Genomic DNA, 144,179 nt, shown 5'->3' with positions numbered 1-144,179 from the left:
CCACGGTTTTGCCAAATTCATTTATTAGATTGAGCAGTTTTTTGGTAGAGTCTACAGGATTTTCCATGTACACTATCATGTCATCTGCAACCAGTAACAGTTTTGTTTCCTCCTTTCTGATTTGGATGCCTTTTATTTCCTTTTCTTGTCTGATCGCTGTGGCTAAAACTTCCAATACTATATTGAATAGAAGTGGTGAAAGTGGACAACCTTGTCTTATTCCTGATCTCAGGGGAAAAGATATTAGTTTTTGCCCACTTAGTATGATGTTGGCTGTAGGTCTCTCATATATGACCTTTATTATATTTAGGAATGCTCCCTCTATTCCCACTTTTCTGAGTGTCTTTATCATAAATGGGTGTTGTACCTTACCAAATGCTTTTTCCTTATCTATTGATATGATCATGTGGTTTTTGTCTTTGCTTTTGTTTATGTGATGTATTACATTTACTGATTTGTGAATATTGAACCATCCTTGGATCCCTGGGATGAATCCCACTTGGTCATGGTGTATGATCTTTTTGATGTATTGTTGGATGCAATTTGCCAATATTTTATTGAGGATTTTAGTGTCTATGATCACCAGTGATATTGGCCTGAAATTTTCTTTCTTTGTTGTGTCTCTATCTGGTTTTGGAATTAAGATGATGCTGGTTTCATAAAAAGAGTTGGGGAGTTTTCCATCATTTTGGGTATTTTGGAGTAGTCTGCAAAGAATAGGGGTTAGCTCCTCCTTAAATGCTTTGTAGAATTCTCCTGTGAAACCATCTGGTCCAGGGCTTTTTTTGTGATGGGAGTTTTTTTATTACTGCTTCAATTTCATCTGCTGCTATTGGCCTCTTCAGGTTTTTTTCTCTTTCTTTTTCTTTGAGTTTTGGAAGATTATATTTTTCTAGAAATTTGTCCATTTCACCCAGGTTTTCAAATTTCTTGGCATACAGTTCTTCACAGTACTTTCTCACAATCCCTTCTATTTCTGTAATATCAGTTGTAATCTCTCCTTTTTCATTTCTGATTGTGTTTATTTGGGTCCTCTCTCTTCTTTTCTTGATAAGCCCACTTAAAGGCTTGCCTATTTTGATTATCTTTTCAAAAAACCAACTCCTGGATTCATTGATCCTTAGAATTGTGCTCTTAGTCTTTATGTCATTTAATTCTGCTCTTATTTTGGTTATTTCCTTCCTTCTACTTGCTCTGGGCTGTCTTTGTTATTGTTCCTCAAGTTCTTGTAGGTGTAGGGTTAGGTTGTTTGTTTGAAATGTTTCTATTTTCTTTAGGTAAGCCTGTATTGCTATGAACTTCCCTCTCAGGACTGCCTTCACTGTGTCCCATAAGTTTTGGGTTGTTGTGAGTTAATTATCATTTTTTCCAGAAATTTTTTGATTTCTTCCCTAATTTCAATCTTGACTCATTCATTGTTTAATAGCATACCATTCAGTCTCCATGGTTTTGGGTGTTTTGGGTTTTTTCCTTTAGGGTTGGTTTCCTATTTCAGTTCCTTGTGGTCAGAGAAAATGCTTGGTATGATTTCAATTTTTTTGAATTTGTTGAGGCTTGCTTTGTGACCTATAATGTGGTCTATCTTTGAAAATGTTCCATGTGCATTTGAAAAGAATGTGTATTTAGCTTCTTTGGGATGAAGGGCTCTATATATATCAGTTAAGTCCATTTCATCTATGGTGTTGTTAAATGCCGCAATATATTTGTTGATATTTTGTTTGGAATATTTGTCCATTTTTGACAGTGGGTGTTAAAATCCTCTACTATAATTGTGTTGCTGTCAATATCTTTCTTGAGGTCCTCTAAGATTTTCTTTATATATTTGGGTGCTCCTATGTTGGGTGCATATATATTTACAATGTGAATGTCTTCTTGGTGGATACTTCCCTTGAGTATTATGAAGTGACCTTCTGGGTCTCTTTTTATGGCCTTTTTTTTGAAGTCTATTTTGTCTCATATTAGAATTGCTACTCTGGCTTTTTTTTTCTTGTCTGTTTGCTTGGAAAATTTGTTTCTAGCATTTCACTTTTAGTCTGTGATGGTCTTTTGACCTGAGGTGGGTCTCTTGTAGGCAGCATATGTGTGGGTCATGCTTTCTTATCCATTCAGCTATTCTATGTCTTTTGATTGGAGCATCTAATCAATTTACATTTAAGGTCATTATTGATAGGTACTTATTCATTGCCATTTTTGTACCTGCGTTCCTTTCTGTCTCTCTCTTTTCCTTCCTTTCCTCAAAACAGTCCTTTTAGTATTTCTTGTAGAGCTGGTTTGGTGGAGGCATATTTTTTAGACTTCTTTTTCTTGGAAGCTCTTTATTCGGCCTTCTATGTTGATTGAGAGCCTTGCTGGGTAAAATAGCCTTGGTTGTAGGCCTCTGGTTCTCATTACTTGAAATATTTCTTGCCATTTTCTTCTTGCTTGGAGTGTTTCTATTGAGAAGTCAGTAGCCAACCCTATTGGGGCTCCCTTGTATGTTACTTCCTTTTTCTCCCTTGCTGCCTTTAAGATTCTCTCTTTGTCTTGGAATTTTTCCATTTTAATGATAATGTGTCTTGAAGTGGGCCTCTTTGGGTTCCTCTTGAATGGGACTCTCTGTGTTTCCTGGATTTGTGTGACTTTTTCTCTCATCAAATTAGGAAATTTTTCCATTATTACTCTTTTAAATAGGTTTTCTATCCCTTGTTCTTCTTCTTCTCCTTCTGGTATTCCTATTATTCAGATATTATTACATTTCATATTGTCTTGCATTTGTCTTAATCCCTCTTCATTCTTTCTGAGCCTCTTTTCCTTTTCTTGTTCTGTCTGGGAGATTCTTTCTACTCTGTCTGTTAACTCACTGATGCAGTCTCCTGCCTCATCGATCCTGCTTTTCATACCCTCTACTGTGTTCTTCAGTTCAGAAATTGTATTCTTCATTTCCTCTTGGCCTTTGCTGATGGCTTCTATTTCCTTTTTCATGTTGATATAGTTTGCAGTGAGTTCATTTTAGCTCCCCTGTAGTTTCTGGTAGCTTCCCTGTAGTTTCTGGTAGCTCCATGTGAGCTCTTTGAATTTCCTAATAACCGGTACTTTGAATTCAATATCTGATAGTTGACTTGCCTCTATTTCATCTAGCATTCTTTCTGAGACTTCCACCTTCTCTTTCATTTGGGGATTGTTTCTTTGCCTTCCCATTGTTTGTGAGACTTCTTCTTAGCCTCAGCTTCTTAAATTGATCTGTTCTGGTTCCTTAAGTTTATGGTATAAACTTCTGTGGTAGAATACCTGTGAAATTCAGTGGTGCAGTCTCCTGCAGTCATCTTGATATTCTCTACTTCCACCTACTCCTTTTCTTGTGTGTGAGTGATCAGTGGAGGGGGAGGCAAAATGATTTATGACAGCAGAAGAGTACTTTATGTTATTTACCATCATAGGCGGTAGAGAAGAAATAGAAACTCTTTAGGCTATATATATAGTGTTATGCGTTATATTCAACCCAACTTGCCACTTTTAAGAAAGGATGGACAAAAGATAAGTCTCTTGTTGCGATGGAAGGCCTGTGAGTTGGATCTAGAAAGCAGTGAGGTTGTGGCCAGTCAGATTTTGAGGTAAGGTGAGAGTAGAGGGTAGTAAAACTGTAATGTATGAGCAAATAGAGTTAACTACTCCAGTAATAGAATTCAGGAATCTGTAAAGTGGGCTAAGATCCGAGAGATGTGTTGTGAAGTGTTTACAGTTGTATAGAACAGCTATTATTTATAATAATATTAGAACAACAATCATATGACAAATTCTGTGATCTGTCTGAATAGAACATATAGAGCTTTGGGTGGTGTGCCAAAGGAAAACAAGTGGTGTGAAGAACAGATTAGCTATACACTGTGGAGGAAAGGACAGGGCAAACCTGTCAAATGATACAATATAACCCACCAAGACTGAGAAGCCTATACAGAAAGAGGAGGAATACAAAGATACTATTAAAATATAAAAGAAGTGAGAATAATGAAAAAAATAATAATACAACTATGCAGCAACTTGAGGCTTCTGTGCTATATTGAAATTTGTCTCTCTGTCTCTATTGTTGAGATGCCCCTCTTTGGGTCCCATTCTGGTCCTTTCTCAGTTCCCAGTTGTTTGTGTCTCTTGTGGGTAAAGAAAACAAAGCAACAACAACAAAAAAAACAAACCAATACCAAAAAAAAAAGGCAGGAGAAAGGAGGAATAAGTTATAAGTTTGGGAAGAAAGGGAGACTAAAACAGGAACAAGAAAGTAGAGGAACAATGTATTGAAAGATAAAGCAATACTAAAATTTAAAAATATATAAGATTACTTTAAAAAGTTGCTAAAAAACAAAACAAAAAAACCCCAAACAGACAAAACAAAACAAAAACCCTTCTCTTGTTGGATTCAAACTGTCCAAACTGGTTTTTCTGGTTGCAGCAGGACCTCTCTGTGGGCTGGGGTGCAGGCATGGGTGTGCCAGCCAGGCTACCAGACTGGGATGCGGGTGCCCGCACACCCAGCAGGCTGCCTGGGTCCTGGGGGATCTGGCATGGTCTTTCCCAGTCCTGTGGCAGGACTCAGGTGCTTCCACCCCTCCTCTGGCTGGCTGCTGGGCTGAGTGAGAAGCAAGACAAGCTGCTGTAGCAGGAGAACACCTCAGTTCACTTCCCAATAAAACTTCTCCACAAAGCCTGCCTCTCAGCCCAGCCCAATTCCCAGAAGACCGGCAACGACAAAGCTCTTCTCGATTCCCCCTGGCTCACGGGCTGGTGGGCTAGCAGGCTGGCGACCACAGAGTCTGCAGTGGAACACAGCCCTCTGTCCCTGTTACCCTTCATGTAAACTTAAGCAGACAGGTCTCTGCCCGGTATTGCCCAGCCTTGCTTAGATGGGGAGGGAGGGAGTCAGTTCTCTCCTGTACCCTGTAGCAGGCCCGAGGCTCCCCACAGAGTCTACTGTAGACCTGACGGGTGCCAGGCTCCCGAAGCACCCTCTGTAGTAGGCGCCCCCGGCGCTAGACCTGGACCAAAGTCTCTGTACCCGGCGGGCCGCAGCGGCACCGAAGCCGTTAGACGCTGGCCAAGGGCGCCACTTTTGTCTTTACTCAAATCCCAGAGTCTCCACTGACCTGTAGCTGTCTGGTCCGTCTGTCACACTCTCTGGTCTCTTATTTTCATAAATGCTGGGGAACTGTTGGTTGATTGTGCTGTTCGTCAGTAGATCCACCAGGACTTTCTCCCAGGGGTACGGCAACTGGAATCACTCCATCCTACTCCGTCACCATCTTCGAGATATCTAAGAATATTTTTAAATAGGCATTTTGGCCAGCCTGAGAAGTTTCCTTTGCGAGGGCTGGGTGTCAGGCCTTCCTGATCCCCAAGCCCTGCAACTCCTGAGCTTCAACGCCAGCAGGGACATGGGATCTGCTCTACAGGGCGACTGTCACTGGGACAGCTCTTTATTTTTCCAACCTGTGGCTCTGGCTCGCTCCCTGGTCCCCCTAATTTGTTTCTAATCTTTGCCCGTTTTAACCTCATGTTCTTTTTTCCTGTTGATTTATTGTTTTGCCAGAATTGTGATTTAATACCATCTTCCCATCTTCCTGCTATTAAATCACAAATCTGGCAAAACAATAAATCAACTGGAAAAAAGAACATGAGGTTAAAACGGGCAAAGATTAGAAGGGCTTAGATTTTAATACCATCTTCCTGGTATTAAATCAGCGACTTTTCCTCAATTCTGATTTCCATTCTTTTCCTGGTATTAGTAGTAGTATAGAGAGTTGGGGAATAAAGGATGAATATCAAACCCAAAAACCAGATCTGCTACAACTTTTACAAGCTTCGGAAAACTTAAATACAGTAAAAAAACAGGTCTGGAGATAAGCGAACTGATGCCAGAAGGAAAGAGGGGGAAAGAAGAAAAGAAGAAGGAGAAGGAAGAGAAGAATGGGGGAAAGAAGGAAAACAAAATGGAGAAAGAGAAGGAAAAGGTTGGAGCAATAATAGAAGATCCATATACTTTGCCAAAAACAGGGATGAAACAACAAAAGTTTTACCTCGTTGGATATAAATATGGAAGTGAGTCAGCCTCAGATAAAGAACCCGAGGTTTTAGAAACCCACCAACCCTTTGGCACCAACAATGCTGCTGTGAACTTGGAATTTAGTTTCTGGCTTTATATGGATTGTAGAAATGATGAGCCCAGGCAACCTTTACCACAAGAACGCTCTGTCGTGTAGATCTGAGCTTTCCTCACACTTCCTTCTTATGCTGAGTTCAGCTCTCTGAGAAGTCCACCCAACACATATATGACCCACCACAATAAAGATAAAGAGGTAGTGTGTGTGCAAAATATAAGGACTAATATTCCTGTTGTCATAAATGCCTGTTTTATAACCAAGACCTAAAGAGAATGACCGTCTTTCACCTGACCTAGCCTGGGCAACTTTCATTTATAGCAGTTGCTTTGACAGAAGAGTTGGTAGGTTTTGACAATGAGTACAAAATTATTATGTTTCAAGATATTACCATGTTAAATCTAAAACACAGCATTAAAATGAAAAAAAAAAGGTTAATTAAATGGTAGTGCTAACAGTCCACAGTCTCATTGATGCTTGTACTGCTTTTTACCTTCTTCACTGTTAAAAGTCTTAATTTATGGGGTGGCTGAAAGGTTTCAAGATGGTCATTTCTTTCTCATGCTTTAAAAGAAGCAGAAGAGTCTGTTCAAAATGAGATATCTTGGTTTGGCACCCAATTATCCCTTCCTTTCATTTAGTTCAGTACTATCATTTTACTACCAGATCACATTTAATTCAATTAATTTTACTTCCACTCAACACCTTTCCATAAAAGTAAACAATAGCTTATTGTTTGTTTTCATCAATAATTTGTTATAGTGACTGCTCTTATAGGCAGGTGTAGCATTCCTTACCTTGAAAGATAAAAAAGAAATCTGTACATATACACAGACATGTAAACACCAGTGTGTTGATAAATTCTACCAAAAATTGCTTTCTCTAAGTAACAAATTATTTTTTGAAGATTTTATTTATTTATTTTTAGAGAGAGGGGAAGGGAAGGAGAAAGAGAGGGAGAGAAACATCATGTGGTTGCCTCTCATACACCCCCTACTGGGGACCTGGCCTGAAACCCAGGCATGTGCCCTGACTGGGAATTGAACTGGTGACCCTTTGGTTCACAGGCCTGCACTCAATCCACTGAGCCACTCCAGCCAGGGCACTACCAAATTATCTTATAAACAAGTTTTCATACATAGCTTTTCGCGTGTCTTCAAGGATATTTCATTTTGACTTTCTAAGTGAAGGAATACAGTATCAGTGCATGAAATTTTTTCAATACAAAACTAAAATAGTTTTTAATACATTTTCACTGAGCATTTAGCAATATAAATATTTACCATGGTTATTTCTTTATATGATATATAATATTTTAAAATAACATGTGAACTATATAATCTGTGACATGACAGTTTAGTACCTGATTGGATTTTGAAAATTGGTGTTCTTTTAAAAGTGAAAGAAACGAGCATGAGAGGAGCATTTGTACTGAGCAATATGTGGGGGATGTTTGTAAGGACACACAGAGTTATGTTTGTGGATGCAATTTTACTTCCAAGTCCTGGCAGAAATATTACTGTGTCTGTGTAAAAAGAAATTCATATTTAAAAATATTATAAAAATTTTCCCTATTTGGTATAGATTTGTTCCCAAATGTGTCCTAATTCTTGCAATGCATCTGGGTAAAGGCATTTGCCAAGAAGATAAACAGACATAAATTTTAAGACAACTAATATTGTTGGTCCACAGAGGAATGAAGTTTATTAATCCCCCAACCACTCATTCTCTGTGTTTGGAGAACTCTTGGCTCTCCTTGGTTAATGTAAATATGCACTCAGGATTGGCCGAATGTAATGGCTTAATGTAGAAGTCTCCTTAGTCTGCATGGCTTTAAGATGTTAATTCTGGTCTAGGCATAAATCTCATAGACTGAGAGAACAGTTTCTTGTTTTGTCTCAATGGGAATGAATAAAGGCAAAGACCATAATAATGAAATAAAGGGATGGGAACAAGGAGGTAGTTTGACCATACATGGTGAACTTCAAATTTAAAATTTTCCATTTGGATTTTATTTTTAGAATTAATGTTTAATTTTGACAATTTGGACATTGGAAATTTATTAAGGTAAAAGTGCATCCATAAGGAATACTCTAGATCTTAATGACAGAAAAAGTACATCTTCTCCTAAAATACAACTTTTGAAGGATAAATTGCACTTTTAACTTTGAATGACTTAGCATGTCCTATTCCAATATGATCTGATTGTTATGGGGGAATGGTAAAAAAGTGTGATTAGTATTTGGGGCAGGTAGGAAAAGCAAGTTTATAGTGAATATTATTAAATATTTTCAATATTCAGAGTTTTTGGCTTAATTGATCACTATGGAAAAAAATGGAAATAACCAAATGCTTAACTATTGCAATACGAGTTATCTGATATAAATGTGTATTAGCCAGGCATTAATAAGTATGCAATCCTTTGGAAAATGTTCATAATATATTAAGTGAAAAAATCAAGTTATAAAAGAGTAATGTGTTGATATGTCCTAAATACATTATGTATGTGAAATCGGGATGATTTCACCTACATGAGGTATTTCACGGATTCTACCTTCCAGAACAGATTTGTTGCTGAGATACAGGGAGTGTGGGTAGCAGAGAACCCCCAGCAGTTACTTCCTTCTTGAGAGAGCTGCTTTGCTTTACTTCACTCTCTTCCTGGTGCGGCCCACACACAGTATCTGATGCAGGTCAGGGTATAAGGGACCTGACCAAAAAAAAAACAACAAAAAACACTATAAAAGGTAATACTTTTAGACATTCTTTTTGGGTTGGTTGAGGCTTTGTCACCTCTGACAAAGTTTGACTTCTGTTACCCAACCTGTTTTTCCCTTCCCTTCATAGGTTATGCCCTGAAAACATCTTGGATCCCAAACTCAATCTCAACTTCTGCTTCTGGAGAACCCAACTTCAGTAGAATGCCCCACAGAGATGTCCATGTTGCAATCCCAGAGTCCTGTGAATATGCTACCTTATGTGGCAAAGGAGGCTTTGCAGATGTGATTAAGTCAAGGGTCTTAAGAAGATGATTTGGTAAGCCCAGTTTCATCACCACAGTCCTTATTAGAGGGAAGGAAAAATATCAGAGTCAGAGGAGAAGATGAGACAAAACAAAACAAATCAAAACAAAATAAAACAAAACAAAAAACAAGGGTAAAAGCCAGAGAGAGATTTGAAGATCTAATCTGCTGGCTTTAAAGATACAGGATGGGGCAATGAGCCAAGGAAACCAGACAGCCTCTGGAAGCTGGAAAAAAGGAGGCAAAGGATTCTTCCCTAGAGTATCTAGAGGGAGCACAGCCCTGGAAACAACTCGATTTCAGCCCACTGAACTCTTTTTTGAGTCTTCCAGAAATGTGAAGGTATAAATTTGTCACATTTGAAGCACTGTGTGAAAATCTGTTACAGCAGGAACAGGAAACAAAGTCATCATCTGACATCTTATTTTTTTCAATATAATATCATTTTGGTAAAAAATTATTTTTCTCAGGAAAAAATAATGGGAAAATATAGGCTATACAGTATTTACTAGTGAGTGATATTTTCCTTATAAAATTTTTAGATTTTCTACAATACATATTTATTTTATAACATAAATTTTAAAGAAAGAAAGGAATGGTTTTCATGATTTCAGTCAAAATACTCAAAGTAGTGATAATATATGGGCATTACACATATTTAATAAAGGACATGTGAGAAAGGACACTAGTGTTTGTTGTACTAGAGTAATCCTTTGCAAACAGAATATTGGATTAAATAACTGCTCAATACAAATTAAATTATCGGTACATTGTGTTTCATTCAAGTACCCTCTATTGATGATGTTTATTCACCTAGTGTTTTTTTTTTTTACCATCATTAACAATGTTATCATACATATCCTTATACCTAGATTTTTAACTACTAGCTCTTTATAGCTCTTAGGGTAGATTTTCCAGAGGGGAGTTTCTGAGTAGGTAATTTCTATGCTTTTCATTTTTAGTAGATGTTGTAAGATTGCTCTGTAAAGTGATGTTACAACTCAAATTTCCAGGAGGAATGTATTGGACAACCTATTCCCCTTGGTGCTGTTTTAGATTTCTGTAGATTCAGACGCAAATGACATGAGAGGAGCTTAGGGACCAGGCAGAACTTGCAGGAAAGGTCGCTTAAAACTTAACTCAAGATCGAGGCTGTTGGCTACTCGCTTGGCCTTCCTTCCCTTGTGCTGCCTTTCCAATCCCACCTCCAGTTAATTGCCTTTGTCTTAATCCAACCGCATAGGGACCTACTCTCCTTGTTCTTCTCTAATTATCCACAATTGGATTTTTTTTCTGCTTGGAATGTTATTACTTATTTTCATATTCATGAGAGGGTGAAATCACAGAACTTAAAAATTTGGGGGACGGGATATACAACCTTCCACCTAATCCAGTATTCATTGCTCTGCTTACTCCTCCTTTAAGATCTAAACTTAAAACTCTATTTTCTGGAAAGCCTTCCCTCATACTTCCAGCTGATGTCATTTTTGCCTCTATTGGAAACTTTAATGTTGCATTTGTATCTTTTTTTTCCCTAAGCAGTTTAGGACAGTAAGCACCTTACAATTTAGTCTTTGTCTAAATTAAATATCCTGCAGGAGTAAGTTGCCCTTATACATTTTTATAAATCCCTGTTGCTTCTATAATGGTATTTTATAGTGAAAAAGTAATCATTGGATAAAATGCAAGACTGTTGAGACTATAAATATGTAACTATTTGCAATATAGAAAGCAAATAAAACAACCAAAATCCATGAATATATATAAGGCATTAAGATTTCGAGGGTTTTTTGTTGTTGTTGTTGTTGAAAAACAGAGGCAGAGAAAGCCAGGACATCTGAAGTAAGAAATTCTAATAATTTAATAGTCCTAAGTTTCTACTAACAAACCTGACTGGTCAGCCTGTAACTTTGTTATGGACTTAACTGTGTTCTCCAAAAAATATGCTGAAATTCTAATCTACAGTACCTTATAATGTGACTGTTTGTTTATGGGGTTGTTACAGATATAATTAGTTAACATGCTGTCATTCTGGAGTAGTGAGGGCCCTTACTCCAACAGAAAAAACTGCTCTTACTGTAAGAAGCGAGGAGGCAGAGGCTGAGACACACCAGAACACCACGCGATGGTGGGAACAGCGATTGGAGTGACTTATCTCTAGGGCACCAGCGTCCTGGCCCGGGCTACGTTGCCCTGACAATCAGGGCAACACATGCACTACTACTTCTGTCTGTAGGGGATTCCAGGGCCGGTCTTTGAAAAGCAGAGCTCATACGCATTTTGCAGTCCATTCCACTAACTGGTGTGGTCGGCCACTGGTGGGGTTCAAGTTCCTAGGCCAGCAGGGGGCTGCATGGTCAGGGAGGGTGCTAGTGCCCCTCCCCCAGCACTCCACCACCTGCCTGGATCACAGCGGGTGCTAGGAAGAAAGAGGAGAAGCTGGGCTGGCGGGCCTTGGGTACCATGCAGCAAGCGCTGCGCTCTTCCCATGCACAGGAAGAATCGGCTGCCGTCACCTGCCCACCATCCGCGGCCGCTTCTCCAGTTGCTGCTGCCACTCCACCAGCTCCAGCCCAGGCAGGGCCTTGGACCCACCACATAGATGCATGGGGACAGTTAGTGCTTTGCACCCCGGCTGGCCCTGGAAGTCACGTGGCTGGATGGCTGGTGCCGGGCCCTGCATGACCGAGTCACCCCACATCTGCCACAACAATCAGCAGCCGCCCTGGCTGGTCCTGGAAGCCACCTGGCTGAACTCAGTTTGCATTGGGGAGACGACGCAGAAGGGATGGGAGCAAGGGATGGATCAATGAGCAGAAGCTAAAGAAGGTGCAGCACACGTGGACTCCAAGGGATGCCTGGAGCAGACAAGGACCAGAAAGCTCCTGCGAGGTGCTGGCGATTTGGCACCTGAGAGAGGGAGCCTGGAGCTGGAGCTGGAGATGCATTTGAGTAACAACCTCAGGCTACAGACAAGTAATAATGGGGAACTCTGGGCATGGATTTGGACTTCAATCTTCATTGGAGTGGCTGGTTTTCTGTGCTCTGCAGATGAAACCAGCTCAGAGCAGAAATGCTCCCAGCCCCCTCAAAATGAGTACCTGTTAATAAAATCTTCCTTCCTTCTCCACAAATCTGTGTGTTATGTGTGTACCTGGTGACAAGCGGCCAGACCCCAGACTGCCTGGTTACACATACAGACTGGGAAACACCAAGGATGGCCAGCAACCACCAGAAGCATAGAGAGATGCACAGAACCGAGTATTTCCTTCGGGGTCACCGGTAGGAACAAGTGCTATTTATTTACTCCTTGGTTTTGGACGGCTAGCCTTCAGAACTGTGAAAGAATAAATTTGTTTTTTAAAGCCCCTCTGTTTGTGGTACTTTTTTTTGTTATGCAACCCTGGAAAAAATATACCATTCTTCTCCCTTGTCTGATTTTCATAAAAAAATTTAAATTCAGTGATTTTAATAAGCTGAGTGATAACTGGTGATTGGGGAAAGTTGACAAGGGTGGAAGCCATTATTCGTGATTGCCTCTTTAGGCAGTGGGTAGAGAAGCCTGTGGAAGAACTATAATGAGGGAAGCAGAACACAGGTGAACATGGTATGTCCAGACAAGAGAAGTATCTAATGTTGGGTAAGCAGATAAAAGAGACAGAACAGAGCAGGAACCTAGGCTCATGTAAGTAATCAACAGCAGGGCGATCTGAAAAAAATGAAGTGACAGGAGGAGGTGGATTGGTTAAAATATGGTGAATCAGAAATCATCAGCTGAAGGAGTGAAGACAATCTAACCAGTGATGCAGAGTAATGGAGAAAGGAAACAAAATCCCAAAGCAGAGGCCGCTACTCCATACCCACGGCATATTCCTTCACTTTTTGTCTCACACAGATGAGTTTTACTTCTGAGTAACTCTCGCTTGGATGTCTGCAGGTAGCAGAGTCTGAAAACAAATAGCTGGCTACTGTGGGATTTTTCTGGCGGAGACAGTTCTTATATTGATCATTTAAGCCAGCCTGTTCATAAAATATTAACATTACAAGGCTTGGTTAGAAGATGTTAACTGCTGAGAGCCTCTGGTGAGATCTGAGTTCATGCTGAACTGTAACTCCAACATTACACTTTTCTTTTAAATCAGTAAACACAAAGATACTCTTATTTTTCACTCCATAGGAAAATGGAGTGAATGTTATTGCGAAACACCCTGCAGTTATTGCACAGTAAAAAAAAATCATTTTAGACTAGCATCTGAAACTGCATGGAAATGTAAAAGTGTGTAACGGTTGTTTTCAGTATCTCACATCTCCAGCTTCACTTTTCCGCATTTCGGTGCTCAGTCCATGTGATGTTTTGCCCAGACTATTGTGGTCCCAAATGGGAAGAAAATGAGTAGTGCCATTGGGCATGAACAAAGGAGTCCCTCCATCTTTCCTTATCTGTAGTTTTTATTTCTGCAGATTCAGTTACCCACATTCCATGAATATTAAATGGAAAATTACAGAAATAAACAATTCATAAGTTTTAAATTGCATGTGCTCTGAGTGGCGTGATAAAGTTTTGCACCACTCAGCTCCGTGTTGCTTGGGATGTGAATCGTCCCTCTGTCCAGTGTACCCACGCTATATGTGCTTCCTGCCAGTTAGTTGCTTAGTAGCCATCAGGGTTATCAGATCCACTGTCATGGTATCGCAGTGCTTGTGTTGAAGTAAACCTCATATTGCTTATAATGTCCCAAAGGGCAAGATAGTGATGCCAACTTGAAGTTATAAAGTGCTTCTTTTAATTGAAAAAGTGAAAGGTCTTGACTTAATCAGGCATTTCATCACTTCACATTGTTACAAGAAGAATGGCGAGTACAATACAATAAGGTATTTTGAAAGAGACCATATTCACATAACTTTTATCACAGTATATTGTTATACTTATTCTACTTTAGTATTAGTTATTGTTGATAATCTCTGTGTCTAATTTATAAATTAGTCTTTATCATAGATGTGTACATATAGGCAAAACATAGTACATATAGGGTTAGATACTATCCACAATTTCAGGCATTCACTGGGGGTCTTAGAATGTATCCCCTGAGGATAAGGGGGACTACTTTATGTGATGTCATAGTCAAGCACCAGGAAGTAAACACACAGGGTGAGTCTAAGATGAGTTTTTCAGAGATATGTTACTGCCCTCGAATAATATTTAGGTGCTCAAATAGCAAAATAGACATGCAGCAAAAGACCCAAGAGTGTATTTCCTCCGTTTATATAAAAGGGGAAATCTGCAAAGACCTCCCGAGTGTTTTTTTGATAAAGGATATTTAATGTAACATTCTCTATGATTTTGTACTCTGAGATTCATTTAGTTAAATTCCATAAACCTTTCAAATACAAATAAGATTCCAAGTGGTTAGTGTACTTTCTGTCATCTAGGAGTACATATCTATATAGGGAAGAGACAGATACATCAAATTATAATTTATGGCAGAATGTGATGAGTCAATTCAGAGTCAAACTAGAAAGCATAATTCTCCCTAGAAACTCAGAGGTGTCTTCTTGGAAGATATGGGACATGAGTAACTAAACTGAGCCTTAAAAGTTAGGTAAGGTTTAAGCAGGCAGAGGCAGAGAGCAGGGAATTCAGGCAAAGAAAGTAGTGGCAAAAGCTTGCAGGAAGTCAATGGTAAACCTCAGGTACGTTGTCCAGTGTGGCTGGAATATAGGAAACAGGGAAATAAGGCTGGAGAGGCACATGAGCTTGAGATCAGAGGCTCTGGATTGCCAACGTTAAAGTAGTTGGATGACATTCCTTGAAAAAATGCCATAACAAAGTTATGTGGGTGATAGAGGTTTTTACTTTTGTTTTTTAAAGATTTTATTTATTTATTTATTTATTTATATAGAGAGGGGAAGGCAGGGAGAAAGAGGGAGAGAAGCATCAGTGTATGGTTGCCTCTCATGCAACCCTTACTGGGGACCTGGCCTGCTACTGAGGCAGGTGCCCTGACTGGGAATCGAACCGCTGACCCCTTGGTTCACAGGCCAGCACTCAATCCACTGAGCCACACAAACCAGGGATGATACGGGGCTTTGTTGTTGTTGTTATTATGCTCTACTCAACATATCTACTATACAATTGTTTCTTAATTTTTTGATCTAATTACCAGGATGAGAGTTTAGTTTGCTTCCAGAGAATTGCTATTATGTTTCTATTTATTGATAGTTTTTCTCTTCTGGTATTAACTTTTATATTTGATTCATGAGCCTCTGAACTACAGTGTTTGTATTGAATTAATTGATCAAGCCGTGACTTTGTATTTGTGTATCACTAATATTTATTTGAATATTGGGAAAACAAGCCCACTTTGTGGTAAATTTTGGCACAACTATCATTTCTGTCCTGTTAACATTAATTAAATACTTCAAAATCAATCTGAGTCCTTTACTTTAACCTGCTTTTAGCATGAGATCTACAAAGGTTATGGATCTGGTACCTAAATGTGATGCAGGAATATGGTAATTGCATTGACATGTATTCCTTAGAGAAACTCTATCCACTATTTCTTTTTCCAAAAGAATTTTGACAGCTTGTCAAACATTTTCTTGTAAAGAGTCATCGAACTACCAATTGGTTCATACCCATTCAGGCTTGAATTATTGTTTCCCGGTCTATTTCTAGTATCGAATGTAAAAATTGCTCAATACAATATACCCTGAAAGGTGACATGACCTAATGGACTGAGCAACAAAGAGATAAAACATGGGCATCTATTTCTTCTTTGTTGCCTGTTGATTGGTAATATAACTTTCGAGGATTTTACTTTACTTCTGTTTATATTCTCTTCTCCAGCTCCTAAACTTCCTCTGGGGTATTTGTTATCTGTTATTAAGAAGATGATACTGTCTTACAAATTATAACCTATAGACAAAAGCATAATTTCTAAAAGCTTTTGGGAGATATTTATAAAAAAATACTCACCCTATATTTTTCTTCCTGCAGTTTTAAATCCTTGTGTCTGGATTCATTGTGTAGCTCTCAATTAAATAGTTCTCATTCACTCTTGGTAACATGTTTGTCACATTTTGCCTTTGTTTTTAAGATATTAGGTCTATCAAAGTGAAATATTCCTTATTATACTTTCAGTTAAATTTACTGGGGTGACAATTCTTTGGGACAAAAATGAAATATAAGGTATTTCTTAAAAATTGCTTCTGCCCTGGCTGGTGTAGCTCAGTGGATGGGGGGCAGGCCTGCAAACCACACGATCGCAGTTCGATTTCCAGTCAGGGCACATGCCTGGATTTCAGGTCAGTTCCCTGCAGGAGACTCATAGAGGCAACTATACATTGATATTTCCTCTCCCTTTCTTCTTCCCTTCCCTTCTAAGGATAAATAAATATAATCTTTTAAAAAATTGCTTCTACTAGTTCTCTCATTCTCTCTCTCTTAGTCTTTCTAATTTTCTGTCTCATTCTCAAGAATGATTACAATAATGTTTACATTCCTGAAGTTCCCTTACCCAATTTTGGGGCATATATAAAATATGAATTTTATTGATTAAAGACTTATTTAGCAGTTGACTCCAATCTTTGAATATGCATAAAATGGCAAATTTGAAAGAAACTTGAACACAGTTCAATTCTTACTATCATAGATATAATTTCACATAAGTTTTACATGAATATCAACCTATTTTAAGATATAAAATAGCTTATGATATATCAGTAAGAACTACAAAAGGATAACTGAAAATAAAATGAACAATGTAAGATTATTTTTCAAATACATGATGCATACACATTTTTGTTATTAACTATTACCATTTAAAATAATGTTGTTGCAGGTCTTTGGATTTCATGACTTGGAATACTTCTTTTCAGCCCCTTCTTGCCTGTAAGGTCTCTTTTGAGAAATCTGCTGACAGTGTGATGGGAACTCCTTTGTAGGTGACTGTCCCCTTATCTCTTGCTGCTTCTGAATTTTCTCCTTCATTTTAATTTTGGCTAATGTAATTATGATGTGCCTTGGTGTGTTCCTTCTTGGATCCACCTTCTTTGGGATTCTCTGAGCTTCCTGGACTTCCTGCAAGTCTATTTCCTTTGCCAGATGGGGGAAGTCCTCCTTCATTATTTGGTCAAATAAGTTTTCCACTTGTTGCTGTTCCTCTCCCCCTTCTGGTACCCCTGTAATTTGGATGCTGGAACGTTTATAGATGTCCTGGAGGTTCCTGAGCTTTTCTCATGTTTTGAATTCTTGTTTCTTCCTTCTTTTCTGTTTGGTTGTTTCTTTTTTCCTTCTGGTCCACTACATTGATTTCAGTCCCAGTTTTGTTTCCATCACTATTGGTTCCCTGTGCATTTCGCTTCATTTCACTTAGATCATTCTATCCAGCAAAACTCTCATTTAGAATGGAAGAACATATAAAGTGCTTCTCAGACAAGATCAAGTTCGAAGAGTTCATCATCACCAAGCCCTTATTATGTGAAATGTTAAAGGGACTTATCTAAGAAGAAGAAGATAAAAAATATGAACAGTGAAAGGACAGCAAGCTCACAGTTATTAACAACCACACCTAAAAGAAAAGCAAACTAAGCAGACAGCTAGATTAGGAGCAGAGCCACAGAAATGGAGATCACATGGAGGGTTAGCAACAGGGGAGTGGGAGGAGGAGAAGGAGGGAAAAGGTACAGAGAATAAGTAGCATAGACAGTAGGTAGAAAATAGACAGGGGGAGGGCAAGAATAATATGGGAAATGTAGAATCTAAAGAATTTATGACACATGGACATAAACTAAAGAGGGGGAATAGTGGGGGAGGAATGTACAGAGGGAGGGGAATGAAGGGGGGAATGGGACAACTGTAATGGCATAATCAATACAATCTATTAAAAAATAAATAAAATAAAATAATGTTGTTGCAATTTTTTTATTACAGGAAGAAGTACATTTTAAAACTGGCTACCTTTCAGTACTAATTTTAAAACTAGGAAGATAAAAATGAAGAAAACACAAAAGGTCACAAGAGTAAAAAGGTCAAAAGTGGCAATTTAGTCCTCTTAACTTAATGATGGGTGACCACTAGAAATTGATTTGCAAGCTTTGATTAAATTATTTTTGCATTAATTTCATCCTTGCTATTTAAGAGAGCTAATGGCAAATATTAATTTTTCTGTAATAATCAAATTATTTCTTTCTCATTACACGTATGCATAATTACACTGAATTTATGTACCTGAAGTAATATGACTGACTTTTACATCTCCACTGAAAAATGATACCACTTCTAGGAGATTTGGCCTATTTTTCTCACTGTCAGCGTTAGAAAACTTGAAAACCAATTCAACTGCTATCTGGACAGTAGGGTTCAGAAAGTTTAGACACTAATATATTCAGGAAATATTTAATGCTCAGGAACAGGAAAGTTCTTGATTTACTTTGGAATTGAAACTATCACAAAAGAATCGATAATTCACAGCATTTTGAACATTTTTCTCTGTATTTTTATTGTATTGTATTATCTTTGCTTGAGAACTTGATAACTTGTTCAGATTTCAGAATTTCATCACTATTTTCATTCAAAAATGGAAATGAATGTCTATCAGCAAATAAAAAAATATGAAAAAATGTTTGTCACCTCTGAGGTTCTATTCATTGTGACCTTCTCTCTTAAAATCTATAAAAATTCAGCACAAAATACATTATTCTTTTAGGAGATAACATAATTCATTTTCAAAATAATTCACCTGCCCTGTATTTGAAACCTGCTCATTTTTCTGCATCTTTGAATAAAAAAATTAGGTTGATGGTATTTTTTGTGATCTCTAATACTATTTATATAAGCTGGTCTTTGTATGTAAAATTTCCCTATGTTCATATTTTTCTAAAGTTCCAAATAACTGAAAGTTTTCACAGGATAAAAGAATGATATTGTAAGTAGAAAGATCAGCATACCATGAAGACAAAAGCACAGTACAAAGAAACGTAGATTACAATGAATTTCTTCTCAAATACGCACCTAATGTTATTTATGACCTTGATGCTTATGGCAGTGCTGCATAAATAACAGGCACTAGATCAAAGCTTGTTCAAAACATGGAGGAACTTTTAATAAAATTTTGCATTTAATTTTTGAAACTTCTGTGTATTTTATGTGATATTAAAACATTTTACTACCTCATCAACTGTCTCGATGATTTTATTACTTTGTTGAGAATTTCTCTATAATTACTTTTATATTATGATACTGATTATGAATTGATGATATGTGGAATGTATTAAATAACAGCAATGCATATTAAAAAACAATAGTCACTTTCTACAAAACATCTTTTAAACTAGTCCAAATAGTTTCTCTTTAATTTTAATATTATTTAATCTACTACTTCAAAAGTTTCATAGGTGCTCTAAAGTCTAAGTAAGCAGTATTTCTGTTATCTTAAAGGATTACAATGACAAAAGTTGAAGATACTAATAATGATAAAGGAAAATATTATGTGCAAGAAAGAACCATTACAATTAGGTAGTATGAAAAGAAATAACATATCTAAATGATATATCTGTTATTTTCCATTCATCAATAAAATGTGTTGGCAAGGTATTTTTCAGCATTATATTCCATTATATGTATATATTTTGTTTCAGTGATGTTCTTTTTTACATACCTTTTATTTCAGTGATGTTCTATTAACATGATAATCAATAAAAATTTCAGAATAAACTTACTTTTCTCCAAAAAAAAGCCATCAGATTACTCACTTCACAGAACACAATTGAGCACTTTATACTTTAATAAGATCTTCAACACTATATAGTTTAACTCCTATTTCCTCTCCCTCTTCTTCAGCCCAGTTTGCATATGAGCAAATTTAGGATGAATTGTGAAGGTCACACTATGACTACCCCATTCTGTATCTTTCCAGGATTTGGGCCCTTAAAATATCAGTGCTTGTGCTTGTGCTTGTGGTGAGATAAACGTCCCCTCAAGGAGTCTCCTATTAGTCTTCTTTCATTTCTCTATGACCAGGAAGTCTAGTTGAGTAACGGCATCCATACAATGTAAGGGACATGTATAGGGTTGTGCATGTACTGTGCACGGGCATAAGAGCCAGGATCAAAAATCAAACTAAGACTCCATATTCAGTGTATCTTCCACAGTCTCACATAGCTCTGGGTTTAAATGTGCATTAAAGCCATATTAGCATGCTGGGCAAAAGGCAAGGGAGTTTATGGCCAAAATATGTAAATGAGCACTAGCTGAAGACCACCAGGGCCAACTGCTTCTTGAATTCTAACATCCTTCCTCTACCCAGTTTTTCTCTTTTTATTGAATTTATTGGGATGACACTGGTTAACAGAAGTATACTGGTTTCAGGTGCACGAGTCTAGAACACATTGTCTGTACACTATACTGTATGTTCACCACCTCAAGGTAAGCCTTTCTGCCTATTATTATTTATCTCCCCTATACCTGCCTTCATCTTCCTCCATTCCCCTTCCTGCCTGGCAGTCACCACACTCTCTGTGTATGTGAGGTTTTGTTCTTTAAATTTCTATTTTGCTCAATCCCTCCACCAGTCCCAATCCAGCCCCACCTACCTTCCCACAGCTGTCTGCCTGCTCTGCATCTACGAGTCTGTCTCCATTTTGCTTGTTAGTTCGTTTTGTTAATTAGAGTCCACATATCAGTGAAATGATTTGGAACTTGTCTTTCTCTGACTGGCTTATTTCACTTAGTATTATGCTATCCAGGTCCATCCATGCTGTTGCAAAAGGGTAAGATTTTCTTCTTTTTTTAATAGTTGAGTAGTATTCCATTATGTTAGTATACCACAGCTTTTTTTAATCCAATCCTACTGATGGACACTTAGGCGGCTTCTAAATCTTGACTACTTTAAATAGTACTGCTAATAAACAGAGGGCTGCATATATTCTTCCTTTCTTTTTTAACGGATCTGAGTTTGCCTGCTTTGGCTTCTTTTCAAAAACATTTTTTATTGTATTTTTTCCATCATCAGTTATCTCCCTTGTAACCACTACCCTCCCTGCTATTCTTTCAAATTAGTGTTTCAAGTTTCTTCAGATATATTCCCAGAAGTGGAATTGCTGGGTCATAATGCAGTCCCATTTTTGAGGTATCTCCATACTGTTTTCCACAGTGGCTGCACCAGTCTGCGTTTCCACCAACAGTGCACTAGGGTTCCCTTTTCTCCACATCCTCGCCAGCACTTGTTTGTTGATTTATTGACGATGGCCATTCTGACAGATGTGAAGTGATATCTCATTGTACTTTTCATTTGCATTTCTCTGGTAATTAGTGACATTGGTCATCCTTTCATATGTCTGTTGGGTATTTATGTGCCCTCTTTGGAGAAGAGTCTATTCAGGTCCTTTGCCCATTTTTTTATTGTATTTTTTTTGTTTCTTTCTTTCCTTCTTCTGTTTGTTTGGGTTTTTTTTTTTTTGGTATTGAGTTTTATAAGATCTTCATATATTTTGGATATTTACCCCTTATCAGATGTATCATTGGCAATTATATTCCCCTACTCAAGGTATTTTCATTTTGTTGATGGTTACCTTTGCTGTGTAAAAAAAGTTTTTAGTTTAATGTAGTCCCATTTGTTCATTTTCTTCTGTTTCATTAGCCCAAGATATATATCAGAAAAAAGATTGCCATGAGAAATCTCCGATTTTGCTGCTCATGTTTTGTTTAGGATTTTCATAGTTTCAAGTTTTACATTTAAGTCTTTAATCCATTTTGAGTTTATTCTTGTTTATGGTGTAAGAAGGTGGTCTAGTTTCATTTTCTTACNATCTGTATGCCCTCTTTGGAGAAGAGTTTATTCAGGTCCTTTGCCCATTTTTTTTTTGTATTTTTTTTGTTTCTTTCTTTCCTTCTTCTGTTTGTTTGTTTGTTTTTTTTTTTTTTTTTGGTATTGAGTTTTATAAGATCTTCATATATTTTGGGTATTTACCCCTTATCAGATGTATCATTGGCAATTATATTCCCCTACTCAAGGTGTTTTCATTTTGTTGATGGTTACCTTTGTTGTGTAAAAAAAGTTTTTAGTTTAATGTAGTCCCATTTGTTCATTTTCTTCTGTTTCACTAGCCCAAGATATATATCAGAAAAAAGATTGCCATGAGAAATCTCCGATTTTGCTGCTCATGTTTTGTTTAGGATTTTCATAGTTTCAAGTTTTACATTTAAGTCTTTAATCCATTTTGAGTTTATTCTTGTTTATGGTGTAAGAAGGTGGTCTAGTTTCATTTTCTTACGTGTATTTGTCCAATTTTTCCAACACCATTTATTGAGTAGACTCTCTTTACCCCACTGTATGTGTTTGCCTAATTTGTCAAATATTGACAGTAACGATGTGAGTTTATTTCTGGGCCCTCTACTTTGTTCCATTTGTCTATAGGTTGGTTTTTATGCCAGTACCATGCTGTTTGATTACGATGGCCTTATAGTGTAGTACAATAACAGGTAGCATAATTTCTCTAACTTTACTCTTTTTTCTCAAGATTGTTGTGCTATTTGGGGTCTTTTCTTGTTCCACATAAGTTTTTAAAATATTTGTTTTAGTTCTGTTACATACACCATTGGCATATTGATAGGAATTGTATTGGATCTACAGATTGCTTTGGGTAGTATGGACATTTTAATGATGTCAATTCTCCCTCTCCATAAACAAGGGATGTGCTTCCACTTATTTATATTGTCTTCCAATTTCTGTCTTCAGTGTCTTTAACTCCTTGGTTAAATTTATTCCTAGGTAATTTTTTTCTTTTTGAAGCAATTGTGAATGACATTGTTTCCTTTCCTGATAGTTCATTATTGGTGTATAAAAAAGAGCACCGGGGGGGGGGGGCAGGGCTGNAGAGCACCGGGGGGGGGGGGGCAGGGCTGGGAATATAAGACAGAAAACTGTACTTGAACAAGAATAAAATAAAAAAAATGCAACTGATTTTTAGATATTTTCTGTATACTGCTACTTTACTAAATTTATTTATCAGTTTTAGTAGGGTTTTTTGTGTAGTATCTTTAAGGTGCTCTATACACAGTATCATGTCATCTGCAAATAATGACAGTTTTACTTCTTCCTTTTTAATTTGGATTCCTTTTTTTAAAAAAAAAGAAATACCCTCAACTGAGGACAAGATCCCTGATTTTAGAGAGAAGGAAAGGGAGGGAGAGAGATCAGGAGAGAGACATTGTTGCAAGAGAGAAGCATTGACTGGCTGCCTCCTGAATGTGCTCTGACCAAAACCATACTGCAGCCCAGGCATCTGCCTGACCAAGAATTGAACCTGTGACTTTTGGTTTAGGCAATGACTCTCCGATCAACTGAGTTACACTCACCAGCACTGGATAGATTTTATTTCTTCTAGACTGATTGATGTAACTAGGAGTTTCAGAACTAGGTTGAATAAGAATGATGAAAGCTGACATCTCTTTCTCTNAATTTATTTATCAGTTTTAGTAGGGTTTTTTGTGTGGTATCTTTAAGGTGCTCTATACACAGTATCATGTCATCTGCAAATAATGACAGTTTTACTTCTTCCTTTTTAATTTGGATTCCTTTTTTTAAAAAAAGAAATACCCTCAACTGAGGACAAGATCCCTGATTTTAGAGAGAAGGAAAGGGAGGGAGAGAGAGCAGGAGAGAGACATTGTTGCAAGAGAGAAGCATTGACCGGCTACCTCCTGAATGTGCTCTGACCAAAACCATACTGCAGCCCAGGCATCTGTCTGACCAAGAATTGAACCTGTGACTTTTGGTTTAGGCGATGACTCTCCAATCAACTGAGTCACACTGACCAGCACTGGATAGATTTTATTTCTTCTAGACTGATTGATGTAACTAGGAGTTTCAGAACTAGGTTGAATAAGAATGATGAAAGCTGACATCTCTTTCTCTTGTTTTCAATCTCAAGGGAAATATTTATAGCTTTTACCCATTGAATATGGTGTTGGCTGTGGGTTTGTCACACATGGCCTTGTTATGTTAAGGTATGTTCCCTCTATTCACACTTTGCTGAGAGTTTTTATTTTAAATGGGTGCTGGATTTTATCAAATACTTTCTTTACCTCTATTGATGTGATCATGTGGTTTTTATTCTTTTTTAAAAAACATGGGGTATCATGATCATTGATTTGCAGATATCATAACAAACTTGTATCACCAGAATAAATCTCACTTGATTATGGTGTATGATATATAGTTCACGATGCAGTAATGCATGGCTGGATCCAGTTAGCTAATAATTTGTTGAAGATTTTAGCATGTATGTTCATTAGGGATATTGGCCTATCATTTTATTTCTTTGTAGTGTCTTTACCTGGTTTTGAAGTTAGGATAATGCTGGTCTCATAAAATGAGCTCGGGAGTCTTCCATCCTCTTGAATTTTTTAGAATAGAGTGAGGATATGTGTTAATTCTTTAAATGTTCGGTATAATTCATCTGTAAGCAAGTCCAGGACTTCAGTCTGTTGGGAGTTTTTTTTTGTTACTGCTTCAGTTTTACTAGTTGTAATCTGTGTATTCAGATTCTATTATTTCTTTTTATTTTTTGAAGATTATCTGTTTTTAAAAATTCACCCATTTCTTCCAGATTGTCCAATTTGTTGGCATGTTGTTATCTGAAATATTTTCTTACCATCCTTGGTATTTCTTTGGATTCTGTTGTTAATTTTCCTCTTTCATTTCTGATTTTATTTATTTGGATTCACTCTGTTTTTTTTTCTTGATGAGTCTAGTGAAAGATTTGTCAATCATGTTTATCTTTTTAAAGAACCTGCTCTTGGTTTCATTGATCTTTGGTAGAGAATTTTTTTTTTTAGACTCTATTTCATTTGTTTCTACTCTTATGCTTATTACTTCCTTCTGCTCGCTTTTTGTTATTGTTTTTCTTTTTTCAGAGTCCTTTAAGTGTAAAATTAGATTGTTTATTTGAGTTTTTTTTTGATTCCTGATAAGGCCTTTAATGCTATAAATTTCACTCTTAGAACTGCTTTTACTGTATCCCACAGATTTTGGAAACTTGTGTTTCCATTTTGAATTGTTTAAAGGTATCTTTTGATTTCTTCCTTGATCTCTTTTTTTTTCTTTCTTTCTTTTTTTTATTATTATTTTTTTAAATATAATTTTTATTTAATTCTTGTTCAAGTACAGGTTTCTGTCTTATATTCCCAACCCTGCCCACCCCCCACCCCATGCTCCCCGCCTCCCTCCCCTTTCCACCCCCCACCCTTAGTTATTGTCCATGTGTCCTTTATACTTGTTCATGTGAGTCCATTCCCTTTTCCCCTATAATTCTCTCCCCTATCCCCTCTGATTTCTTCCTTGATCTCAATGTTAATCAATCCATTGTTTAGTAACATGTTATTTAGCCTTTATGTCTTCATGTGTTTTACAGGTTTTTTTTAAAAATGTGATTTAGTTCCAGTTTCACACTGTTATGGTCAGAGAAGATGCTTAATATGATTTCAGGCTTCTTAAGGTTATTGATACTTGTTTTGTGTTCTAACATGTAACCTCTTCTAGAAAATACTCCTTGTGCACTCAAAAATGATGTATGTTCTCTTACTGTGGAGTGAAATGCTGAAAATATCAATTGAATCCATCTAATCTAGTGTATCATTAATTGCCATTGTTTCTTGGTTGATTTTCTGTCTGGAAGATCTATCCATTGAAGTCAATGGGGTGTCAACAACGCCTACTGTTACCATTTGTCTTTCAATCTCTTTCTTTATGTCCATTAAGACTTGCTTTATATACTTAGGTACTCCTATGTTGGGTGTGGGAATGTTTAGTATGGATATATCCTCTTGTTAGATTGTTCCTTTTATCATTATGTAAGTCCTTTGTCTTTTACTACAGCCTCTATTTTATAAGTACCACGTGCTAACCGATTGTGCCACTGGAGCTTCGTACAGCCTCTATTTTAAAGTCATTTTTTTATTTTATTTTTATTTATTTTATTTATTTTTTAAATATATTTTATTGATTATACCATTACAGTTGTTCTATTCCCCCCTCATTCCCCTCCACCCCCACACTCCCTCCCTCACCATTCTCCCCCCTTAGTTTATACTCACGTGTCTCAAGTTCTTTAGATTCTATATTTCCCCCACTATTCCCCCCTCCCCCTATTTTCTACCTACCGTCTCTGCTATTTTCTGTACCTTCTCCTTCCTTCTCCTCCTCCCACTCCCCTGTTGCTAACCCTCCATGTGTTCTTCATTTCTATGGTTCCACTCCTGATCTAGCTGTCCTCTTGGTTTGCTTTTGTTTTAGGTGTGGTTGTTAATAACTGTGTGTTTGCTGTCCTTTCACTGTTCATATTTTTCATCTTCTTTTTCTTATATAAGTCCCTTTAGCATTTCATATAATAAGGGCTTGGTGATGATGAACTCCTTGAACTTGACCTTATCTGAGAAGCACTTTATCTGTCCTTCCATTCTAAATGAAAGTTTTGCTGGATAGAGCAATCTTGGCTGTAGGTCTTTGGATTTCATGACTTGGAATACTTCTTTCCAGCCCCTTCTTGCCTGTAAGGTCTCTTTTGAGAAATCCGCTGACAGTCTGATGGGTACTCCTTTGTAGGTGACTGTCCCCTTATCTCTTGCTGCTTCTAGGATTCTCTCCTTCATTTTAGTCTTGGCTAATGTAATTATGATGTGCCTTGGTGTGTTCCTTCTTGGGTCCAACTTCTTTGGCACTCTCTGAGCTTCCTGGATTTCCTGGAAATCTATTTCCTTTGCCAGACTGGGGAAGTTCTCCTTTATTATTTGTTCAAATAAGTTTTCCATTTGTGGCTGTTTCTTTCCCCCTTCTGGTACCCCTATAATCTGGATGTTGGAACGTTTAAAGATGTCCTGGAGGTTCCTAAGCCTCTCCTCATTTTTTTGAATTCTCATTTCTTCATTCCTTTCTGGTTAGATGTGTTGTTCTTCCTTCTGGTCCATTCCATTGATTTGAGTCCCAGTTTCCTTTCCATCGCTATTGGTTTCCTGGACATCTCCCTTCATTTCAATTAGTTTAGCCTTCACGTGTTCCTCTAATTTGTGGCTATAATCAACCAGTTCTGTGAGAATCCTGATAAACAGTGTCTTGAATTGTGCTTCTGAGAGGCTGGCAATTTCTCGGTCGCTGAGAGTTATCGGCTCTGGGACTTTGAGTTCTTCTTGCGCCATCTTTTGGGCTGTTCATGCCTGTTCTGTAGCAGGATCGGAGCCCTAAGGTGTTCACTAGAACAGGGCAACTAAGTCGCTGGGCTGTGACGTTGTATGTGGGGGTGGGGTCAAAGAGGAACAATGGCGTCCTGTCTGCCGTCTGCCACCACGGCCCTCACCGGTGCCGCAGCTGCTTCAGTCACCGGGCCCACGCATTTCGTCCCACTGCACTCGAGTGTGCCACCGCCATCAGCCCTTGCCCCCTGGGGCCTGCGTGGTCCGTCTCACTGTGGGAGAATGTGTGACCGTGGTCAGTCTGCCCCGAACCCCAACTGGTTCCGGGCTGCCTGCGCGCCTAGGTCGGGGGATCTGTTCTGCCCCACCCTGCTCGATGCTGGCTCCGCCCCTCTTACCGTCCCTGTTGCAGGGTTAGAGGTAGTCGGACTTCTGTATAATTCAATTTTCTGTTCTTTTCTGTCCTTTCTGTCCTTCTGTCTTTGTTCTCCAAACCTTAGTTGTATTCAAACTTGGTTGTGGGAGAAGGCACAGTGTTTCCACCTATGCCTCCATCTTGGTGGAAGTCTGGAAAATGTAAAGTCAATTTTTTTTTCTTCAGAATAAGTATAGCTAACCTAGCTTTTACACCTTTCTATTTGCATGAAATATTTTTTTCCAATTTTACTTTTAGTCTGTGTGTATCTTTCATTCTGAGGTGGGTCTCTTGTAGGCAGAGTATACATGTCTTATTTTCTTATCTGTTCAGTTACCCTATGTTTTTAAATTGGAATATTATGCCATTTACTTTTAAAGTGATTATTGATAGATACATATTTATTGCTCTTTCTTCTTCTTCTTCTTCTTCTTCTTCTTCTTCTTCTTCTTCTTCTTCTCCTTCTCCTTCTCCTTCTTCTTCTTCTTCTCCTTCTTCTTCTCCTTCTTCTCCTTCTTCTCCTTGAACAGGCCATTTAACATTTCTGGTAATAATTGTATGTAGTAACAAAGTCCTTCAGCTTTTTTTGTCTCAGAAACTCTTTACTTCTCATTCAATTTTAAATGATAGTGTTGCTGAATAAATAGTCATGGTAGTAGATCCTCCTTTCTCTTTCTTTTTAAATTTACTTTATATTTTATTTATTTTTATTTTGTGTTGTATGTTTTCCATTACCCTACTTTTCATCACTTTGAATATTTCATGCCAATTCCTTCTGGCCTACAATGTTTCTGTTGAGAAATAGCAGACAGTGTAATTGGTGCTGCCTTGTAGGCATCCAGCTGGCTTTCTCTTTTGGCTGTAAGGCTCTCTTGGTCTCTAAGCTTTGTCATTTTAATTATGATGTGTCTTGGTGTGGGCTTCTTTGGGTTCATCTTGTTTGGCTCTCTCTGCACTTCTTGGATTTGTGTGTCTTTTTACTTTACAAGGTTAAGGAAGTTTTCAATCATTATTTCTTCAAATAGATTTTCAATGTCTTGCGCTCTCTCTTCTTCTTCTTCTGGTTCCCTTATGACATGGATATTGTCATTTCATGTTTTCCCAAATGCTTCTTAAACCAACCTCATTATTTATTTATTTTTTTCCCTGCTCCGATTTGGTGTTTCTGCTACCTCGTCTTCCAAATTGTTGATTTAATCCTTCGCTTAATCCAACCTACTGTTTATTCCTTTCAGGTTATTCTTCATTTTAAATATTATATTCTTCACTTCTGACTGGTCCTTTATTGTGGTCTCTATGCCAATTTTTATGTTCTTGTAGGTCTCACTTAGTTCCTTAAGCATCTTTATAATCATTTTTGAACTCAATATCTAATAAATTGCTTGCCTCCATTTCATTTAGCTCTGTTTCTGGAGATTTCTCCTGTCCTTTGATTTGGAGCCTTTTTTTTTTGTCTCTCCATTGTGGCTACATTTTTTTGGTTGTCCCTATGTGTTAGATAGATCTTTTATGATGCCCAATCTTTGTGGGGATGGTCATATGTAGTACATTTCCTGTGGAGTCCAGTGTTGCAGACTCCCTGACCATCTGAGGTGAGTGGTCCAGGAATGTCCTTCATGTGGGTTATGTGGGCCCTCCTATTGTAATTGAGCCTTGGTTTCTCCCAGCCCTTTTGTGCATGATAGAGAGCAACCCTCAGCCTGACTGACTCTGAGGCTCAACCCTGACCACAGCATGCAAGCCACTGTGTAGGTGCTCACTGCACAAAGTGAAATTTGCCTCAGCAGGGTTTGGTATCTACTGAAATGTCTTTTTTTGGATATGCTGCATGTGAAGCTTATTGGATCCTCTGATGTCTGAAGCTGGCCACTGGGTGTGTGGTTCTGAGCCTCTTGGTAGGGACTCTAGTGCAGGCCAATGTAAGGCGCCACCTGTGAGTGACCCTGGCAACCTGTTTGGAGTTATAATCAATCCATAGTTTGTGGCAGATTTTGCTGGGTCTGGATGCACACAGGAAGGACCAAGCTGGGAACCCATGTCAGTTTTTACCAGCACTGGGCCTTGGTACAGGTTCTCATACATCCCAAGGCATCATAAGATCCTCCTGCACCTTCCTCTGTTTCATCCCACCTGCTAGCTGCCTGTTCGTCTCAGTCACTGAGAGAGCCTTTGGCTGCAGCCTTCAGCTGGGCATAAGCTTTGCAGTGTGGGAAAAGGGAGTCCAGAGTGTCCAGAGGGTCAGGGTACTGCTTTTCCCCAGATCAATGTTGGAAGGTAGTGCTCCACTCAAAAAGACTGTGACTATGGCCAGGGTGTCAAACTCATTTTCGCCGGGGCCATATCAGCCTTGCAGTTGCCTTCAAAGTCCAAATGTAATTTTAGGATTGTATAAATGTATCTACTCCTTAACAGTTAAGCAAGAACTTGGTGCTGCAGCATGGTAGAAAAAGGTGCCAGGCCAAATAAAACAAGGTGGAGGGCCAGATTAGGCCTGCGGGACTTGTGTTTACCACCTGTGGTCTACAGCATGGGTGAATGGCTCTGCACAGGGTTCCTGCAGTTGTTCTTCATTTGTCTCTTCAGAGGCACTAACTCCAGACTCTCCTCATGTGACCTCAGTCCTCCCCTTCTGCTGTCTACTTGAGTCCAGGGTGAGTGTCTGCAAACACCCTTTTGTGTATTGGCCCTCTAAGAGGGTGCCCATGTCTAGTGGACTCCACTTCTTTCCAGTGGACAGAAATGTCATAGCCTATCACAGCTAGATATGATGTGGGTCTCCGCCCAGCTTGGTCTTCTGGGCTGGGGGTCACAGCTTAGGGATTAAACTCCAGTTTTCTCGGTGGGGGCTCCTGTAGCCGAGCTATTTCTACTGAATCTCAGCTGCTATCCATGGAATTAGGGCCAGCCCTTTTTGTGTCTCCAAACTTCTTACTAGTTCACTGTGGCTTTTCCTGTAGATCTTTGGTCATAAGACTTCTCTTCAGCTAGTCTTCAGTTGGTAACTCAGAATAATTGTTTTATAATTTAGGTGTAATTCCAGTTTGGCCCAGGGAGGAGGCGCCATCTTGGATGCTTCCAGCCCACTTCTTTACCTTAACTTTTTCCCCTCAGTTCTTCAAGGTATGAAGGGTGGGCCATGTTTTTCAATTATAGATTTTTAAGGCACTAGCATTCACCAGGATCATCTCAAAATGAACTTGTCAAAGAAGTGCTTGCTTGATTTAGTGAACTAGTTAGTGTCCTAAACTGCTTAAAGGTTATGTGGCTTAAATTATTGGCTCATGAAAATCCGTAAAGATAACTTTACAGATTTCCATAGTCATTCATTCCAGCATTGGTTCTCACTCTGATTTATGATTCTAGGATCATTTAAAACCTCAAAATTTAGATAAAATCAGTGTATTAACAAATACCTTTCCTAGACCTGTTATTGTCTAGAAAAGTTCCTTTAGTAAATCATTCAACTGAAATAAAGTATAGTCATGTAGAAAATTTGATATATGCAGAAAAGAAAAAATAGAAATAAAGGCACAAAAGACACAAGTAATCACCATTTAAATACAGTTGTTTATTTTAGGTATTAATATGTCCATTGTGTGTATATGTGTGTTTATAAGAATTTTAAAATGTAAATAATATCAGGGATATATTATTTGTATGCATTCAAAACATAGCCAAATCATCCCAGATATACAGATTTTACCATTTAACAATTAGTATGAAAAGTGCACACCATCATCCAATATTATTCTGCAACATCATTTATAATGGCTGCATGTGTTTCATTTTATCAAAGAATCATGACTAATTTAACAATTCCCCCTTAGTTTAATATGTAAGTTGCTAAAACTACCTTCATTCTAATCAACTTTCATGAAAATCATTACATACAAATCTTGGCATGCATATCTAATTATTTCTTTAGAGGCTTCTCAAAGTGAAAATTGCTGTGTCAAAGGGGATTAGAGTTACTCCAAGGGATACTTTGAAAGACTTATGTCTGATAACACATTTGGGGTGGCTTCATCATCTTCCTCATCACAGTCGCCATTCCTGAGCCATTGCTGTGTGCTCTACACAGTTCACATTACAAGAATTTAAAAATTCATTTGGCACAAGAAAAACCTTGATGTTTACTATTATTATGCACAACTTACTGATTTGGAAGAACATACAATTTAAAAAATTTACTATATTTTTAAATATATTTGATCCAGTAAGCAGTAGGCATCCTTATCTTTTATGTGAGGTGATTTTGTAAGCCTTTACTGAATACTGTTAATATTCCCTGTGCTTCGAAGATCTTTTATTTTTTAAAGTAGGGAGGTACAAACTAGAAAATTACCCTGTGAACTCACTCATGAACTTATGACAAAAATCTTTTTTTATATTAAAAAGTGAGTACAACTACTTGCTACGATTCTTCTTATCTACCTCTCTGGCTATTCTTGCTAAGCAAGATGGATAATTCATAGCCATATCCTCATTAATGAACCTGTGCATTAAGTCATTCTCTCTTTGAATCAGACACTTAAAAACAAAACTGACTTTTAAAGAAAATTGATGAGAATTAATTCTACTACCAAATAAAAACATACTATAGAGGAGAATTTGGGGGATGGTTAAAAAATCTCTGTAATTAAAACTAGTCATACTACATATTACATTATATGGGTGTGTCATGCATCACATATTAAAGACTATATAACATCACATTAACTGATAATTCTTTTTTGACTAATGAAACAAGGTTAGGCAGAAAAGGAGTTTTGGAAATATGATGTTTCATTATAAAATTGTTTTATGCAGATCAATTCATTCTATTTTTAGTTTTTATGCTTCTGGTTAGGTCTTTTATTCCTCTGTATTAGTATGTTACATTCTATGTTTGTCAATGAATAATAATACAAAATACTGCTTTTTAAAAAATACTACTAATAATATTTTAACAAGAATAACTTAAGTATGCTGCCCTTTCTAAACATGGATCAATAATGTGAAACAGATGCAATAGATAAGATTCTTAAGTATATAGCTAAATTATGAAAAATGTATAATTTAACTCTACATTTTCAAGAGTATTATTTATTTACAATGGCAACAAAATTGTCACTTTTTACTGATACTTTTGAAATATAGCTAAATAAATTTTCAGTCAATTATCTTGAGAGTTCACCTTTAATCATCACATTTTTTTTATTAAAAAAAATGTTTAGATCCTGGACCCACAGTTACATTTTGTAGTTTATAATATTATTTATTACAAAGTATATTTTTAAGTTATTTTCAGGACTTTCAATAAAGCTCTAAACATTCAATAAGAGTAGTTTTTAGTTTGATGGTCTTGTTAACAAACTCTCCCTGACAGTGTAATCAAAAGCTTCTTTTGGCTTGGAAAACACATTGGCCGAGCAATTTATCACTTAGGCTCACAATCCAATGGACAGTTTGGCTCCCATCAAACCACTTTATAGAGTTACACTGAAAACAACTGGCTTGCTAGTGTTACAGGTGTAAAAATCACATTTTTTAGTTCCACCATTTAATTTTAGTTTTCCGAAGCATTTGATAAAGCCAGATGGTGAAAGACAAATACCATGTGATTTCACCTTTAACAGGAACCTAATTGACAAAACAAACAAGCAAGCAAAATATAACCAAAGACACTGAAATGGTGACCAGAAGGGAGATGGGAGGGGATTATAGGGGAAATGGGGAAGGGTTTGCAGGAACAATTATAAAGGACACATGGCCTATAATAACAAGGGGGGTAGAAACAGGGGGAGGAGGTGGAGACAGCTGGGTTGGTGGGGAGGGTTTGGGAGAAGAGAGAAAACTACTTGAACAACAATAAAAATGTTTTTAAAAGTTTCAGGTTTGTTCAGGCTACTTTTTCACTGTGGAATGACTTCATCTCTCCCACTCTCTATTAAAATTTTCTTGTCAGGAGTGTTATATACAAGCAAATATTATGATAACCTAATTTCTTTCTTAAACTACTTTTTCATTAGCTTTATAGCATGAAAAACAAATCTTATTTTCACTGTTTATTATNCGGGTCGTCTCCTCTCCTCAACCTCTGGTCATTCAGTGTCTGCTACAGTCTCTGGAGTCCTGCCTTCTTATATGCTGAGTCCCAGTTTAGCATCTGCTGTGTTCTTCCGCAGATCAGCCAGGTCCTTCTCCGGCGCGTGGAGAGAAGCGAAATCCTTTGTCCTACTCCGACGCCATCTTCCCTGATCTCCCCATCTTATTTTTAACGATACTAATTTTTAATTATATTAGATTTATCAGAAGATTTTAGACCCTGAAAAACAGCTCACCAGAACTGAGATCAGCATGCTTTTCTACTGAAATCTACTGGGCTCAAAGCATCAGATATGCAAGACCTATTTTATGGAATGTCAGCTGTGAGCCCTATATTTTCACATTCCCAACAGTTGGTGTAGTTACAAAGAATCACAGAATAACTAAGCTGGAAGGGATTTTAAAAAGCCATTCAGTTACAAACAATTGTGGCATATTGTAACTCTTCCCAGTGTAACTTTTCCCAAATCCCATCAAACCATAGTTTTACGTGCTCCTGTTTGGTTGAGGTACTAGGCAACGGACAAAATTGTATTGAATGAAGTAGTTGTGTTTCTGCGGGTCTAATTGCTCTTACTACTCCAGTTTTAAGTCTGTAAAACACATTATGGCTTCCCTTTGCACTATGTGTGTTATCAAGCATTCTTAACATGGCCCACGAGGCACGGTACCACGGGGCCTGCTCAGTGGTGTGACGGTTGGTTTGAACCAGCTCGTCCGAGCTATACTTTCAGGGATTTTCTGAGCTGGTTGTTAAACTCAGAAATTATTTTAAAACATACAGACAGTGTTACCTAAACTTAAAATGAAATACATTAGCTTTGAAACAAAGGTAATCAATACTCAAAATGCTTTGCTCCCTAATTATTTAGCTACAATTTACTAGTATCTTGAGGTTTACCCTTATCTTATATCTATTGTGTCCACTTCATGGAAATACCATATGCTGAAGTGCTACTGTGCTAGTCAGGGTTAATCAGAACATAATTTATTGCTTTGTTGACCGTGCAAACTTAGGAAAGTGATAGAGAAAATGTTAATAATTCAGATTAAACTTGAAAAGTAGCTGTTGCATTGTTAAGTATCATAACAAATTAAATAAGTATTCTTTCAGGTTTAAAATGTTATGCGATTGAACAAACAAGTTCTGCATGTCATTGACCAACAAAAATGGTTTCAGAGATACCTTCATTGATTCATCTTTATCTTACTTGTTAACAGAAATAAAAATACCAACCAATATCAATGTTGAAGTTATGCTTGTTTGTTAATTACAACCATTTATTAGCTATGGACATAAGAATCCAGCAAAAATCAACAAAATTCTGCATTTTATGTTATTATTCATTATAAGTTGTCTGTAAATTTGTACATTTCTCTCTGGGAGCCAATTCAGAAATTGAGCACAAGAACACAATACTGCTCCTACCTATATTTAACTCCTGTCTCCTTCTGCCCTTACCAATCTTTAGGCAAAATGGCTACCTATCACTTCTGTAAAACTACTACAATTTGTTAAAATAATCTCAGGCTTTTTAAAAACACATTCTTCCTCAAGAAGAGAATCTCTTTATTCCTTCACATCTGGCCAACTTCCAATCATCCTTAAAGTATCAGTTTATATTAGTATAAAACTGCCTTATCACTTGCAACTTTGAGACAAAAGAAAAAGCAAAACTGTCCCTTTTCTTGACCTTACATTTTATCTTAACTACACCACACACACACACGTATCATTTGAGAGCCAGTCTTACAAAAGAAACCTATTTTTGCTGTCTGTATGTCTCACTTTAATCAACTTCAACAAACTGCACATGTGCTGTCTTCCCAGTGGAATAGATTTTGCATGTTGCTCATTTTTGGTGATTCTTGTGTCTTTATTATACTCCATTTTTCAGCATTACACACAATTAAACATTTTTGTTTCTTGAGCCACCTTATTCTCTTGACTTCCCTGCTACTACTTCTGTTTTAGGTGCTCACTCTCTCTTTTTGAGGTATAATTTGCGTAACAACAAAATTCACTAAGTTTAAGTATATAATCTATGAGTTTTAATAAATGTGTATAATCATGTAATCACCATCATACTCTTAATTTAGAACATTTCTATCAACATATCCAAATTATGCTTTTGATGCTATCATGTTATTTAAAAAATTTTAATTGTTTATTGCTGATATGTGGAAATACTGGGTTGGCTGAAACAACTTTGTTCAATTGTTCATATAAAACAATTTTGTTAATTGTGTTGTGACAGCTTTCATATCAGTGTGTATTTTTAAAAACTTGTCAAAATGAGTGGATTTTTGTGTAGCCATTTTAATATTGAAGATGGAAGGAAATATGCAGCATTTTCAGCATATTATGCTTAGTGGCTGCTCCTTCTCATTTTACTTTTATAGTTTCTCCTTTTTGGAAGGTACCTGAACATTTGTGTGCCTCAGGCATCAAAGTTTCTCTTTTTTTCTCATTTTCCTTACCCTGTCTCCATAGACACTTTCATCTAGTCTTGTGCCTCTACATGTCATCTACTTTCAGTTGATTCTTTCAGATTTGTATCTTTAACTCTGAATATTCCAGAACTCCAGATAATATGGTATGTCCACTTGCATCTATCAATGTAGACATCTAATAGGCTTTTTGGGGTCTCTATCACATATTTTTCTTTCTTTTATTTTTAAACTACTCTAAAAATCAAAAAACCTTTCTTAGCTCCAGGGCCTTATTAAAATAGGCTGTAATTAGCCTGCCAGTAGTAGTCACCAACCCAGCTTTTAAAGAAGCTATTGGCTGAAAAGAGGCAAGAGAGAAGACACAGACATGAGTCAAGATGTTGAGCTGAGCTGCCCTCCAGGCCTGGAAGATGAATTTGCAATAAACCCAATATTTCTGTCACATCATTACTAGTGTCCCACCCAATATCCACTCTCCTCTTTTTTCTTATTAAGATATTGTAAATTTCCTCAACTAAAAGAGTATGTCCAGTGAAAAATAATGGTCTTCTCAGATTCCTTTGGAGGTAACAATCACATGCACAGAATCACAAAAAGATAAATAGAACGTGTCCATTTATCTATTATTTTATCCTTTATTAAGCATCCTTTTATCTATGACAGTATCTGTTATAAGAGCAGCAGATCTAAAATGTTATGGAGTAGTTAACTTAATCTGGGGAGGTCAGAGAAGTGGAATGGAAGAATGTGACAAGTGCTATGGAGGAAGTTACAGGCAAAAGAAAGACATATTCAAATGCACCAGTATATGATGTCCCAGTATTTGGGGAAGGGAGTACTGTAAGAATTGCTTGAAGTAGGGGTGATAGGAGATAAGAATAAAGAGAATGCTGAGTCCAAAAGGACCTTGTGTATCGTATCAAGGAACTTTGACTTTATTTAGTGTGATTTACTTTGAAAGAAAATCCACTAGAAACACATACAAATCCCTCTTGAACCAATTTGAAATCATTGTAGCTTGTGCATTCTTCCTCCTGTGGAAATCATTTGTATAGACAAAGGGGATATGTTAAATGTCTTGCACAGTACAGAAAAGTATTTTGGAAACAATAGGGAGGTGCATCGAATGACAGACATGAGAGCTATACTTAGGGCAGTGGCTGGGTGAATAGAGAAGTGGACAGATTTGAATGACCTGAGTGCCAGTCAAATCAATAGGAATTATACATATCAGGGCTCTGATCTAACTTACATTGAAGAGAGAAGAAAAAATAAAAAATAACCATCCCTTACAGTTCCATGGACATAATAGGTGGAATTTATATTTAGTAGTACATACTATTTAAGTTTATATGTATAGGTGCTGTTTATAGCTGCTTTAGTGAATGATATTTATAAACATATTAAATAAAGGGGAACAGGGTCATAATATTCTTCAAAGATTTAGAAGTCAAATTATAATTAAGGATCTTTGTAAGGTAATATGATGTTAACCACAAAAAATATTTTCAACTGCTTACAAAACTAATAACATATTAGTTCCATGCAGTGAAGGATTTGCAATCACAATGTCTTTATTCAAAATTCCTTTTCCATAATGGTTGTACCAGTCTACAACCTAGGTGCCTGTCAGTAAATGAATGGATCAAAAAACTATGGTACTGTTTGGGACAACATATTTGCCAATGATACCTCAGACAAAGGTTTAATCTCCAAAATATACAAAGAACTCACATGACTTCACTCTAAGAACACAACTAACCCAATTAAAACATGGGGAAAGGACTTGAACAGATGCTTCTCCAAGGAGGACATACAGAGGATCCAGAGACACATGAAGAGATGCTCAATATTGCTTGCTATCAGAGAGATGCAAATTAAAACCACAATGAGATACCACTTTACACCGGTGAGAATGGCTATCATAAACAAAGCAATAAACAACAAATGTTGGAGAGGGTGTGGGGAAAAGGGGACTCTGGTCCACTGTTGGTGGGATTGCAGACTGGTACAACCATTATGGAAAACAGTATGGAATTTTCTCAGAAAACTAAAATTGGACTTGCCTTTTGACCCAGCAATTCCACTGCTGGGATTGTATCCTAAGAACCCTAAAACACCAATCCCAAAGAACCTATGCACCCCAATGTTCATAGCAGCACAATTTACAATAGCCAAGAGTTGGAAGCAACCTAGGTGCCCGTCAGTAAATGAATGGATCAAAAAACTATGGTACATGTGCACAATGGAATTTTATGCTGCAGAAAGAAAGAAGGAGCTCCTACCTTTTGCAACATCATGGATGGAACTGGAAAGCATTATGCTGAGTGAACTAAGCCAGGTGTTGAAGGACAAATACCATATGATCTCACCTTTAACAGGAAGCTAAACAACAAAACAAACAAGCAAGCAAAATATAACCAAAGACACTGAAACAGAGAACTGGCTGACAGTGACCAGAGGGGAGAGGGGAGGGAATTTCAGGGGAAATAGGGGAGGGATTTAAAGGAACATATATAAAGGATACATGGACAACAACTGAGAAGGGTGGAAATGGGAGGGAGGGGGGGAACACAGGGGTGGGATGGGAATGGGAGTAATAGACAGAAAACTGTACTTGAAAAATAATTAAATAAATTTAAAAAATAAAATAAAATAAAAACAAAATTCATTTTCCATTTTTACAATGACTGTGAAACAGACAATATTCTAGCTACAGATAATTGAAATATTAATAAGAAAGAACACCTGGAAGCTTTAGTTCAAAAATTTAACTGGTTATCTATATTCATAAAACATACTCAAACTTGGCTCAAATATTCATGAAAATAAAGAGAAAAATAATGCCTCATAGACTGAAATGATGAATCTATACCTTCCATTGAGACTTTTGACAAAATATGCCTGCTTACTTATTCAGTTTAGATTAATGTCATATTCATGTATACTTTTATACTTTCTGAAATAGCCTAATATAATTTCTGAAAATTGCTTCCAATTTTATACAAATAATATTAGTTTGGGTGCTCTAAAAGACTTTTTAGAACTTGGCTGTGGACTTTTCCTAATTTTCTTCTAGTCTTTATTTCTTTACCTTTCTTTCTCTACCTAAAAAACTGTAATATTTGCAGTTCTGATTTTATAATTTGGTTAGTTGGGGTAATGCTTCCCAGTTTCTTTTACATCATGGAATACCTAGAAAACTATATATGTATATAGAGAGTACATAAAGGCAATAGATAAGCAAGGTGCTCAAGTCTACCATAACCTGAAGCCAGAGAAAATTGCACCACTCTGAAGCTGGAGAAAATTGCTATCTCCTCACACTCCCACGGCCCATTCACACTGGTGGGTATTCTTTGACTTATGGAATGAAATTTAAAGAAGTCATGCTTATGGGGTGGACGCCTGCACTGTTCAGCAAGTATTGTTACTGTGATAGTATTTGACATACCATATAGCAAAAATGCCAAGTGGTTTAAGGAACACATTTTAGAAGTCACTTAAGGATCTTGCAGCATGGTATGAATGACTCAGGAAAACCTACAGTCATTATGGAGAACATGAAAGCACGTGTTACATTGATAAAGACTCAGGAATTTTTGATGGGATATTATAAATATCCAATTCTTTCATTTAATAAATAAGAACATGAGACTAAATAAACTGTATGTCTTGACTAAAAAGTAACTGACTTGAAGGTTAAATGAATGTACTGAAAACTTTATAAAGTCAGAAACAAGTTGTTAACTGCTATATTCCACAGCTCGTGGCAGAAGTTTCCTAAAATTTTGTTGAGTGAATGAATGAATTGGCCAGGGTCACACAGGTGATGGAAGAGTCAAAGGAGAATTATAGTCTTCAACCTCACAGCTCAATGATTTGATTCACTGTGTATAGATTGTATGTCATATTGTTATCAGCATTCTATGAATGAATAATTCGCTCTGTGGCACAAGGAACAAAAGGTCATGAACACAGGCTAGAATTGAACATTCTACAGATTCTCTTTTTCTTCTGTTTTGTAGCAGTTCCTATCCATCAAATTCATAAATCAAACATGAAGTGTTTATGTTACTATACAGCTTATATTTATCTTAATATATTTTTGTAAATACATGTTTCTTTAAAAGCAACAAAGGTTGCTTTATATAAGCTTTCATAAATTTTTTGTCTTTGGTAGTTATAGCATTTTGTAATTTTCTTCAGTAATAGAATATATCCAGGTTTGTCTTTATTTCCCATTTATTAAATAATGAAAGATAAACATTTAAATAATTAACTACTGATGTGTGCTATGGGCAAGCATTACAATCAGAGAAAGCACTGTCACTGAAAGGTTATGTCATTCAAGAATTCATTAAACATTTATTAGCCTCACCTTCGTTAGAGGTGTCCTTGTTTACATATTTGCAGATTTGCATACACATGCCCTGAACAAGATTTCAAAAATGTTTGTGATGCTATGACCACCTTAATTATGAATAGATATTTGTGAAATCCTTACCAAATGTGGTAATTTTTTCTCTATCAGGTCCTTAATAGAGTCCAATATACAAGGTGACAACCAGATAAAGCAAGTGAAACTCCAGTTTGAGTACCTCTCTCTCCCTTGCTTGAATTCTGATCCAGGGGCTGCCAAAGCCAGAAAGGACCAGGGTGGGTACTGATCATGGGGAGAGCAATGTGGTTGGCCTGACAGATGAGGATACAGGAAGGAGCCACTTTCCACAATCTGAAAGATATCTTTGCCCTCTTTTTGAGGATTTTGTTTCACAGAGAGATCCCAGAGCAGATCATATTTGAATTCTTTGATGGCATTTTTGTGACTCTTCACGCAGGAATCCTCTGCAGTGGTCCTAGGTAAGGAAGCACCCCTGGGGATATGTAATCTGTCCAGTGGCCTTTGGGTTTGGCGTAAATCCTCCTAGTAGAGTACCATATCTTATCTGATTGTTGGTCAAAATTCCAGTGGTGATGGGCCCAGGTAGGTAAATAGGGACCTTTTAGATGGCAGCCAGTTCTTCACTGGAAATCTGATTAATCCTATGTGATACACAGGTACTGGGGATATACCTGTTTCCTTCCATCATGACAGTGAGATCATCTGATGTGACGTCACTCTGCAGAGACACCTCAGCATTATGAAGTTAGTATTCAGCCTGCTCTTCACAGTGCCAGCACCCAGCTCACTCTGAGAGCAAGTGGCTGTGAGATTAATGCCTCCCTTATCCTTCTTCTTACAGCAATGTTGGGGGATTGGCTGTTCAAGGCAGTGCCAAAGCCTTCCAGCTTGTTTTCAATGACCTTATGTCCTAAGGATTTCAGGATTCAGAACAATCAGGATAAAGTTATACATTCAGGCCACTGCAGTGACTTGACCATCTCTACCTTTCCCATCCTTAGCACCCTCACTGATACCTGGGAGATTCAGGAGCTGGATCTTGGCACCTTTGTATCTGATGACACCAGGCACAGTGGTCAGAGTAGTGAAATCCTGGGCTGCCACGTCTGAATATAACTCCGCCCAGTTACTTAGTAGTGTTGACCTCCCTGCAGGTGAAAATCCACAAACTCAATGAAACTCAGGTGAAAATTCCAGCATCACCTGTGAGCCTTATACACCCCTAGGTGATGTGCTGTGACCTTGTTCTATTGAGTCCGAGCCATCTCTGCTTCGTTATCCCTGATCTTGGTTAAGGTGCTGCTCACGGTGGAGCGTCAAAGGGGGCGGGGGATGGCTCAGAAATGTCCACGTTGTCTCCAGTCACACACCTGTTGTGGACTGTCGTGGCCACCCAGTGCTACTGCACTGCGCAAGCACGTGATTTCCTGCTTCTCCTGAGAGAGCTCCGCGTGTGGCTTTTACCAGGACAGACGGACAGCGTATAGTGGTTTTTCTTCCTAAGCCAATGTTAAATGTTTTTAGGGTTTTCTGCCATTTATTTGGCATTAGTTGTGCCATTCAGCATGGATCTCTGTACAGGCCCCACTGTGCACACAGGTATGCGTTGTCAAAAACTAAGCTATACACCCAGGCTGGCTTAGTTCAGTGGATTGAGCAGGGGCCTGCGAAACAGACAATCATGGTTCGATTCCCAGTCAGGGCACGTGCCTGGGTTGCAGACCGGTTCCTTGCAGGCTAACTACCAGCAGGGGACGCACAAAAGGCAACCATACATTGATGTTTCTCTCCCTCTCTCCTTCCCCTCTAAAGATAAATAAATAAAAATCTTTAAAAAAAAAGAATCAATCAGTGAATGTGGAACAACAAATTTCTCTATCTCTAAAATCAATAAAAATAAAAGTCAATTTAAAAATAAACTGAAAGAAAATGTGAATGAATTAGATGCTGGAGTAAAAGAAAGAGCAGTGTCGGGGATGACAAAACAAAAAAACAAAAAACTAAGCTATACACTAGAGCAAAATAGAAAGACGAGTTTATTACAGTGGTTTCCATCTGCAAGCCAGAAAACTCACGGCTATGGGGGCAATGAGTTCCGAGTTGCTAAACTCATTGCTCACAAACTAAGGATTTGTTGTGCAGTGAATGCAGGTGTTATTTAGCTGTTTCAGAGGATTGATTGTCCAGGGATCGCCTCCTTCCCTGACTCAGGGCAGCACAGGGGGACAAAAGTTCAGAGATGGCTCGCACAGACTTGGTATCTGGGGGTTTGGTGGCATCGGTTGCTAAATTCTGAGAACTGAAAATCCCTGCCATTTGAGTTAGGTAAGGGGAGGTCAAACTCTCTTCAAGAGGGTATTTGGAAGAGATTCCAGAGATGGCTGGCCTCTGGGGCTGTGGCCTAACCCCAGTGAATGGGAAGCCAGCTCTGTCTGAACACCAGGTGCGGCCGACAGTGGAGGGGCTGTGAAGGGCTGGGGTGGACAGAGAAACCTCCATTGCCCACCCACAGCCCTGGGCTGGGGGCCACGTACAGCCCTAGCCCCAAAGCAGGTCATCAGGCTCTGTCTGCAGGGAGGGGCCCTAAAGACCCCAAGTGCTCGGATGGGACCTTTCCTGGGCTCTTCAGTCTGAGTCTATGACTGTTCATCTTTCATGATAATTTATATCGATCAATTTATATTGATTTAGGGAAGAAGAATAAATTAAATTAATGATTATAATAAAATTCTGTGAGTAATGTTACATAAACTGTGGCTCAAGAACCACATTGGTGTGAATAATACTGTTGCCTCTTTCACCATCTCTCCATCTACAAAACAGACAAAATGGAGATTTAGCAACTGCCACGTTGTCTGTAATTTTTGAGACATTATGGAAAAGGAAAGGCTAGAGAATTTAAACTAAGTAAAAACTAACAATTTCACTTTTTTAAAAAAGATTTCATTTATTTATTTTAGAGAGATGGGGAAGGGAGGGAGAAAGAGAGGGAGTGAAGCATCAGTGTGTGGTTGCCTGTAGCACACCCCATACTGGGAATATGGCCTGCAACCCAGGCATGTGCCCTGACTGGAAATCAAACCAGTGATGCTTTGGTTCTCAGGCCTGTGCTCAATCCACTGAGCTACACGAGCCAGGTACAATTTCACTTCTTAAAAAGGGTTTGTTCCAAGAGAAAACTGTGGGTCACTTGATAGAGAAGAGTCCTGATTTTGTTGTGAAAGAGGTGATTTATTCACATACAGAAAAGGGTAGCTTGACTAGTAGGAGTCAGAATGTGGTGACTTACAATCAACTTTGTTTTAAAAGACCATCAGGTTTATTTTTGAGAGTTTTCTGTCATTTCTTTATTGGAGCCTGAGGATTGGATCATTCCACACAGACCCCTGTATTCAGCATCTTGCAAAATTTGGCTAAAGCAGAAACAATGTGTCACGTTTTTAGCTAATCATTTAATAGTTTTTTTTTGCAACATACTTGACGGCAAAATAGATATGTGCTAATAAGATGATTGTAAAGATGTGTAAATATATATAGCTTGCTACACCAATGTAATAGAAGACTGCTACATGAAATATATGTGAATAATTGGCTCATTTCTGTTTGAAATTTATTAATGATTTAAGACATACAGGCATACTTATAAAACTGAGCAGTATTCATCTGACACTACAAAATTAACAGCTAATATAATCTGGAGATAAATCGGTATTCTGAAATATCTCTAGAGTTGGGAACAGTAGGTTGAATATAATAAAAATATTTATGTGAAGTGTCCAGAATAGATAAATTTATAGAGAAAGAAAGTACCAGTGGATTACTAGACACCAAGTCCTGAGGGAAGTGAACAGTTGGGAGTGACTACTTACCAGTGACTGCTTTCTTTTTGGAGTGCTGAAATGTTTTGGAATTAGATAATGGTAATGGTTGTATAACTTTGGGAATGTACTAAATCCATTAAATCATACACTCAAAAGGGTGAATTTTATGGTAAGTGAATTATATCTTGATAGAAGTTTAGAAAAGCATTTATGGTTAATAAACGGGGAATAGAATAAAATTTGTGAAGAACAGAAATAGTTCTGGCTGATGCAGCTCAGTGGATTGAGTACAGGCTGCAAACCAAGGAGTTACCTCTTTGATTACCAGTCAGGGCCCATGCCCTGAGTTGGGGTTGCAGGACAGGTGTCCCCAGTGGGGGCCACTGGAGAGGCAACCACACATTGATGTTTCTCTCCCTCTGTTTCTCCCTCCTTTCTCCTCTCTCTAAAAATAAATAAATAAAATCTTTTAAAAGAAGAACAGAAAGAAACTGAACAAAGACATTTTATTTTGCACACATAGCTCAATGAAACTTAGTTGCACTCTCATAAATTCATGCATTAAAAATAGAAGTTTGTTATGTATCTCTATTATTATTCTAACCAGCATGTATGTTTTAACTATTTTAACATAACATATATCATACTTAAATACTGAGAAAGAGAAGGCAATATTATATTTAATGCAGAGTATATAATTATTTATATGGAACACCAAAAATTTGAAATAAAAACAATCAGATTTTAAAGAATTCAAAAAAGGTAGCTTGAAAAACAAACAGATAAACAAAAGGTGGCTGGATAAAAAAGAATTATTTTAAAAAGTCAATAGTTTTCCCACATATTATCAATAATAAATATAACAAAATGAAGTAGGAAAGAGCTCTGTCACAGTAACAGCCTAAATAATAAAGTACTTATGAATAAAACTCATCAGGTGTGTGCAAAGATGAAACCCTTAATAGGTCTCAGAGATAGGTAATTGTAGCAGAGTGAATGAAAACAATTTTGTGTATGTGCATAGATGTATTTTTTCTGTGTAAAGAATCTAAAACTTCCATAAGATTCTTGAATGGTTTAAGAAATAAGAAAATTTACAATTCATTGATAAGCAGCAGCATCTAGAACAGTGTAGTAAGAACGTATTGATAAATAGGTAGAATAGCTTGACTGACAAATGAGTTGGAATAGGTAGATAAACGGAATCATATAGAAAATAAATAAATACAAATCAGTATGTTTATGTGTTTGGTGTATGGTAAAAGTGACATCTAAAATAATAGAAAACAATAGGTTATTAAAGAAATAGCTTTAAATAAATAAAATAAATAATTATATCAAAATATATTTTTTACTTCTTCCTATATAAAAAAATTCAGATTATTAAAGATTTTATATAAAAATTAAATCTAAAATAGTACTAGAAAATTATAGGTCAATTTTTATGTAATATATAAGGCTTAAAAACAACCTTAAACAAATCATTATTAAGAAACTTTTCTGAATACAGGTAAATATAAGAACTTCATACAGAATATAAAAGGCAAATAAATCAGGAAAAGCATTGCAGTACAGGTGATACGTTTTAATGTTATTAATACATAACACTAAAAAAACTTCAAAAAGAAAGATCAAAAGAAAAAGTGATCAAAGGCTAAGAAGGAAGCAATTTCTCAGAAGAAATGCACATAACCAGTAGACATAACAAGTTCAAATGCACTAGTAATCAAAGAAATTTAAATTTAAATTACAATAACACTGGCTAATACGAATTCTGAACACTCCCAGCGTTTAAACTGGAGTTAGGAAATGGGCTTTTTCCTTCATATACTGAGGATCTAAATTGCCATCATGTTTATGAATGGCAATTTGACAACATCTATCCAACGCTTTAAAAATGTGCATAAAAATGGCACATTAATCGCCGTTTTTAGAAAGTTTCCTAGGGAAGTCATTGTATACACACTCACAAATGTATATTTAATTGAGAATTATTTTTGCAGCATTTTTTAGAATGGTGGAAATTTAAACAGTACTAGGTGGGTTAACTGAATTGTGGCTGTGGTGGAAGTACTTCCCCCAAAAAGACCTAACAACATTTCCAGTTCCGAGGTTATGCTCCTTCCTAGCCTTGTCAATCCCTCACTTACAGTGCGAGTCTACTACCTTCTTCCTCCAGGAACCTAGGCGGGCTTTGTGGCCCTCTCACTGAATAGAATATGGCAAAAGTGAAATTGGGCGACTTTTAAAGGTGATATGACTATCTACCTAGCTCTCTCTCTTTTGGAATTTTTCTCTCTTGAAACCCAGTCTGTTGTTGTAAGGAAGCTCAGGCAACATGGCAAAGTTCTAGCAGAAAGCCCCAGCCAAGGTCGCCGCTGGTGGCCAGCATGTACTAGTCATGGAAGGGAATGAGATTTCAGGTGACTCCAGGCTTCCAGCCTTTGACCTACTACAGCTGATTCTAAGTAGAGCAGAGACAGGTTGCTGAGCTCTTCAAAACTGCAAATTTGTAAGCAAAATCAATATTGTTTTTTAATATATATGTGATTAAGTTTATTGTAAGAAACGGTAAGAGAAAATGGCAGAAAGGAAAGAGGCGGAGTCACAACTGGATCGGGGTTTTCCTACTGGGTCAGCTACCCACAGGCCTCAGCGGCACCGCCGTGGATAAGCGTGATTCTTTCAAGTCTTGGCAAAACGCAGGCAGCTGCCGCTCCCCATTCAGGCATCCTCCAGGAGGAGAGAGGCCTAAACACTGTTTTAAGTTCCTGTGTTTTGAAGTGATTTGTTACATAGCCATAGTACCGGGAACAAGGTTTTATCTAAACTGGAATATTGTGAAGCCAATACAAATGAAAATATAGAGGAATAAATATGAACTTAGAAAATTTAAAGACATTTACATAGTGCAGCTTAGTAAAAGGGGAGGTTGTAAGAGTATGTATAATTATATTTTATGCAAACACAAAATGCACATAAATATCCCACCATCAGCATATGTATGGCTAGAAAAGAGGTTGATAAAGTACATATTAAAATGTAAATGGCAGTTGTCTTCAAGTGTGTGGAATAAAGGATGATTTATAATTTTTATTCTTGCTCATCTTCCTGTATTTTCTAATATTTCTACAAGTGGGCATTAAATCTTTTGTTCAATAAGGATGAAACAAATTTAGACTTAATCAATGGGTAAATTACAAAATATAGAGACACCTGGCCTTAAGAAAAAGACAGGTTTGTTTAGTTGATTACAAGTTCAAAGTCAGCCAACAATGTTCTGTAACTGTGGAACTGTTAATGCAAATGTAGGCAGCAGTTACATGACACACTAAGTAGATGGCACTTTGAGGCACCCTGGTTTTAGAAGCCCAGCAACTAGATTTCTTCCAGAAGAGACTCACCCAGATAGTGGTGAGGTTTAAAACAGGGTTATGTGGGGACAGTAGAAATAACAGGGAATCAAATTGTGTTAGAAGAGAAAAGGATAACAGATACAAGTGTAGAGAAGTGGGGTTAGACTTCATCTGAGTACTTTTGAAAAGCAATAATTAAACAATAAAACTTCAAAGAGAAGTTTTGGCTCATTTAAACACAATATTTCCAATTAAATTGAATTATTTAAAAAATGGAAAGGATGGCTAAAGAGTGTAGCAGTAGTCCTCAGCTCTGGTGTTGAGGGTCCCTGGCTGTCAGCATGTTTAGAGAGAAATTCTGCATTGCGTAGAAGGTCTAACTGAGTATTAATTAAAGTCCTGTGCCTGCCAAACTCTACAGAACTCTTTGCTATAGAATAAGAGTTCCAGCAATACACTGGGCAGTGTGTTCCCGTTTAGAAGTCACTCTAGCATAACTTAATTTTAACAGCCTGGTTTTCTGAATTTCCACTCTTTGATAATTAGCACAGCTGAACTAAGTTTGGTAGTGATTTTTTCTCATAATTAAGCACTCATTTCTGAAGATGATATATGCCTTAATTAAACCTCCTCATTAAAACTCCCTAGCTTTGATTGTCAGTGTCTGCCTCCACACAGCACAAAATATACTTTGGCCGTTTCTTACGTGATTTTATTAGTGTAGGTGGCTCATCTTGTCAGTTAGTCTCACAGAGCAAACTTTTAGGCTTTCTTGTCTAGAGGAGCTGAGTGTAGATCCGCCTCTTGTGTGTTTCTTCGATTTCCCAGTTTTTCTTTAGAACCAGTTTAGGTTTATAGAAAAATTGAGCAGAAAGTACACAGTTCCCATATTCACCCCCACATTAGTGTGGTACATTTGTTACAATTGAACCAATATTGATAGATTGTTATGAACTAAGCCCATAGTTTACATAAGGGACTATAATAGAAATGCAGTTTTAAACACCTAACAAAACTATTTCTCATATCATCTAAAGTGGGATTCCTGATATAGTGGAAAACTCTGATGAGCTCTAAATAGAAGACTTTATAAAGCTGTGTAAAAGAAAAAGATATATCTCTTTTTTATACCAGCAATTATGAGAAACCCATTTTTAATTTTTTTATTTAAGTTATTTTTACTTTGGTATTGTTCAAGTACAGTTGTCATTTAAATGGAACATTTGAAAGAAACATAATGTCCTCTACAAGTTCTGTTTTGATCCTTGCAATTTTTCCATCATAAGAATCCTTACCTCTAGTAAGAGAGCTCCACCTTCTCACTCTCACGTTTAGCTCACAAGGGTAGGTTTCAGGAGGTCAGGACATGAGATAGAACTTCACCCTGCCTCTTCTGAAGTGTAGGCATTGGTCTCTGACAAGTTTAATATTTGAGCCAAATGATCCCTTCATCTTGAAAAACATGGGGATGGGAGTGAGAGGGGTTATGAAATGAAGAGCACAGTCCCAGGAAATATATGGTTCTGTTCTCTTGATTTTCCTCTAGATGGATTTGAATAACTGTACCCAGCATGTGGCACTGAATCACAGGGGAATGTTATGTATCTAGAAATGATTAACTTTGATTGTTAAATTCTATCTAAAATGACCTTAAGCAGTTCTTAACATAATTCAATCAAAATCTTATATAATAGCCCCCAAACTCTGTGTATAACATTCAGGAGAAAACAAAGATGTAGTATAGCTATTTAAATATTTCATTTATTGGAAACAATGTCTCTTGGAATATATCTAGTAAAACAAAACATTTGCTCTGGAAATTTAAACAAATTCCCACTTAGAAGATAAATAATAACAAAAAAGTAGAGATATATGAATGTATGATATTTTTTAAAGTCTTTACTAATCACTTGGAAAGCTTTTTTCAGCAAAAATTCACAGTGCAAATTATGTGCAAATGATCTGCACTGACTATTTACTACCAGTTGAAACATGAATCACTTTTACACAAAATCATTCCTAGGAATACTCTGTATGTGGCTGACTTTTGCTTTACTAATTGTAAACATTCCTGAGCTACTTGGCAAACTGGTGAAATGTCCATTTCCTTGCAGGGAGAGCCATCTAGTAGTCTGTGAGAAGGGAGGACTTTCACTGATTCTTCTTTGCCCCTTTGAATGGACCCATTCAGTTAGATCAATTCCCACAAGCGACTTCTGTCCATTTGGTGGAAAGCCCCTGAATTCTATTATTTTTTATTGATCAAACATCAAAGCTATATGTAATTGACAGGTATGAATATGATAGAAACAAAATCAGACATTACTCCCCCTAAACAACATGCACTTTTCGGCTTAGTAAACTTCTCTAGGTATTCTTTAGAACTGGAAGATGAACATGTAATCAAATACATGATTCCTTTCATTTTCCCATGGGAATAGTTAGGGTACATACTTACCTGAATTCTGGCTTGGTCACTGGAGGATATCAATTCTGGAAGTGAAATTTGCAGTCACTACTAAGCACACGTTGAGAAATCGTGACCATGTTTGCAGACCTTGTTGCCCTCTCTGCCTTCGTTCCACCCTAATAATGTAACTCCATGGCAGGCTGCAGTAATGGAGCAGTTCACAGGTTTTGGGGTGTGATGACCTGGGCCCTGTATGGCTCTGTCACTTGTCAACTGTGTGACTTAGACAAAGTACTTAACATTCTTAAGTTCTGGATTCTTTATCTTTAAAATAGTTCCTACCTCATGATTTTTATGAAGATTAAATAGTCTAATGCAAGTAATGTGCTTAGAGAAAGGCCTTGTGGAGGCTTTAGTCCAGGACTCAATGACTGTATCCATTATTATTGTTATTATTTCAACAGTGTTTGTTGAAAGAAAGAAATAGGAAACTTTGCTCTTCGCACTGATTCCGCTCTTCATTAGTTTGTGTTTGAGCAGGAATTACCTTTTCTGTGTGTTCTGTGATTACTATTATTTTTAGGAGAATAATGTACAGTCTTGAAGATTTGCTACATAAAAGCAGCATTTGTTGTCCATATCCCTAACAAAACCATTCAAATTTACAGGAAATAGGTGTCTAAAATTTGAGAAGTGTACCACTACAAGAAGGATTTTAAAAATTTAGTAACATAAAATTTTCTTTTTCTAGTAAAAATATCTCAGAGAAATCAAAAGAATGATTTATCTCTTTTTAGAAAGTAATTTATACATTAGAATTTTTTTGGTTCCAAGACGACATAAATGCCATTTGGAACAAGATTAAGTAAAGAATTTAGGGTTCAGCAATACACTTGTCAATAACATCAGAGGTTCTCAAACCTGGTGGCTCATCAAGCTACTCTGGGGAATTAAAAATAAGGACTTATGTAAAATATTGGTCCATTGAAAGCTGACTAGGTTTGTCTCAATGGGGTCTGGCTACAGCATGTACTAGTGAAGAGCTTCCACACTAGGCAGGAGGGGGCGGGAGTCGCAGAAGAGAACAAAAGCTAAGATCGTGTCAGGTTATAAGATTCAAGGGGTTGGCACATTCCTCCTGCTGCTCTGATATTCTGACCTTTCCCCTGATTCTTTGAGGATTTCTTTAGAAAATTGGGCAAAGCTGCAGACAAATTATTAATGGTCCAAATGTGGTTATTAATTTTGCAGCTGCCATCAACATGTTCCCCCCAAAGGTAAGAATCCTTTGGGGGCTGTGTATGAGAGTATTTTTCCTGGAGGCAGCTTGAGAGACCAGGAAACGTAGGACCAGGGATGGGCAAACATCTGTGTTCGACCAACATATTCACAGAATATGCCTGATATAAGCACCTGCCTACTCGGTTCTGAGAATATAAATGGTCTCGGGGAGGATTTGAAGAATTATTCTAACACAGAGGCAACCTCCAAGATTGTCCTGGAATGAATTTTAAAGGAGATGTTTTCAAAATCCTAGGACCTGGGTATGAAGTCAGAGGGCAATAACATACCCTTTGTTTTGTGGTACTTGGAAAGAAGCTACATTTTCTTTAGTTTTCCTCATTGCAGTGAATGCAGGGTGATCACACATCGTAGTGTGCCTGGTGTTGTAGAGTGCAAAATGGCTACAGTGCAGTGCAGCAACTATCACCAAAAGGTGGAGCCTGGTTCCTCACCCCTTAAATCTAGAGCTGGCCTTATGACTTTCTTTTGAAACACAGAATGTAGTAGAAATGATCAGTTGCAAGCAACATGAGTTATGAGCCCGGCCCGCAAAAGGTCTTGTAGCTTCAACTTTTGTTGCTTGTAGAACTCTGTTGCCCCCCTGTGGGTGAGCCATCCTGGTGGATACTGAGCAACCAGTGGCACATTTGCTCCCCACCCCCGCCTCCACTTCATTAGAGCCAGACATAGGAGTCTAGAGAGAATCAGAGGCCATCTAGATAATTCAGCTGGCCTTCTTCTCTCGGCCTGTGTGCCCAGAGGAACCAATGTAAGCAGGCTCCTAATAGACTCATAGAATCATAAGCTAAACAAATATCACTTACATCCAGCTGGTAGTGAGCTAGGTAGCAAAAGCCAACCAATACACCTGGAACAGCCCTAGTTTAGACATGCTATTATACTGTAATTATTAGTAATGCCTTTTCTCAAAACTATCCCTGTTCAAGGGTAAGTTCTATAGTCAATATAAGAAAACAGCGCTACCACCTAATCATTTGCCAAGTGAGTTTTACACTTAAAATGTAAATTTGATAGTTATTTTTTGTAAACTCCTTAGATGAATCCCTATACCATTTATAATAAAATTCCAACTCCTTTTATGATCTCTGTAATCCGGCCCCACTTCCACCTGTATAGATATCACTCGTGCTATTGTTCCTCTTGCTCCACAGAGCGGGTGCCAGCCCTCTTTTGTTCCACAAACATACGAAGGTTTTTAATTAACCTCCGGGACTTTGGTTTTTCTTCTGCTTGTAACATCCCTCCTCCTGATCTTCACAGGCGGCTTCTTCGCCTGGACCTTCGGCCCTCAGCTCAGTGACACTGCCTCTGAGGAGCCTTCCTCCACCCCACCACTAGAGGGGGTTTCGCCTCAGCCTTACTCACCACACACTTCTCGTTTCCACTTACGATTTATCACAAAATGTAATTAAAAATAATTTAGCTCACTTGACACCTAGCACCTGTCTCTCCCACTGACAAGTAAGCTCCTTGAGAGAAGTGCATGCTGAGGCCATAGGAGAGCAGCTGCAAAAGGGGCTAAACGGATAGTCAGTGAATAAGTGCGGAGTGCTCAGCTCAGGCCTGAGCGTCGAGGGTCCTGGATTTGAGTTTTTCCCTTCTGTTCTAAGGTGTTTCACTTTGAATACGTCACTAACCATTGTGACGCTTGTTTTTCATCTTGAACATTTAGAAAATGGGACGTTAAATCTTAAAATGAATATAAGAGTGCAAGGTTGCTTAAAATGTATTATTAAATGTCAGCTATTATTTGCCTTTATCTCATCACATGATATGATACTCTTACATCGAGTACATACTTATTTAAAATATATTTCATAGAGATGAAGTGCTTTCATTAAGGTTCATGGTTCTTGCTTGCCTGTAATTATCTCAGGAGTGAAAAAGGCATCCTCAATGCCATTCCATCCTGTCTTGTGTCCTGTGAGTTATTATTTCTTTGTTGAGTCTGATTGAGCTGAAGACAAAATAATAGCACTGGCTCATCCTACTATAAGTCTTGTCTTCTGTAATTTGTTTCTTGTCTTTCTGATTATAGCTTTTTTTAAAGCTCATCTTGAAACAGACATATCAACTAGCTCTTCTTCCAGGTGCTTTTCCTGACAGCTGCAACAGTGTTTCAGACGGATACCTCATCATACCACCTCCACGCAGTTTTGAAAATGATGGACTTCTGATTCGATGTTGAATGATTACAAGACCAGAATTATGGGGACCAAGAAGCAAGTGATGCTTCCAAAGAAATACTTCTGAATATCAGTGCAGGCCAATAGAACACAATGTAATTGTTTTATTAATAAATAAAATGGCTAATGTATAATTATGTATTAGTGGGAACACGTTTCACAATGGCCTTTTAAAATGAATTGATATATAAAATGATTTAAAAAAGGAAACATACATTTTTCCTTAAAGGCTTATTGGTAGCACCTACAAATTACATTTTTTTTTTTTGTTTATAACTACCCTAAGTGCTCTCTGTTAAACCCTCGCCCCTGACTGGCCATGGCACGATTGTGATGTTGAGAGTTCGGGCCCTGGCTTTCCCTGTCTTCATTTGGCATCCCTTTCCAAATGAGTATAAATAACTCACATTCAGGATTGGTAGTATTTTTCCTCTTCTTTTTCTAACTGATAGTATAACATATACACATAGTAAACCTTGGAGACAGTACAAAGGTGTTTATAATAAAATATCAATCCTCCTCTCACTGTAGATATTTACTCTTCTAGTCCCCCCGGAAGTAATCTCTACTGAGTTTCTCCTCTATGTCTGTTCTATGCGTATATGTGCATGTAAAGGATGTATATCTTTCGTATTAAGAAGAATTTCTTCTCCCCCACTGCTTCTCTCTTTTGGACAACTTTCTTAACCTTTGTTTATCTCAGATGCCTCACATATATAATTAACCGAACTGCAGAGAATTCACTTGGAATTAGTTGGTTATTGTGCAAGAATCCCCTGAGAGAGCATCGGGCGCAAGGGAAGCACTTGCTCTGTGTTAGCTGTTACTGGATTCACATTTTTGCCCAAGATCTCCCATCACTGATTGACATAACTACATTGTAATAGGTGTATTTAAATTTTTAATTGAAATGATTTTGACTCAAGAAAGAAGTTTTGTGGTATAGACTTTAAAAAGCTACACACTGACAAATTCTTAGCATATTCAAAAGAGTGTGAAGTAATCTTTTAAGCACAAATGGAGAATAAAAGTTATTTACAACAGAACCAAGTTGACCTTTCCTTAGATGCCTTTCTTTTAATGATAAGTGCCAGAAGAAAATGAAGCAGTGAGATAGGGATTTTACATATTTCTTTGCCTTTACTCATTGGCTCACTTATTTGTTTAAAATATATTTACTGTGCTTTTATTCTATATCAGACACAAACCTAGGTGAATAAGAGGCAAATAAAATAATTACAGTCTCTATGATCATAGTTGACAGGACAGTGGGAGAAACTGAGTGAAATCATTACATACACAATATCGTAACAAAAGCAGATATGCAAGATACGTTTGTCTGTGTGGGAGGTGTGATAGAGGCCTTTTCAGTGGAAGTTTGAAGGAAAAAGATTTTGACCTAGGAATTTTATTTCCAGCCAATTTGTCATTCAGTTTTGAAAGCAACTGAAAGTTATTTTCTGTTATTGAACAATTTATAAAATATACCATCCCTATTTTTTTCTGTAATACGTTGATGGATGAGACATTCCAATAGAATCTCTTTCTCATTCTCCTTTTCTTGATAAAACCCTTATTCTTCCAGTCTACACCTAAATGTACACACTCAATTTGACTACTTATATAAGTTATTGTCTATTTCTTACTTTATAGGGTTCATATTAGTTTATGCTACTGTGCTTTTAACTTTAGTGTGTATTATTAATAATAATTTAATATTTAATATCAATAACAATTTAACTCATATGTAATAGTAATTACATTAAAATGTTAGGCTTGTGGTATGTCTATGAAAATAAAAACAATGATTTTAGTTCTTATACCATTAATTTATTTGCATATTTTGATATTACAAAGGTAAGGTTTTACTTTACATAAAATGCTGCAATGAATAAATGTATGCATCTACATAATCTTTTAACTTGTGCAAGCATATCTGAAAAATATGTCATATGTTGGATTGTCATATGAAAGATTTCTGAAATTTTGATGGATGCAACGGCATCATGGAACTGGAGAGCAGTATGCTAGATGAAATATGCCAGGTGGCAAAAGACAAATACCGTATGATCTCACCTGTAAGTGGAACCTAATGAACAAAACAAACTAATGAGCAAAATAGAATGAGATACATGGAAACAAAGAACAGACTGACAGTGACCAGAGGGGAGGGGAGAGGGGTATAATGAGGGAAAGAAGGGGAAGGATCTAGTCAAGGAACATGTATAAAGTAAAGGACCCATGGACATGGACAACAGGTGGGGATTGACTATGGGAGCTGGGGGTGGAGGGTGGGCAGTGTAGGGGAGAGCAACAGGGGAAAATTGGGACAACTATAACAGAACACCAGTAAAAAAAAGAATTGAACCAATATATAATCCAATCAGCAATATATGAGAATGCCTGTTTCCTCATACTCTCACTAATAGAGTTTTTTTCAAATTTTCAGCTTTTGTAAATATGATAAGATAAAATGACATCTCCAAGTAAGTTTAATTATTTTTTTCCATTATAGATGAGATTGAACATCTGTTTATGTGTTTGAGACCTACTTACATTTTCTTTTCATAACCTTTTTCATTTTTGTAATTTAGTTTTAACAACTTATATATTCTAGTAAGAGTAGTTCTTTGTTTCTGATAGAATTACAATTTTGGGGGAGAGGTTGCTTTGTGAGTTAATTTATGATATTTCTTGACACGTAGAATGTTTTTGTAGTGAAATTTTTCAGTCTTGACTTTGAGAACTCTGGATTTTGAGTTATGGTTTGAACATTGTTTATGTGTGAATTCTTCATAGTTTCTTTCAGTACTTTTGTAGTTTCTTATTTTGTTTATAATTATTTTTTTGCTGATAATTATGACTTGTGAAGTGTGTCAGGAAAAAATTGCTCTAAATATTCCAGATTTTAGGGAGAGCAGAAATTTGAGTTCGAGAGCCCTGAAGAAGGTAGAATTCTGGTGGACACCTGTAGCCTTGAAGAGGTATCCCAAAGGGCTACAGACTAGGAGGAAGGGAGGGATGGATGCAGAAAGGCCTGGATGGAGACTCCTGACAGTTTCTAGGAGAGGATAAAGATGACCCCATGTTTTAGTGCCCTGGCAGAAACTAAAGATAAATTAACCTCTGGTGGAGGCTGACACCATTTTTTAAATAAAAAATGAAAGTATTTTTCAATTTTGCACAGTGTCCATAAAAGTATTTTTTGGACTCAAATAAAAGTATTTTTCAATTTTGCACAAACAGTGTCCATAACATAATAAAAAATATTAAACACATCAAGGCAAAGGGGGAGAAGAAACTGGCTGAAACAGACCTGGCAGAAACAAGCAACAGAAGACTCGTGGGGCTCTCAAGGACCTGTAATAACAAGTTTACTGAGCTAAAGGAGATAAAATATGAACTTTAAAATTTGGTAGAGGACTGGAAACTCTAAAATTTGATTTTTAGGGTTATATATAATATATAATATAATAACCACATTTATAAATAATTGGTAAAGATTTAGAGATACATTAGATACAGTTGAGAACAGCATTTGTGATTTAATATACAGGTTAGAAGAAAATATTTGGGATGAGCATTGACACGTTAAGACTAAAAGAAAGCAAGAGAACATAAGGTACACAAGTGAGGCATTCTAATGTAACTAGGATTGTTGAGAGAAAGAGAGGGAATATAATGTTAAGAAAAATGTAAAAGAAATAAGTGCAGCTGAATTAATAGAAAAGATTGACTTGAAATTAGCAATGATCACTGGCAGGTGACTTCTTGTGACCTTAAAGATATTGAGACAGCACGGATGAACCTAGAGAGTATAATGCTAAGTGAAATAAGTCAGACAGAGAAAGAAAAATACTGTATTGTTGTTTTTTCTTTCAACAATACTGAAAAATATTGTTTCACTTATATGTGGAGTCTTAAAAAATGAAACATGTTCTTCTTTCTCAAAATTGCAGCTGCTATTCGCGGTCTTTTTTGGTTCCATATAAATTTTTGAAGTGTTTGTTCTATGTCTGTGAAATATGCCATTGGCACGTTAATAGGCATTGCATTAAATTTGTAAATTGCCTTGGGTAATATGGACATTTTGATGATGTTAATTCTTCCAATCCATGAACAGTGTATATGTTTCCATTTTTTTTGTGTCTTCCTTGATTTCTGTCTTCAGTGTTGTGTAGTTTTCTGCATACAGGTCCTTAACCTCCTTGATTAGGTTTATTCCCAGATATTTTATTTTTCTTTTTGCTATATCGAATGGGATTTTTTCTTGATTTCTGCCTCTTCTGTTTCATTGTCAGTATACGAAAATGCCTTTGATTTCTGGATATTGACTTTGTAACCTGCTGTTTTGCCAAATTCATTTATTAGTTCAAGCAGTTTTTTGGTAGAGTCTATAGGATTTTCCATGTACACTATCATGTCATCTGCAAACAATGACAGTTTTGTTTCCTCCTTTCCGATTTTGATGCCTTTTATTTCCTTCTCTTGTCTGATTGCTGTGGCTAGAACTTCCAACATATTTGCCAATGACACCTCAGACAAAGGTTTAATCTCCAAAATATACAAAGAACTCACACGACTCCACTCAAAGAAGACGAGCAACCCAATAAAAAAATGGGCAAAGGACTTGAACAGACATTTCTCCATGGAGGACATACAGAGGATCCAGAAACACATGAAAAGATGCTCGATATCACTAGCTATCAGAGAGATGCAAATCAAAACCACTTAACACCAGTCAGAATGGCTACCATAAACAAAGAAACAAACAACAAGTGTTGGAGAGGTTGTGGGGGAAAGGGGACTCTAGTTCACTGTTGGTGGGATTGCAGACTGGTACAACCACTATGGAAAGCAGTATGGAATTTTCAAAGAAACTAAAAATGGACATGCCTTTTGATCCAGCAATTCCACTGCTAGGAGTATATCCTAAGAACCCTGAAACACCAATCCAAAAGAACCTATGCACCCCGATGTTCATAGCAGCGCAATTTACAATAGCCAAGAGTTGGAAGCAACCTAGATGCCCATCGATAAGTGACTGGATCAAAAAACTATGGTACATTTACACAGTGGAATTCTATGCTGCAGAGAGGAAGAAGGAGCTCCTACCCTTTGCAACATCATGGATGGAACTGGAAAGCATCATGCTGAGCAAAATAAGCCAGGCAGTGAAAGACAAATACCATATGATATCACCTTTAACAGGAATCTAAACAACAAAACAAACAAGCAAGCAAAATATGACCAATGACACTCAAATATGGAACAGGCTGACAGGGTCCAGAGAGGGGAAAGAATCACAGGGGAAAAGGGGAGGGACTCACATGAACAAGTATAAAGGACACATGGACAATAACTAAGGTGGGGGGCGGAGATGGGAGGGAGNTTCTTCTTTCTCAAAATTGCAGCTGCTATTCGTGGTCTTTTTTGGTTCCATATAAATTTTTGAAGTGTTTGTTCTATGTCTGTGAAATATGCCATTGGCACTTTAATAGGCATTGAATTAAATCTGTAAATTGCCTTGGGTAGTATGGACATTTTGATGATGTTAATTCTTCCAATCCATGAACAGTGTATATGTTTCCATTTTTTTGTGTCTTCCTTGATTTCTGTCTTCAGTGTTGTGTAGTTTTCTGCATACAGGTCCTTAACCTCCTTGATTAGGTTTATTCCCAGATATTTTATTTTTCTTTTTGCTATATCGAATGGGATTTTTTTCTTGATTTCTGCCTCTTCTGTTTCATTGTTAGTATACGAAAATGCCTTTGATTTCTGGATATTGACTTTGTAACCCGCTGTTTTGCCAAATTCATTTATTAGTTCAAGCAGTTTTTTGGTAGAGTCTATAGGATTTTCCATGTACACTATCATGTCATCTGCAAACAATGACAGTTTTGTTTCCTCCTTTCTGATTTTGATGCCTTTTATTTCCTTTTCTTGTCTGATTGCTGTGGCTAGAACTTCCAACATATTTGCCAATGACACCTCAGACAAAGGTTTAATCTCCAAAATATACAAAGAACTCACAGGACTCCACTCAAAGAAGACGAGCAACCCAATTAAAAAATGGGCAAAGGACTTGAACAGACATTTCGCCAAGGAGGACATACAGAGGATCCAGAGACACATGAAAAGATGCTCCATATCACTAGCTATCAGAGAGATGCAAATCAAAACCACTTAACACCAGTTAGAATGGCTACCATAAACAAAGAAACAAACAACAAGTGTTGGAGAGGTTGTGGGGGAAAGGAGACTAGTTCACTGTTGGTGGGATTGCAGACTGGTACAACCACTATGGAAAGCAGTATGGAATTCTCTAAGAAAACTAAAAATGGACATGCCTTTTGATCCAGCCATTCCACTGTTAGGAGTATATCCTAAGAACCCTGAAACACCAATCCAAAAGAACCTATGCACCCCGATGTTCATAGCAGCACAATTTACAATAGCCAAGAGTTGGAAGCAACCTAGATGCCCATCGATAAGTGACTGGATCAAAAAGCTATGGTACACTTACACAATGGAATTCTATGCTGCAGAGAGGAAGAAGGAGCTCCTACCCTTTGCAACATCATGGATGGAACTGGAAACCATCATGCTGAGCGAAATAAGCCAGGCAGTGAAAGACAAATACCATATGATATCACCTTTAACAGGAATCTAAACAACAAAGCAAACAAGCAAGCAAAATATGACCAATGACACTCAAATACGGAACAGGCTGACAGGGTCCAGAGAGGAGAGGGGAGAGAATCATAGGGGAAAAGGGGAGGGACTCACATGAACAAGTATAAAGGACACATGGACAATAACTAAGGTGGGGGGCGGAGATGGGAGGGAGGTGGGGAGCACTGGGGGTGCAGGGCTGGGAATACAGGAAAGAAAACTGTACTTGAACAAGAGTTAAATAAATTTTTTAAAAAGAAACATGAACACACAACTAAACAAAAACAAACCCACAAAAACAGACCAGAGGGATGGTTATGGGAGGGGAAGATGAAGAAGGGATGGATGGAAAAGGTGAAACGGAATAGAGTCAATGGTATTGTGATGAATTTGCACAGTGGCAGATAATTACTAGAATCAGTGGGTGACAACATTGTGAGGTATAAAAATGTTGAATCACTATGTTGCACACCTGAAACTAATATTAACATAACTAACAATACTGTACACCAACTATACTTAAATTAAAAAAAAACAAAGGTATAAAAGGGAAAAGGACTCATGGACAACACTGTGGTGATGAGAAGAAGGGATATAAGGGTGATAAATGGTAATGGAAAGAATAAAAATAAATAAAGAAAAGAAATAACTTGAAAATGCCGGCCAAAAATTCTCTGACTGAAAAAAAATTCATTGAAATGAAGGTGAAGTTAATAAATTTTTGGATGACTAATAACTGTGAATACTTGTCATCTGTAATATAGCACCAAAGAATATACTAAAGGTTTTTGTAAAACTAAGTTTATTGGGGTGACATTGGTTAATAAGATTACGTAGGTTTCAAGTGTATAGTTCTATGATACATCGTATGTATTTTGCATTGTGTGCCCACCAGCAGGAAGTCAAACATTCTTCCATCACTATATATTTCACTCCCTTTATCCTATTCAAACCCCCACCCCCTTCTCTCTGTTAACCATCACATGGCTGTTGTGGGGTCTATGAGTTTTTGTTTTTTCATTGGTACTTTCAGTTTTATATCCCACATGTGAGTCACATCTTATGGTTCTTTACTTTTTTATCTGACTTATTGTATTTTGTGGTGTATAATGCACACCCATGTTTTTGGCCTAAACTTTCAGGAAAAAATATTTTGTTCTAATTATTTATTTATATTTAGAAGCAAAACTGATTATTGAATTTCAGGGTATTATTTTGCATACAGATATCATTATTGCTTTCTAGAGTTACACTTTTAATGCATAAACATAAATAAAAGAATTTAAAACATTTATATAGATATGGAATTAGTACTACCCATGTATAATGCACATTCTTATTTTTCCCTTAAAAATTTGGGCAAAAAGTGCACATTATACATAGAAAAATATGGTATTTTGCCAAGCATGATAGTCTCAAGATTCATTCATGTTGTCACAAATGGCAGTATTGATCAGTCTGCCTCACTTTTACCTAGCTGATGATGTGTTCTTCCAGTATATATATTCAACTGGTTTTTCTGGAAGTGAACATTTAAATATTGCAGATTTTTGTTTCACTTTTTTCCTTTGAAGACTCCAATTATGAATGTATTGGCTTGTTTTGCCTGTCTTCTGTATTTATTATAGTGTCTTGAATTCTTCCAAACTTTAATTATACTTCTTTATATTTGATACTTAAATTTGTACTCTCGATCCGGGGNCACTGAAATAGAGAACAGGCTGACAGTGACCGGAGGGGAGAGGGGAGGGAATTTCAGGGGAAATAAGGGAGGGATTTAGAGGAACCTATATAAAGGATACATGGACAACAACTGAGAAGGGTGGAAATGGGAGGGAGGGGGGAGGATGGGGGGTGGGATGGGTTGGGAGTAATAGACAGAAAACTGTACTTGAAAAATAATTAAATAAAAATAAATAAATAAATAAATAAATTTGTACTCTCATGATGCTTACTATATTTTCAGCAGCTTCTGTTCTCCTTTTGTGTTCTTTCAAAATTTGTCTTTATTTCTATGATTGTTTCTTTCCTTTGTTTTTTTCCAAGTTCTAACACCTCACACATTATTTTCTGTTGTCTCATCTTCTTTGTCCTAAGTTCTTATATTTCTGCCTTGTGACTCTCTTTAGAAAAGAATGGCTTCATGAAATATTTTTTAAAACTTGTGAAAAAATAATTGGTATTGTTACAATTTTTGTCTTGCCTGTGGATTCACTTTCTGGTGAATGGGTCTTTCTCGATAAGTTTGCTGCTATTTCTCACATATTTTATAATAGCCTCTAAATCTTTTCTTTAGATATGCCACTCCTCCCTGATTTTGGGTGCTTTTTGTTGGCTTATTTTTATAGTGCTGTACAAAATTAAATATCGTACCAAGTCAGAATATCACTATGTGAATTTTTGTGTACCCTCTTTTTGAGTTTATCTGTCATTTCCTTCCATATGTTTGCAGTGTTCTCATTGTGTGTCAGGCTTTGCACGAAGCCCTGGGGTGTAACAATTAACAGTAAGGGCAGGTTTTATGTTTTCATATAGTTTATAAGATTAGGAAAGGAAAAAATAAGTGAATGCAATATAGTGCATGCTATGTACTATAAGGTAAGACATATAGGATACTACAGAAACACATATTAGGAATATAAAACATTTCAATTTTTTGTGCCCTTGTACAAGCCCTATATTTTGTGGAGAGTCAAGGATTCTCCCATAAGTTTCTGATGTTTGAAAGAGGCATGCAAAGAATTCTAGAGGAAGGAATCTCTAGATTGAAATGTAAATGAAACTAACAGTGTTCTAAGAAGTAACTACTCACGATAATATATAGTGGCAAGAAAAAGAACAGTATCGGCAGATTAATGAGCTTTACTGCTCTGTTTTCATTTTATGAATCCATCAATAGAATGGATTCAATAAATCTGTGGAACTCCCCATTTTAGAAGCACAATTTACATTTTAAATAGAATTTATCAGTTCCATGTAGAAGTGTCCACAGAAGCACAAAAAAAATCGAAATGCTTATGAACATTTTTATCTGTGTAAGAAACTTTAGATTAATAGTTAATATTTAGAGTTCGCAAATTGCAGGCAAGTTATGATCCTTTGGCTGATGCTCCAGTCAGGATTTGGGAAGTTCTTTGAACAGTTCCTTGTTGGTTAATGCAGCTGCCCTATTCTCTGCCGCTATCCTATTGTGAATCGGTTCCCAGCAGGATCCTTTTGGTCTTTGCCTAGCACCTGCCCCAGCTGAACTTTGAAGTTGAAAATATCTGTAGAATAAAGTGAAAGCAGCTGCTGAGGGCCTTCAGTACAATCCCTTTGAAAGCCGTGTTTTAGGCCCTCATTTGTGGATTCTTGCGGTTTCACAATACAGGGCTGCTATTAATCTTTTTCCCCTTTAACAGTTATCACCTGCATAAGACCATATTCTCTTTCCCAATATTTCTCTTCTGCACTACAAAATTTTATAAGGCATTATTGCATTTTTGTCCAGGAGCTGCCAGCTAATTGCAACTATTATAGTACATATAGGGCAAATTTCCAGCTTATCAGCTCCACAGCCTTCAGGCTGGCTTGTTAGATACTTTGGTTTGTTTCTGTCTTTAGAAAAAAGACAGACATTAACTAACCTATCATATATATGCCCACATGTCAAAGTCTTGTTATAATTAAATCCCCTGATTATTTTCTTTACGTATGAAAAGGAAAACATAATTGGCATTTGTAAGTTAATGCTTTTTATTTTTAGAATGGAAACTACAGCCAGTTTACTTAATTAGTTTGGCAAGGAAAAAAAAAAACTGTTAGGAGAAAAACAGAACAACTAATCTGTAGTCCCTTCTGGTTTATCCTGTTCCCAGGCCCGCACTCAGGCCACTGAGACACAGCAGCCAGGGCCTGTTTCCAAATGTAAGTGTTTAGTGCTTTTTGTGACTGAGGACACACATCACAGAGACTAGAAACTTGCAAATTATAATGAAATGCAAGTACTAATGTGAATTCTTCTTACGGTCAGAATAAGAGAATGACTTGACAAGTATGTGCTAAGCTATTTTATAAAACTGTAATTCTTTTAAAAAATAAAAAGTGTTGTGGCTGAATAAAGGAAAGCTAAGGAAGGTAATATTTTATTCCCAGAAGCATAAGGCCCAAACTCCTCTAGGATCAAGCTGAGAAAAGAAGGGATACCAGGAGTGCCAAACAAATGTACTTATTTGATACCACCCAGTTAGCTTTTTCATGTCTGAGCCTGGTGGGTGTTTTAAGCTATTTCTTGCTTGTGCACTTTAACAGTGGTATAGGGATATAATTTTCTTTGGCTGGCTTCTACCCTTCTTCCTCCCATCTCCTGATTTTCTGGAGGACTGCTTTACCTTGACATTTTTTAATTTTATTTTTTATGTTGCATAGTTTGGTGCTAAAGAAGCTCTTGAACTTGGCTGCCTGAGTTCAAATACTAGCCTGTCACTCACCAGTTGTGTGAGCTTGGGCAGCTTAATACCTCTTATTTCACTTTTCTCCTCTTGTTGCCAGTGAAATGGTTTCTTGCAGTGTTGTGAGAAAGGAATTTAAAAGGGCACACACACTGGAGTTTAAACGTAGTGGCAAGATTTGTGCGGGGGGACGAAACATCCCACCAGAAAGAAATGAAGAAATGAGAATTCAAAAAAATGAGGAGAGGCTTAGGAACCTCCAGGACATCTTTAAACATTCCAACATCCGGATTATAGGGGTACCAGAAGGGGAAGAGGAACAGCCACGAGTGGAAAATGTATTTGAATAAATAATAAAGGAGAACTTCCCAGTCTGGCAAAGGAAATAGACTTCCAGGAAATCCAGGAAGCTCAGAGAGTCCCAAAGAAGTTGGACCCAAGAAGGAACACCCCAAGGCACATCATAATTACATTAGCCAAGACTAAAATGAAGGAGAGAATCCTAGAAGAAGCAAGGGATAAGGGGACAGTCACCTACAAAGGAGTACCCATCAGACTGTCAGCGGATTTCTCAAAAGACACCTTACAGGCAAGAAGGGGCTGGAAAGAAGTATTCCAAGTCATGAAATCCAAAGACCTACAGCCAAGATTGCTTTATCCAGAAAAACTTTCATTTAGAATGGAAGGACAGATAAAGTGCTTCTCAGATAAGGTCAAGTTCAAGGAGTTCATCATCACCAAGCCCTTATTATATGAAATGCTAAAGGGACTTATATAAGAAAAAGAAGATGAAAAATATGAACAGTGAAAGGACAGCAAACACACAGTTATTAACAACCACACCTAAAACAAAAGCAAACCAAGAGGACAGCTAGATCAGGAGTGGAACCATAGAAATGAAGAACACATGGAGGGTTAGCAACAGGGGGGTGGGAGGAGGAGAAGGGGGGAGAAGGCACAGAAAATAGCATAGATGGTAGGTAGGAAAATGATAGGGGGAGGGTGAGAATAGTGGGGGAAATATAGAACCTAAAGAAATTGAGACACTTGGTTATAAACTAAGGGGGGGGAGAGTAGTGGGGGAGAGAGTGTGCGGGTGGAGGGGAATGAAGGGGGGAATAGAACAACTGTAATGGTATAATCAATAAAATATATTTTAAAAAAAGATTTGTGCGGGGGAGGGAAATGATACACTCTTGCGGATGTAAACGGTGGGCAGGCTGTAGCAGCAACTGTTCCAAGGTCCTTGTTAATCCTCCAAACGTTTTTTTGGCTTTTGGGAAGGTGCAGGATTGCTTTCCAAGGACCCGACTTACTTCCTGGGTTTATCCCGGGCTTGTGTCTGGCCCTCCTTTAAACCGATCCCTTTCCTGTACCTTCTGGGGTTCTGTAACAACTGACTCTGGAGATGTAAGTGATGCTTTAAAAGGCAGCAACCTCTGTCTGGCTTAGTTTGCACTTTTGGCACAGTTATCTGGTGTCACTGCATTTTAGACTTTTCAGTCAACTGTGCCCCCTCTAACCTCAGGACACATACTTTGTTTTCTGGGTAGTACTGTAGAAGACCCTTAACTAGGCTTCATATCAGAAGCAGGCTGTATGTGGTACAGGGAGCCAATGGAAGATTGCGGCAAGTTACATATATTAAAAATGAAGAAGACAAATCTGTTATTCACTGGTAGAATTTTTGTGTACATAAAAATCTAAAACAGTACTTTTAATATTTGTTGCCTTATTCCATTCAGTTCAGTGTTGAATAAATACTGTGATAGTGGACATTCTTGTTCCACATTGTGTTCCATCTAGACCTGTTTTTATTTTCTAACTTTAAAATTATGGGTTAATTTACTTTAACAGTTAAAGGCCTATTGATACTTTGGAAGTTGAATTTTTAAAAGAATTTGTCCCATTGGTTCTTCTAAATTTTCATATTTATTGGCATGAAGTTGTTCTTTGTATTTTTTAAATGTTTGTGAGATGTCCCCTTTTCATTTGTAATGTAGTTGTTGTTTTATTTCTTTCCTTTGTTTTTCTTGAGCAGACTTGCCAGGGATTCATCCTTTTATTAGTCTTTTTAAAGAATATTATTTTAATGTTCTTATTTTTTCTATTTCATGCTTGTGTTTTCTATTTTATTGGTTTCTGTTTTTAGTTTTTTTATTTGTGTTTGTTGATGAGGCCCCCTATATTGTTCTTTTCATTGATCCTTGATTGACTAATACAGAAATTAGTTAATTGCTATTGCTATTGCTATTGCAATAGCCTTTCTTCAGCCTTTCTTCTCTTATAACACATGCAAGGCTACAGGATTCCTTCTAAGCTCTGCTTTACGTGTTTCTCACAAGTTTTGATACATCATGTTTAAAATAAACATAATATTATTTCCATTCTGTTAAAATAAACCAATTTGTCCCCATTATGTTAAAATAAACTAATTTCCATCCTGACTAAGTCTTTGACTTTATGGATGTTTAGATGTGTACTACTAAATACCTGAAACTTGGTAAGTTTTGATATGTATTTTTAATGATTTTTAGCTAACTTCATGATATCAAATAACATCCTATATCTTATGTATCAGTTTGATCATTTGAAATTTGTGGAGCCCTGGCTGGTGTAGCTCAGTGGATTGAGCACGGGCCTGTGAACCACATGATCACGGTTCGATTCCCAGTCAGGGCACATGCTTGGGTTGCAGGCCAGTTTCCGGCAGGAGCCAGTTCCCTTCAGGGGATGCATGAGAAGCAACCATACATTGATGTTTCCTTCCTCTCTCCTCTAAAGATAAATAAATAAAATATTTAAAAAAAAAAGAAAAAAGAAATTTGTGGAGACTTGTTTTATGCCCCATTGTATGGCATTTATACAAAGGGTTTTTCAGTAGTTGTAAATGAAGTGTACTGTTTTATTGTTAGGGGCAGTGTTTCATAGGTGTTATATTCTTTTTCAATTGTGCTTTTCAAATCTAATATTTTCCTGTTGGTTGTTTGCTTTTCTATTAATACAATGGGATGAATTTATCTTAAGGCTTTCAGTATTTTTAGAATTTGTCTATTTTTCTTTTCAGTTCTGTAAGACTGCTGTTATGGACCATAACTGGTGGGTCTTTTGCCCATTGCATACAGAGAGGACATGTTCTGAAGCAACAGATTTTTTGGAGCAAAAAACAGGTTTTTTTGTGAGGCAGCCAGAAGAGGAGATAGGGAGAAGGCCCAAATCCATCTGTCTTAATAAAGATTTGAAGCAAATTTGAAGAAGAAAATGAGGACGGGCTATGCATATTTATTAATTATAATTTAAGATTGAATAGTCTTGAAACTAAGCCATTAAAAGTAAGGAACACGAGAGCGGACAGGGAGGAATTAAGCGGTTTCAGTCTGGAAGCGTTTGCTTGGTCAGTTCTGTGTGCGTCTATATTTGATCTAGGCACTGGATCTTCTTCACTGATGGGCCTCTTGCTATTGAGAGGGTTCTGGAGGACAAACAGCAGCACCTTTGTTACTTGAGGTCTGACAGTCTTGGTTGTTCTGAGAACTCAGAACAAATTACCTTAAGGTCATTTGGCTGCTAACTGCACTTGCTCAAGCCATTAGAACTAGTTTGATTCAGCTAGGTCTTGTAGTTTCTGGAGCACTATTAGGAGACCTGGTCTTATCAGTTGAAAAATCACTGAAAAAATCTTGTAGGAAGAAGAAATTCTTAAGGTCTGGTTTCAGTGGTAGGTTCTTCAGGGGCCACCCGGTTTCAGTGTTAGGGCGTGGTTTCGTTGCTCCGTCTATACATACTAGTAAGTCTATACTGATTTATAATTGTTACACCTTTCTATTAAATCCATCTTTTCATTGTTGAAATGATTAATTTTACACATTAGCTTGACTGGGTAATAGGTGCCTAGTTATTTGGTCCAACATTATTCTGCATGTGTCTGTGAGGGTGTTTCTGGATGAGATTGACATTTGCATTGGTAGACTGATTAAAGCAGACTGTCTTCCCCCGTATGGGTGGACCTCATCCAATCAGTGAAAAGTCTCAGATCAATAGAACAAAGGGTGGACTCTACCCAGAGTAATGGGCAACTCCTTTTGCCCAAATACCTTACAGATGTTTGGATTTGTCAGCTGCCATAAATGTGTGAGCCAGTTCCTTATAATAAGTCTCTTTTCCTCTCCCCTCTCCCCCCTCATCTTTCTATAGCTAGATAGATATAGATATAGATATAAATATATATCCTATTGGTTCTGTTTCTCTGGAGAACCTTTTCCTTGAAGTGTATTTTATCTCATATTAGAAAGTTTTTTTTTCCTGGAAGCCTTAGCATGGCATATATTTTCATTCTTTTCTTTCAATCTTTTCATACTTAATGCATACCCATTGTGAACAGTGTATAGTTTGGTGTAATTTTCCTAACCATTCTGACAATGCTTTACAAAATTTGAAGTATTTAATTAGTTTAAATTTCATATAATCAGTATAAATACTGTTGTATGTGGATTTTAAATCTTACTTCCCGCTATTTTTCTACTTGATTTTGTTAGTTTTTGCTGTATTTTTATTTTCTTTTGGAGTAATCATATATTTTAAAATATTTATATTAGCTTTTTAATTATATACATATCTTTACTATTCTTTAATTGAAACCCTGGAGGTTTCAATGGTCTACTTTTTACTAATGTTTTTACTATTTCATGGGTATTATAAAGATCTTCCCCATTTCGAGTTTGTCTACTTCCTGAACTTGGGGCTACTGTTGTCAGATAGCTTAAACATATGTATGACATGTGCAGTTGTTCATATAGAAAATTACAGAATAACTTATAAGTAATAATATAAGAATAACCTGTGTTTCACATTTGCACAGCTGTAAACCTACTTTGCCCCACCGTGTATTTGTATATAAATACAAACACACACATATACACACACTTAACATTCCACAAGACATTGTTATTCAGGTTAGTCCGTATTCATTTACATTTAGCCGCATGTCTGCCCCTTTTCCATCCTTTTGCATTACTAGTCTGTTCCTGAAGAACTACTTTATTACATCTGTCAGTACAGTTGTCCTTGAAATAACTTTCCTCAGATGTTATTTATCTTCATCTCAAATTTATTTATTTAATAAATGTATTTATTTAATAAGTAAATTTAATGTTATTTTCATCTCAGATGAAAATTTCTTCATCCCATCATCATTTTCAGGATATTTTCATTAGCCAATATAATCTAGATTGGCATTTGTTTATTTATTTTTTAAATAATTTAAAGTTGTCATTTCATTGTCTTCTGACTTGTGTCATGTCTGCTCATCGAGCTGTTAGTCCTATTGTCTGTCAGTCCTTTGAAAGTAATATGTCCTTTTGCTCCCTCTATCTTCTTTTAAGTTTTTCTCTTTTTTTTATATAGGTGTACGGCCCATGAGCCTAGCTGTATTTTTTCTTTATCCTGTTTGATCTCAGAGCTTTTAGACATCTTTTATATGTCTGATGTTGCTGGCTAGTTTTTATCAATCTTGAAAAATTTCCTGTCCAATATATCTTCAAATATTCTTTCTTTCCACTCCTCTTGGACTCCAATTTCATGCATGTTAGGTATTTTCCATGTTCTCATATGGCTCTCATTCTCTTTCATGTATATTTTAATTCTTTTTTTCATTTAAAATTTTGTTAATTTTTCTGCTTGTTGTCTCCTTAATATCTTTTTCTGCAGTGTCTAATTATTTGTTAAACGTACCTATTAATTTCATAAATTAACTCATTGCATATTTCATTTTTTAGTTTTTAATTTAGTATTTTTAATAAAATTTAGTTTCCTAAGAAAATTCTCCATCTTCTTATCTGTTTTCTTGGACCCACTAATTATAGTAATTTTAAAGCCCCTGTCTGCTCTGGCCAGTGTGGTTTAGTTGGTTGGAGCCTCATCCAGTATACCAAAAGTTTTTAGGTTTGAGTTCCGGTCAAGGAATATACCTAGTTTGCAGGTTTGATCCCTGGTTGGGGTGTGTATGGGAGGCAACCAGTCAATGTTTCCCTTTCATATCAATGTTTTTCTCTCTCTCTCAAATCAATAAACATATTTAAAAATTAAAAAAAATAAAATCCCTGCCAGATTACTACAATGTATAAATGTAGTAACTGTGGATTGCTTTTGGTCATTTAGCTTTTAATCTTTATTTTATTCTATTTTTTTTATCATTGGCTAAATGCCATGACATTGTAGGAAAAGTTACAGAGGCACTGGATGTTGCTTTCTTCCTCTAGAGAGGATTTCTTTTCCTTTTGGTAGGTGAATAAATTACCTTTATCCATAAATGGATTGAAAGCATTTCATAATTTTTTAGTCCAGTTCTAATTTCAGTGTGTCTATATGTTGGTGTATACAATATAATCCTTTGGGAATCTCAGTGAAAAGTCATAAATAACTACCACACACATCCTCCTTGTAGCGCCCCAAACTCTAATTTTTATAGCCTCAGAATTGTGAGACTGCTAATGTCTCTATCTAGCTTTTGAGCCTTTTACAAAAGCTTTTTCTTAATTTTTGAGTTTTCTCTTCTGCCTATTCAGATCAGCTACTAGCAATGGCTCCAGAAGAAAGTGAAAGCAGCATGTTGCATTTACTTATTTGTGGTCCCCATTTCTGTAGATCTTGATCTTTCAAATAATGGCTGCTTTGGTAGTCCTGTTGCCAGACAGCTTTCCAACTGGCTATAAATTTGAGAGAATTCATGTAATTTTTAAAATTTAAGCATAGTCGATATGTAATATATTAGTTATATTAGTTCCAGGTGTATAGTATAGTGACTCAACATTTTTATACCTTGCAGTGTGATAATGTCACTACTTATAGTGATCACCTATCACAATGTAAATTTATTACAATATTATTGACTAAATTCTGCTTTACTTTTTTTACCCATCCTCTGGTAACCATCCCTTAGGACTGTTTCTATGAGTATGTTTTTGTTTTGTTTTGTTTGTTCATTTGTTTGATTTTTTTGAGTTGAATCATGAATCTTATTTATTTTTTATTCTTTATTTTATTTTATTGTTGTTCAAGTACGTTGTTTGCATTCCCCCCCCCCCCCCCACCTCTCCTCACTCAACCCCAGCCATTCTCACTTCCCTTCCCTGATTCTACCCCTGCCCCTGCTTGGTTTTGTTCATGTGTCCTTTATAGTTGCTACTGAAAACTTTCTCCCCTCCCCCCCATTATCCCCTCCCACTTATCCTTTGGTAACTGTCAGATTGTTCTTAATTTCAATGTCTCTGGTTATATTTTGCTTGCTTGTTTGTTTTGCTGATTTGGCTCCATTAAAGGTGAGATCATATGGAATACTATGCAGCAGAAAGAAAGAAGGAACTCCTACCCTTTGTGACAGCATGAATGGAACTGGAGAGCATTATGCTAAGTGAAGCAAGCCAGGTGCTGAAAGACAAATACCATTTATTTCATTTTTAAAATTTCCACATAGAAGTGAAACCATATGGTACTTGTATTTTATCATCTGACTAATTTCACTAATTTAGTATGATACCCCCTAGGTCCATCCATGGCAAAGGTTTGTTATTATTTTGTTGATGCATAATACAACACACACATGGGGGACCCCCCAAAACTGGAATTTATTTATAAAAAATGTGTATTTATTCTTACATGTTTAAACTTGTCAGATTCAAAGTACTTTCCATTTGATACAATACAGCTATCAAGACATTTTTTTCCATTGCTCAAAAACAGTTTTTGAATTCATTGATTCTGCTACCTTCTAGGGATTCTGCTATTTTTTTGTTTAACCTTTTTTATATCAGCAAAACACCTCTCTCTTTTTTAAAAGATTTTATTTATTTATTTATTTTTAGAGAGGAGGGAAGGGAGGGAGAAAGAACAGGAGAGAAACATCAATGTGTGGCTGCCTCTTGTGCTCTCCACCAGGGACCTGGTCCACAACCCAGGCATGTACTCTGACTGGGAACCAAACTGGTGACCTCTTGGTTCTCAGACCAGCACTCAATTCACTGAGCCACACCATCTCTCTGGAGACTTTTTTTCATTTGTGGAAGCAAAAAATAGTCACTTGGAGCAAGATCAGGTGAATAGGGAGAGTGGGACATGGGGGTCATGATGTTTTCAGCCAAAAAATCGCCGAACACTCAGTGCAGTGTGGGCAGGTGTGCTTGTAAATTACCCATCATAAAATGGGCAAAGGCATTGAAAGAGCCTTAAAAAAATCCACTGAAGCTGAATGCAGCTTCTCACAACAACACCAGCTGGTACATTGATACAGGTGGGTTCCTAGAACACTCATCTAGCAGGGAAAGACTATGCCATAAGGATCCCATCTTCTAGAAGATAATTCTGTTTACTGCAGGGGGGGTCCCCTCTAGTATACACCACATCCTTATCCATTCATCTATTGATGGATACCTAGGTTTCTTCCATGTCTTCACTATTATAAATAATACTGCAGTGCACAGAGGAATGCATATATCCTTCTGAATTTGTGTTCTTATTTTCTTTGGATAACTACTCAGAAGTTTACTTTGCTGATTAGTATAATAGATTATTTGTAATTATTTTGAGGAGTCTTCATATTGTTTTCCATAGTGGCGTTGCCAACTTGCAGTCTCATCAATAGTGCAGGAGAGCTCTCTTTTCTCTGCATCTTCCCTAGCACATATTGTCTGTTGACTCTTGAATATAGCCATGATGACTTCAGTGAAGTGGTATATCATTATAGTTTTGATTTGCAGTTCCCTGATTATCCAGGTATTGAGTATCTTTTCATGTCTTCTGGCCATCTGTATGTCTTATTTGGAAAAATGTGTTTTCATGTTCTCTGCCTATTTTTTGTCAAATTGGTAATTTTTTTGTAATTGAATTGTGTGAGTTCTTTATATATTTTAGATATTAACCACTTACCGGATAAATCATTTGGGAACATATTCTCTCATTCAGTAGGTTGTCTTTTGTTTTTTTCATTGTTTCCTTCACTGTGCAGATTGTTTTTTATTTTTATTTTTTAATTGGGGGTTAGGGCTTTAATAATTTTGCAGGAACATAGTTCAGTGCATAGCATACACTTTTCCTGTTCACATTATAGGCTGAGATACCTTATCCTTCATTTTTATTTCATGTCCATGAGTCCTTTTTCTTTTTTGCTCAATCCCTCCACCCCCTAAACTCTTGATAATGTCCCATTTGTTTATTTTTTTCTTTAGTTTCCCTTGCTCAAAGAGACATATCCAAAATGATATTACTCAGACTTGTATTAGGAATAAATAAGTTTATTGCTGGGAGTTTTATGGCTTCAAGCCTTACATTTAAATCTTTGAGTTTGTTTTTGTATATGGTACAAGAGAGTGACCCCACTTCACTTTTTTTGCATGTATCTGTCTAGTTTTCTTTACTCCATTTATTGAAGACACTGTTTTTACATCATATGTATTGTCACTTCCCTTGTAATGATTAATTGATCATATAAGCACAGGTTTATTACTAGGTTCTCTATTCTATTCCATTGATCTTTGTTATCTGCTTCCTTTCTTTCTTTTTACCAGTATCATATTTTTACCAGTATCATAGTGTTTTGATTATCATAGCTTTGCAGTACAGTTTGAAACCAGAGAGTGTGATAACTCCAATTAGTCTTTTTTTCTCAAGATTGCTTTGTCTATTTGCAGTCTTTTGTGGTTCCACATGAATGTTCGGGTTATTTTCTCCAGTCCTAAGAAGAAAATATTTGGTATTTTGATAGGAACTGCATACTATCTATGGATTGCTTTTCATAATATGGTCATTTTAACAATATTAATATTTTCAATCCATGAGCATTGCATATCCTTGCATTTATTTGTGTCCTCTTTAGTTTCTTTCTTCAGTATCTTACAGTTTTATAAATACAAATCTTTCACCTACTTGGTTAAATGTATTACTACGTATTTTTTTCATGAAATTGTGAACAGGATTTAAAAAAATTCTCTTTCTGATTTTGTTATTAGTATAAAGGAACATGACAGATTTCTATCAATTAATTTTGTATCCTGCTAATTCACTGAATTATTTTATTAATTCTATTAATTTTTTGTGACTTTGTTAGGGTTTTATATATATAGTATCATGCCATAAGCAAATAGTGATAGTTTTACTTCTTCCTCTTCAATTTGGAGGACATATGGTAATTAATTAATTAATTTGGGGGGGTCTTACTTCTGTGGTTAGGACTTCCAACACTATATTAAATGATCTGTGGTGAGAGTCGGCATAATTTTATTTTCCTGATTTTAGAGGTAACTCTTCCAGCTTTTCACATTATATTCATTATATTGAATATAATGTTAGCTGTGAGCTTGTCATAATATAGTCTCTTTCAAGTTGAGGTAAGTTCCTTCTGTATTCACTTTGCTGATAGTTTTTATTATAAGTGAATGTTGAATTTGTCATATAACTTTGCCGCATCTCTTGAGATAATCATATGATTTTTCATCCTTGGTTTCGTTGATGTGGTGAATCACAGTTGTTTTGCAGATGTTGAACAACACTTGCTTCTCTGGTATAAACTCCACTTGATCATGATGTGTTTAATGTATTGTTGAATTCAGTTTGCTAGTATTTTGTTGAGAATTTAACATCTATGCACATTAGGGATATTGGCCTGTAATTCTCTCTTTTTTTAATCATCTTTGTCTGATTTTGGTACCAGGGTAATGCTATCCTCATAGGACAGGGGTGTCCAACCCATGGCCTACAGGCCACGTGAGGCCCAGGATGGCTATGATTGTGTCCCAGTACAAAATCAGAAATTTACTTAAAATATTACTTAATTTTATTAGTAGATTTTATACTAAGTTTTATTACTTAAATGTGTACATTTTCTACATTAGTGATCACAAATTTGGGACCTGCTCAACAATTTTAAAAGGTTATTGAAAGGGCCACTGCATAATTAGGGTTGTTAAGTGAGGACTTTTTGCTTATCTGTGGTGGGGGATATCATGAAAATTATGCACAGATATTTTTTGTTCATCAGTTTTCATTACTGTTTGTGTATGGCCCAGAGAAGCCAAAAGGTTGGACATTGGTTGTTTGGAATCATGTTATTTAATCTCTATGTATTTGTGTTTCTTTGCATTTTTTGTAGCTGATTTCTAGTTTCATGTTATTGTTGTCAGAAAATTTGCTTGATATAGTTTCAATCTCTTTGAATTTATTGAGGCTAGTTTTGTGGCCTTATATGTGGTCAATCCTGGAAAATGTTTCATGTGAATTTGAAAAAAATGTTTAATGTATAGTTTTTGGATGAAATGTTCTATAATGTCTATAAGTGAAACTGATGTAATGTGCTATTTAAGGCCATTATTTCCTTACTAATTTTTTGTCTCAATAATCGATCCTTTGAGGTAAGTTGAATATTAAACTCCCCAACTATTATAGTACTACTGTTAATTTCTGCACTTATGTCCATTAATATTTGCTCTATATAATCCTATGTTGGGATTATAGATATTTACAGTTATATTCTCTTCTTGGATTGACCCCTTGAAAATTTACATACTGTTCTCCTTTGTCTCTTTTTACATTATTTGTTTTGAAGTCTATTTTGTTTGATACAAATGTGACTACCACAGCTATTTTTTTGTTTCTATTTGCATGGAACATATTTTCCATTCCTTCACTTTCAGCATGTGTGTATCATTCCATGTAAAGTGAGTCTATTGTAAGCAGCATATAGGTGTCTCATGACTTTAATTCATTCAGCTACCCTATGTCCTTTGATTGGAGAATTTAGTCCATTTATATTTAAAGTAATTGTTTATTGGTAGATATGTGCAATTTGTTAATTGTGTTTTTTTTTGTTGTATTCTCTGTTTTTTTCTTGGTCTCTTTTGATTTGTTGTACATTTTTAATTAGCTATTTGAAATTCATTCACAAAATAAATCCATAAGCTCTTCAAACTGAACTTTGGAGATGTCTTTATGAAAAATAGTTTTAACAACTACAAAATAATGTCAACTCCTAAGATAACTCTTCTTAAAATAAATATTGGCGACTACCTGTGAAGTGCCTCCTCCATGCCGCGTTGCCCTGTATTTCCCCCCTGGGTAGAGCTCGTCTGCCGCAGCAGTGCTGTGTGCACTGTGTTATCATTCCCATTTTATAGAAGAAGAAGAGAAGCTCAGAGAACTGAAATCATTTACTTAAGATCACACAGTAAGAGCTGAATTTTGAGTCTGACCCCAGAGTCTGTCTACGTTCTTTATGTGATTTTTGTGATTAATTATAATAATCTTCAGTCATTTATACTTTGTTTTATAGATATTTCAGTATATTGAAGTTTAAAATCATAATTGCATATTGCTATATACTTTAGTATAAATGGAGATACTTAGAACAAATAAAGGTATTAACTTTTAGATTAGGAAATGTGTCTCTATGAAATTTCAACAAAGTCAATTTTGAAGTCCTGCTTAGACCATCTACTTAATGTTTAATGTAGGGATATTAAGTAGTGTTTCACAGAATTTTTCTGAGAACTAAATGATGTGCATGCCTATGAAATTGATAGAAAATGCAATGTGTTAATTAGTTGATAGATTTTATATATTTTTATCTTAATTATTTTTATTATTATACTTAAAAAAATCATATGGCTAGTGAGGATGTGAGGGATATACTAAGAGCTCAGATAAGAGCTTACCTAAGAGTTCCCCAATCAACTCAATATAACAACATTGTGAAAGCCTATTCAACGTCCTTTTAGGTTCAATGCCCTACATCACTGATTTTCAACCTTTTTCATTTCAGGGTGCACATAAAGTAATTACTAAACTACAGTGACACACAAATCTTTCATACCAGATGGCTATTGTTGTGTTGGTTGTAGTCATTTTTTTATTTGACATTCTAAGGGAAAAGAGGTCAATACCCCTGACTAAACAGTCAGGTATTTCATGTTTTAAAATTTTTTGCAGCACATTGGTTGGCAACCACTAATTTACATAGTTTATACTGAAGCATTTTTACTCTGGGATGCAAATAGTAGTATAAAAGTCTAGAAAGCTATCACAAAATTGAGTCATGTGATTTGTAGACTGATTTAATTTTATGACCCAAGAAATACTATTGATAAGTAAACAGGAGAACAAAATGTCTAAAAAGTGATCAATAATACAAATTTATTAAAGAATGTTTATAAAGGATTGCTCTTTTCTTTATCTCTAATGTAATGATGGATTTATTAGATAAGGGAATACTGGAATCAATGAACACTATATGTTATAGATTTAATAAGTAGTTTGATGAAATGCCATGTAGCACGGTACCAAAAACATCAATTTTAAAATACCAGGATTTAAATTGTTTTTATTTAAAAGGCAGGCAGGGTCAGAAGAAATGTGATCAGATATAAAAAGTTACTCTAAATTTATTTGGAAGGTGGCTTCTCTACCTTCTCTGCTTCCTGGTATATTACGTGCAACTTTACTAAGATATTAGTATAGCGAGTAACAGCTATTTGTCATTTTATCTCCCCTCCTACCCTGTAAGATCCTTCAGATTAGAGAGCCATTTATTCATCTCTGGCTCCTCAGTATCTAAGAAAATGCCTAGCATATATAAAAATTATTGGCTGAAAATGGTCCATTTCATAATTACTAAAGTATATTAATCTTCATCTTAAACTGCCTCTAAGATCCTCAAACTTTTCAAGGTATGCAAGTTCCCATAGGTTGATGGTTGGAAATGTTTTTACTTTCTCTGGGAAAAAAGAGGAATATTGTGCAAGAAAATATCTGGTTTCAATACTTTTTTTTCTTGCATGAGAAAAGCCAACAGGATGGAAGTCACTGTGCACAAGGTGGGGAAGGGTGTTTAGTTTCCTTATTTGTAATATAGGAAAAGAGTTAATGCTTCTAAAGTGTTTTGTTTTAAAAATACTATAATATCAACTTTTTCAACTGTAGTATTTTAGGTATAGTGCTCATGAACTGGAGTGTAGAGATTAATTCCTAACCAACCAGCCCATTCTGCCAATTAGTGTGGGGGATTTCTGCTAAGATTAGAATTTAGGTAAAGTAAGCATTCATTTACCTGAGAGTTTTGCCTTTGTAAATCTGGCCACAGGAAATGTTCTATGACTTGTTTAAAAAGAAAAAAATGCATTTCTTGCAAAATGTTGTTGACTTCTCAGTGTGGGACTTCCTGAAAATTGAAAGTTCTGTTATATAAAAATTAATTGATTCAGAAGGGTTTATATTTATTTTAAATAAATATGTTTAATAAAACCTGACAATGTAATTTGGTGTTAATCATGAAGTGTCAAGTATAATAGCTTCATGTATATAACTAACTTGATGACCTGCATATATACAATATCATGTATATATCATCATTATACATACTATATCATGTATATAATAATAGTTTATTATGTACTTTAGGAAATATTAGCAGCTCCCCGAAAAGAATATAAATATGAAGAAAGCAGAGTGGGAACCATGGGGATAAGTGACTATATAATAAAACCTCTTTATCAGGGACTTTTGGAGAGTCCTGAAAGAAATAATATAAAGAATACCTTTACTATCCTGTCTAAAAATAGATATATTATGCTGAGGAATTAAACACATAAAAATAATTACAGGGATTTTAGTAATCATTGTGCATATCGAAACCCATAAATTTGACGTGTTTTAATTTTTTTCTACTTATTAAACCTTGTTTTCTAAAACTATTATGAGAAAAAGCTTTGCCTGTTTTATATACTGAAAGTAAAACAATACATGCAGATTTTGCCTCTTTTAAGATTTTTCAAAATTATGAGTTTTCGCTGATTAATACTGATTTTTCTGATCTTTTCTACACTCTTTTTTTTTATCCTCAGCCAAGGACATGCTTATTGACTTGAGAAAGAGAGGGAGAGAAACATCAGTGTGTGAGACAAACATGGATCAGTTGGTTGCCTCTTGTACCCACCCCAACTGAATACTAAACCCACAACCTAAGCTAGTGCCCTGACCCGGAATTGAACTTGTAATATTGGCTTATGAGATGATGCTCCACCCAACTGAGCCACACTGGTCAGGGCTCTACATTCTTAATACAAAGTAGGACTGACTTCCAGTGTGGATGGTGGTGTAGGGAAACACAGCTTGCCTCCTCTCACAACTATATCAAAATTGCAACTAAACTATAAAATGACCATCATTCATAACCGTCAGAAACTGAGCTGAGTGGAAGTCTGACAACCATGGAATTAAAGAAGAAACTACATTGAGATGAGCAGGAGGGGGTGGAGATGTGGATCAGGCTGGTTCCACACCTGCATGTGGCAGATAAAAATCAGGAGGGATATCTCAGGGGTGAGGAGTCCCAGCCCCTACCCAACCAGGCTCCCCAGCCCAGGTTTCCAGTGTCAGGAAGATAAGTACCCATAACTTGTGGCTATAAAACCAGCAAGGATTGAGGCTGTGGGAGACAAGAAACTGCTGAAGTCTCAGCCAGTTTCTCTTAAAGGCCCTGTGCCCAGATTTACTTGGCTTCAGTCCCTCTGAGCTCCATCATGGGGACAGCAGATTGAAAAGCATCAGAGACATAAAGGAGAAACTGATTTGCCCAGGATCAAGGTGAGAGCTGCCAGCAACTTTATCCCAGACAAAAGCCTTGGCAGAGGCCATTGTTCATTTTCTGAGCCACCAGTCACCCCTTGCACTTCATACCACAGAGTTATAGAGCAGGCAAGTGGGCTCCATATCTGAGACTCCATCAACCTGGCTTACACTGTTTGTTCCACTCTGGTGATCCCTGAGGGCCTGACCCGCCCAAATTTGGTTCCACCCAAGCTGTTTTGAGTGGCTTTTCTATATGAGTGGCTTGTCTTGGCCCATGCTTCAGATTTTCCTGAATTCTTTCAAACATGCATTTGGTTTTAGTGAGCCCCATACCAGGCCCAGCTCTAGCAGTAGCCTGCCTTAGTTCACAGTTTGGCCTCTCCTGGCACCTTCAAGCCCAGCACAAGTAGGAGCCATCTGCAGATCACTTCATAGCTTATGCTGTGTGATCCGGGACAGAACACAGTTGGCGGCTGACCTTGAACATGCCAATAGTAATCCAGCCTCAACAACAGGAGGGTATACACAGTCCATACACTGGTCATACTTGAGTACTCAGCTTAAGTAATAAGGGAGGCCATGCTACTGGACTCTACAGAACACCTATTATATGAGGCTGCTCTCCCAAGGCTGGGAAATGTAGCAGCTCTGCCTAACACATAGAAGGTAGGCAAAGGGAACCTGCCAAAATGAGACAAAGGAACATGTCCCAAATGAAAGAACAGAGCCAAACTCCAGAAAAAGAACTAAACAAATAGGAGAAAAGCAATCTACTAGATTCAGAGTTCAAAATGCCATTTATAAGGATGTTCAAGGAATTTGATGAGGACCTCAACAGCATAAAAAAATCCAGTCAGAAACAAAAGATACGCTAATCAAAATAAAGAATCCACAATAGAGTGAATGAAGCCAAGAATCAAAGCAGCAATTTGTAATATAAGGAAGCAAAACCCAACCAATTAGAACAGCAAGAAGAAAAAAGAATATAGAAAATGACTAGTTTAAGGAACCTCTGGGACAACTTCAAGCATACCAATATTCACATGATGGGGGTGCCCAGAGGAGAGGAGAAAGAGCAAGATATTAGAAACCTATTTGAAAAAATAATGACAGAAAACTCCCCTAGCTTGGTGATGTAAACAGACATACAAATTTAGGAAGTGCAGAGAGTGCCAAACAAAATGAATCCAAACAGGCCCATACCAAGACACGTCATAATTAAAATGCCAAAGGTTAAAGAGAAAGTGAGAATCTTAAAATCAGCAAGAGAAAAGCAGTTAATTACCTACAAGGGATCTTTCATAAGATTGTCAGCTGATTTCTCAAAGTTTACAAGCTAGAAGGAAATGGCAAGAAATATTCAAAGTTATAAAAAGCAAGAACTTAATGACCAAGATTACTATAGAACAGAGAGTCCAGAAATAAACCCAAATCTCTACAGTCAATTAATATTTGACAAAGGGGGCAGCAACATAAAATGGAGTAAAGATAGCCTCTTCAAAAGATGGTGTTGGGAGAACTGGACAGCCACATGCAAAAAAATGAAACTCGAGCACCAACTTACACCATACACCAAAATAAATTCAAGGTGGATAAAAGACTTAAATAGAAGCCGGGACACCATTAAAGTCCTAGAGGAGAACATTGGCAGGAAAATCTCAGATATTCCACGCAGCAATATTTTTACTGATACATCCCATAGAACAAGGGACATAACGGAAAGAATAAACGAATGGGATCTCATCAAACTTAAAAGCTTCTGCATGGCCAAGGAAAACAGAAACAAGATAAAAAGAGAAGCAACAGTTTGGGAAAACATATTTGCCAATGACACCTCAAACAAAGGTTTAATCTCCAAAATATACAAAGAACTCACACGACTCTACTCAAAGAAGATGAGCAACCCAATAAAAAAATGGGCAAAGGACTTGAACAGACATTTCGCCAAGGAGGACATACAGAGGATCCAGAGACACATGAAAAGATGCTCAATATCACTAGCTATCAGAGAGATGCAAATCAAAACGACAATGAGATACCACTTAACACCAGTCAGAATGGCTACCATGAACAAAGAAACAAACAAGTGTTGGAGAGGTTGTGGGGAAAACGGGACTCTAGTTCACTGTTGGTGAGATTGCAGACTGGTACAACCACTAGGGAAAGCAGTATGGAATTTGCTAAGAAAACTAAAAATGGACGTGCCTTTTGACCCAGCAATTCCACTGCTAGGAGTATATCCTAAGAACCCTGAAACACCAATCCAAAAGAACCTATGTACTCCGATGTTCATAGCAGCACAATTTACAATAGCCAAGAGTTGGAAGCAACCTAAATGCCCATCGGTCAATGACTGGATCAAAAAACTATGGTACATTTACACAATGGAATTCTATGCTGCAGAAAGGAAGAAGGAGCTCCTACCCTTTGCAACATCATGGATGGAACTGGAAAGCATTATGCTGAGCAAAATAAGCTAGGCAGTGAAAGACAAATACCATATGATATCACCTTTAACAGGAATCTAAACAACAAAACAAACAAGCAAGCAAAATGTAACCAAAGACACTGAAACACAGAACGTGCTGACAGGGTCTAGAGGGGAGAGGGGAGAGAATCACAGGGGAAAAGGGGAAGTACTCACATGAACAAGTATAAAGAACACATGGACAATAACTAAGGTGGGGGACAGAGATGGGAGGGAGGTGGGGAGCACTGGGGGAGGGCAGGGCTGGGAATACAAGAAAGAAAACTGTACTTGAACAAGAGTTAAATAAAAAAAAAAGATTACTGTACCTAGTAAAACCACCATTTAGAGTGGAAGGGCAGATAAAGAGCTTTTCAGACAAGAAAAAGCTACAGGTGCTCATTACCACCAAACCAGTATTACATGAAATATTAAAGGGTCTTCTTTAAGAAAGAAGAAGATAAAAAATTTGAACAATAAAATGCCAATAAATACCCGTCCATCAACAATTGATTTAAAAAAAAACCACAATAAACAGGGAGAAGCAGAACCATAGATACAGAGAACATTTTGATGGTTGCCAAATGGGAGGGGGGTTGGGGGATGGACAAAAAAGGTGAAGGGATTAAGAAGTACAAATTGGTAGTCATGCAGATGTAAAGTACAGCATAGGGAACAGAGTAGACAGTGAGCATATATGCATTAATGTGAATATGGACAATGATGTGGAGATTGCCTGAGGGATTAGGGGAGGGCTGAGAAGACAGGACAAAAGGGGAAAAATGGGACAACTGTAATAGCATGAACAATAAAATATAATTAAAAAATAAAGTTAGGAATAGGCATAAAATAGCAGTTAAAATAGGGAAATAGAAAATGTGGAGATTTATTTACCAAAGTCCAAGAAGTAACCCAAAACCAGAATAAGATGTCAGAACAATAATTCAATGTGAAACTGAAATTAAATATTTACAGATACATTTTCAATATAATGAGGATGGGGAGTGGGGGAAATTTTACTATTTGCTACTTGAAGATCATCACCATATAGCAATTGACTTGTACCTAAGGTCCTGATTACTATAGAAGAATTTAAGTGGTAATTATCTGAAAAATTAATTTAGGAGCCAGTACATAAAAATTAAGGATATTTTCTCATTTAAACTAATTTTATTTTATTTATTTTTAAAATGATTTTATTTGTTTATTTTTAGAGAGATGGGAAGGGAGGGAGAAAGCAAGAGAGAGAAATGTCATTGTACAAGAGATATATTGACCAGTTGCCTCTCATGTCACCAACTGGGGACCTGGCCTTCAACCCAGGTGTGTGCCTTGGCTGGAAATTGAACCAGTGACCTTTCAGTTTGCAGGCTGGCACTCAATCCAGCCCTGAGCTGCACCAGCCAGGGCTAAATTAATTTTAAACAGGCACTAAAACAAAGTCTTGAGGATGAATGTTCTCTGCTCGTTTTAGTGCATGATTAGCAGGACACCATATGATGAAAAAACTTATGTGATGAAGTTATTGCATTCATCAATCAAAGGTCTATGCCTAAGTCTCTAAAGCAGAAGATATGAGCATCCTATTTGACCACCTATTTCACGGTGAGATGGGCAATGCGATTAAATGGCAACATTTAGCACTAGGTGACAATAGGCATAGCCCCTGCATAGGTATATAAGTAACTTTATGAATTCAGTCCAATTATTTTCACAAATTGTCTGTCTCAGAGTTTGAAATTCCTACCATTAGAGTCACTTTGGTTTAAATACATGGCCTCTAAAAGGACGCTGATTGCATAGATGCAAAACCATCACACAAAAGGGAAGAGATGTTTTATGGACTGATTAGCATATATTAGTGTTCAGATTACATAGGGAAGGAAATAGAAATCAAGCCAAATGTGTTTGATGGAGCTGAGAGAAGTTTCGATAGTCTCAGGAGGGGGGCAGCAAACAAAGGAATGGCCTGCCTAGATGGCAGGTTGTAGGCGCTTCATTATGGAACAAACGTAAAACTGTAGTTCTGAAAAACAAGAACTATACTGGCATTTCATTGCTCTGTCTTCAGTTACTGGCACAGAATAGGCCCTTGATAAATATTTCTTGAATGAATGAGACATTTACAAATGAAATATGTTTTTACTGTGTATGTTGCTAAAATACTACAGAGTGTAAACTGAATTGCACTTTCATGTACTCAGGCAAGGGGAAGAGCATTGTAGAATGTAGAAAACTCATTTTCTTTAAAAAAATCAGGCCCTTGTTGATTTTGAAGAAATGTAAGGTGATATATAAAATACTTAAGCCTATGTAGTAAGGAAATGCCTTAAGATACTAGGTTTTTGAACATGTGGACCATGCCTCCTTTCGTCAGTATAATACCGTTGTTTGTTACACTGCATTGAATATGATAGATATTCAATAAATTTTGGCTAAATCAATGTAATTCTAATATACACAGTTAATCATCCAAAAGCTTTGCACATATTTTGTTTAATAATCCAGAAAATTGAGTATATAGTTACCATGCAGACATAGTCATTGGCTTGCCTTTCTCATCTACTGACAGTTTATAATTTGGTTCATTTAATTGTATTTGTGTTTATCTGTGTTGCATTTTCTTTGTGAGAATGTTCTTCTGTCCAATTTTTGCTTAACCACATTTACATGTGTATTGACAAATTAATATATGTCAGTGGCCTTATGTTCTGTTGAACAGCCATGAGATGCTTTATGTGCAGCATCTGTGTATTTAAAAATATAATTCTGCATAGGAGATGCCAATTCTTCATGGAGATGAAGATGAAAAGTGTGATTGAAATATTGGTAAAAGTCAGTCTGAAGAGTTTTCTAAAAATATTCTACTCCAGTCTCTTCCTGAAGATTCTGATTTAGTTTTGTGGGGAGGATTGAGGAATAGGGAAATTGGAATGTAGTAGGTGGTTGCAGTCTTTGAATTTACACCTTACTTCCATCTCCACCATGAATCTTATGGTAGGGCTAATTGGAATCTGAGAAAGTGCCCTATGCATCATAAATCTTCCCCCAGAACATCCATGTTGATTTAACCCATGCTTATCTATTCTCATGCCAGTGGAAAATTCAAAATTTTAATATTTATCAACATTTCTTTGCCATCTTAAAATCTTTAAAAATGTCAAATAACTCTATATTAGTTGTTAGTGAACCCTTCCCAAGGAGACCAGTTCTGTTATCATTATCTTGTTTCCAGTGCATTTGAAATGAATCCAATGAATATAAGGGAACAAAGAGTGAGAAAGCTTGAAAATTTAGAAGCCAGTGTGAATTGATAAAAGTCTAACTGGGAAATCTTGGTTAAGAGACTTTCCTTTAACCTAATTATATTCTCATAGTTAAAAATAGACTCATAGAGAAGGAGAACAGACTGAGCGGTAAAAGAGAAGAGAGGAGTGGGGGCTGGGTGGAAAAATGTAGAGATTAAGAAGTACAGATTGGTAGTTACAGAATAGTCACAGAGATGTCAAGTACAGCACAGGGAACATGGTAAAAAATATAATAACTGTTTATGGGGCCAGGTGTCTACTTCAAATATGAGGCAGATCACTCTGCAGAGGACGTGATTGTCTAACTTCTATGGTGTACATCTGAAACTAATACAGAATAATATTGAATGTAAACTGTAGTTGGAAAATAAAAATAAATCTCACAGCCTTCTTCATCTCCAAGCTATTAATGCAGGAAAAAAAAATTCATGTAACTGAGAAATGGTGCTTTTCAAAGTATCAGAGAACAAAGACCCTTTTGGTGAGCTCAATAAAATTTATTTCTGTTTTAGATACATTTTTACTTATTATTTTCATTAAATCTTTTTTAAAATTGTTATTTTACTACAGTTGTCCCAATTTATTCTACTACAGTTGTCCCAATTTCCCCCCTTTGCACTCCTCTTCCCATTCCACTCCCTGCTCTCATAGTTAATTCCCACACTATTGTCCATGTTCGTGTGTCATTCATATGTTTGTCTAGTCCCTTCCCCTTTTTTCCACCATTACCCCCTCCCTACTCCCCTCCGGTTGCTTTCAGTCTGTTCTGTTTCATTGCCTGTGGTTTTATTTTGTTTGTTAATTTATTTTGTTCATTAGGTTCCTCTTATAGGTGAGATCATATGGTATTTGCCTTTTACCAACTGGTTTCTTTCACGTAGCATAATATTCTCCAGTTCCATCCATGCTGTTGCTAAAGGTAGGAGTTCCTTCTTTCTTTTTGCTGGGTACTATTCCATTGTGTAAATGTACTATTTTTTTAATCTACTCATTTGCTGACAGGCACTTATGCTGTTTCCAGCACTTGGCTATTGTAAATAGTACTGCTATAAATATAGGGGTGCATACGTTCTTTTGAATTTATTTGTAATCTTATGGTATATTCCCAGCAGCAGAATGGCTGGGTCAAGAGATAGTTCCATTTTTAGTTTTCTAAGGGGATTTCATACTGTTTTCCATAGTGGCTGCACCAGTCTGCATTCCCACCAACAGTGCATTAGGGCTCCTTTTTCTTCACATCCTCTCCAGCACTTGTTTCTTGATTTGTTAATGGTGGCCATTCTGACAGGTATGAGGTGATATCTCATTGTAGTTTTAATTTGCATCTCTCTGATGACTAGTGATGCTGAACATCATTTCATATGCCTCTGGGCCCTCTCTATGTCCTCCTTGGAGAAGTGTGTATTTAGATCCTTTGTCTATTTTTTAATTGGATTGTTTGTCTTCCTGGTATTGAGTCATATGAGTTCTTTATATATTTTGGAGATCAAACCCTTGTCTGAGGTATCATTGGAAAATATGTTTTCCCATACAGTCAGTTCCCCTTGCACTTTGCTGATGTTTTCTTTAGCCATGTAGAAGCTTTTTAATTTAATGCAGTCCCATTTATTTATTTTTTCCTTTATTTCTCTTGCTCTAGGAGATATATAGTCAAAAATATTGCTATGTGGGATATCTGAAATTTTCCTGCAGGACTTTTATGTTGTCATGACTTATATTTATGTCTTTTATCCATTTTGAGTTTATTCTGGTGTATGGTATAAGTTGGTAGTCTAGTTTCAATTTTTTTGCATATACCAGGCCAGTTCTCCCAACTCCATCTATTGAACAGGCGATCTTTACTCCATTGTGTGCTCATGCCCCTTTGTCAAATATTAATTGACCATAGAGGCTTCGGTTTGTTTCTGGGCTCTCTGTTCTGTTCCATTGATCTATGTGTCAGTTCTTAGGCTAGTACCAGACTGTTTTGATTATAGTGACCTTGTAATATAGTTTGATACCAAATATAGTGATCCATCCCACTTTGTGCTTCTTTCTCAAGATTGCTGAGGCTATTTGGCGTCTTTTTTGGTTCCATATACATTTTTAAACTATTTGTTCAAGATCTGTGAAATATGTCATTGGTATTTTAATAGGGATTGCACTGAATCTTTAGGGAAGTTATGTCAGTTTTGGCGATGATTAGTTTAGATTTCTCCAATTACAGATGAAGTGTCATGAGAGGTTGGTGACATGTCTTTACCTATAGAGAGAGAGAGATGAAGATAGCTGAACATATCCACTTACCAAATCAGTGACTAGTAGGATGGGTTTGTCTTATCTAGTGAGAAATTTTACCTCACTGTTATAAGTTCATTATCCCCCAAATTTACAAACATCCAAGGTATAAATCTGGACCAAATTTGGCCCATGGCTGGTCTTAAAATCAAAGTTAAAAAATGGTGTTTGTGGAAGCTGAAGTCATGTGTGATTAATAAATGGTTATGTTATTAATTTTATTTGGATACACTTAAATGGATGTTTCTGAATTAAGGTAGAATGAATGGAAGGTAGGGTGTGAATTGTGTATCAGAATTACTAGGCAATTTGAGAGTTTTTGTGAAAATTCCTGGTGATTTTCCTGTGGGTGAACAGAAGAGGGAAAATTTGCATATAAGCATTTTTTTTGCTTTTTAAAAATATTACAGCCCTGGCTGGTGTAGCTCAGTGGATTAAGTGCGGGCCTGTGAACCTCATGCTCGTGGTTCGATTCCCAGTCAGGGCACATGCCTGAGTTGCAGGCCATTTCCCAGCAGGGGACTCACGAGAGGCAACCATACATTGATACTTCTCCCCTTCCCCTCTAAAGATAAATAAATAAAATGTTTTAAAAAATAAAAATATTACAAATGTTTCACCCACAACTCCCTTCTGATTTTTAAAGACATCATTCTGAGGTGATAGGATGCTTTAAAAAGAAAAAAATTCAATTGGTTCAAAAATAACACTGTTCATTTCCTTCTTCACGCTGGTCAAATGACTCTTCCATACTTACAAGGCTCCAGGAAGGTTCTCTGTAGGTATTATGCATAATATATGCTAAGGTAGTGATATTTCTTCATTATCTAAATGTTGCAGAAAACTCTGGGCCATAATTAGGAGGGTGATTTTCTAGGTCATAGTCAGGTAAGCAGAAAAATTTGAAGTTTATGATTCTTGGGAAGGAAATGGCACATGATGAAATGATTTCATCCCAAATAGCATAAATGCATTGCATATAGCTTGCATAACTGATGCAGTCTTACTTATGATGGGGTGTGGCCATAAATCAATGAGACAGATTTTATTGTCTGGTTTTCAGAGATTTTTCCTTCCCTCTTTATGGTGATATCTTTGTAGCTCTGGGTATTCAAGGGTATAAAGTTACTTTACCCTGTCCTTAACAATTTTCAATGCCCATGTGTATCTAAGTAATAATGTAGAAGCACCACTTGAACTTTACATGGGAGGAAGTTGCGGCTCAGAGATCCTTCATGCCCCAGTTCCCATTTCACTGTTGTTCATGTTAGAGTCTGATGTTGTTTATCATTTCTATTCTCTATTCTGTACAGATGTGCCTGAGCAGGGATAGCTGCATCTGTAAGGAAAGAGAGTGATTTGATTACATTTCTCTCCCCATGCCCTGTTTAAACCTTATTGTGCTTATTTAAGTCTCTCTGGTACCTAAAGACCCCGACCATCCTCTAGGCTAATAGTCTCTAACTATCTAATAGCAGTGACTGAAATGTTATTACAATATATTATGTAAAATTCTCTCCCAGGTGATATTTAAAGTATTAGTATTCTTGTTATAAACCTGGACAGCCACTGATATCAAGGGCTACTTGTAACACTTTAGTATTCCCACTGCTTAACACATCACAGACTCTCATTAGTTATTTGCTAAGTAAATCAACTGATCTTGAGCAAATTGATTATTTGATGCCATAAGTTTCTCATCTTAATTCTGTGATAGTCTAAGGTAAAAAAATATGCATTTATATAGACATTGTAGAGTTTGAAGTTACAGAGGTATTTCTTTATCACTGACACTCCATTTTACTATGCAAATGCTGTTCCTTTAACAAGCATTTCCTAAGTATGCTCTGTGATTAGTCCTAGACTAGGAGTTGCTAGATTACCAAGGACTGCCTGTGAAGCATGCTCTTTTTCTTCACTGCCTCCAACTGAAATCCATAATAAAACCAAAGCCATACTGGAGTTATTTCAGAGAAAAACTATTCAGAAAGACAGTTCGGTATTTTCAGGCAAGTTAGCAGGTCCGATGCCTTTAGGTTCTTTGCGTGACCGAGTTAAAGAGCTAGAATGTGTATAAAAGCTCAGTGAATTGTGTCTGCAATTCACTGAACGGCCATAGGTGAAACCAGACTTTGCTGGGGCTTCGAATGCAACCACTGGAGTGGTCGCTTGTGACCGAATTGCAGCTCTGCTGAAATACGTCCCAGAAGCTGGACAAATAGCTTCTAGGGCATGTGTGGGTCACGGTTTGGTTTCCATGTGTGTTCCCATGAAGACTCTCCACTTTTGTTTATGGCAAGCAAATGGAAAATTAAGCTGGGAAATAAGATTGAATTGTTTTGTAGAAGTAAACTAATACTTCCAACAGAACAAACCTTCTACCTATAATAAAATAAATCTCAAGCCTTTCTTCATTGGTAGGAAACTTCCCTTAAAAACACTTTTAAATTCACCATACTGATAAGCCAACTCTGTTAAACTAATCAGTAACAAACTTTTAAAAAATTAACCACTGAAGTTATTTAAAGATGCCAGTGAAAGTGAAAATATTTAAGGCACAAATTTCCTAATTACTGTTGAAATCCAAATGAATGTGAAATTATTAAATTCTAAGTAGCATCTGCTGATGGATCATCTGGGACATGTTCTCCCCTGGCTCTGCTCCTACCACTGCTGAATGAATAATCAATATTTATTATTGGGTGTCATGCATTTCACAGAAACTGTGAGAATGTGCAATTAGTCAGGAATGATAAAATGGCAATGAAACAGTAAGAAATAATGAATTTGCAATATAAATCACCAATGTGAGATGCATTGATGTGTTTTATAGCCTGCTGGTTTTTAAAAGTAATCATGACTGGTAAAAGCAGATGAAATTTGATGTAGGGACTGTAAAATGCTGAGAATGGACCACGTCTGTTTGTCTTGGCCCTCACTATACCATAAAGCACTGTAGGATTCTCTGTAAGGAAATTTGCCCTCGATCTGGGGCCACTGTCTGAAGGCCTTTATCACAGAAAGTTGTACAAATGCATCAGATCTGATGTGATTTTACAGCGTGACTGGTCTTCAGAGAAGCTGTAAAAATGTTTGTGGTGGCTGATCTCTAGTGTTAGAGTTTAAGACACAATTAGTTGTAAAACTTTAACTTTGCTATAACTTTTAACCTTTCGGCATACAGCTTAAGTTGTGAAAGAATGCTAAATATAAAGCCTTACTTTTTTAGTTTTTTCAGATGACTATATGGGTAGCAATGAAAAGATGAGCCTACACATCCCTGTTATTACCAGCACACTGTCTCATGTTTTCTGTTTTGCAGAGTCACACATATGTAGATACATAGCTGTTAAATAACTGTGCTGCTATTCTCATTTTGAGAAAATGCTCAAACTTGCCAGGCATAACAATTTAAATCATTAATTAGTAAGAAGTGATTATCTGTTATGCTCCATTTCACCTTTGACTGTTGAAATCACACCCTAGAGGTAACTATATTATAGTGATGGATGAAGTATTTGGGAAGTTCCTGTGATTCAGAGCTTCCAGGACACGAAAGAATGTTTTATAGCTGTGTAACAAAAGAAGAATTGTTTAACATAGTATTTCTCACCCTATAATTCATATTACATTGACTAGAGGAGCTGCTCATTTATGAATTCTTGAGTGTGGTGACATCCGACACATATATATAAAATGGGAGACTGAATATAATATCCATAATTAAGTGTCAACATGTGTGTTTCCCTCTCACACTGGGCAATATTATACTGACATCACAGCCGAGCGCTGCTGAACTTGCTGTCTCACAGCAGAGCTCTAAATGAGCACATTTCAAAGCTCTCTGTGAAGTAAAGAATTAGAAATTGGCTTTGAATTCAACTTGGCGGGCAGTTATTACTTGGTGCACAGATCTCATGAGACAGCAGAGTGTAGTCATATGACAGCTACTTGGAATTCTGTGTAGCATTACACGGTCCTACTCGAGAAAATTCTTAGGTATTTTCAGTCAAATCAAAAAATGTTAAGGGTTTACTTTCACATTCATGATGTAAGGCTGGAGCTCACAGCACTACTGTAAAGAATGCAGAATTCAGGGGAAAGTGAACGTGTTTTTGACCCTGTCCAAGGGAATTTATTACTCCGAATACCAAAGGCATCTCATTGTACCAGAACTTCATTTATAACAGAGCCCCATGACATTGGTCCTGAGGACGGCCTCCCCGGATAGCTCCAGGTCTCCAGCTGGAGAAAAGCAGTTGATATAAAATGAGAAACAGTGTATTTTAACATGGATACTTGTTTATGCCTAGTAACCTCTCATTAGGAGTGTTGACTGAGTTAAGGGGTCCTAAGCACTGCACTTGGTAAGTGTTGTGAACAGCTTTGCCACGTGTCAGCCTGCGGCCCCTTCGACATGCGGTTTCTGGCAGAGCTGGGAGGTGGTGGTTAAGGCTTCTCAGTGATCGTTCACGCTGCCGCCTCACACAGTTAGCCTTTTACTCCGCAGCCCCTAACAGATATTCATTGTTCATGATGAAGCCAGTGTTTGTGAATCTGAGTTTTCCTTGAATTTTTAACTTTATTTTTAGCCTCTAACACCTCTGAAGTTTTCATCCACTGGGGGTAGAGTACTACTTTCTCTTATATTACTTGCCACTATTTCATTCACGTATTGTGGGATAATTCCAGAATTCTTTGTGCGTGAGTTTCTTCATTTAAGATGTTAGAATAATAATAACCAGTTTTATTCTTAACACAGAATAGATTATAGTAAATTCGATCGCCTAGAATTCAGTGGGTGCTATTGTTTTATAACCTATTACCTTTATGTTGTTTTCACCCTTTTATAGAATTCAGTTATATTCCCTTTCAAATTTACTTTTTCTAAGAGGGATGAATTTCATTTCCTCATATGAAAATTTCTACATGCAGCAGCTCCCCCTTATCCACAGTTTTTCTCTCCATGGTTTCAATTACCTAGAGTCGACTATGGTCCAAGAATATTACATAGAAAATTCCAGAAATAATTAATAAGCTTTAGAATGCCTGCCGCCATTGCGGTAGCATGATGAAATCTTGCACTGTCCTGCTCCGTCTTACCTGGAACGTGAGTCAGCTCTTTGTCCAGCTGATCTGTGCCATAGCCATACGACGTATTAGAACAATAAACTATTCTAGTAGAGACCGCATCACATAACTTTAATTACAGTATATTGTTGGAATGGTTGACTTTATTAGTAGTTGTTGTTAACCTCTTTTTGTGCCTCATTGATAAATTAAACTTTATCACAGGTATGCACGTGTAGGGAACCACATGGTGAGTACAGGGCTTCGGGCTGTTTGCGGTCAGGCACCTGCTGGGGGTCTTGAAACATACCTCTTTCAAATAAGGGGCAACAACTGTATTCTTTTGGGGGGGAGGTTATTATCTCTAATTGATTTTTCAAACTGAAATATAGTTGACATACAATCTTACATTAGTTTCAGGTGTACAACATAGTTATTCAATATTTATATACCTAATGAAGTGTTATCACATGTCTGGTCACCATTGTCATATACAAAGTTGTTAAATATTATTTACTGTGTTTCTTATGCTGCACATTGTATCCACATGACTTATTTTTTCTTTTTTAATTTTTTAAAATTTATTTAATTATTTTTCAAGTACAGTTTTATGTCTATTACTCCCATTCCACCGCCCCCGTGCTCCCCCCTCCCTCCCATTTCCACCCTTCTCAGTTGTTGTCCATGTATCCTTTATATATGTTCCTCTAAATCCCTCCCCTATTTCCCCTGAAATTCCCTCCCCTCTGGTCACTGTTAGCCTGTTCTCTATTACAGTGTCTTTGGTTATATTTTACTTGCTTGTTTGTTTTGTTGTTTAGATTCCTGTTAAAGGCAAGATCAGATGGTATTTGTCCTTCAACACCTGGCTTAGTTCACTCAGCATAATGCTTTCTAGTTCCATCCATGATGTTGCAAAAGGTAGGAGCTCCTTCTTTCTTTCTGCAGCATAGAATTCCATTGTGTAAATGTACCATAGTTTTTTGATCCATTCATTTACTGACAGGCACCTAGGTTGCTTCCAACTCTTGGCTATTGTAAATTGTGCTGCTATGAACATTGGGGTACATATGGTCTTTGAGATTGGTGTTTTAGGGTTCTTACGATACAATCCCAGCACTGGAATTGCTGGGTCAAAAGGCAGGTCCAATTTTAGTTTTCTGAGAGAATTCCATTCTGTTTTCCATAATGGTTGTACCAGTCTGCAATCCCACCAACAGTGAACTAGAGTCCCCTTTTCCCCACACCCTCTCCAACATTGGTTGTTTATTGCTTTGTTTATGATAGCCATTCTCACTGGTGTAAAGTGGTACCTCATTGTGGTTTTAATTTGCATCTCTCTGATAGCTAGTGATATTGAGCATCTTTTCATGTGTCTCTGGATCCTCTGTATGTCCTCCTTGGAGAAGTGTCTGTTCAAGTCCTTTGCCCATTTTTTAATTGGGTTGCTTGTCTTCTTAGAGTGTAGTCATGTAAGTTCTTTGTATATTTTGGAGATTAAACCTTTGTCTGAAGTATCATTGACAAATATGTTTTCGCATACAGTTGCTTGTCTTTTTATTTTAATGCTGTTTTCTTTAGCCATGCAGGAGCTTTTAATTTTGATGAGATCCCATTTCTTTATTCTTTCTTTATGCCCCATGCTCCAGGGGACATATCAGTAAAAATATTGCTGCATGGAATATCTGAGATTTTCCTGCCAATGTTCTCTTCTAGGACTTTAATGGTGTCACGGCTTATATTTAAGTCTTTTAACCACCTTGAACTCATTTTGGTGTATGGTTTAAGCTGGTGCTCATGTTTCGTTTTTTTTGGCACATAGCTGTCCAGTTCTCCCAACACCATTTGTTGAAGAGGCTATCTTTACCCCATTTTATGTTACTGCCCCCTTTGTTGAATATTAATTGACTGTAGAGAGTTGGGTTTATATCTGGGCTCTCTGTTCTGTTCCATTGGTCTATGTGCCTGTTTTTATGCCAGTACCAGGCTGTTTCGATTACAGTGGCCTTGTAATACAGTTTGATATCAGATATTGTGATCCCTCCTACTTTGTTCTTCTTTCTCAAAATTGCAGCTGCTATTTGGGGTCTTTTATGGTTCCATATAAATTTTTGAAGTGTTTGTTCTATGTCTGTGAAATATGCCATTGGTACTTTAATAGGTAAATATCACATGACTTATTTATCACTGGAAATTTGTGCCTCTTAGTCCCTTTACCTTTTGTGCCCTTCTTCCTAGACACCTGTCCTTCTCCCTAGACACTTGCCCTTCTTCCAACCATCATTTTGTTCTCTGTTTCTATGAGTGTGTTTTATTTGTTCATTTGCTTTGTTTTTCAGAGTCCATATATGAGTATAATCATATAGTATTTGTCTTTCTCTATCTTATGACCCAGCAATTCAACTTCTGGGTATCTATCTAAAGGCAATAAAAACACTAATTTGAGGAGATGAGTGCACCCAATTTGCATTTGCAACATTATTTATAATAACCAAGATATGGAAGCAGCCTAAGTGTCCCTTAATAGATGAATGGATACAGAAAATATGATATGTGATATATACACATATATACATAGAATGAAATATTTACTCAGCCATAAAAATATGAAATATTACTATTTTCAACAACATGGTTGAATGTAGAGGGTATTATGCTAACAGACTAATGAAGCACTGAATTTTTTATTTTAGCTACCTTTTCTTATTCCTTGTTTGAACACTATGCCATCTTTTTTCAGAAACGACACCAGCATTTCACCTAAGAGTTTGAAGTTTTAATTAACTCTTATCAGTGAAATCTTGTGGAAACTGGCAGAATAAAAATTGCTCACTAATCATATAACTGCTTAGCTTGTCACATCAGACTTGGAATGAGATGGGGAAGGTCTCCGTGACTGTTCATGGATGCATCTTCTCAGTCAGCAGCATCGTTCTGTCCTGTGTTGTGGCAGAGGAGCAGGCAGAGCTGACAAAAGGCCACCCAGGGGCAGTGACCTTGCGAATCTAGATGGTGTTGTTTACAAAGGCATGTCCTCGCTTTCATTGTGATGCATTGTGCTATTGAAATTATTTATATTAAATGATTAGAATTTTATTTAAATACATGGTGCACATATTTATTCCTTTAAAACATTTCTTAAATTATCCCCCATTTTCTTCTATTCCCATTACTGACACTCTGGAATATATTTTTTATAACTTATGCCCGAATTACAAAATTATTTTCTAACTAGCTTGTATCTCTCTATCCTTGCCTCCTTTTAATCATTCTACATATCGTGACTATATTAATCTTTACATAATGCCATTTTTTCTTTATGCTATTTTCATCCTCAGATGTCGCTCACAGTTCCCTGTGGACTGCAGTGGGGCCCTCAAAAAATTTCTCCACATTGGTACCTGGGAGGAGACTGGAAGGCCCTAAGGACTAAGGATTTAGCAATCCTCCTTAAATCTCATCTCATGTGTTTAAAATTCATATTAATTTTTCATTGTTTACCACATGCTATCAGTATTTATTTTAATGTAATTAAAAATACTTCCTGACTAAATAGCTTAATGTCTCATTCCAACTCTTGACATCGTTTCAATGCCCAGGAAGATGTGCACACGGGCCCCATTGCTCCAGGCATCCCAGGCTCCACCATGTTTTCCCAGAGGTGTGAATGGTCAGACTGAGTCCAGACTCTGACTGGAAGTTCATGGCACTCCACACACCAGCTTCGACTTCCTTTTCAGTCTGTCTCCCCTTAATTCTCTACACAGACCCCACACTCCAGCCAAACCATTGGACCTGCTCTCACACAGACATCTCTCCTTTGGTGCTTTCCTGTCATGATTCATGATTTACTTCCCCATCAATAGCTTCCTCCCTCCTCTTATCGCTGCCTGTGAAATGCTGATTAATTTTCAGTGTCAAATTCCTATTCGTCTTTTCTTTAAAGACCTTTAAGCGAGGGGCAGTCTATCCCATGACTGATTTCTTACACATGTCTATTGAGTTTTACTGAGGTATTTAAATACTTACTGCTCTTTTTGAACAAAACTCTGCTCTTATACTCTGCTCCCTCTTTCAAATATTTGATTTTAGTGGTGACAAAGGTTCTCTTTACCCAACTTTAGTCTCTTTTGAGTTAACTTTTCAAATAGACCCCCTTGTCCTGGGGGGCCCTGACTGGTCCAGCCTACCCAGTCCAGTTGTAGCAAGAATGCTGCTAAGTTATTTTATTGAGAATTTGCTACCCTTTACCCTTGTTATCTGGTCACCCTGTCCCACCTGTCCCACCTTCAGCAGGAGTCCAATTAAGTGGGTTTAGCAAGAATTTCCTTACCCTCTTTGTAATTTTCCAGTGACCCCTCACTCTGCTGCTCTGCTCCTTGACTACCAGCTCTCTTTGCNAGACCTTGTCCTGGGGGGCCCTGACTGGTCCAGCCTACCCAGTCCAGTTGTAGCAAGAATGCTGCTAAGTTATTTTATTGAGAATTTGCTACCCTTTACCCTTGTTATCTGGTCACCCTGTCCCACCTGTCCCACCTTCAGCAGGAGTCCAATTAAGTGGGTTTAGCAAGAATTTCCTTACCCTCTTTGTAATTTTCCAGTGACCCCTCACTCTGCTTTGCTCCTTGACTACAAATCTCCAGCTCTCTTTGCTGTGTTTTTTTTTTTTTTTAAATCCAGGGAAGGAGAGAGGGAGAGAAACATCAATGTATGGTTGCCTTTTTGTGCATCCCCTGCTGGTAGTTAGTCTGGCTGGTAGTTAGTCTGCAAGGAACCGGTTTGCAACCCAGGCATGTGCCCTGACTGGGAATCGAACCGCGATCATCTGGTTCGCAGGCCTGCGCTCAATCCACTGAGCTACGCCAGCCAGGGCTCTTTGCTGTGTTTCGAGTTGAGCTGATCTCTCCCTTCTGCGGTGATAGTCTTGACACCTATTACAAGAGCCCTGAATGAAGTCCTTTTTACTATTTTAACAAATGCCAGAATGTGTATTTTTAACAATGGAGAGTGCCAATCACGTCAACCTATATCCCGGGCTATAGAGAGTGGATAATACAAGCTTATCCAGTAGGAGTACTTTTGAACTTCAATTCTCTTAATGGCACTATGTGGCTCTAGGCTGCTCAGGACCATTTCCCTGCTACCACCATATAAAGAAGCTGGCATTAGACGATGATGTCACATGGACAGAAACGGTCCGGGTCTGCCGGCTAACCCTCCTTTACAGTCACACTCAAGGTCAGCTCTCCTTTTGCCCTTTCCAGTTGCATAAGCAAATAATTTGCCCCCTTTTCCTTTTTGCTTAAGTGCATTCTACGAGGTTTCTTAAAACTAAAATGTCCTCATTGATAGATTTGCTCATATGGTAATTTTAACCTTCTCTGTTATCAATTTGTACTCTTAATTCCTAATTATACATGTGTATAATTATAATTTGTGCTACTGCACCAAAAGTAGGCTCTTAAATGTTTACTGCTTTATCTTACTTTCTATATGCTTGAAAATTAAAAATGACAATTTATTTTTAATTATTTTTTTGGTGCCCATTTCCAAATAACACTTGAGAAACATGGTATAAATTTATACTCCTAAAGTAATAAATTAATAGTCTTATTTTTCTCAAATTATAGCTAAAACCTGGCCTCTCATGTTTTAACTTACAGTTTATTGTATATTGTATACAGTTTAACTTACAGTGTATTGTATATTGTATTTTTTTTGGTTCATTAAACTTCTTTGTGTGTGTAATTTTTATTTTATTACTTATATAAGTTTATTAATCTTAATTTACTATTGTGGTTGCTGTCTTTTTCTTATTGATTCATTAGAGCTATTAACATATTAAAGGATTTACTATTTGTCACTGATGGTGATTATAATGCTGATTATATTTTAGAATTATTGGCCCTTTACACTTTTGTCATACATGTTAAGAAATTTTGTTCATAGAATGACAGCTGTCAGAGGGAAGAAGGGTTGCCAGTCTGGGTGAAAAAAGGTGAAGGAATTAAGGAAAAAAACAAGCAAACAGACAAACCCAACTCATAAATACAGACACTACCATGGTGATTATCAGAGGGAAAAGGGGATTGGGGGAGGTAGAAATGGGTGTGGGGGGTAAATGGTAATAGAAGGAAATGACTTGGGGTGATGGACACATATATAATATACAGATAATGGATTGTACACCTGTAACCTACATAATTTCATTAACCAATGTTACCCCAATGAATTCAATAAAAAAGAAAAAGAAAATGTTCAGATTTTTGTTTACACTTAAATCTTTTATAAAGTATATTTAGAAAAGCAGTCTGTTGGACGTGTTATTTTTCTATTTCTTTTAATGCTAGCCAGTTTCTATATTTTGGGTCTTATATATGTAGAATTTTGAGTGTATATGTATATATGTACACACACACACACACACACACACTCAATATAGTCTTTTTGAAATCTTGAAATGGTCTTCTATTATCCAAGTACATTTTGTCATTTATATATGTGTGTGTTTTATATTACATATAAGATATATTTATATATTAAATTACATATTATATAAAAGGTCCATTATATATTACTTTATCTTATAATTTGGCTTAATTGACTTTATGTCATGTTGTAGCAATTTGACAACAACTTTAAACTCTGTGGAGAAAGAAGTGAAAGTTATTAAGTAGCAAATTAATATAACACTGAACTGTTAAGAGAGCCCGGTGGAATGCAATTCTGGACATTCGTTACAATGAATCAATTTTTCATTAAATTCTTTAAATGATTCAAAGACATTTGGGTACAAAACCAACTGTCTTTCTTACTACTTGCCAGAAGATGGCGCTATAGTAATAGACTAAGATCCGTATTTCAGGGAATGCAGATATATAATGTCAAAAGATTAAAATAAAAAAAATCCTTTGGCTTGACAAATAATTCTTTAATGACATGCTCACCTTTATCTTTAATGGAAAAGACAAATGAAAAGTTTGTCTTATCTTAAAATGAAAAGTTAGCTGTGCATTTGAACTCAGTATAATTTTTAAAATATATTTTTACTCTTCTTCCCTTTCCAGTTGCAGGTTGGGTACCAAAAAGTTGCCAGTTAATGGATTTTCAAATCTAAAGTTATTTTTGGAATCATTTGAAAGTTGAATGTTTACATAACACACACACGCGAACATAACTGCTTCTTCTATGCTGAGACCGACAAAGTAGAATCAAAGGAGCCAAAGCTTGATATTGTGATGATTCCGTAAGACTAAGCACAAAATAGGACCAAGTAGCTTCTGTATTTAAGATTCCTTACACTTGACAGTTGTCCACTAAAATCTAACTGGGGGCGTGTGCAGGTTGCGTTTTATTTACAGTAAGGCACTGTCACTCATCAGAGGTTCAGTAACAGATCCCGTCAACAACTGCTTTCATTTAATTACATTAAATGTAGGTGTCTTTTAAAAGGCAGCTCATTTAGGACAGACTGAAATGCCTCAATGTGTGCTAATAATGGAACTTTTTGTTCAGCATGAAAAAACGAACCTTAATAAGCCTCTTTTCTTTTGTGCTGCTCCTGGCTCCAGAGTTTTCCAATGGGTAGCAATGGGAGCTCAGCAACCCACCATAAAGTTTTCCTAACCTGGCAGTAATTACGTCTAATGAACAGACAGAGCAGAGATTCCTGCAAAGGTTCCATCGCAGCATCCAGTATCACCTTGCTAATTCTTCCAAAGGACTAGGACACAAATTCCATGCTTTGAGATTGTCCACAAGGTACTAGATGGTATAAAACTTTACTCATGAGCAAAGCAGAAACAGGTTTAATTTTGTTGTTTTGGTCATTCCTACAATGCCTTCTAAATCTACCTAAATACATAGATCAGCAACATCTCACTCTTTTAAAAAAAAGTAACTCAATGGTTATCTATCTCATTTACTGAGTTTCTTCTGTGGGCAGGGTGTCTTCAGAGTATTGAGAGCTGATGGGTATATTAACAAAGAAATAGAAAGCCCTGCTTTTTAGAAACAACCATTTAGTTAGGGTGATGGAATAAACATACTCATGTAAAAAAGTAGCAAAAAAGGTTTTATAGCACCAGCTGATATAGTGTAAAATGATGGTGGGATTTATTAGTGGCTGTTTGATTTCTGATCAATGCTTTTGTTAAAAGTTACAAAAGCCTCCATGTGCTGTTTAATACTCATGACAGTCCTACTATATAGATATTATTTTCTCTTTTTGATAAAGGAGTAAAGTAAGTCCCCGAGACGTTGACTAACTTACCCACTCACACAGCTAATGGGAGGTGAGACCAGATGTGGGCTCCTTTTGGTGCACACTTGCACACAGCTTAGGCTCACACTCACTTTGTCTGCCTTCTCACGTGAAACTTCAGGTCGCTTGTCTTTACTCTCTTCAAACAAGAATCCTGTAGAAGGCTTTCTTCCAGTCAGAGTTAAGGCTGATTTCTCTGATTCGTTTGTCACTGTGAGGAGAGATTAGAGCTGGGAGCAAAGTGACTCGTGTGATGGCTCAGGTTCACTGCCGCCTGACTGGCAGCCTCTAGAGCAGAAAAACAGACTTTTCCTTTTCTCTGGGGAATAAGCTGCATGCGAGCGTTTCATTCAGCAAAGCTGATGACAATTTTTCTTTAAATTGGACACCCATATTCTCCTAGGATCACTGTATAGTAATAATCCTATCTTCATAAAATTTCAAGATTATCTTTTCCAGAGGGGAGTGCATTCTCTTCTTGGACCTGTTTGCATTGTTTGCTTCTCTTCTAATAATTTCCGCAAAATTACCTGAGGTACTTAGGCGAGAAGCTGCTCTCTGAAGGCTCTGGAAGCAGAGCAGTTAGAGCCCTTCACGCAGTTTGTTTTGATGCATCTCAGCTGACTGGTTAGGTCAGTCAGTTCTCAATTGTTCTCAGTGTGTGTTTTGAAATTCTTCAAAATTCATTATTTTGCTAACTGTAAAAAGGATGTATCATCACTAGAAAGCATTTTGCCTAATTTGCCTTTATCTGGGTAACTTGTTTTCACTCCTGGCATCTAGTAAATGGAGCCAAAAACAGTTTGGTGTGTTACAATTTGGTGTATTACAGTTTGGTGTATTCACGATTACCCTAGGAACTGCATCTCGAAGTCGTTGATGAAACTACGCATTAATCAAAATCCAGTCCACAAAAGCAGAGGTTATATGAGACACGAGTGAAGCTCTCTGAAGGACAGTATCACCAAGGATTTGCAATGCTCCTGGAGTCGGACTGACATGAGCAGAAATCACAGTGAAAGCTTGGAGGAGTTGCTGAAATTTCCTCAGCTTCTTTTCCATTCCAAAGGCTTCCTATAAGAACTAAATGAAATTACACGTGTGTGTACATATATATTTTATATGAACATATGTTATTTAGCACACTATCTAGCACAAATGGTAATGCTCAAATGGTAACGTGAATTACTCTGTTTTATGTTTTTCCTTTGATGGTTTTGAAGTCTTTATTCACAAGTCAGATATTTTTCCCTACTGCTTTCATCAGAGATGTGTTCACTTTCTTATATACAGAGAGAATGACCAATAATCTAATGTCACAATAATACTGACCAACAAACAAGTAGAATCCTTCATTAAGATACAATAAGAAACATTTGTTTTTGCTTGCAAGCTCAAGGGTTCAGGGGCGTTTCTGCTGATCTCGGCTGGGCTGGGCCGGGGCCAGGCCCATCTCTCTTGTGACTGTGGTCAGTTACAAATTAGCTTGTCTGGGATTGTCTCAGTGGAGTCCCCTCCTCTCTGACTGACATGGTCTCTCATCCTCCAGCAGAGCAGCCTTGGCTGGTTCCTTTCCAAGAAACAGCGTGAGGAAGTGCGTAGTGTTATTGAGGCATAGGCTTGTAACTGGCGCAAGGTCACTTTTGCTATTTTCTTGTTGCCACAGACTCTGCCTTCGGAAGGAAGGAGCTGCTACGTCATAGGTCAAATGATGTGGACTTAGGAGCAGGTGGAGAATTTTTACAATCTACCATAAAGGTGAGGTGGATAAGAAAAAGAGAATTCTTTCAAAAGATGCTATCTGTTTTTGATGATTTTTACATCTGTTGCTTTCAAGTTCTCATGATCTTTACCATCATAGTGAATATTAGTGAAAATTATTATTTTAATATACACAGTAATAGCTAATCATCATTGACTATATACTACTATGTGCTAGGCATATTGGTATTTCACATTCCTTTTATAAGTTTACAGCCTTCGAAGTAGATATTATTTTTATCACCTCTGTTTTAGAGGAGAATACGTCTTAGAGAATTAAGTGATTCAATCCCGATCAGAATGCTAATGAGCAGCAGCTCAGGGTTGGAATCCAGGCTGGTTGGGGCACTGATGTGCTGCCTTGTTGGTGTGCTACCCTCCTCCCCTCCTCCCTTAGTCCTGCTTAGTTGACTCTGCCTCTTCTATGTGTCAGCCCCAACAAAAGGGAAAACAAACAGTGACCACTCAGGCGATTTCTACTTTGTATTCAGTACAAATAAATTAATTCATGCCAGAAGCAATGGTTTTCAGACATAGCTATGTTGCATGTGTTTATTATGAAAAGCTAGAAAATACCTTGGAGGTCCCTTTCCACCTGTGGTGGAGCAGAACCGAACACTTGCAGAGCTTGCGTTCTGATTGGTTGCCATGCTCCCGAACCAGAATGAACCAATTAACTAAGTTTCCATCCCACTTCTTGCTAAAATGTCAGGACTAAAACAGGATTTATTTAAAGGCACATGCTAATAAATGGGGTCCATTTAAAACAAAATATCCTAGGCAGTATGCCTAATTAGAAGATTGAAATGATTGTTAACTCAGAAATTGTGACATGTTCTCAGTATTTTCCCAGTTTTATTAGATGTTCTGATATATTACCTGAGTCACCGACACATATTTTGGAAGGTATTCTAGCTCATGAAATAACCTTTACACAGAATAGAAATGACTGGCTTGGATGCAAATGAACTATATAAATGGACAGAATAACCATTAACCTAGGTTCCTTACAAACATTAGAATTATGCTTAAAACGATAAAGATTAAATTTAAAATAAAATTTAAAAAAGAATCACCCTTGGTTTCTCTCTTCTTTTTACATCTATCACTTCCCACCCATCCCCCTCCCCCATGCCTCTTTCTCGGTCCGCATTCATAAATCCGTGTATTAAACCTTTCATTTCTCCCTTTTCCCCAGTGGTTTCTGACACTGCCAAAGTCTCGACTCATTCTCTTTTTTGGGGAATACAGAATAACCTAATAGATTTTCCTGTTTTTAGTGCCTTATTCTCACTGATTTCTGTTACCATTTCAAGATAAATGCTCCCAATTTTCTTATTTTAACATCACCTTAGGTAATTCTAATACTGATCATCTTTTTAGAATTGTCTCTCACAGTGTTATATGGCTTGGGAAAGTCAGTGTGCGTGACAGAAAAGTCCCCATCTTACTCCAGTCACATTCAGGTGACAATAGGGCAGGGGATGTAGGGTTAGGGAGCAAGGGGATGATGGCCTGACACATAATTCTGATCACGTGCACAGGGTATTGACTGTCACTCATCACATCATGATGGAGGGACTAGGTGGCGACTGTAGGTCAGGCAAGTTGGAGACCAAGTCCAGGGAAAGTAGCTAATATTTGGTGGGTACATCCCAGAAAACATAGTGATACGCAGGGAACATAATGTGGGCTAGGATGAATCAGCTAGACTGGTACTAGGCGTGTGGAATGAAAGCTCAGCTTCCCCAAACCTTAAGAATTAGGAACTCTTTTGGAAAATTACAGATAAGAGATAGGGAGCTGGTGCAAAGTAATGCTGGATGTGTGACCACAACTCTCCGGTTGTGTGACCAGGTCCTACTGGTCACTGGCTGCTTAGAGAGGTTCACTCATTAGAGTCTTCCTGTCTGAACTCAGGAGAGGAGGGTTGTGTGTGAAATTCCTTTCCCATTCTTATTGGGAAGACCTCATAGAAAGTGTGCGAAATTTCTCTCCCATTCTTATTGGGAAGACCTCATAGAAAGTGCCAAGTAGCAGAGGGAAAAGCATGATAGCCAAAAAGCTATTTAAATTATTTTTATATGTGAAAGATTCTTAAGCTCATTAACAACTTTAATTTGAAATGAGATAACACTTTTATTGATAAAATTGACAAATAGAAAAATGCTTATAGTCAGTGTTGTGATAAAACACCCACAGTCCTTTTCAACTCAAACACCCTGTGATTCTGAAGGACTTGGACCCACACATGGTTCCACACATACACTCAGAAACTTCAGGTTTCACAGTCTATGGTGCCTGCATTGTTGTAGAACCGTCCTGCTCATTTGCTCAAATTGTGATCTTTGTCCCTAGTCCACTTTTATCAACCCAGTGGCTAACTGTGGCTGCATCCCTTTGCCCTCATTTCCCACGGCCTCTTTATTCTCATCCTTCAGACCTAAGCGCTCTCACCATGGGGGGCATTGTGTAGCAGCTGCAGACAATCAAGCTTTGTCTGAAGCTTCTCCAGAAGATGAGGGGGAGGCCAAGACAGAGATGGTGAGCAGCTGGATTGGAAACAGGACACACGGAGAGGGCAGAGGCCATGACAAACGGCACTGTGCAGTAGTCCTCCTTCCCATGTGTGCATGTGCACGTTATTTAACATGTTTATGCTGGATAAATATAATGTTCAGTGAGTCTGTGTGTCATAGCAATGCTTTGGAAGAGGGTTGAGTGTGTGCATGTGTGTCTATGAGCTGGCATTGTACTAAGAGTCTGGAGTTTTTAAAATTCACAGGCACTGTTCCTTCTGGACACTTGCCCTTTCGAAGATGGTGTGCCACAGATGCACATATTTGTGAAGGGAGTGGGGGATGTAGATGTACAGACTATCCTTCCATCAGCCAGTTCCCCTCCTCCTCTCCCACTCCACTCTGCAGGAAAATTATCTGATCCAGCATTGAGAGGTATCAATTAGTTTATAGCACCTGCCTCAACACCTCAATGACTGAACATCTTGTTCTCCAAATCCCTCATCTAGGAGATGACAGGAAAGAGGCTGAGTGTTCGAGGGAGACCCACTGAGCCCTAACCTGACCTTAAGTCTCTCTTGCAATCTCTGCAGCAGGAACTCATGGCTCATAGTCCCAGTGTGGCCCCTCGGGAGAGGAACTGTGTGCAGGAGGGTGTCGGAGTTCACAGCCATGCTTCCTGAGCCCCTTTTCTCTCCCTACCACTTTCTCTCTCACTTCCTCATAGACCCCTAGGCCTTCTCTCTTCATAAGCTGGACCCCTTGGCTCTGTGGCCTCCCTGTCTCCCTGCCGATTTCACCCCTCCTATACTCATTCCAAATGCCTTTATTTCAGGCACTGAGGAAGCCGACCAGGAATTTAGCTACTGAAATGTGCAGACACTAAAAAGCTTTCCAAATACAGCTAGGGAACAATAAAGCTGGTTTCTGGAGGAGGCAAAGCAGAGAGGCAACGATGCATGATCAGGATGGCTGCATTCCACACCCGTTTGACCAGAAATCACTGTGTGACCTTGACCAAGTCACTTACCTTTTAGTTTCTGGATCTGCAGAAATAAGAACTCTTTAGTTCTTAAGTTTCACTGTTTTCTTCAACATGTTCAGCTCCCCTAGCAGCCCTCTGTGGCGGACTCCGGCCAGCAGAGTCTGCCTGCTGTGGCTGAGGACGAATGAATGCACAGGCGACAACAATCCTGTGGAAAAAAAAGGGAACGGCATGGCTACTCAAGGGAAGAGTGCGTCTTGGCCACTCTCTCAAGGGGAGGGCGCGTCGACCCTTGCCTAGACAGGATTTTATTGTTTTTCCTTGGGCCTTCCATCAGAGAAAGATTTATTACCTATTGCATAGATATTATTGTCTACATTCTAGGTACAATCAAGGAAATGAAAATAACATGCAGAGTGGAATGGCGAAGAGCTGATTAGTTCTGTCCTTGGGAAAATTCACACAGGCTTTGGAAATTACCTTGAAGATAGACAATACACCGTTCTTGTTTTAGACCAGGGTGATGGAGTTTTAGCAAGAGCAAGCCATAACAGTCTGCATGCATTTTCTAGGCCCGATTCCCACAGGAAAACTCGGTTTGAAGGTCTAGCTCCTGCCCACCACTTCGCATCTGTAGGTTTTCCATATAGAGCTGAGTCACATTTGCCAGACTTAAATAAACCAGTCCCCGATAGCCCTTGTCAACTTTCACCTGTAGAAACTCTGGAGCTCAGATGCTCCTCATATCAGAAAGAGCTCTTCTCTTGCATCTGAGATGTCTTTGTCTCTGAATCACAGGGGCAGGTCTCCACCAAGCAGAGGAGAGATAGAAGTTAGGCAGGCACAATGTGGGATGCATGGCTTCTGATCATTCTTTCTCCTTACAAATAGCAGGATCCTGTGACCCCAGGATCCTGGGTGAGAAGAGTGTAAAACTCTCCACTGTGAGGATTCCCAGAGCTCTGGACAGCTACAGACAGGGCTGGGGCCAGGTGTGGGGGCCTCCTGACCAGGCGGGAGTGGACTGCCTCTCCACTCCATTCCACTCTGGGCTGTGCGGCACTGGACTCAGGACATGGGACGCCACTAAGCCTAGAGTAAATCGACTGGTCTGTGGCTCAAGAGAAACGATCTAGCCATGATCCCAAATCAGATCAACATTATTCAAACCTCAAACCCAAAGTGAAAAGTTTTCCAAAAGCCTAGTCTCCCACGGGACCCCCAGCTTTCTGAGCATCAGCGCCGCAGGGTAACAGGGGTGGGATTTGTCCATCTGTCCATACAGGCAGGTGAGGGAGCTATTGTGGGAACAGGTCTCTCCAGCTTCCCAGAAGCCCTGGGTTGTTGCCTTGCTCAGCACTCGTGAGATCTGTGACTCCAATCATACAATCTCCCCAAATATTGTCTTCCTCATCTGGGACCTGAGGAGATGCATCCTTCCCCATATCCTCCACAGGGTTGCGATTAGTATTAAAGGTAAAGTTATATGAGTGTAAGTCATTTGTCTTATTTTTTCTTGGGTGGGACTATTTGAAATTGAGCACATCCAGTAAGTAACTTTCTGGTGGAGATGTTACAGCTGTCCTTTCTCAGTGGTCCTGAATCTCATGGTGGAAGAAGCACAGGCCTTGAGGCCACATCACTTTGAGTTCAAAGTCAAACTGTAAATTACAGGTTGAGAGATCTCAGGCAAGTGGTTCAACCTTGTTAAGCCTCAGTTTTAGCCTCAGTTCAACCTTGCTAAGCTGGTGGTGAGAATTGATGAGACAGGTGTGGGAGGCACCTGGCCCGAGACTGTATCACTGGTGCACAGCAATAGCCTCTACTCCTGTTCTTGATGCTCTTTTCCACTGCTGTCTTGGGATCTCTGAGCCCTTTAAATAACCAGCTTACCCTCCATGGGCAAATGCCCCCCAGGGAACCAGATCCAACCTCAGGCTGGACCATTCATTGTAACAGTCCTCACCCCCGTTCCTTCCAAAGAGACTGTTGAACTCTGGCTCCTTGTTCACTGTCAAAGTGAGTAGGGAGAAAACAGGGCTGGTGGTAATTTTCCAAACAGAGCTCAGTAACCACGTCAGTTTATAAAGATCCCTCCCAGGAACTATCTGGTGTATAAACTCCAGCTCTTCCCTTGGAGCTCAGTTCAAATGCCATGTTCTCTGCTTTCTTCCTTTTGCACCCATTCTCACCCAGCCAGGGCTAGTGTCAGCCTCCTCTGTGCTCCCATGTTCCTTTCCCCGTGCCCTTGGTGCACAGAATAGCACCGCATTAGCATGGTCCCTTTACCTGCCCATCTCCTCCACTTGCACATCCTCAGAGGCAGAGTCTAAACCACACTGGGTTCTTGTTCCTTATTGGAGTACCTGGCATGGAGAATACCTTGAACTGTGTTCTACAGAGAATAGTCTGTGCCAAGGACATTGCAAGCCATTTAGTAGGTGCATTTCCTTGTCTCGGCCCAAAAGGCAACGCTGGGTCAGTGTGCAAGAGGTCCAGAAGGTGACAGGGGAACGGAAGGGTGGGTGTTTCTCAATCCCCAGCCCACACTGGGAAACAATGACCTCTGCCTCTAGGTGGTGGAAAGTGAGTAGCAACCGGGGTGAAGGGGAGAGTGTGGCTTGTGTGTGCAGAAAGGCACCTGTGAATGCAAAACAGGTCTTAAATAACAGGCGTTGATTTCTCCCAGCTCTAGAGTCTGAGAAGTCCAAGATCCAAGTGGATTCATGTTTCAGTCAGGTTCCTCCTTCTGGCATGCAGACAGCACCTTCCTGCTGTGTCCTCATAAGGAGGAGGGAGAAGGCTCTCCTGTCTTTCTCTCTATTTTTTAACAGCACGAATGTGATCATGGCAGCTCCACCCTCATGATCTCTTCTAAACACAATGTTTTCACAAAAGCCCCATTTCCAAATACCATCACATTGGGGGTAGGGCTTCAGCATCGGGAGGGGGCACCATAATTCAGAATATAGCTCTCCCCTCTATCTGTATCCCTGTCTGTCCTCTATCTGTATATCTATCCTTCTATATAGTGCAATAACAAGGTAGCTTAGAAACCGCTTTTCTACATTATCTTATTTGAGCATCCCAAAAGTCTTGCGAGGTAAATATGCTATAGGAAAAGCACCAAATTCTCTCAGTTCATTGGAGGTTGAGTCCACTGAGATTGTACAGACAGTAGTAGGTGGTGCAGGGAATCTAACCCACATCTTCTCCGTCCTCTCCTCCCTCCCACTTGGCTCGACAGCAGCTACATTTGTTTACTGACTGCTCCCTGAACACAGAGGCATCTTTCCTCTGGGCCTCTGCAGTAATTATTCCCCTTATCTGAAATGTTCTTCCCTCAGATGTCTGACTCAATTGTCTTCCTCTAGACTATTCAAATCCCACCTTTTTAGTGAGGTTTGCTTTGTCCACTGTTTAAACTAAAAATCCTGCCTGCTCCCCAAATCTCAATCCTCCATATATTGCTTTGTTCTCCTTTTATAAAATTTTTATAAAATTTATTTTTTATTTATTTAAAAATAAATTTAAATTTATTTTTTATTGTTGTTCAGGTACAATTCAGTGAGAATGGTCACCATAAACCAATCAACAAGCAAATGCTGGCAAGGATGCAGAGAAAAGGGAACCCTAGTGCACTGTTGGTGGGAATGCAGACTGGTGCAGCCACTGTGGAAAGCAGTACGGAATTTCCTCAGAAAACTAAAAGTGGAACTGCCTTTTGACCCAGCAATTCCACTGCTGGGATTATACCCTAAGAGCCCTGAAACACCAACTCAAAATAACTTATTCCTTATTCTCCATACCAATCGTTACTGGCTCACCCAGCAGATAATTTACATGTATTTGTTGTTTCTTATTTCTCTTCAACTAGACTGTAGGCTGCATAAAGTCAGAAATTTTGCCTTAAGTAATTTTAGTGGGGACCTCAGAACTCTAGGCCCAGCCAGAAATGGGTGCAACTTTAACCTATATTATTTAGTATTTTAGTAGTTTAGATTAGAGCCAGTCTGGTTATTAAAAATATCTTTTCTGATCTTTTAAGCAGCATGATAAATTCTAAGTACACATGCATTTTCAATAACTACAGAGCAGGCACGAGCTCTTTCTTATGTTGTTTTTCCTGGCTCAAAAACCTGGATGCCAAATGTGTCCTTTCTGGGTAAAGTGGGAATGTCTGAGAATCACTGGCCTGAATCTAGATTGAGTAAGAAGACTCAGTGAAATATTTAAGCATTTTAATAAACTAAAACCACAAAATGTGTTTTTCTGTGACAAGTTGGAGATTATCAAATTCAACTGAGGTCAGAGAGGTGGGAGAGAAGAGAGAAGCCTGGGGAAAAGGGTCAAGGGTGGGTCAGCCCATCTTCTCCTCCTCTGGGCCTTACTTCCTCCTGGATTATCATCTCTTACATTCAACACAAAATCTCAGGGGCCAGCATGCACAGCCAAAAAGTGAGGCTACTTCCAAATTTCAGACACTGGGATGTAGAAAATTTTTGCATAGTTATGTCTGGCTCAACACCTCATCATTCATATGTTAGTTCTTCTTCTACAACTGAGTTAAAGGGTGAAGGCACAGGAGCAGAAGCACATTAACAAGAACATGATTTTATTTATGTACCTATATATACACATAATGTGGACTCATTGAAGCTAGTGGGTAGGGTTTCTTGACAGTTCCAAGACCAGATAAAACTGGCCGAGTTAACTATCTAGCCAGGAGTGACAGCTGATACATGCAACAGCCTTCCATTTGCCACACTGGAATGTCCCAAGTCCACTGCATTCAATGGGGCTCATTTACCCCTCTCCCTCAAACAACAGCCCCACTACACATACTCACGCACACACAGACTTATAAGGTGTGGTCTGTTGGGAACAAGAAGAATAGTCTCAGCCCCAAGGAACCTGTGTCCCTAGCAAACATCCTGTAAGTTGATTGCCATCTGTTTAATTTCAAAATTTTCCTCTCAGTTGAGTCAGACCCCATCCTGTTCCCATGCGCGGGCTCTGTGAGCCAACAGCTAACCGCCACATCTGCTTCTGTCAATGCTTGCTTGCTTGCCCCTATATAAGGACTTAGCTGTAAGCGCTGGGCGCGACTCTCGTTTGCAGCCCCTGCGGGCACCATGTCTCCGGACACTTTGAGAGTTCGCCCCTGCACAGGTTAAACTTGGCCAATAAAGTAACATCTTTGAAACCCTGAAAGTCTCCGATATTTGTTCTCGCGGTTGGTGGAGGCAACATGGTCCTCTGACTTGATGTAGGACCATCAGTAGGTTACATTTCACTGAAAGGGGCTAAGCCCCTTTCTAGGGGCACAAAGTCCATTTTACGGTTACACACAGTTTGCAGAGGAGAATATGTTCCTAATTTCTTGAGATTTGTGATGGAATTGCTTGGTGGCTCATAAAAATCCCTGGGCAGGTGCCCCAAATGCAAGGCCAGTGTCTGAGAGCACGGGCACAGTTTCTCTGAGCAGGGTCCTCCTCTACACACAACCCTGGTTCCTCTGACTTGAAAGGGCAGCACAACCTGGTGAAGTGGAGGCAGGCAGAGTTTTTGACTGAGAGTAGACATTCTCTCTAAAAATGTCTGGCACTGTCCCCCATAGCACTGCTGTTTTGGTCAGGGGGCCCAGGTACTCTGCACAAATGGGGGTCTTTGAGCATATCCAGTCACTGCAGGTTTTGTGCCATTTCCCACCACTCCACCTGTGGTCTGGATAGCTGGCTGCGAGAGTTCTGATGGCACATGGTGACACAGCAGACTTCTGTCACAGATGAGACGTAGTTCTCTGTGAGTGCACCACCCAAGTTTTGGTCAGATGAGCCCCAGTTGTACTGATGGAAGGTGGGGATGACAGGTCCCTCCCATCATGAAGGGATGTTGTGCTCTCCCATAGCATCACCTAGATTCTGCACAGGTGGATAGTAGGTGCTGGGAAAGAAAGTGCAACTAGAAATGCATCTAAACAGAGGGACGGTGCAGGGACTTGCATTTACAATAGATGTGGGGTGGCCAGCAGAGCCCCCGGTGGGCCAAGACAAAGTGCAACAGAAACGTCTTGTCACATATGTTTATTCTCCATGGTGGTGGCTGTTGCCAATTTAGGAGGTTTTCCCTGTCCAGGTGGCTGCAGGTGCACGGATGGCACATGTGAACACTGGCACCTCCAGTCCTGGGAATGGCGTTGAGCTCTCCTGCCACCACGTAACCTGTGTTATGGATAAGTGGGCTTCGGGTGATCGGATTTAAAGTGGAACCAGAGGTGTATCCAAGCATCTGGGTGGTGCTGTTTCTACTGCAGCAGCCGTGCTGTGGCCAGATGAATCCCCGGTTACACAACCACAAGGAGATACAGAAGCAGTGCTGTGTGCCTTCCTCAGTCCATCTCTCCTGTCGATGCCCTGGCTGCCTGTGACTGAGTGGGGCCTGGGGTGGACATACTGACCCCATAGCTCCCATTAGCCCCAGGAGCTGCAAGTCCCATCACAACAATTGGGTCTGCAGATGCATGGGCAAATAGTGAGTTATTGTCCCTGGTTTTAGGCATCTTGGTGGCTGCTTCAATGCTGACAGTAGAGGATGTGTCAACAGGGAGAATATGTGGGTGGTCACCAATGGCCAGTTGAATATTGCCAGGGGTGGCAAAGGTGGAGTTTGGCAATTGCACACCTGTGCTCCCCAAGTGAGTTATGCTGTGTGCATGGCTGTTTGGACCGCAGAAGTTAGGCCCACCCTCGTGCTGGGGTGCTCCCTTTTCCGAACATGAAAGGGTCGTTAGGCTGCTGCTCATCTCTGGCCCCAGCTGTGGGCTAAAAGGTGGTTCCTGGGTCCAGGGGAGGGTCAGAAAGTTCAACACCGTGGTTCTGACTCAGGCTTCAGGGGAGGCAGGACATCTCACGCAGGGCTAACTTTTAAGCATGATGTAGTTCCATTTGTTTATTTTTTCTTTTTTCTCCTTGCTTGAGGAGACATATCAGATAAAATAACACATTATGTGAAGTGAAGTAAGCCAGTCACAGAAAGATGAATATCACCATATGATGTCATGCATATACAGAATCTAATGAACAAACTGAAGTGACCGACAAAATAGGGACAGACTCACAGATGGAGAGTGGGACGGCAGCTGTGGTGGGGGGGTTAGGAGGTGGAGAGACTGAGGAAAAGGGAAAAGTGTTCATGGACATGGACACCATTGTGGGGCAGGGGAAGGAGATAAGGAGGATAAATGGTAATGGAAAGTATACAATAAAATTAAAATAAATAAAAGAAGAAACTTAGAAAGCCAATTACCCATTTAGAGCCAGTTGTGCACCAAACAAACCCAAGAATAGAATAGAAACCGAGGAAACTTTTTCTTCAATTTCCACTCCTCTCCAAGTCTAGCTTGAAGTAAAGTCATTTTAACCAAGGGCTTGCGGTATCACAAAGAAAGCTCCCTGAGGGCAGGGCTCACGCCGTGGGGCATGTGGCAGGGGAGAAGGGAGTGTCAGAAGGTGGGGGTCGGGTGGGGGGGGCGAGTGTCACTTCCGTGTAGGAAGAGAGGGTGGCAGAGGGCCAAGTGCTGCTTCTCAGTGGCTGGCCGATCTCTTCTGCCATTCCCAGGGTCTGGCACTCCCCTCTGGCAGGTGCCTGTCCCCAGATGGGCCACCATGGGGGCACTGTTCAGGAACAGGGAGCCCTGGTTGCCAGAGCTCACCCCACCTGGCACTGCAGGCCCCTTAACACCTTCCCATGAGTCCCGGAGGCCAGAGATATTTAGAGTAAAAGACATGAAAGTAATGGAAATGCCCAGAAAAAGAATGATAAAAACAGCAGTTGAAGTATTTGGGGTTATAACTTATGTGTAAATTTGTATGTAATTATTGTCTTAACCACTGAAAGCACAGTGCCCCCTGTTCCTTTCATTAGGCTGAATGACACCTTAAGAAAAAATTAATCCTGAACAAATACCATTGCCTGACAGAAATAAATGTATCTTGTGTGGCCACAAAAAGACCTGGAAAATCAGACTTAAAAGAGGAAATTCACACTGTAAATAACAGATGGTTTCCTTTATTTAGTTTTGCACAGTAGGCATAAATTTATTTTATCAATCCTTTTAATCAGGTGGAAATAATGATCTTTGAGAGTTTTAGAACATTTAAATGCTCAGTTTCCTTGACCTCTATAGATGTGCTTTTCTTGACCACATATTACATATTTCAGAGGTTTTCTAACCTCTTGTTACTGCCGAGAGATGTGTGTGTGTGTGTGTGCACGTGCGTGCGTGCGCATATGTGTGTACTGACCTGACCACCACGTGCTGGCGTTTGTGAGTTACTATTCATCTAATTTTATTGAACACGAAATCAGTGATGTTTAAAGCACTGAATACTTGATCACAGAATTTTGTACAAGCCAGCTTAGTGATGTTGTCTAAATAAACACAGAAACACCCAGTGGATTCTCTCATGACAACGTTATAGAAGCTGGATACCGATATCAATGATCAATATTGGTACCAATAACTTAGTTATAGTATCCTCTTAGAATCACTAAGAGAATAGAAATGTAAAATAGCAAAACCGAAGACAACGTGCTTAGGAATTAAGTAGTCTGTAGGAAGGCAGTAAGTCACTAAACATAACATGTGGACTACAACCAAATCAACCAACCAAACAGTGTAATACACAGATTGACGAGTTACTCTGGGTGCTCTTTTGTTTTTTGACTTTCTCTTTGCCAGCTATTATCTAAGATTGCTGAGCCTTCTTAATGAAAAGGATGAGCCTGTAAGTGTGAAATCCATATCCTCTATTATCTTCTGTATTTTGAAGTATGTCTCTTTTAAAAATGGTTCTGAACTTTGTTTTAGAAAGATAGTAATTTTTATTTTGGAAACTACAAATATCTAGTGTACTTCAAGAACTCTTGTTCAACTTACCATCTGAAAGTAGATAACCTTAGTACAGAATCACAGTGGCATCAAACGAAAATTTAACGTTACAAAATTAGAAGTAAAAAAAGATTTATTGAATTTAACCAAAAATATAATTTATTATTTACTTTAGCAGGACAGATCTTAATTTTCCTACATGATATGTGTCCTTTTCTCTACAGTTATATGTGTGCGCAGGATCAAACTTGTAAATTTTTAATCAGATGATTAATTCTTAGCAGTTGAATAGCCGAGATAAAGAGAAGAGTTTTGCTGTTTGATGGGGGAGCCATTAGACACGTGGCTTTGAGCACGTGTAGAGTTGGTCTGATATTTCAGTTGTTCTGTAAGTCTGAAACACACACTGGATGTCATAATTTCACAATAAAAATCATGGAAAATGTCACAATAATTATGTATTGAATACATGGCAAAAAGTACATTTTAACATATTGTTTTAAATAAAATCTATTATTAAAATTAATATTGGTTTGCTTTTCCTGTTTGAATGTGGCTATAAAGATTTTTAAATTGCACACGTATTTTGCTTTTGTGTCTTGTGTCACATTCCTGTTGGGCGGTGTTGGTCAACAGATGTGAGGGAATGTCGTGGACTTCAGGAGACACGCTCAGACTGGCTGGTTTGCAATGGTGCCTAGAATGCGTGTTGCTTTTGTCATGAGTAGGTCAAACACCAGTGTAAAACATTTCCCATATCAAGAATATGAAAATTATTTCTTTTAAAGTGTTCATTTTAAAAACAATGTTTATTAGTTATTTTCATCACCTTTCTCTGCTAATTTCTCAAGGTGTGATCAATATACACAACTAGTCCTGTTTGTGAGTCAGTAGAAAAGTGATACTTTAGAACTAGAACCACAGGTGGTCTTGTTTGTGAGTTACTATTCATCTAATTTTATTGAACGCAAAATCAGTGATGTTTAAAGCACTGAATGACTTGACCACAGAATTTTGGACAAGGCAGCTTAGTGATGTTGTCTAAATAAACACAGAAACACCCAGTGGATTCTCTCATGACAACTTTATAGAGGCTGGATACCAATATCAATGATCAATATTGATACCAATATCAATGATCAATATTGGTACCAATAACTTAGTTATAGTATTCTCTTAGTTAGAATCACTAAGAGAATAGAAATGTAAAATAGCGAAAACGAAAGAAAAAGTTCTTAGATAGTAAGTAGTCTGCAGGAAGGCAGTAAGTCACTAAACATAACATGTGGACTACAACCAAATCAACCAACCAAACAGTGTAATACACAGATTGACGAGTTACTCTGAGACTTTAGAACTAGGACCACAGGTGGTCTCGAATGATTTTTGCTTTGTTCATGGATGCATTAGTGGCAGGGTCTTTGCCAGGTTTGAAGGAGGCTGGGTCACAATGCACAGCTGATCAAGACACAAGTCAGGGAAGTGGGGGGAAGGGAAGAGCTGTCAGAGATGTGAGCCGTCAGGCGGTGGGGGGGGGGGGTCTTTGGAGAATAGACATTTGGGGGCCCTCAAGGGGTATGCTAGTGGGTGTGGGACATATTTAAGATTTTGGGGACTAGGAAAAAGCTTATACTCAAGTGCTGTTTCTCAGTGTTAAATTGCCAAGTAAATTATTAAAAAGAAACATTAGCCAAAGTAAATTAAAAGTAAAAGCAAACCCACATATACTAAAAGAGTATAAATTTAAACTGACCTGACATAATAACACAAAATTCTTTAAAGCTTTTGAAAATATCTGTCTCCTATTTTTGCAGTTAAACTGAATTAATTTTATTCCCCTTCAACATATAAATGTCTCTTGGAGGCCCACCATTAAGCTTGTCCAATTTGCAAACACATTTGCTTATCTCAGCCTCATTTGTTAACTCCCTGTATAAGCACACGTTATAATAGGTATGCATTTGTAACCAAAGAAGGGTATGAAAGTGCTATTGGAACCATCAATCCAGAGTGTCAAGGCAAGGACGGGGGAAGTTCGCAGCACCCAAGAAGAGGTTTCCAAAAGTGTTAAAGTTCTTCACTGAGTTTCTTTGTAACTAAGTATGTAGACTAGACCAGTTTTAGTGCTGTTTGTTCTTAATTACATAAACCTTAATACCAACGATGATAAATAAACTATAAATTTATCCACTAGTAATTAACTAGTGTAAGGCAGTGTTATAATTTTAATTAGTATATGTGTATTTAAAATTAAATAACAGAATTGGAAATTAGAATGCAATTTTGATGAGATGTACATTTCCTGATGGCATGTCTATCCGACATTCCTAATAGCAGGTAAAGAAGATAGTGTATAAAGGCGTGTATTTACTATTCTTTGAAAGTAGTGTGCTGTTACAAACAACTATATGCCAAGAGCCTTGAAAATCTGGATAAGGATACAGGATAAAAAAAAGGATAAATTGCTAGGCAGATGTAATCTTCCAAGATTTAATCAGGAACAGACCAATTAAAACCAAAAAAACAGAAGCAGTTACAGTAAAAAAACTTCCAACCCACAGAAGTGGCAAACCAGATTGCTTCTCAGGTGAATTTTACCAAATATTCAAAGACGAACACATTCTCAAACGATTCCAAAAAATTCAAGAGGAGGAAAGACTCCAAAGCTCATTCTATGAGGCTGCATTATCCTCATTCCAAAACCAGATATAGACTGCACACAAAAAACTATAGGCTAATACCCCTGATGAAAATACATGCAAAAGATTCAAAAATATATTAACAAACTGAATTCAGCAATAGATTTAAAAGATCATACACCATGATCAAGTGAGTTTTATTCTGGGCATGTAAGCTTGCTGCAATATCCACAAATCAATAAACATGATACACAACGTTAAAAAAAGGATAAAAATCACACAATCATATCAATTGATGCAGAAAAAGTGTTTGATAAAATCTGACACCCGTTAATGATAAAAACTTTCAGAACAGTGGGAATAGAGGAAACATACCTCAACATAATAAAGGCCACATATGATAAATTCACAGCCATATCATATCAGTGGAAAAAACTAAAAGCATTTCCCTTAAGATCAGGCAGAAATACCTGCTTTAACCACTTCTATTTATCATAGTAGTGGAAGTCCTAACCACAGCAATCAGCAAGAAGAAGAAATAGAAGACATCCAAATTGCAAAGGAAGAAGTAAAACTGTCATTAATTGTAGACAATATGGTACTTCGTAGAGAGAACTTCAAACACTCCATCGAAAAACTACTAGAACTGGTAAATGAATTCAGTAAAGTAGCAGGGTACAAAATAAATATCCAGAATTCAGTTCATTTTAATACACCAATGATCAACTATCAGGTAGGGAAACTAAGTAATCAGTTTCATTTACAATTACATCAAAAAGAAGGAAATACCTAGGAGTAAATTTAACAAAGGATGTAAAAGGACTGTAATTGGAAAATTTGAAGACAGTGAAGAAAGAAATTGAAAATACAAGTAAATGGAAGCATGTACTGTGTTCATGAATATAAACAATTAATATCATCAAAATGTCCATTTTACCTAAAGCAATCTACAGACTCAACAAAACTGCTGTCAAGATAACCAATGGCATGTTTCACAAAACTAGAGCATATATTCCCAAAAGTTATATGGAACCATGAAAGACCCTGAATGGCCACAGGAATCTTGAGAGAGAACAAATTTGGAAGGATCACACTACTTGCAATCAAACTATACTACAAGTTCACAGCAATCAGAACAGCATGGTATTCTAAAAATAGACATATAGATTAGTGGAACAGAATAGAAAGGCTAGAAATAAACCCATGCCTTTATAGTCAGTCAATTTTTGACAAAGAAGGGAAGAACCTACAATGGGATAAAGATAACCTATTCTACAAGTAATATTGAGAAAATTGGGCAGAAGATAACAATACATTTTGCTTTTTAAAATCATTGACTTATAGTTGCTATTACTAATGAATATGAAACTTTTTCTTTTACTTTGTGCTTATCTAGAGATAATTGCCATGGAGGGTTACATTATTTTAAAATACACATATATGTTACTAATTATTTGAATGACAGTGTTACTATTTAACTTTAATACAAGGTATCTAAGTTGCAGCATTTACACATAGCATTTATTTAAATAGTAACTTTGCTGTGGAAATTCTTCACAGAGAATACCAGAAACATAAAGAGAAAAGAAAAGCTACAAAGTCAGTCACAATCATGCTGCTGGGGACTTCTTAACTAACCTCTCAAGTCTCCCCTCAATATCTGAGAAATCAATTTTCTTACTGACAGATTACTTCCTATTCTTAAAGCTGAGACTAGCTTTGAACTGTGAGGTTGGAGTTTTGGGGGGTTTATCTTATCAAGATAAATGTATCCAGTTGGTGATATGTGAATATTTATAAAAAATATATTGGTAAACTAAAATGATAAAACTGGGTAGAAATGGTTGACATTAATTTATAAGCAAGGAGCTTTTTCAACAACTCTGTTTATATTATTAAAATATGCACACAGTAAACTTTCCAAAATAATTCCAGTTCGTCACTCACAGTGCATTCATTCAGCAGCACCTTCCATGCCTCCAGGGAAGCTGTGCAAATGAAGGAACAGCAAGGCAATTTCACTAGGTTATGATTATAGTTCTGTCTATAGATGTATCAGGCTTTTAAACGAGCTTCTGTCCAATCTTGCAGAGTGCATAGTTGCCGCACTGCTTTAGCTTTATGTAATAGGGATCTGGAACTCAGGATGTGAGAATTAAAAGCAGCAAATAGAGCACAAATTACCTCCACATCATGCTGAGCGTTAAAGGCAGGGAGTGAGGTGGTACTTATTCCCTTCCCTTTACATTCCAGCTTTTCACGCACAGCACCAGCTCTAAGCTTCGCACATGGTCTATGTCATTAGACTAGGGGACGCCATGAAAAAAAGCAAAGCAAACAAAATCAAACAAGTTTTCTTTGTGTTAACTGAGATAAAAAATTAATGTGCAATTTGCTAGCATCTTTAGATAAAGATCTTTAACAATTTAAATCCCTATAATGTAATGCTGATTCTTTCTTTTTTTTACATTTTCTATTTATTTATTATTTATTTATTTAATTGTTGTTCAAGTTCAGTTTTCTATCTTTTACTCCCATCTCAGCCCACCCCCACAGTGTTCCCCACCTCCCTCCCATTTCCAACCCCCTTAGTTGTTGTCCATGTGTCCTTTATACTAGTTCCTATAAATCCTTCCCCTTTTATTTCTAATGATTTAAAATAAGTCAATTAAATGATATGCTTATAAAAGACTTTTCACCTTCTGAAGCAAAAATTCATTTAACTTATATTGAATTTGGATATTTATCAAAAATATCGCAATTAGCATAAATCTATTTCTTTGACATTTTTACATATCAATTTCTTTGAATAAGCAAGTGTTATATAGAAGGTATAAAGACAAAAGGTTATAGGTCTTATAACCTTAATAATTAATTAGTTCCCTGGCAACCTAGTTTGCTTTATCTGTCAAATTCATTTTCTGTTTTGAAATGATATTGCATTCCAAACAAATAATAGATCTTGATAGTGGTTACCCTCTCTTGCCATACCTGCTCCATATTACAATTGCAGGTGAGGTTCTCCCAGAGTGCAAGTCAGGAAGTAGTACATTTTAGAGTCTTGAAGAACAGACTTTAGAGTCAATTCAGAAAAAAAGAGGAATGGGTGATTTTTTAGAAAATATAGGAAGCTAAAGGAAAGAAATGAAAATAATGCAGCTACTGAGGCCTGTTCGGGAAAAGTCCAGCCATTGTGAATATAATGAGAATGGTTTGTGTGACATTAATGTAACCTGGGATCCAAGGAGGATGTGCATGCCTAAACAATGATGACTTCACTGTACTAGTCAGAGGGGGCAGTAGACGCTCTTGAGTGAGCATGTGTACGGTGTGGATGTCTCATTCAAAATGACTGAAAGAGTAAAACAACAAATCTGCATCAAATTTTGTGTTAAGCTTGAACATTTCTGCATGAAAACTATTCAGATGATTCAGAAGGCCGTAGCCATGGGCAACTGGTGATTGGCAGCTTCATCACAACAATGTGCCCACTCATGCATCACGTATCATGTAGAGATTTTGGTGAAACATCACATCACCCAGGTGACTCAGCCCCCCTGCAACACAGATTTGGCGCCCTGCAACTTCTGGCTCTTCCCTAAACTAAAATCACCATTGATGAAATTCAGGAATATCTGATGGGGCAGCTGATGGCAATTGGGAGAGCTGTGTGAGGTCCCAATGTGCCTGCTTTGAAGGACTGAGACATCATTGTCCTATATACAATGTTTCTTGTATCTTCTTCAATAAATGTCTCTATTTTTCATATTACATGGCTGTATACCTTCTGGGCAGACTATATATATATGTGTGTGTGTGTGTGTACACACATATATACACACATGTATCTGACTGCCCACTGAAGTGATAAACATATATGTGTATATAATCATATACATAGTTCTCTCTCTCCATATATATATATATATATATATATATATATATATATATATATATATATATATATATAATTGGAGTGAGAAGTAACATGTAAGATTACTAATACTACCTGTGCTATTACTACTTTAAGATGAACTCACTATCAGGGTCTAAAGACAAAAGTGATAACCACAATTGTTTTCACCTCAATATATATTTCTCCAAGACTGAGTTTATCTATTCCTTTTGGAAGAAACCCTACATTAGACCCCCTGGTGTATTGTTTAGTCTTGTGGTCCTAGTATGGCAGGCACATAAAAGTCCCAGTTAACCAATCTTAAAGAACATGTGTTTTAATTACAGCCCAGGCCAGATGGGAATTGCCAAGCTCAGTTGAATTCTTTTTCAGTATCTTCTTATTAATGAGATACTAAAAATGTCTTAGAATTATGAAAAATAGTTTTTGGCATATATACTACAGTAAATCATAAATGTAGATGTCCTTAAGGGCTTGTCACTTAATATAAATGCAAAGGTGATACTGGGCAATGGTCGTCAATATGAAGTTCTGGGACCAGCAGCATCATCACTATCAGGGAACTTGCAAGTAGTGCAATCCTTGTGCCCCAGTGAAGACCTGGCAGATCAATAGCTTGGGGCAGGGCCATCTGTACGTGTTTTTAAAGCTGCACAGGTGATTCTGATTCACATTCAAGTTTGTAAACAACCAATGTAGAATGGGAACTTATGGACTAAAGTGAACTAGAGAACAAATGTCCTCAAGCATTCAAATCCAAGGTCAACAAATTGAGCAGACCAAATCAAAATTCCACATATGAGGGAATAATTTAATCCATGGTACACCAGTTTATGTTTAGTTTAAAGAGATTTTGACACCTTTTATTTCTACAACGGTCAAATTTTAATTGGTCCTACAACTGTCTAGAAAATACTTCGCTCTCCCTGGGTATACACATGCCCTCCAAACATCCCAGTCTTACCCATTCAGATCATGTGGAGAATTTGGAGCCTCATATAATGAAAATGGTAGCCCAGGTGCGCACATTTTACAGAACAGATTTGTCTCAATTCCCTTTTTTGCTGAATTGACAAGTCTGTAAGGCTTCTAAAAAACCTTGCTGAACATCTAATACAAATTGTTCATTTTGCAGGTAAGAATATGAAGTGGAGAGAGACTGAGCAACATGCTAAGGATCAAGCAGTGAATAGACACAGTAGTGGTTGGGTTGTAGCGGTGGTTATAAGGAAAAGTCAAATGTGTGTGCACCACACACTGGAAAAGCTATATGCTTTTTGAAATAAACATTCATATCTATAAATTATTAATATGTAACATGTAGGAAATAAGCATTTTCAACAAAAATGCGCCTATGAAGCTATAATCATGGCTGATGTAAAATGATTTAGTATTCACTTCATAAAGGAGTGGTATGAGAACTCTTTCAGTATTCTTTTTATAATTATTTCATTTAAATATATGTAGCATGCAGGGTAGCAAAATAACCCAATTTAATCTACTCTGTCTGATCCTCTTATTAATGGATCGTAGGTTAGAATGTCATAAACACTTAGAGCTCCCTTCACTAATTGAGATTTGTAAGACAAAGTTTCCTACTTGCCACATTCCTGCTGTCTGCTTTCTACACTCCTGGCACACTGTTGGTACTCAATATTTGTTGAATAGATAAAAGCAAAGGCAAGTTTTTGAATTTTGCTGCCTACTCACATCCCTTTTTTCCGGAAATTATGCTTCCGTGGCCCTAACTTGTGACAATGGGGCCTACACTGCTATCCTTTCACCGGGGCATATATGCACAGGAGATGGAATTAGGACAAATTTGGTCGGTCATTTGTCCTGGAAATACGGAATTGGGACATGGAGTCTTCATGAAACTGTGTTTGGCATTTAACTGGGTGGTGGTAGGTTGCCTATTTGATGTAATTTTTCAATGGGCAAGTAATGGTGGTCCATTTACTATCTCTTCAGGGGTGTCAAACTCATTTCCACCAGGGCCACAAGAGCCTCTCAGTTTCCTTCAAAGGGCCAAATGTAATTTTAGGACTGTATAAATGTAACTACTCCTTAACTAGGAGCGAAGAGCTTGGTGCTGCTGCTGGGTAGAAACAAGGTGCCAGGCAGGATAAAACAAGGTGGAGGCTGGATTTGGTCCTCGGGCCTTGTATTTGCCACCTGTGCCTCAGGTGATAAGAATATCTAGGTGACAAATATAAAGCATGCTTACATTTATTGGGATGTACAGATTATTAAAATAATTATATAAATCATGTTAAGAATGTAAGGTTATAAAGAAAAATAAAACTGGGAAAGATGATAACGCAAGGGGCTATTCTTTTAAATAGGGTAGTCAGGGACTAACTTTCTGAGCTGGTAACTTTTAACGAGAGTCTTGAATGAAGTTAGAAATTAATCATGTGGATGGCTTGGAGAATAATGAGACAGTAGAGAAGCCAGCAAGCAGGAAGTTCAAAAGTAAAATGACCAGTTTGGCTGGAGTCCAGTGAGCAAGGTAGATGGTGGTAGGAGATGAAACTGGAGATATAGGCAGGAGCCAAATCCTTTGGGATTGGGGGGACACCAAAAGGACTGCACTGTTAAATCTCTTAAAAGTTTAAAGAAGGAGAGTGATTTGTGTTGTCAAATATCATTCTGGGTGGCAAAAAATGAGACTAGGGAAACTGACTAAGAGTTACATTGGTCAAGGGGGAAGGTCATGGTGGTAGATGCGCTGATGGTTACAGTAAAGATATATTTTGATAGCAGAGCTGAAAGGTCTTGCTGTTGGTTTGTGTTGTGAGGTGTTAAATAAAGTGAAGATTATGGAGTGAATCCACTAGGTGAATGTGGTGCCATTTATGGATATGGAAACACCTGTGGGGACCAAGTTGGTTTGAGTTTGAAGTGGCAACAGAATTGAGTTTGTTTTTGGCATGTTAAATTTAGGAAGCCTATTACACATGAGTCAATACATTAAGTAGGTTCCAGGACATGTGTCTACAGTTTAGCAGAATGTTTGGCCAGGGCAGCTTTACTGGATTAGTGGGGACAAAAAAAAATGTGTGAGGTGAGCTCCCAAGTGAATACTAAGTAATAAAGTAAAGACAGTGGGTATAGGTGAACACCACAATGAGTTTTTTGGGGGAAAAAGAGTGAAGAAATAGGGTACAAGCTATAAGAGGATTGTAGATCAAGGGAATTTTTTATTAAATAGATATTTTAAAACATTATAATGCAAAAGTATGTATGACTATGGGAATGATCTAGTAGAGAGTGGTAAAATGATGCAAAAGAAAGGATGATTAGAGGAGTAACATCTTTGGGCAGGTGAGAGGGAAAGGTGATCTAGTCCACTGACGAAAAGGTGGCCAGGGAGAACAATTCATTCACTGTAATAAGAATGAAGTCAGTGTGTATAAACAGATCATTTGGTAGGTATGACGATAGGGAAAATGTGTAAGTGTTTCTCTGACCGCTTCCACTTTTCAGTGAAATCAGAGGTAAAGTTATCAGTTCAGGGTGATATGTGAGGAGTGTTAGAGATTTCAGGAGGGAAGAGGTGTAAAACTATCTTTTCAAAGTATGTAAGAATGAATAAATTAGGAGAATATTTTATTCATGAAAGAAGAGCAAAGGAAGAATGAATTAAAAATCTAGAAAGAAGACCGAGTGGGACAAAAGAGACGGGGAGTGTGACCTTGCTTTCAGTTCCACAAAAGGCTCACCAGTCATTTTGCCCTTGGGTATGTCTCTTTCCCATCAATCCATCCATCCCTGTTCTTTGCCATTTTTTTCTGAAGCTAATTTTAAAATATTTCTGTTAACTTTCAGCAATCATTGATTATTGATGAAGATAGTGCATAAAGGTAGAAAGATATTACTGAGATATTCTAACCAGCTTGTCTTTGGTTCTGATAGTTTCTTTAAATCCTTTTCCCATCAGTCAGCAACAATCATTGCCTGATGAAAGTGAATGACAGAGTTTATGTTTAGCTTTAGAATAACTAAATAAAACCCCGAAGAACAGAGATAATGAAGGTCAGACCATTAGAAATAATTTTGAAAAACATGAGTTCAGTCAGGCTTCGTTTTCATGGCCAAGAAAGATGGAGATAGTTGGATATAAAGCGGTTCCAAACCTTTTACAAGTCATGATGTTTGTAAAGACTTATAGTATATGTAGAGGCAACCAGTTGTGGCCATCCTCTACCAGGCCATACCCAGCTATCCCAAGAAATGAGAGGAGAAAAATCTTATCACATCTGGAACCCAGGTACAGCACCAATGTGTTGTGGTAAACCACGGGGAAATTCTGGTAGAGGAAGGAGGAGGGTATAATTACTGATACCTGTTAGAGGGTTCTAAAAAATCGAGTTACAATTCTTCCACACTTGCGTTTCTGGTTTGGATATTGTGGGGTATTTGTTTCTGTTTGTTCTTAAAGAGAGAACATTTTACAGATGGAAACGTGAGAGATTTTGGCCTCTTGTTCTTATTTTCCTCCTCTCTAATTGCCTCTATTTCAAGATGAGACACAAGGTTTGTTTATTTGTTTGTTTGTCTTTTTCTTTTGGAGATGTAGTATGGATATACATCAAACTGTGCCACTGATTTTTGCATGGGTGTCCAAACTTTTGGCACCTCTGGGCCACCCCAGAAGAAGGGTTGTCTTGGGCCATACATTAAATATACATACAGGGAACAAAAATCTTTAAAAAGATTTTAAGTAAATTTACAATTTTATGTTTGGCCACATTCATTGTCATCCTGGGCCATGTGCGGCCTGTGGCTGTGGGTTGGACACCCCTGGAAAGCAACTAGTCCACAGGCTAGGTACAATATTTGCCTCAGAAATTTGTTGAATGAGTTGGATAATTGAAAATTTAATCAGTAGAGTAGCTTAAAATGTCCTGATTGGGAGTGTACTGCATGTTTGATTCTGTTCATATGGATTTTAGGCTCTTCTTGTCAAGTATGACTTTTTTTTTTAGAAATATACTTTTTTTGTTCAGTTACAGTTGTCCTGCCTTTTCCACATTGCTCACTCCTACCCTGCCCTGCCAACTCCCATAGTCAATCTCCCCGATGTTGTTCATGCCCATGAGTCCTCTATTCTTGTTTCTTTTCTTATGTCTCCCTCTTCTTTTCCCCGTTATCCCCTCCCAATCCCTGTCCCCTTCTGCAGTTACTGTCAGCTTGTTCTTTATTTCTAAGTCTGTGGTTCCTTTTGGTCATTTGTTTGTTTTGTTGATTAGGTAAGACTTTTTATTTTGGGGTGATTTAAATGTATTTAAAGTGAAATAATAGACCCGTTAAGAATCCAATAGAAAATTATTAATAACCTTTAAAGTAGAAATTTCTATTTCTTTCCTGAGATGTTTCTCTGGGCTATGAAGTTGGGTAAGAGTTAAATTCACACAGAATGCACTAGTCCTGGAAATAAGCTTCTTTCAAGGCCCATGGTCAGTAAAAGGGGTGATGAGGTTTCCTAAATGACTTACAGTGGGTAGCCAGGAGTAAATCACACCACTTGATTGTATGGAGTTCAAGTAAGAAAGAAATATACTTAAATTTAGACAATATTGGTCCCAGTTTGGGGATGATAACTCTCCTAAGAATTATAACCTACTTTGTACATAAATTCCTCAGATAAAGTAGAAAAAGAGAGTAAGAGTAATAATAGGCAAAAAATCTATATCATTTCATATTGATCTCATTGTATGCATATAAATTAGAAAGCTTGAATAATACTGAATACGAAAAAAGTCTAAAAACAAAAGAAATAAGGTGGAACTTGAGAGAAACATAATTGTGATTCCCAGAAGTGTGGGACACAGCAAGCCTCAGACGCGTGTGCTGGTATATAGTTAGAGAGGAGAAACGGGACTATTTGACTTTGTGGGTAGAAGCAAAAGCTGAAATAGGATTAAAGGGGGATAGTTAAGATTTTTCACATCCTGTTCTTTAAAATATATTCAATTTCTTGAGATTTGAAGAAATTTAAAGAAGTTTTTGTCATAGTTTCCCATTCAGAATAAAAATAAAAGGAAATTTATAAATATTTTTATATGAAGTCCAACAGAATAAGCTGCAACAACTTAACTGTCTTTTGTAAACTGAAAAATTTATTGCAGCTTGTCTTCTGTTTTGGTCATATGACATGAAGATACAGACAGCCTTATGTTATTTTGTTTGCAAGATTTCTTGATTCTGTTGCTCTCCTGGAACTCATTCTTTTTTTCCCCTAAGAGTAACAGAAATACGAGTACAAAATTTTACTTAATTTGTTTGGACTTATAAAACCATGACCATTCTTTAGGCCTTTGGGGGCATGAACTAGATAAGAACATGTGGCATAATCTGTTATTTTTCTCAATTCTAGTTATGTGGTAAGGCATTGTTTAAATGGCATGAAGAAATCTCAGATTGTTCTCCTTGGAACAGTGATTATTTGGATAATATTCAGTTAAATTTAATAAGGGGACATTTCATTTTTTTAAGTGACTCACCAAGGCCACGACTTTCAATCTTATAAAGATAGTAGGAAACATTCGGAATTCCTTTTTACTCCTAGAAGGCCAACTAACCTATTAGTCATTGTTGAACATATTATTTAAAAAAATATATTAGGAGTGCACTGTAAGCAAATTTACAATGTGTTCAAATTGCAAACAGTCATCACATTTTTTCAGTACTGATAGTCTTAGTTACCAAATGAAAAGAAGTGAAAAATGTAGCAAGTCAGGGAACATACTTTTAAAAGTATTAATTTTTCAGAGTCAGTTTATATTTCTATGATTAATGTTGGCAGAATGGATGGATTATTTCAGGCCAAGATTTCTGGAAACCAAAATAAAAAGTGTGTGTTTTTTTTGTTCTTTGTTTTTTACCAGGAGTCAAACCTAAAAAACATGGAAAATGTGGTTTAGGGTCTACCTAAGTGGCCAGGACGAGGCAAAAGGATGTTACATTTTTTTGGAGGGTTCTAATTTGATGCTATCAGTAAGTAACTGGGAAAAGCTGTGAAACATTGGGCAACTTTTCTCAGTTTCTTTCTACTGCTTCCTTCCCAGCTTGCTGTGGGTGTTTGTATATGCAAACACGGGCACACACTTCTAAGTCATTCTCTGATGGTAGGGTGGGTGAGTAACAGCTTTTTCTACCAATTTACATCTTGGCTTTTATTAAGATTTTTATTAGAAATATTTCTTGCCATTCCCTTCTGGCTTGAGGGTTTCTGTTAAGTAATCATTTGATAGCCTTATTGGGGCTCCCTTGCATGATATTAGCTGTTTCTTTCTTGCTGCCTTTAATAGTCTCTCTTTGTCTTTAAATTTTGCCTTTTTCATTTTAATGTGTCTCAAAGTGGGCCTCTTTGGATTCATCTTGATTGGGGCTCTGGGCTTCCTTGATTTGCTTGACTTTTTTCTCTCATCAAGTTAGGGAAGCATGCTAAGTGAAATAGGACAGACGGTGAAAGACAAATACGTTATGATCTCACCTTAGAGGAACCTAGTGAACAAATGAACAAATGAGCAAAATAGAACCACAAGTATGGAAACAAGGAACAGACTGACAGAGACCAGATGGGAGAGGGGGATAGGATAAGGGAGGAAAGAAGGGGAATGGTTTATTTACAGAACAAGTATAAGTGAACCATGGACATGGACAACAGGGTAGTGAGGATTGATGTTGGGAGCAGGGGGTGGGCAGGGCTGGGGAGAGCAATGGGAGAAAATTGGAACAACTATAATAAAACAACAATTTAAAAAAATCCCAAGGCAAACATAACTGAGCCCACTGTACTAGCACAGGGAGAAATTAATATCATACATGCTAAAAAATTTAAAGTATTTGCTAGGACACTGGATTGTGGTAGCATGGGGAGTCAAGAATCTGCATTCTCTTCCTTCCTATGCAACTAAAATACACAGATGTTGACACTGAATTAATTTTAACCACAAATCTGTCCCATTTTATTAATCATTTTGTAAATGAAAAAAACTTTAATTAGAAAGTCTTTGCTTGTTTTCCTTATAGTTTTCATATGTTAAGGATTTGCACTTGTTTGGGTTAGACAAATTTAATACCATTAAGAAACCTCCATATGTCATATTATGTTAGCAAATAGCCTGTCAATAAATGTGACTTAATATAGATAATTAGAGCATTGGCCCCTTGAAAATTGATCTACACACATTTTTCTCATTTAACAACCACTACTGTTAACTTTCAGGAAAAAATAATTTGAAGTTATTAGAAGACAGTATCAAAGGACATATAGGCAAATTCCTTTCAAAGAAACTGGAATGGATGTTTAGGTTCATCTGTGTTGTCATTGATCACTACTAATTTTATTTAAAAATTTTATTGTGGTTTTTATTACCATTTACACCCTTATGACCCCTTCCCTCATACTCATCATATTGTTTTCCATGTTCATGAGTCCTTTTCTTTTTTCTAGATCCCTCCACCCCCTAACACTACTTCTCCAGAGCTGTCTACCCATTCTCTCTCTATGAGTCAGTCTCTGTTTTGATTATTACTTCAGTTTGTTCATTAGATTCCACACATGAGTGAAATCATATGGTAATTCTTTTTCTCTGACTGGCTTATTTCATTTAGCACAATGTTCTCCAGATCCATCCATGCTGTTGTAAAGGGTAAAATTTTTCTTCTTTTTTATAGCCAAGTAGTATTCCATGGTTAAATGTCCCATAGTTGTTTTATCCAGTCATTTGCTGATGAGCATTTGGGCTGCTTCCTGATTTGCCAATTGTAAATAATGCTGCAATGACCATAGGGATGTTTATATTCTTTTGAATTGGTGTTTCTGGTTTCTTTGGATAAAGTCCTAGGGCATAAGTCAGTTCCATTTTTATTTTTTAAGGTATTTTCACATTGTTTTCCATAGTGCCTGCACAAATCTGCATTCCCACCAAGAGAGCAAAAGGATTCCTCTTTTTCCACGTCCTTGCTAGCTCTTGTTGTTTGTTGATTTATTGATGATAGCCATTCTGACAGGTGATATCTAATTGTAGTATTAATTTGCATTTCTCTGATGATTATGTTGAGCATATTTTCATAGATCTATTGGCCATATGTATGTCCTTTTTGCAGAAGAGTCTATTCAGGTCCATTGCCCATTTTTTCATTGGATTGTTTATTTTTTTTTATTGTTGAGTTTTATGTTCTTTATAAATTTGAGATTTTAACCCATTATCAGGTGCATCATTGGCAAATGTATCCTTCCTTTCATTGAGTTGTCTTTTATTTTGTTGATTGTTTTCTTTTCTATGCAAAACTTTTCAGTTTGATATAGTCTCATCTGTTTATTTTTTTCTTTTGTTTTCCTTGCATGAAGAGAGATATCAGAAAAAATATTTCTATGAGCAATGTCAGAGTTTTATTGCATGTGTTTTCCTCAAGAAATTTTATTATTTGAGGTCTAAAATTTAGTCTTTAGTGCTCTTTGAATTTATTCTTCTGTGTGGCATGAGAAGGTGGTCTAATTCATTTTTCTGCATGTATCAGTCCAATATTCCTAACACCATTTATTGAAAAAACTATCTTTAGCTCATTGTATGTGCTTGCTTACTCTGTTGAATATTAATCAACTATAAAAGTGTGGGTTTATTTCTGCGCTCTCTATTCTGTTCCATTGACCTATGTGTCTGTTTTTATGCCAATACCATGCTGTTTTGATTACTATGGATCTATAGTATAGTTTGATACTAGGTAGCATAATTTCTCCAACTTTGTTCTTCATTCTCAGGATTGCTGTTGCTATGCGGGGCCTTTTGTGCTTCCATAAAATTTTTGAAATATTTGTTCTAGTTCTGCATAATACACCATTGCTATATTAGTAGGAATTGTGTTGAATCTATAGATTGCTTTGGGTTGTATGGAACATTTTGATGATGTTAATTTTTCCTGTCCATGAATATGGTATGTGCTTCCACTTATTTGTATCTTGTTCAATTTCTTTATTCAGTGTCTTATAATTTTCTCAGTATAGGTCTTTTCATCCTTGGTTAGATTTATTCCTAGGTATTTTTTTAAAGATTTTATTTATTTATTTTTAGAGAGAGGGGAAGAGAGGGAAAAAGAGAGGAAAACATCAATGTGTGGTTGCCTTTCACACACTCCCAACTGGGGACCTGGCCTGCAACCCAGGCATGTGCCCTGACTGGGAATTGAACCAGCAACCCTTTGGTTCACAGACCGGCATTCAATCTACTAAGCCACACCAGCCAGGGCTTTATTTTTTTTTAAAGCAATTGTGAACTGGGTTTGTTTTATTAATTTCTCTTTCAAATAGCTTATTATTGACACATAAAATGCAACCAATTTCTGGATAGTAATTTTGCATCCTGCTACTTTGCTGAAATCATTTATCTGAAACAGTAGTTTCTTGGTAGAATCTTTCAGGTTCTCTATGTACAGTATCATGCCATCTGTAAATACAGTTTCACTTCTTCCTTTCCAATTTGGATGCCTTTTATTACTTCTTCTTGTCTGATTGCTGTGGCTAAGACTTCCAGTACCATGTTGAATAAGAGAGTTGAAAGCAGATGTCCCTGTCTTGTTCCCGATCTTAAGGGGAATGTTTGTAGTTTTTGCCCATTGAATATGATGTTGGCAGTGAGTTTGTCATATGTGGCCTTTATTATGTTAATGTATGTTCCCTCTATTCCAACTTTGCTGAGAGTTTTATCATAAATGGGTGCAGAATTTGATAAAAAACTATTTCTGCATCCATATTGATATGATCATGAGGTTTTTATTTTTTATTCTGTTTATGTGGTATATCACATTTGTTGATTTGCAAATACTGTACCAACCTTGCATTCTTGGAATAAATCTCACTCGATCCCGGTGTATAATCTTTTTGATGCACTGCTCAATTCAGTTGGATGATATTTTGTTGAAGTTTTTACATGTATTTTTATCAGGGATATTGGTCTGTAGTTTTCTCTTTTTGTAGTGTCACTGGTTTTGAAATTAGGATAGTGCTTGTCTTTGAAATGAATTTTGGAGTCTTCGCTCTTCTTGAACGTTCTGGAATAGTTTGAGGGGAGGTATTAGTTCTTTTCTGTAAGTTTGGTGAAATTTATCTATGAAGTCATCTGGTCTTCGGATTTTGTTTGTTGTGATAACTGCTTTAATTTCACTAGGTGTCTATTCAGATTTTATAATTCTTCCTGATTTAGTTTTAGGAGATTGTATGTTTCTAGGAATTTATCCATTTCGTCCAGGTTGTCCAATTTGTTAGTGTATAGTTATTCATAACATTTTCTTATAATCCTTTGTATATCTTTGGTGTCTGTTCTTATTTCTCTTCTTTGATTTATTATTATATTTACTTAGGTCCTCTTTTTTTCTTGATGAGTCTGGTTAAAGGTTATGCAATCATGTTTTTACCTTCCAGTTCATTATTTATTTCATACGCTGTATTCATTAGTTATGACTGAACTTTTTAATGGTTTTTATGTCTTTTTTCATGCTGTTGAGTATTATAATCATTATTCTGAACTCTATATCTGATAAATTTCTTACATCCATTTCATATAATTGTTCACCTAGAGAATTCTCTTGTTTTTTCATTTGGGTCCTATGTCTTTGTCTTCTCATTTTGGCTGTCTCTTTGTGTTTGTTTCTATGTATTGGGTATTGGATAGATCTGCAAAGGCTTGGTCACACCTATGTCAGACACTGCATGTGACTGGCCTTGGGGAACCTGTTCGAAACTATCAGTGATCCACAGCTTGTGGCTCCCTTTGCTATGCCTGGGTGTGTGCAGAAAGTACCAAGATATACTCCAAGGCTGGCTTATACCAGCATCATGTCTTGGGGAAGGTGGCCTAATGTCTCAGAGCTCCCAGAGATCTGCCTTGACATGCATGCTATCTGCCAGGCTTTGTCACTGAAATAGCCTTCAGCTGCACTCCTCAGCAGCCCAGCTTAAGTTCCGCAGGGTGGGGCTAGATGAATTCCTGTCGGTGGGGCTATTGCTTCTGCTCAGGCTGATGCTACATAGAGGGGGATCTCTGCTTGAGGAAGATGGCCTCTGCAGTATGGGGAATGACTCAGCACAGCAATCCTGGCAGCTTCTTTTTCTGCTCTCCCCTAGGGTCACCAACCTCAGACATGAATCTGTTGTAGTCCACCCTGTCCTTCCTCTGTTGGAGTTCAAGGTAAATGGCTGCAAATGAAATTTTGTGCATTGTCCCTTTAAGGGGATCTCTGCATCTCTAGCCATCTCTCCCTAAGGAACAGAAATGCCACTGTTTTTCACAGCTGGATGTTATTTGGATTGTTTTCCTGGTTTTGGGGCTCTTGGCTAGGGAACCCAGCTTAGTGTCTAGACCCCGCACTTCTATGGGGGATCCCCCTGGCCACCGAAACATCCCTCCAGTTCTTCAGCTGACACCCTTGGTAGCCTAGTCAGCCCTCTCATGCGTGCCTCTGCTCTCCCTACGGGGCTTGTTGTGGTGTATTGTTTCTTCCATCTGTCTCTCCAGCTGTTGTTCATTTGGTAACCCAGGATGATTTTCCTGAAATTGGTTGTAATTCCAGTCTTGTCCTGGGAGGAGGTTAGTTAGTGTAGCTTCCACTTACTCCTTGCCATCTTGGATGCGAGATGATTTTTAATCTATTTATTTGGATAATAGATTAATGGAAAATCATGACACTCACTGCAATTAAAAATAAACTTCATATAGGCTCAAACCATTTCATACCTAAGGAATTACTTGTCCAATATTTCACAGCGGAAGAATCGATCTGTGTACTGATGTCCTCTTAAACTCTTTCTTTAGTCTGGAGCTGCTTCTTGAGAGCTCCGCATCCTTGCCCTTCATTCCAGCAGGGCCTTACGTAGACAGCTGTGACTCAGAAACATCGATTGTAGAGCTGATTTTATTCTTGAATTTGCTCTTCCTCTTGTATTCCCCATCTAATAAAATGTGTACTCTCGTACTTTTCCTCAGCATCACACTGAATGAGTGACAAATCTTTTTGGTTCTGCTTTTTAAATATCTCTCAGTTATAATTAGTGTTCATATTTCCTCTACTTCAAGTACTTTTCTTCTCGTTCCTAGATTGCAGCAATACTTTCTTAGCTCATTTTCTCCCCAAAATTTCTTTCAAAGTAATTTCATGAAATGCTAACTTGAACTTGATAAAATTTCCTTAAAATCTTTCAATGGCCCTCTGTTACCTTTGTTATGAAATCCAAACACCTTAGCCTAGCATATAAATCTTTGGCCTACTTTTCCACTATCATTATTTATTCTCAAGAGTCAGCAGAAGTCATAAGAAGGGTGGTTCAAAGAATTATTATAATGATGTTTTACCTGTCTTATATGGAAGATAGACTTACACTGAGCAACTGGTTTCCATGGTGCTGCTAGCAGTTAAAAATGAATGGTATGTACATCTCACTCAAAATTTGAGGGTGATATGCTTTGCCTTATGGGATACCCTTGAGTATTAAATGACACGTTACTGAAAGGATATTTGTATGTACTTTAATTCTATAAAGTAGAGCATGCTAATATTGAGAACTTTAAATTTTTTATATAATTTCTAACTTACAGACACATTATAGGAATAAGACTCACCATATACCTGTTATGGCATTTCTAATTATTCACATTTTCTACATTTTTAAATTGTTTATAATTTTCTCTCTCTTGCACTCTCTCTCATACACACACACACACACACACACTTTTTCTTACACCTTTGAGAGTATATTATAGTGCTTCAATATTTTCTAAATATTTCACTGTGTATTTCCCAAACACAAGGACATTTTCTTCCAGAGCTCATACTTTCAAAGTCAGAATTCATACAAAACTATTATCTGATCTATAGGCTATGTTCAAATTCTCTCATTATGTAAACCAATTTGGTCAGCCTATTTTGTATAGCAAAATGTTTTTTAGATTCATCCATCTTGTTGAATTGTATAAGTGATTTTACCCTTTTTATTGCTGAGTGGTATTTCACTAGTATACCACAATTTGTTTACTTATTCTTATGGTAGTTGATATTTGAGTTTTTCATTTTTGACAATTATGAGAAAACCTGCTATGAACATTATTGTTTGAGGTCTTTTGTAGGTTGATGTTTTTATTTCTCTTGGGAAATACCTAGAAATAGAATTGCTGGATCACAGGAAAGATTTATGTTTAAATTTGTAAGAAACTTAACTTTTCTTAATGTACTTGTACCATTTCACACCCCGTTCTAGAATTTATGAGAGTTCCATATGTCTACATATTTACCAATGTTTGTTGTTATCCTTCATTTTAATTCTAAGCATATTAGCTATTATCTATAAATAATTCATTTTTAACTGTAATTTTTATTTCCCTAAAAACTAGTTATTGAGCAACTTTTTGCATGCTTATTATGATCATCATATTTTTTTCTTTTTTAACTATCCAAATTGTTTTCCCATTTTTTATTAAGGTATTTTTATTGATGAATTGTAGAAGTTGCTTGTATGTCAATATATAAGCTTTTGTCAGTTTTATGTTTGCAAGTATTTCCTCCCAGTGAAAAATATCCCAGTGTGGCTTGCCTAATTCTTTTCTATGGTGTCTTTTGTTGTTTTGCATAATTTTTTATTTTAATGAAGTATATTTTAGCATTTAAAGAATTTTTGGCTTTGCTTTCTTTGTTCAGTTTAAGAAATCCATAACCATGAAAATGTCCTCCTATTTTCTCTCAGGAAGTTTTAGAACTTTAACTTTCACATTTAGGTTTATAATCCACCTCAAATTAATTTCTCTACACATTGTGTGGGCTTCACTCTTTAAATATGTATACTCAATTATCCCAGAAACATTTACTGAAAAGACTTTTCTTGCCCAATGTAATTACTTTGGCATCTGTTGAAAGTCAAAGAAATAAGATATTTTTAATGAAAAATTATCTTAAAAGTAGAATGAAATTTAAATTCAAAACCTAGAGTTAATCATATCCTCTTTGTACTTTAATGTTACTTATGAATATCTTCATTGTATCAATGTTAAAGTATTATTGTTATTTCTCAATTCAAGTACTTATTGAGTGGCAAAGTATGCCCAAAGCACCTTCAACAAAAATTTCTTCTAATGAGAAGGGGGAGGGGGAGGAAAAGAATATGGGATGTGTAAGAGCCTCCCCTTCCATTTTCCCTCTTCATCACATGTAGGTAAAGAATATTTTTATTGCTCGCTTTACTTGTTGAAGGAAGATCTATGCCCTTCTTTCTTCAGTTTAAAATTGAGTAGGGCAGTTTATATCTTTCTGAAGCTATTTGCATAACCCTCACTTATGTGCGGACTTTAGCTGACTTCTTCTGTGAGTCCAAGGTCCTCAGCAAAAAAAAAAAAAAAAGTGACTCCCTATCAGCAAAAATAGCTCCCTCAGGAGTAAAACCTGACACTAATAAAATTGGTAATGAACACTGGGCCCATGATGTTTTTCTGTCACCAGATGGCAGCAAAAGGTCCTGAAGAAAGCCATCAAGCTCAGGATAGTACCCACCCACACTGTACCACGTGGGCAATTCTAGTGGCTGGAAATTCTACATCATCCGATTAGTATTCAACAGGGCTTTAAACTCTTGCTTGGGAAGAATTTATCTGTTGCTTAGGAGACATTTTATCTGACGGAATCAAGGTCATTCAAATATACGCAGTAATTAGAGAACTTTTGGCAATAACTTTTTTTAAGCAACTCATCTTCTAGTTAAAGTTTTGAAATTATTAAGCTTCAAGGACTGTCTTAAAATAGGCCCTGTAATTTACAATATATTTGTGGTTTAAAACAATATTTTTATTTCAAAAAATGGCTATATGAGAGATTTACAAATGGCATTGTAAGTGAAGGAATGACTAAATTAAGAAATAAGTATGATTTATTAAAATACCAGTTCTTACTAATGGAAAAGCAATCAGTAGTGACTATGATATGCAAGTTGTCCATTGTTGAGCAGATAAATGTAATGAAATATTTTTTCAATCTCCCCCTTACATATTATTAGCTTTGTCTTTGTTTTATTGACTTTATTGGGGTTACACTGGTTAATAAAATTATATAGATTTTATTAATATGTAATGTTAATAAAATATTACATATTTTAGGTCCAGCCCAGCATGGCACTCTCAGCAGCTTGGCCCATCACAGATACCACTTCCAACTTCCTCTCCATGTTGAGCCTCCTGGCTGACGATCAGGCTGAGGATGACCAGAGTGAGGCACCAAACCACAGGCCAGCTGCTTGTTCATCCAGCTTCGTCTTCCCACAGGGCCCCAGGTGGAGGTGCCTGGGATGTCCACAGACCAGCAAGCCCAGTAAATCGCTCTGATCAGATAACAAATTTCAGCCCCTACTCTTCTGGACCATTAGGGCTTGGCTCACACAAACGGATGAGATAGTTCTCTGGAGCACCGCCACATCCCCAGTTGCCAGGGAACACCCACCCACCAAGAATTCCACTTCGCTTCCCAGAACTCCCCAAGTTCTGTGCCCTAGAGAATTCCTTCTCTCTTCAAAGTCTCCCACCCTCTCATCACCCCCAATTCCTCACCTTTCTCTATCCTCCCCCTGCTGATAATCCTCCCATTCCATCCCCTCTAATGCCTCAGAAATGAAATTTGTGCTTCTGCCTAGCATGTCTAAACTGGAAAGAGTGCCTTCTCCATTCTAAAAACTATCCATGGTTGGATAAACCATAAAAACAATAACTTATTTAGACTATCAAAGAGCCGAAGCAGCAAGTCAACCAAGTAACATGGAATTCAAGGCAAAAATGCCCCCGCCAGGGAGAAACAGCATATACTGATTGATTTATCTGTCGTGGACCATGAGAGGAAGAGATGCTAGCAGCCAAGCAGATAAGGAAAATCAGTTAAAAATTTAACATATTGTTCGAAAACATGTGTGGGCACCCTTGTCTGATCACAGCATACCCCTGACAGCTAGTCTCTGCTTAGCATCATGGAGCTTCACTCTGGGTCTGCACAGCTTAGTACGTGATTAGGTACTGAAGAAATCCATATAAAAAATCTGCAGCTCCATTTCTCTGACAGTCTATCTTGCAGATAATCCAACCTGAATTCATAAAATATTAATGATAATTCTTAACTATTCACCGCCTCTATTTTTAAGTGCTCTCAGTAACTTAAGAACAATAAAGCTGTCTATATGCGCATACAAATAGACACTTTTACTGGAAGCTGTGTAAATTAATGACATTATCTTCTGAACAGAAGGGGAGAAAGAACACTGAGGGATGTTATGTGTAAAGAAATGTTTTCCCTCCATGGGGCTAGTCACAAAAGTTGTATGACATAAAGTAGTGTGTTTATTCATTTGTTCCAAATGAGTCTTCTTGAGTTTGAAGGAATAGGGTAAAAAGTACTCATAGTCCATTTGAGTCTGTGCAACAAATCTATAATATACTATTCATGAGCGTTATATTTTCCGAAGATTCAAAGAACTGCAATTATTTGGAAATATTCATAACTTTTTATACTGTGCCTAACATGCATAACTATGTTTTAATGTTAATAAAATAATAATAAAAACTTGATTTGAACAGTTTCTGTAATGTTAGAGATTACATGCTGCATAGTCAAAGAAAATGTTTTCACAACTTTTATGACTAGATGTAAAAATTTTCACTTTACCTAATTTAAAGTGTTTCAATTTTAGACAGGTGGGAGAGACTGAAATCTACAATTGACTTTGAAATACCAAGTTTCTTTGATTTGTAGTGCCCATTCACATAAAGCCTACATCCACAGGATACCTAAACCAATTGGCAAAAATGAACATTTTAGCAAATTCAATAAAATACTCTTAAGAGATGAAAACCAATAAAAGAAAAAGAAAATATTTAGGCACCAATAAATATTTTAAACAAGTCAAACCACCCCAATCCTGCTTTTAAAAACTAAATTGAGAAAAGTTGGTGGTGTATTAGGCCATAGATTAAAACTAAAATTTTTAAGGTGATTAACTCATCAGTCTAAATGAATTTTATGCTTGTCAAAAGTTTTTAAAGAGAATATGACTCACTTTGGGAGTTCTGGCCAAGATGGCGCCATAGGTAGAAACGCTTCACTTCCTCACACAACCAAAAGAAGGATAACAACCAACTTAAAAACAAAACCAACCAGAACTGCCAGAAAATCAAACTGTGTGTAAGCCCAATAACCAAGGAGTTAAAGAAGAAACATTCACGCAGACTGGTAGGAGGGGCAGAGTGGGGCAGCTGGGGTGGAGAGGATGTGCATCAAGGTAGCAGACCAGGTAGGTGAGGCAGTGGCTGGTGGATGGGGCTTCCCACATTTGTGCATGGATAAGCTGGGAGGAACAACTGGAGAACAAGACAAACTGTGCAACCTGGTGTTCTAGCATGGGGAGATAAAGTCTCAAAATCTCTGGCTGTAAAAACCTATAGGGGTTGAGGTGGTGGGAGAAATGTCCAGTCTCACAGGAGAGTTGGTTGGAGAGGCCCACAGGATCCTAGAACATACACCAGCCCACCCACTTGGGAATCAGCACCTGAAAGTTCACAATATGCTTGTGGGAATTGGGAGAGGTGATAGAAAATGGGGCAAGCACCAAGCAAGCTAGCAAGTGACATTGTTCCCTCTCTGACCCCTCCTTCATATACAGTGCCACAATGCAGCAAAGTGGGTTGCCCTGCCTTGGTGAATACCTAAGACTCTGCCTCTTTTAACATAGCATGTCCACTGAGGCAAAGAAATATGGACCAAATGAAAGAATAAGGAGACAATGAGGAGACAGCAAACCTCTCAGGTGCAGAGTTCAAAACATTGGTAATCAGAATGCTCACAGAAAGAATTGAGTATGGTCACAAAATAAAGGAAGAAACGAAGGCGACACAAAGTGAAATGAAGGAAAATATATAGGGAACCAACAGTGAAGGGAAAGAAACCTGGACTCAAATCAATGATTTAGAAAAAAAGGAAGAAATAAACAATCCAACAGGAACAAAATGAAGAAACAAGACTTCAAAAAAACAAGAGAGGCTGAGGAACCTTTGAAACAACTTTAAATGTCCCAACATCTGAATCATAGAGGTGCAGAAGGAGGAGAGGAAGAGCAAGAAACTGAAAACTTATTTGAACAAATAGTGAAGGAAAACTTTCCAAATCTGGCAAAGGAACTAGACATGGAAGTCCAGGACGCTCAGAGAGTCCCAAAGAAGTTGGAGCCAATGAGAAACACACCAAGACATATCATAATTAAATTACCCAAGATTAAAAATAAGGAGAGGATCTTAAAAGCAGCAAGATGAAAGGAGAGAGTTACCTCAAAAGAGTTCCCATAAGACTATCAGCTGATTTCTCAAAAAGAGACCTTACAGGCAAGAAGGGGCTGGAAAGAAGTATTCAAAGTCATGAAAGACAAGGACCTACATGTAAGATTACTCAGCACTGCTATCAGTTAGAATGGAAGAGCAGATAAAATGCTTCCCAGATAAGGTCAAGTTAAAGGATTTCATTATCACCAAGCCCTTATATGAAATGTTAAAGGGATTTATCTAACAAAAAGAAGAAAATAAAAACTATGGACAATAAAGTGACAACAAACTCACAATTATCAACAACTGAATTTAAAAACAAAAACAACAACTAAGCAAACAGCTAGAATAAGAACAAAATCACAGAAATGGAGATTGTAAGGAAGGTTATCAGAGGGGAGGCAGAGGAGGAGAACAGGGTTAAAGGTACAGGGAATAAGAAGCATAATTAGTAGGCACAAAATAGACAGGAGGAGGTTAAGAATAGTATAGGAAATGGAGACGCCAAAGAACTTACATGTACAACTAATGGACATGAACTAAGGGGAGGGGAATGCTGAAGGGTGGGGGATGCAGGGTTGATAAAGGGGAGAGAAAATTAGGACAGTTGTAATAGCATAATCAATAAAATATACATTAAGAAAATCTGACCCACTTTGGCAGTTTCTTCAAGCCTTTAAAGTATTATCACTCTACCCAGTATCCTTAAAATATGCAATGTAAATTTCTATGGAAAATGTTTAAGTAAAAAAAAATTACAGCAATTATGAATCAGAAAATGCAAGAAACTTTTCAAGCAAGGGAACTTCCCATTAAATGATTCCTGAGTTCAGGAAAAGAACAAGACCACTGGGCTTGTACATATTGGTTATGTATCCAGATAGCTGATTCATTGAGAAATTTGCTTTTAAATATATTTTATTAGTAAAACTTAAGTTGCCTAATAATTTTATGGGAACCTAGACAGTGGGAAACACAACCAACTGAACTCGTCTATCCTGCTGTGATGGTATTCCCATTTTAGTATGTCATTGTTTATTTTAGAGCACTCAAGCCTTTTGGAGTCAATTCCCTTAATCTTTACTTAAAGTATCTGAGAATTAAATAGGGAAAGTCATAGAAAAATAAAAACAAAAATTCACTGAAAATATATAGATTTTTTAGGAATGAACTAAAATACTACTAATATTCCTTATTGGATTTTAGGGACGAACAATGATGCTAATAGTATTGTTTACTGAGCATTTCTTACATGCCATGAGACTTCACAAATATCAGAAATACTCGATTGTTATTTGTACTATCCAGAATTAGTAAATACAGTAAATCAAATATCTAAACATGATGGAAGAATCAGGGATTCTAAATAATCCATAAGGTAGAAAAAATAAATAGGAATGTTTTTGTTCTTCCTTTTCTTATTTCTTCCAAATATTTATACTATGAGGAGCTAATAAGAATAATAAGATTGAGATTAAATGAAGCACTCCATTCCAGATTGTTTTTAACCAACTGAGAAAAAGTTGAATAAAACTAAAACTCTCTGTAAATTGGGAATTATTCCTCTCTTATCCTACATCCCCTAAGTTCCCTCATACCTTTTTACGCATTTCTTTTCAATTCTATTACTCACACATTAAGCTTCCATAGAATTTTAGGAAATATTAAGAATTTGGAGATATTATAAACCAGGACTTTTCATTCTCAGCACTAGTGACATTTGGGACCAGATAAATCTCTGTTGTGGGGCTTTCCTATGCATTGTGTGATGATTGATAGGATCCTTAGCTCTACACCCTGTAACCTCAGGCTGACAACCACAAATGTAGAAGATATTGCCTAAACGTTCCATAGGGGGAAATACCTTTCAGTTAAGAATCAATGTTGTAAATTCATATAAACTCATATGACTCAACACCAGGAACACAAAAGATCCAATTAAAAAATGGGCAAAGGACTTGAACAGACACTTCTCCAAGAAGGACATACAGAGGGCTCAGAGACATACAAAAGGATGGTCAACATGATAGCCATCAAAGAGATGCGAATTAAAACCACAGTGAGATACCACCTCACACCTGTTAGAATGGCCATCATTAACAAATCAACAAACTACAAGTGCTGGTGAGGATGTGGAGAAAAAGAAACTCTAGTGCACTGTTGGTGGGAATGCAGACTGGTGCAGCCACTGTGGAAAACAGTATGGAATTTCCTCAGAAGATTAAAAATGAAACTGCTTTTGATCCAGTGATTCCACTG

General features: G+C 37.4%; 1 pseudogene; it reads right to left on the bottom strand.

The window, feature by feature from the left end:
• Positions 1-31,718: 31,718 nt before the first annotated feature.
• On the bottom strand, positions 31,719-104,281 carry LOC118982203 (developmentally-regulated GTP-binding protein 1-like; annotated as a pseudogene).
• Positions 104,282-144,179: the final 39,898 nt, after the last annotated feature.

This window comes from Sturnira hondurensis, unplaced genomic scaffold, assembly GCF_014824575.4.
Source record: "Sturnira hondurensis isolate 20B ecotype Veracruz unplaced genomic scaffold, ASM1482457v3 Scaffold0025251, whole genome shotgun sequence".
Lineage (NCBI taxonomy): Eukaryota > Metazoa > Chordata > Mammalia > Chiroptera > Phyllostomidae > Sturnira > Sturnira hondurensis.
Note: the sequence above shows the minus strand (reverse complement) of the source record. Positions and strands in the feature narration are given on the sequence as shown.